The sequence below is a fragment of the Ochotona curzoniae genome, unplaced genomic scaffold (genome assembly GCF_017591425.1).
Source record: "Ochotona curzoniae isolate NIBS_2020 unplaced genomic scaffold, NIBS_Ocur_1.0 contig_3819, whole genome shotgun sequence".
Classification (NCBI taxonomy): domain Eukaryota; kingdom Metazoa; phylum Chordata; class Mammalia; order Lagomorpha; family Ochotonidae; genus Ochotona; species Ochotona curzoniae.
Window position 1 is genome coordinate 854,063 of NW_024466004.1, and position 141,083 is coordinate 995,145.

Below are 141,083 nucleotides of genomic sequence, written 5' to 3' on the forward strand. Positions count from 1 at the left end.
CATTTGGGGAAGGAAGCCATGAAGGAAATTATCAGTCAGTCTGTGTTTTGAATAAATAACTTTTTAAAAAAGATTTATTTATTTTTATTGGAAAGGCAGATGTACAGAGAGGAGGAGGAGAGACAGAGAGCAAGATCTTTCATCCGATGATTTACTACCCAAGTGAGCGCAATGGCCGGTGCTGCACCAATCCGAAGCCAGGAGTCTGGAACTTCTTCCAGGTCTCCCACGCGGGTGCAGGGTCCCAAGGCTTTGGACTGTCTTCAACTGCTTTCCCAGGCCACAGGCAGGGAGCTGGATGGGAAGTGGAGCAGCTGGGATCAGAATCGGTGCCCATATGGGATCACAGTGCATTCAAGGTGAGGACTTTAGCCACTAGGCCACTGCATTGGGTCCGGGACCTTGCATCTTCATGGGAGACCCCGAGGAAGCTCCTGAATCTTAGCTTCACAACAGCCTGGTTCTGGCTGGTATGGCCACTCAGAGTGAGCCAGTGCATGGAAGATCTTTGTCCCTTCTGTCTGTACAATCTCCCTTTCCAATAAAAATAAATCTTAGAACACACACACACACACACACATGCACACACACACACTCAAAAGTGGGGACAAAAGCATTGGCTCTCCAGCTTCCTAGTAAGAATCTTGCTTTTTTGGTGAAATCACTTTGTTCTTCAGCAGTTTCCCTCTGGCCGGGGATTCACCTCCCCAGGCGGCAATCTCAAGCCAGAGTGTGCCCAAAGCAGCACAACACACTTGCTTCCCCTCCTGCTGTCCAAGGCTTAAAGGAACCAGGAAGACAGCAATGTGCTTGAAGGCAAGGCGAGACGCCTCATTTCCTCAGCTGCCCGCTGGGGTACTCACAGCCTTGAGGGGCCAGGCTGAAAGGCCGGGGCCTCCAAAGAGAGTGGCTGAACCCCCTCCCACCCCTAGCCAGGACCTGCCCACTAGCTGTTGGCTTCCTCACGTGACCATTTCTAACCCCACTAGCTTGAGCCTGTCACTGGGTTTCCATGATACTGAAAGCAACATGGAAGACACAGCCTTCGCACCCAGGGAGATCAATGTGGAATATGGTTCTGGGTGGTCCCCTGCCCACTCCCACCCACCTGGTGGACATCAGGCAGAGCCACTAACATGGAAGCTATGCAGCTGAGAAGTCTCCCACTATCCCATCCATTGGAAGTCATAGAAATGAGGTCACCCCAAATGAGCAGCGAGAATCAAAGCCTTGGTTCTGACTTCTCTCAGAACCTGTAAGAATGAGACCTAGAAGAGCTGCTGGCATTGTTTAATAATCATTGCCAGACAGCCCGCTCCCTCCCTGTCCTGCCTGGTACTCTTTTGGGAAGCTGTAACATGGATGGGACCACTAAGAAGTTCCACCATCAATGACAGCCACGTGTGCACTTCTCTTTAAGCACAAAGGGGAGACTCCAGGATTTCCACTTTCAGACCAGGACGGGCTGTAAGTACGCTTCAGGAACATGACAATCACATCACTGTGGTGGAGAAAAATCACGCTGAACAAGGAAATCCCTTTAGACAAGTATACAAGTGCATGCGGCTCAGGTTAAGTAGTTAATACACACAAAAACCCAGAAAGAACATGAGGACTATGACTCCCGCGAAGGCATGAACACGCAGACAGCTGCGACAAGCGTGTGAGGTCCGACACACGGCGGGTACACGAGGTCTAGCCCAAGGCTGCCCACCCCTTCCGTTAAGGGACCGCAGTGAGCGAGCAGGCAATGGGAAAGGAGGAGGAACAGCTTTGCACAGATCTTTTCTTCTTTTTTTTTTTTTTAAAAAAGAAAAATCCAGCAAAGCACAAAAATGAGTATTTCCTTCTAGGCAAGCCTAAGAGACTTCATGTGGGCTGACTTACAATGTCAAAATAGAAAATGCATCTTTGTCACGAAGTGACTGCCCACACAGGAACACTTACCAGCCTCCTGTTCTGCTCCCTGAGGCTGTGAGGGTTGAGCCGCCAGGGCCTCGCGCCCTGCAGGGTGGGCAGTGGCACCCGCAGAGGGCGGAAGTCCCGCTGTGCCGCCCCCGCTGGCTTCCCAGGGTCCCAGGGCGGCTGAGGCTCCCTCAGCCTTTGATCTGGCCAGATGGCTCAGCCTCGCCCCAGCAAGCAAGGGGCCTTCTCCAAGCAGGGCATGCAGGCAGAAGACACTTGTGCAAACAGACTCAATCGATTCATTAACTCTCCATCCTGTCAGGTTTGCTATGAGAAAAATCACAACTCCTGTCTCATGGACTGCACTATTTCCTGTGATGGCTGCCCTGCCTGCCTCTCTCCCACCTCTTTCTTCTCCCAACTCCCTCTCCACCCCTCCACACTCTTAAGTCCTGCTCCACAGAGCTGATACAATCTGATGTTTTCCAAATATCAGTGATTTACAAGCTCAAAATGAATTTTAATAACCCCCCACCACTTCTCTATCCTGAATATGGCATGCTGTCATGTATGTTCTAGTAACAACCAGAATCCAGCAGCTGTAAATTCACATGAGCAAGGGACTAGGTGGGAGTCTATCTTGAACCCATCAAAGCTGAAGGAGGCCAGCTGTGGTAGAATCAATGGCCAACCAACGTCAATGAGATGTTCTGCAAGCAAGATCACTGAGACCAAGCTTGTTCCAGCCAGGCACCCACCCTCATCTGCCATGCAGGACTCTTAACCACACATCAGCAAAAGCAGCCACCGTGGACGGTGCCAGGGAGCGAAAACCATCAACGCTGCTTTCTCAGGGCAACAGCTCTGGTACGGGACAAAGCCTTTCTTTGTCAGTGAGGACGGCACCTGAAGTCTCTCTAGCTGATTGTATTAACAGGCCCCAATCAAGTCACTAACGTTCACTTTCCTGACCCAAAGACATGGATAACCAATCTCAACGGCGCTTGTGGACAGAGCACATTGGTACATTGAGGAGCCCACGGATGCTGGTGGCAAGTGGCTGCCAGTGGCCGTCAGGCCATGTCAGGAGCGGGGTTCCCCAGGGAAGGCAGGCAATACGGACTCTGTTCAGCACTCATCTCACTCTCCCCTCACTCATCTATCTGCATTGAACCTCAGGATGCTCCAGGTCAGGTGACAGGTGACCGCTTGTTCACAGCAAGTGTGATTGGACTTAAATCGGTACAGTGCTGTTTCTGGCCCAGACCCTTGCTTGGGACTGAATTCCTTTCCGGGAGGTATGAGGGACGCCCAAGAAAACTGCTGGCTCTGTGAAGAAGGATGCAAACTGAGAACAGGCAGCAAAATTTAAAACTCCTCCACAATGTCTCCGCAAATGTCCAACATTCCATGACAGCTCTAGCAGATACACGGATTCTTGTAGTGGGAACGAAGAAAACAGCTTTTCAAAGTTTAGTATTTATTAGAATCCTTAAATAAAGAACTACGATTTTAGTTTCACATCTTGGCTATGTTTTGACAAAGGAGATGTCACTAGCGTTATAGCAACAATCTCCTGTCCCAAGCCAGGGATCAATCAGTGTCCCCCCCAACCTCCCACCCCCCCACAGCAAGACCCTTTTCAAGACACTTTCACTTCTCAACTAAACAACACAATTGGCAAATAAGCCAGCAGGAAACCTGCATCAGAAGCCAGTGAGGAGGTCCGCAGCCTGCCGTGGCGGGGCACACAGCTGCTCCGAGAAAGCATTCTGAGGCCTCTCGCCAGAGGACTGGACTTCGCATGTCCTGGTGGGAGCACGGTCGGCACCTCTGAGCATGTGCCCAGGTGTGACCCCAAGTGCTGTGATGTCACCACGTGAGCTCCCAGACCTGGTTCTACTCAGAAACTGGATCTGGTCACCAGGTGTGGGGAGCACAACCTCGCACACAGCTGATGCCTCCGTTCCGCACGGTGTGAGGCCTGCATGGACGAGAGCAGCGGCCGCTGGCAGCAGGAAGAAGCATTATGGAAAAGTTCCCAAAGCCACAGAACACAAGCTGGGCTTGATGCTCCGTCATCCCAGGAATCCAGCCGGAAGCCCACTGGCAACACAGCAGGCAGAATCCAACATCTAGCACTGCTATTCCGGATCCAGGCTGAGCCAACTGGTCTCTTCCTGTTTCTTCCTTGGCATGGAAAGCCAGCTGAGGGAAATGGCCGGGAGCCCTGGGAACATGAGGGTAGCTAGCGTGTCCTCACTGACTGGGGAAGGGCGGACTGGGAAACCTGCCTTGTCACTGCCTAGCCTCACACAATGAAAGGAATTGTGAGGTTCTCAATTTCAGAAATACACTGAATTAAAAAAGAAAAAAAAAAAACTTGAAAAATCAAACCACTAAGTTTCTCTTTCTAAAAGCATTTATTTACATATTATATGTTCAGAATATAATGTGTAGATAAATGCATCCTGCAGTGAAAATGACCACCTACAGGACCAGACAGCACACTACAGGACAAATTCTTGAAAAGTTCTCTCACATTGGTATCTTTTAATTAAAAAAAAAAAAAAAAATAAAAAGAATAAAAGAAAACTCTCTGGCCAGGACTGGGCTGAGGCCCACAGGAATACTGTGGAACGCAAGGTGGGGAGAGGCTGCTGGCCTTTCTTCCAGGCCTGCAGGGAGGGAGGGGGAGAGACAGAGCATGCACAAAGTACTTACACTTACAGACCCACCCCACCCCTGGAGAGAATGAGAAGCAGCCCCAGTGCTAACCCCGGCAGGCAGCAGCACCGCCAGGACCTCCTTCTCTGCTGCCCATCATGCCGTGTTAGAAAGAGGAGGCTGCGGAGGAAAGGTGGGAAGAGCCAGGGGGAGAGGGAAGATCCTCACTTCAGTCTAGTTTCCCACTTCCACTGCTCTTATGGGAGCCTTCAGTCATCTGATGCCTGACATGGAGCTCTGAGGGGAAACCGAGTACGTGGTGGCCACGACAGGGGTGCCATTGTTGGCAGAGTAGCCTTGCCTCAATGTCTCAAAATACGACGCCTGCACGGGCTTGTGACACTGCAGCACTTTGATGGCATCTTCTATTTTAAACCATTCCCGCTTCCTTCCTGTGGAGGAAGAAAGTGAAAGAAGTCAGCGCAGAAGAGAAAAAAAAGAGCAAGTTTCTCAGCCTAGAAGTTTGTGAAAATGTGCAGCAAGCCTTCTCCCACCCGAACCAGGACCCTGCAGCCCACCTGCGGGGCTCCACTGGGCTGTGTGACCCTGGGCAAACATCCAAGCTTCTCTGTGTCCCCGTTACTTTGCCTGGAGAACACAGATAACAGGCTGTGCTCCCTACAGGACGATCCTGAACTGCATCTGGCCCTGAACTGCATCTGGCAAACGGTATGCACTGCAAAGAGTTTGCATTTTAATTGTTAACTGTTTCTTTTTCACTTCATACTGTTTCCTTTTATTTTTCCCCCTCAAGATTGAGTCAGAAGCTTCTTCTGGGTCTCCCACATGGGTGCAGGGGACCAAAGCACTTGAGCCACTCTACACTCCTCTCCCATGTGCATTAGCAGGGAGCTGGACCAGAGGAAGAGCAGTTCGGGCCTGGCAAGATGGCTCAACTGGTTAATCCTCCCCTTGCCTGTGCCAGGATCCCATTTGGGCAGAGATTTGTGTCCCAGCTACTCTATTTCATCCAGCTCCCTGCTTGTGGCCTAAGAAAGCAGTGGAAGATGACCCAATGCCTTGAGACTCTGCACCTGTATTGGAGACCCAGAAAAAGCCCCTGGCTCCTGGCTTCCGGCTTCTGATTGGCTTAGTTCTGGCGATGGTAGCCACTTGGGGAGTGAACGAGAGGATAGAATATCTTTCTGTGTCTCCTTCCCTATAAATCTGCTTGTCCAATAAAAATAAATAAAACTTCAAAACCCAAAAAGAAGTGGAGCAGTTGGTATATGAACTGCGACCATACAGGATGCTGCCACTGCAGGTGGTGGCCTTACCCACCATACCACAGCAACAGTCCCTTCATTTTGTTTCTTAAGCAATATTCTATGTTATGAAAAATGTGACATTTAATAGCTACAGTAAGTACATCATAATATCTGGGGTGTCCTATCTTTGGACATCAGTCGTCTACAATTTGGTTATAATTTTAGCTTAAATAATATTATTTTAAAGAAAGTCTTGGGGCTGGCACTGTGGTTTAGTGAGCAAAGCCTCTACCTGCAGTGTTAACATTCCACAAGGGTACAGTTTCTAGTTCCCACTGCTCCACTTCCAAACCAGCTTCCTGCTAATTTGCCTGGGAAGACAGTGGAGGAACCCAACTGCTTGGGCTCCTGTGCCCACATGGGAAGGACAGAAGAATTTCCTAGCTTTGGCCTGACCCAGTCCTAGCCAAAGCAGCTATTCAGAGAATGAACCAATGAACAGATCTCTCTTTTCCTCTCTCTGTAACTCTGTCTTTCAAATAACATAACTTTTGTTGTTGTTGTTAAAGATTTATTCATTTGTATTGGAAAGGCAAAGTTACAGAGAGAGAAGGAGATACAGACAAAAAAAGATCTTTTGTTCACTGGCTCATTCTCCAAGTAGTCACAACAGCTGGAGTTGAGCCAATCCAAAGCCAGGACCCAGTAGCCTCTTCCAGGTCTCCCACATGGGTACAGGGTCCCAAGGCTTTGCGTCATTCTCTGCTGCTTTCCCAGGCCACAAGCAGGGAGCTGGATGGGAAGTGGAGCATCTGGTACATGAACCGGCACCATCTGGGATCCCAGGTGTGCAAGGTGAGGATTTACCCACTGAACCATTGCGCCAGGCCCAAATAACATAAATCTTTAAAAACAAAACAAAATTTTCTCCTTGCTTAATTTTTTTAAATTAAAAAAAAAAATTTAGATAAAGATCCCTACCATAACAGCTCAAAGAGTAACGCATCTGAAGGTTGGATGGCTCATATACGCACTGCTCACAGGCTTTCCTCAAGGGCCACAGCACTCATTTCCATTCATTTCAGGGCACCCCTAACAGCAATGCTACCTTTTACTACTGCTAATTCTCTAAAAAGATTTATTTATTTATTTGAAAGCATAGTGAGATAGAAAGAGAGTAACTGACTGATTTTCCATCCATTGTCTTATTCGTCAAGTGGCTGTAACCATCAGGGCTGGGCCAGGCTGAAGCTGGGAGCCAGGACCTGCATCTGTGTGTCCCAAGTGAGTGGCAGGAGTCTGAGCCCTTGGGTTATCCTCCACTGCCTTCCCAGAGTGGCTGGGACTCAAACCAGCCCTAAAATATGGAAATCTACCACTGTGAGATCCCATTTCTCAGTGGGCAAGGGGAATGCCAGCAAGGCCCTCTGGAAGCTGCAGTGGGCTTTTTTCTCACATTTTTGAAAAGATTTATTTTATTTTTATTGCAAAGTCAGATATACAGAGAGGAGGAGAGACAGAGAGGAAGATCTTCCGTCCAATGACTCGCTCCCCAAGAGACTGCAATGGCTGGTGCTGTGCTGATCCAAAGCCAGGAGCCAGGAACCTCTTCCGGGTCTCCCACATGGGTACAGGGTTTTAAGGCTTTGGGCTGTGCTCAAATGCTTTCCCAGGCTGCAAGCAGGGAGTTGGATGGGAAGTAGAGCTGCCGGGATTAGAACCAGCGCCCATATGGGATCCTTTAGATGCTAGGCCACCAGGCCAGATCCTATTTCTCACATTTTAAATTATTTCAGTTAGGGCAGCTCCCAGGGGTGGGAATACCAGCTGCAGGGCGAGTTTGGAGGTTACCAGAGCAACTGGCGCCTTCAAAGTCAGCCGGACAAGTGTGTGGCAGCCCGGCTACGTGCTTGAGCACAGGCCCACAGCTCACCTGCTGCCTGTCCTGGAGCCAGACTCAGCACATCCGTGCCAACTGCAGTTGTTTATGCATGCTACAGCACTGTTAGGTATAAAGTCCTGAGAAGAGCTATGAACTGTCCAGGTTAACAGTGGGAGGGAGACATGATGGCACAGCACACATGGACTGTGGCAGGGTTTTGTAAGCAAGTTTTATCTGCCTGCCAATCTGTCACAGGGATTATACTGCTCTAGAATATAATTTCACTCAGAGGCAAAAAAAAAAAAAAAAAAAAAATCACAACAGGAATCAAACATGAAACTTCCACCACTGCATGTTCACCAGACAGGCCCATAGCAGTGATCCAGGAGGAGAAAGCGGGGTGGCCCTACAGGGCAGCACCAAGGAGAAAATTGGACATGGCCTTTCTGACTTGGCCTCTACTGATCACCTCTAGGGGACGGAACTCATATCCCCAAACTGAAAGTTTCCTGTAACAATACGAGTTATGACCAGGGTCCTGCTCAGCCGGTGGCGGCCAAAGCCAAGGAGGGCCTGGTGGGGAGAGAGAAGGGACAGATGTAGAACCTTCCAGAGCTGAGCCAGGTGACAACAGGAACAAGCGCTCTCATTTCTCATGCGACATGTTTCCATTTGCTGACAATGTACCCAACCACAGCTTTGTTTCAAACAGCTCAAAATCCAAGTTTCTTAAGTTAAAAATTCATATGCCTGCTTCCTAAGACTCGGCCTGGTGTTATCTCCTACCGGGCTCCAGAGGATGCTCTAAGGTGCAGCAAAGGCTCCCAGGACTGGGATGTTCTCTGGCAACAACTTACCAATGTTCACAGAGTCCTCCCAGTCTTCCAGCACTTCTGTGACAATGAGGACATACACGTACGTCCTGTGCTTCCTCTCCTGGTTCTGAGAGGGCAAAGACAAGAAGAGCACAAGAGTTTTCCCTGGAGAGCTGAGATGACTTGCATGAAATCCACTCATGTGTGCTGTCCTTCGCTTAGGCACTGGGAGTCCTTTGGCTTGGTCTTATCCTACAATTGTGGTCTATTTACTCTTTTCGTGTTATTTGAGAGACAGGGTGACATATAATTGTCCCCTCACTGATTCTCTCTCCAAAGCCTGAAACAGCAGGGGCTGGACCAGCTTGAAGCCAGGTGTCCAGAGTTCAGTCTCAGGCCTGGCAGGGAGCCAAGGACTTTGGCTTTCCCTTGCCACCTTGTGGTATATGCCTCAGCAGGAAGCAGAAGCAGAGTAGCCAAGATGGGAACCAGGCACTGGCACACGGGATGCAAGCGTCCCAAGCAGTGATTACCAGCTGTGTCCAGCACTTGCCTCTCCTGGCCTACTTGAAGCCAACTGTATTTGAATTAATTTAGGGTGTATTCTAAAGCTGAGCTTTCATATTCGTTTTTTCCTTTTCTTTGCCTTAACTCCGACATCAAATGCCGTAACCTCTCAACAAGCAGCATGTAAACTAAACTGGACAGCGATGGGGACCGCATGGAGGCACTACACTGCTGGTGCGTCTGGGCTGATGAGCAGGGTGCCCCGCACACTGCCCTCCTTCCAACCTACTCTGTTCTTCATCCACTGTTTCACACCCCCTCACAGATGAGCTCCTTCTTATCCCACTCTTGGGACAGCTACATATGCTAAATTTCCTCTTTTCTCTACACTTACCTAGCTTTCCTTCCATTTTTGAGCAGAGAGAAAAGCAGGAATAGGGTAGTAAAATTCAAGGAAATCTTTAAAAGAGAGAATGTCATTTATTCTCTGCTTCTGCTGCTGTGTTTAGACAATCAGGTGAAACAGATTGCATAGTCCCTAATTAGGTTATTAATATTCCATTTTTAATCAAAGATTTTAAAAGACTTACCTCAAAAATTCCAACTAGTCTTCCCAATGTCCCTTTTACGCCAGCCTGAAAAAAATCAAAGGGAAAAATGAACACTCTGCTTGCTGGTTGCTTGTTGGCCTTGATGGGCGTCTTCCGGGGTAGTCTGTGGGACGGAGAACAAATGAGCACACACAGGGGGGCCACGGCACAGGTACGGCTCCCAGGGGGATCACTGGGCAGGGAGAACTCCTCACCTCTCTCCACCGCCATCCCGGCCATGATGCCAATAACCCTACCACCTAACCAGAACCTCAAACTGGCAATAGCGAACAAGATGGAAGGTAAATCCACAAGACCAAGATCCTTGCTGACTGGGTTCTGGCTGTCTGTTCCTTAGGTAGCAGGAGCCCAGGACCCTGTGGGTAACACAGGCACAGGCTACCAGGATGGAAATGCAGAGCTATCTCAGATGGAGAGTGAAGGGGCGACCTCAGCAGGTGTATTAACTCCTATAGGCCCTTGCATAGTTGTTTAGATGTGAGACTTCCTAATCCATTAAAGATGATTTCTTAAAAGAAAGAAAAAGGCCTGGCACAGTAGCCTAGCAGCTAAGGTCCTTGCCTTGCACGTGCCAGTATACAACATGAGCACGAGTTATAATCCCGGCTACTCCACTTCCCATCCAGCTCCCTGCTTGTGACCTGGGAAAGCAGTCAAGGATGGCCCAAAGCCTTGGACCCTGCCACCGTATGGGAGACCTGGAAGAGGCTACTGGCTCCTGGCTTTGAATTGGCACAGCTCTACCTGTTGCAGCTGCTTGGGCAGTGAATCACTGGATAGAAGATCTTCCTCTGTCTCTCTTCTCTGTATCTGCCTTACCAATACAAATAAATAAATCTATAAAAAAAAAAAAAAGAAAGAAGGTCCGGCACGATAGCGTAGTAAAGTCCTCGCCTTGCATGCGTTGGGATCCCATATGGGTGCCAGTTCTAATCCTGGCAGCCCCATTTCCCTTCCAGCTCCCTGCTTGCAGCCTGGGAAAGCAGCTCAGTATGGCCCAGGCCTTGGGACCCTGCACCCGCATGGGAGATCTGGATGAAGCTCCTGGCTTTGGATATGCTTAGTTTCGGCCCTTACGGTCACTTAAGGAGTAAATCAACAGACGGAAGATCCTGCTCTCTGTCTCTCCTCCTCTCTGTATATCTGACTTTGCAATAAAAATAAAGAAACCTTAAAAAAAAAAAAAAGCTTTGCTTTCACTGTATTTGAGAAGCATGGAGAGTAAGGTCTTTCAGGCACGGACTTGTTTCCCAAATGCCTATAGAACACAAGGATGTGCCAGGCCCATGCCAGGGCCCATGATGCCATCTGTTTCTCCCACTTGAAGGGAAGAGGCCTAAGGACTCCATATATCACCAGCTACCTCCCTGGGTGAGCATTAGCAGGAGGCTGGAATGGAAACAGGGGAGCTGGGATTGGAGCCAGGCACTGACAACGGATGTGGGTGGCCCAAGCAGAGATCTAACCAAATGCTTGCCCCTCTAACAGTCAAGAGACACGTAATAAAGATAATGGAAGCCGATTTAAAGCAGGCCCTTTTTTTGGCCAAGGGTTTATAAAATCATTCATGAGCCACAAAAATAATCAATTTTAAAAATTACCATGTCTGAACTGATTTAGTGAATTTTGAGTCCCAGCTGAGATTGCCTTAGCAGGGCCAGATGAAATGATTTTGCACGTCTTGTATGTTCCCCACACCTGATTTACGTGTTTATACTTCTGGGTGACTTATATATCCTGAAATTAATTTTTGCTAATTATCCCTCAAGGAATTCTGTTCCTTTCTTCTGCCACCATACCTGCTTTTTACTTCCTTTCTTTTTTTTTAATTTCTAAAGTTCGTATCAGTTCTTTATAACCATACTCTTGTGACTATGGTCCATTTTAATGGAAATATATACATTTTAAATTTAAATTGTTCCTAGAAAATAACTGTTTTTCACAGCCAGCTAAAGCCCTGGCTGGTGCAGGTGGGGGTCCCAACAGGGCCAAGGATAAACAAAGACTCAAAGAGGCCGTCACTTGTTGCTTCTGCAAAGGGGAAAGAACATTCTCTTGAGAAGCTAGTATTTTAAAAATCTATTTATTTATTTTTATTTGAAAGTCAGGGTTACAGAGAGACACAGAAATCTTGCATCTACAGGTTTATTTCCCAAATGGCTGCAATGGCTAAAGCCAGGAACCAGGAGCTTCATCTGGGTCTCCCACTTGAGTGCAGGGGCCCAAGATCTTGAGCCATCTTCTGCTGCTTTCCCACGCAGGAAGCTGGAGCAGATATGGAACAACTGGGACTCAAACTGGCTCCCATATAGGATGTCCATGCTGCAGGCAGAGGCTACAGCCACCACTTAATTGATTCACTCCCCAAGTGGCCACAATGGCCAGAGCTGAGTTGAATTGAAGCCAGGAGCCAGAAGCCTCTTCCAGGTCTCCCACGCAGGTGCAGGGTCCCAAGGCCTTGGGCCATACTCAACTGCTTTCCCAGGCTGCAAGCAGGGAGCTGGATGGGAAGTAGGGCTGCCAGGATTAGAACCTGCGCCCATATGGGATCCTGGCATGTGTAAGGCGAGAACTTTAGTCACTAGGTTATCATGCTGGGCCTTATTATTTCTTAAAGAAACTAAAAGTTCAGACAAGCAAATCATCTCTAAACTTTAAGGGTACAAATCAATTTAATATTATAACAATACTATGTAATTTTTAAAAAAACTTGTTTATTAACAGTAATTTCCACACTTGACACCGATACCTCTCTGTTTTCCTTTTGAGGACTTCTCTGCATGAAGCATACCAACTCTGGCGTAAAGTCCAGGATAAACTGAGGTTAGTGCATGGCTCAACAGGCCAACTCCTTTACTTGTAAGCACCAACATCCCATATGGGCGTCAGTTTGTGTCCCGGCTGCTCCACTTCCCATCCAACTCTCTGCTTGTGGTCTGGGAAAGCAGTTGAGTATGGCCCAAGGCCTTGTGACCCTGTACCTACATAAACCTCCAGACTCCTGCCTTAGGATCAGCTCAGTTCCGGCTGTTGTGGCCGCTTGGGGAGTGAATCAATGGACAGAAGATCTTCCTTTCTGTCTCTCCTCCTCTCTGTGTATCTGACTTTGTAATAAAAATGAAATAAATCTTAAAAAAAAATGTGATCAGACCAGTCATCCTAAAGTAAAAAGCAAAGAACTATTCTTATATTTAGCCGAGATTTGGGTGTGAGTGTTGTGGTACAGTGGGTCTTATAAGGCACTTTTGGGAAATGTTGACTCAGCTTCCAATCTGGCTTGCTCTGTCACCCACAAGGGCACCCCAAACAGGTGCCCCCTGATTTTGGCCAGGCCCAGGACTGGCTGTTGCAAGTATTAGGGAATGAACCAGCAGATCTGAGATCTGCTCTGCCTTCCAATTAGATGAAAATAAACATGGACACAACTTTGAGATTGAGTAGCTTCCTTAGGAAAGGCCCTCCGCTACTCAGAAGAGGACCTCACAGCACTGATGAAAGAACGTTCCGCACTGGTGGAGGTCCCCACGTCAGTGCTCTGAGTCATGACCCTGTGGCCCTTTGTGCAGCCTTCCTCTCCCAGCTCTCTTTGATTTGGCCTCAGGAAACCTGAGAGGGGGCTATATTTGTATCTCACATGATCCCTGCACACAGGGTGTCAGGCGCATATCCGACAGATACCTGGCTCCATCCGGTGGGGCTAAGGTATGATCTAGGGTACATATCAGGTTCAGTAAAGGAGGTATCCCGGGACAGGCCTTTTTTTCCCTTGAATTACAAAAGTAATTACAATTCAATCTCTGTGTCCAAAGCTCCTAATCTAGATAAAGAATTTTTATTTAAAACCTCTTCTTAGCTAGTAGTGCAAATTCTAAAGAAAGTACCTATTGTCTTTCATTATTCAGCAAGCTTTAAACTACGTTAGTTCTAGTACTTTTGGCCAAGTAAAAAATAACCTGAGTAATTGTCTGCTTACTAGAAAGAGAAAACAAAAGCTATTGTTTCTTTTTCTCTTTGAGGTGTTTTCCCAAGACAGAAATGCTTTCTGGGAGAGGTTGAACTCACCAGGGAGACGCCAACATTCCCATTCTTCCCTCTGGTTATTTCCCCAAGTGTGCACATGCTCAGGCACTGGCATTCATCTAACATTTTTTGTCTTTTTGGTTTTTGTTTGTTTTGACAAAGTTACAGAAAGAAAGACACAGAACAGAGAGAAGAGAGAGAGGAGAGGTAGGGAGATATCTTCCATCTACCGGTTCATTCTCCAAATGGCCACAATGGTCAGAGCTGAGTCAAATCGAAGCCAAGAGCTTTTTCTGGGTCTCCCACGTGGGCACAGGGATTCAAGGCTTTGGGATGTCCTCCATTGTTTTCCCAGGCCACAAGCAGGGAGCTGTGTGGAAAGTGGAGCAGCTGGCACACGAACCCCTGCCTACATGGGATGCCAGTGCTGGTACGTGCAAGATTAGCCCATAAGCCACTGCGCTGGTCCCAACTGATGGTTCCTGAGGCTGGTTCTCAAGAGAACTATACAACACAAAGCCTAGAGGCCTGTCAGATGAGCCCTAGGGCCTGCTACCTTAGGAAATAAGATTTCAGTCCATGGTCGACGTTCTGGCAAAGACAGGTGCCTCGCCACAGGGAAAATCATACCTGAGCTGGGCGCCATGAATCCCACTGCCCTCTGTAACTTTTGGGACCCACTTCTGGGTCCCTGGCTCCTGACAGGATGTCTCTTGGGGACCTCTGAGAAAGATTTCTCACCATGATAAAGAGACTGTAACAAACAGAAACCCTACATTTATTGGTCACATAGGAAGTAAAACCTGAAGCTGCTGCAGGGGTCCGGTGCTCAGGAGGGGAAGGCCATAGGCCGCTAAGACACTCAGATTGTGCTTGGTTGCTGCTGCTGCTGCTGCTGCTGCTGCTGCTGCTACCGCAGCAAAAATCTCTTTGGTCAAGATTATTTATTTTTATTGGAAAGGCAGATTTAAAGGGAGAAAGACAGGGAAGGTCTTCCATCCACTGGTTTACTCCCCAAATGACTGTAACAGCCAGAGCCAAGGCAATCCCAAGCCAGAAGCTACGAGTTTCTCCCTGGTCTCCCCCATGGGTGTAGGGTCCCAAGGCTCTGGGCCGTCCTCTGCTGCTTTCCCAGGCCACAAGCAGGAAGCTGGGTGGGAAGTGGAGAAGCCAGGACATGAACTGGCACCCATATGGGATCCCAGTACCCAAGACAAATAAATATTAAAAAGTATAGAGAGATGTAGGCAGAGAGAGACAGAGAGGCACAGAGTGAGTGAGAAAGAATCTTCCACTGATGGTAATGGCTGAGCTTGGCCAGTCTGAACTGTAGTCTCTGGGTTTCCCATGTGATGCAGGGGCTTAAGCATTGGGTCATGCTCTATTGCCTTCCCAGGCTATCAGCAGGGAGGTGGATCAGAATTTGAATATCCCATATGGACGCCATACTGTAGGTAGTGGCTTAACCTACTATATCACCATGCTGACTCCTTCCCTGATTTAAAAAGCAGCTCCTTGAGGAAGATCCAGTATCTCAAGCCAGCTATAGCACTGTATACAAGCTTCTTCTATGAAAGCAACAAACTCACTTCTAAAAGGAGCTCAGGGGAACAGTGCCAGTGCAAGGGTCTGTATGAGGAAGACCCCAGAACAAAACACGACGTGCAATGCATGAACTGTCAGGCACCCACCAAGTCAGGCAATTAATGACTGAAGACAGAAAGAGACGGGAAGTATAATCAAACCACAGGACTTTTGTTGTAAATTTTTTTTTTAAATGAAATGCTTAAAACTTAAGAAAAAAAGAGAATAAACATTCATATTCCCACCAGCCAGTGCTGTTAAATATTAATGTATCAATTTGCATTCTTTATTTTAAAAAAAGATTTATTTTATTTATTTGAAAGCCAAAATTACAGAGAGACAGAGACAAAGAGATTTCCATCTGTTGACTTACTCCTCAAATGGGTACAATGGTGGTGGGTACAAACGGCCAGGCTGGCACAGGAGCGAGCATCTTCTGGGTCTCCTACGTGGGTACAGGGACCCAAGAACATCCATCCTCCCCTGCTGCTTTCCTAGGTACATTAGCAGGGAGTGGCATTGGAAGTGGAACAGCTGGGACACAAACCATGCCCAAATGGGGATGCCAGCAATGTAGGCTGCAGCTTTACCTGTTAAGCCACAGCACCAGTTCGTGATCTATCTTAATTCTAAACCACTTAGGATTACTATGTTCAAAACCCAATGGTTTTGAAAGCTTCATTTCTTGTTAATTTAAAACTACCAATTAGTTGAGTTTAACTGTAGCCAAGTTATTTATTACAATTTAATCCCAAATTCTGGTTATTTTTTTTCCCCTTTCCTCTCTCTCTTTTTACCAACGCACATGGAATCCATCCCTTGGATGTCTTCCTGGGCAGCCAGGTCTGTGCTCACGTGCTGTGGGGGCAGCTGTGAGCAGCCCCTCTGCCAGACTGTCAGACTCCACTCAATCCCATGGCTATTAGAAGGTTTCTAGGGTGAGAGCTGCGTTTATTATTTGCTAAAGCCACTGTGAATTGACCAGCGTCAACGGAAAGTAAGCTGTGAATATACTTCCTAATGACTGAACCTTCTTTCCTGGAATGTGGAGCTGGATGGGAAAGCAAATACAAATGTTTTGGAAGACTCTTCTGGACTCAATTCATTTAGCAGAAGGTGACTGGCTCCTCGCCCAGTAACTCGGCCTCCATTCAGGGTTCCAACACAAGCCAGTTCAAACACAATACCATATTCACTAACAGGGCAGATCTTAATCTCTATACTTAGCCACTAAAATAACTGTTTGTCAGTGGGTGGCGTTCAATTATGTGTGATCACACAGCAAAGCTGAGTAAAAAGATATTATAGTTGAAAGATAATTTAGGATTAGTTATTTACACTAAAAGTCTGTTAGGCTAGGCTCTTACTGGATTTAAAATATGCATTATTTTACAAGAGTGATTCTCAAATTCTGCTAATAAAGATAAATCACGGATAAAAATAACAGAATTAAAATATGGCCTATCTGCAACATGTGGAGAACAAGATACCCTTGGTTGAGTATTAGAAAATTAGCTTAAAAAAGAAGCAACATATTTATACCATTACTTAGAGTAAAAAAAAAAAAAAAGAGATCTGACTGTGAAATTTCTGAAATATAGCAAAATATGTGGCAGACTGATTCTAAATATTATCTTTTTCCTGGCATCTCAGTAAAGTGAGAGCAGATTTAGGGGGGAAAAAAAGCAAAAAGCAAAGAAAACTAAATCAGAGAATGCTCATTTTAAGGCAAAAAAAGGAGGGCAATGTTGTGAGGTAACAGCGGGATAAAGCACAGCTTCCAGGGCCCACATTCCATATCTGAGGACCTTGTGGGTTCTGGTTTCTCTGCTTTTGGTCCAACTTCCTGCATCTGCATCCTGGGAGGCAGCAGGTGACTCAACTCCTGGGTTTTTGCCACCCACACTGCAGACCCAGTCCTGGACTGACCCAAGCACTGACTGTTGTGGGCTTTGGGGAGTGAACCAGTTGATAAAGATGAAGATTTCTCTCTCTCTCTGCCAAGTAGATGAAAAGATAAAAATTAACAAAAGTACAAAAGTCATAAAAAGCATGGAAAATGAAAACAGGGACAAAGACAGATAATGAACACAAAACAGCAGGTATTATTAATCTAACTTTATCAATAACCACTTTAAACATCAGTACCTAAAGATAATAAATGATAGAATCTATGACAGTGGATTGAAAAGATTCATCTCTAAATATTATCTACATAAATTCACTCTAAATATAAAAACACGTACATATTAAAAGCAGGAATAGCTATATTAATTTCAGACAGCAGACCTCAAAGCAAATAAAGTTATCAGGGTCTGGCACAGTAGCCTAGGTACTCAAATCCTCGCCTTGCATGCACTGGGATACCATATGGGTGACAGTTCATATCCTGGCAGCTCCACTTCCCATCACGCTCCCTGCTTGTGACCTGGGAAAGCAGTCGAGGACAGCCCAGAGCCTTGGGACCCTGCACCCGCGTGGGAGACCTGAAGAAGTTCCTGGCTCCTGGCTTCAGATCGCCTGAGCTCTGGCTATTGTGGCTATTTTGGGAGTGAATCAGCAGATGGTAGGTCTTTCTGTGATCCTGCTATTCTAACAAAACTTAACAGTTCTTAAAAAACATTACCTAACAATAGCACAGCAAAATGCACGAGATAAAACTTGATAGAAATGCCAAAAGCAGCAGAAGAATCTACTATTGTCAACGGATACTTCAGTATCCATCTCTCAGAATAGGACATACTGAGGATAGAAAACCAACTGACTATAAACGGCATCCTCAGACTTCACCACTCAACAACAGCAAATACACCTTCTTATGCTTACATGTAATATTCATCAAGACATATCACCTGAACCATAACACACCCTATCAAACTTAAAATAGAAATCGCATGATATAATCCCTCAGACCACAATAGTAATTAAACTAGAACTCAACAACAGAAAGACAACTGGAAACTCCAAAGATATTCGGATATGAAATGATACAAGTTTAGGGCCTGGTGTGATAGCTCAATTGGCTAACTCTACTTCCAAGCATCAAGATATCATATGGGTGCCGGTTTGTGTCTCAGCTGCTCCACTTCCCATCCAGTTTGCTGCTTATGGCCTGGGAAAACAGGGCAGGATGACCTGAACCTTTGGGATGGGATCCTGCACTTGCAGGGGAAACTCAGGAGAAATTCTGGATAGGCTCAGCTCTGGCCACGGTGGCCACTTGGGGAATGAAGCAGTGGATGGAAGATCTTGCTTTCTGTCTCTCCTCTTTGTAAATCTGGCTTTCCAATTAAAAAAAAAAAAAGTACATTTTAATAAAAGCCCATAAAAAACACATGTTTAAGTAGCAAACAAATCAAAGCAGAGATATTAAGGAAAATCTATTGCAAAAGTAGTGCTTAGAGGGGAACTTGCAGCATCAAATTTATGCATTGGAAAACAGAGAAGATCTAAGGTCAATAACTTTAATAAGACAGGGGTGGGGGAAGCTGGGCATCATCTCTAATGTGCTTCTCAACATTCTCAACAATGTGCTTCCGTGACCCATAAAAATAAACTCCACCTAATATCACAATCCCTATATAGACAGGCACACCCTCTCAGCATCTCAAGTCTCCAGATCTGCTGGTGATGTTCTCCTTCAGCTGTGCACCCAGAAAACTCTGCTTGTCTCACAGCTATAAACAAATGATTATCTTTCAGATGTAACAAATCTCAGTTAAAACATGTCACAGAGGGGAGCAGAGTTATGGTCAGTAAGCCACCATCTCCAATGCCAGCATCCCACATGGCACCGTTTTGTGTTTCAGCTGTTGCAATTCCCACCCAGCTCTCTGTTAATGACCTGGGAAAGCAATAGAAGATGGCTCAAGTGTTTGGAACCTTGCTACCTACATGCAGACCCAGACACGATGAACCCAGATGAAGCTTCAGACTCATGGCTTCAACCATGTTACATGGCTTCACTGGCTGTTACAACCACCTGGGGAGTGAACCAGCTGATAGAAGCTCTCTAACTCTTCCTCTAATTAATAAATAATTTTAAAAAGAAAAAGAAAAACTCAGGGAGAGCACTGAACCCATTAGTTAGATGTGCAATTTTCTCTTCTACAACTGTCTGCATCCCTATTCTTAAAGCTACACAAAAAAGCTTAGTCCTTTGAAGAATGTTCTTATGGCTTACTCTGAAATCCAAACAATACCTGTTCTAAGCCTGGTGAGGAGCCATCCCAAGCCTCTCACCTAACAGAATGGCATCCCGGGCTGCCTTCTGATAACACCTCAACACAGTGGTCAAAAGGACAAGCATGGAGCTACATAAATGAACCCCTCAGTGGCATTCAGAAAGGCTCCGGACAACTCTCACTTAAGCGGAAGGACAGGGCTGCTTGACAGTCTCTCCTGAACAAGCAAGAATGGTGGGAGGACAGCCGAAGCATGACACTTCATGCCAGATGCAAATGTTTGGACCTACTACTTAAAGTGTAAGTAAATAAGTAAGTAGGCACTGCATTGCTAGAAATAGCTAATTTCCCATGACATTTCTTCAGCAATTAAAGGAGCTTAACATCCAAACCATTAGGAAAAAAACAGTCAATCAACTTCTCTCCTGCAGACTCATGATCTAACACTGCTTGTCTAACCCTGGGGTTGAGGGCAGCAGGAGCAGCATTACAGAGGCCCCAGATGGATGAGGCTTGGTTCTAGAGGTGTACCAAGGAAGTGACCAGGATGGCCATAGCACAGCGAGAAAGAGGAGTGAGAGAGAGTGTGCAGGGAGCCAGGTCTCGGGCCAGCTAAGTGCTTCAACTTAGAAACCCTCCTGGGAACACGACCAGACCTGGTTTCTTTTAACAGGATTATTCTACCTGCTGGGAGAAGAATCAAGGTGAGGTGCTGGTGGCTTGGATCAAGATGACAGTGACAGAGATGGTGAGCAGAGGTCTGATTCTGGCTATTTGTACTCTGAGGGGAGAGTCCACAGCACTAACTGATGAAGTAGGTATTGAATGTAAGACAAGGGAAAAATGAAGGTCAACGTTGCCATTTACTGAATGGGAAGACTGCTCGACAGGTTTGGGGCAGGAATGAATCCAGGCTTACACACATTGAGTTTCAGATGCCCAAGTGGGCTGGTTCAGGGAAGCTGTGGTTTTGGGAATCAAAGAATCCTCAATCCATCTGCCTCCTCACACACTAAACTTCTCATCTACAAGATTTAAAGCCTTGAGACTAAGTGAGGTCACCAAAGAATAAATGAGACAAAGGGCTGAAATTCTAGGGCATCCAACATTTAGAGGTTGACAAGTGGGGAGGAATAAGAAAATTCAGATGCAGGACAAAAATCAGCAAAGTACAGAGTACTGGAAACCTAACAGAAAAAGTTACTCAACATTTGCTCTTTCCAACACAATTTTGCTTCCAGTCTTTCACTCATTGGACTTAGAATCCAGACTATAGAGCACAGTGGAACTTTGAGTTCCTGTTCCAGGAAAAATGAGACAATTAACATTGTTTAAAGTTTTATTACGTAGCAATAGATGACATATAGTTTAAAAAATGTCAGCACCCCCAACAAAAGAAGTAACATAAAATGAATACCACAAAAGGCAGGTGTTAGGCCTAGCAGTTAAATCATAGGTCAGGATGGCATGCCTCCTGGCAGAGCCCTGGGTCTCACTGTAGGCTCTCTCCTGACTCCAGCTTCCCGCTAAGGCCGAGGCTGAAGCAGCGGGGATGGCACCCAAGTAACCAGATTCCTGCCTCACGTGGGAGACCTGGATTACATTCCTGCCTCCTGCTTCTCTGTGGGCGTTTGGGAATGAACCAAAGGATATGAGCTCATGTATCTCTTTCTGTCTCCCTTCCTCTGTCTCTCAAGGAAAGAAATCAAAATTAAACAGCAGCAACAGCAGCAATATTCCTTCATTCTCAAGGTGAGTGGCACATCTGATCATCTACAGGGACTGTTCAAGTCAGGTATCCCTTACCTTTTAAAGATTAATGTCATCTGAAAACATTAAAAAAAATAATTCACTGATTCCCATGAAGTGTCCCTTTGACCCTATCTCACCAAACAGTTTAATTTAAAACAGAAACAAAACAAAACAAAAAACTTCAAGAGCAGCAAGATCAGGTTTCAAAGCTGAAAGCAAACTTGTACCAAATGCCAAAAACAAGACAAAACAAAACTCCAAAGTTTTGACATATGCCTTCAGAGAAAGCTATGCTTTCATTTATCCTTGTATCAAAGAAGACAGGGCCTGGTGTGATGGCTCAATTAGCTACTCCTCCCCTTGCAAGTGCCAGGATTCCACTTCCCATCCAGCTCCCTGCTTGCGGCCTGGGAAAGCAGAGGAAGACGGCCCAAAGCTTTGGGACCCTACACCTGCGTGGGAGATCCAAAGGCTCCTGGCTTCGGACTGGCGCAGCAATGGCCATTGCAGTCACTTGGGGAGTGAATCACTGGATGCAAGATCTTCCTCTCTGTCTCTCTTCCTCTCTGTATATCTGACTTTGCAATTAAAATATATTAAAAAGAAAGTTCTAGTATTCTGTATTTTTTAAAATACTTTACATGAAAGTTAAGTAAGAGGGAAATACAGAAACAGAGATCTTCCATCCACCACAAATGGCAGCCAAGAGTTTCTTTTACGTCTCCTACATTGGGGCAGGAGCCCAAGGATTTGGGCCATCTTCCGCTGCTTTCCCAGGCCATAAGTAGGATTGATTTTTGTGGTTTTTTGTTTGTTTGTTTGTTTTCCCCCATAAGCTGAGCATCACATGCGGTTCCCATATGGATGCCAGCACTGCTGGCAGAGGATTAACTTGCTAAGCCATTGTGTCAGCACCACAGCACTGGCTCCCATACATCTCATTTTAAAAACAGTTATCACACTTGTCATTTAACTACCTATCTTAGACTTTTCATGCTGGGATACACAGCTTTCCTGTATTATGTTTAAACTGCTAGACAATAACACATAATATGAATATGTTGTAACAGACAGTATAATCTTCCCGCTGATGGTAATTTAGATTATTTCTACTTTTTTGCTATTACAAAGTTGTGACAGACCTCTTGCACAAATTTGTTTATGTCCATGACAAGCATTTCTTAACAGATACTTCGAAGTGAAAATGCTAGGATGAGATGTAACGAGAAGCAGCCGAGGCTACACTATGACAGGAGATGGGGTCTTACGGGAGAGCATAATGAAGCCCCTCTTTCATACTATGTATAGTGCATCTTCCAGCTCACTTTTCTATCTGACATTTGAGAAGCTGACAGTTGAGAAGGCAAAAAATTCACATAAAAGGAAATATCAAATGTTACCAGTAGTGAGAACAGAAAATTTAAATACTGTTCCTTTCCTGTTGTTAGAATGTACACTGAATAAAAATTTAAAGCAAAGTATGTATAACTGAAACTTACATGGCAGGATGATGGGATAAGCACTTAGTGGCCTGGGAATTGAGAAGACTTCTGAATGGTGGCTGGACTGCAAACTCAAGCAAGGCCTCCATGAAACAAGGGAAAGGGCAGCCTTGCTCGCCACCTCACCAAATAGAAGACAAACTACAACACAGTTAACAAAGAAAAGCTTACTGACACCCTCCTGCTGAGAAGTATTTTCTCATCTACTACCATTCAGACTGATCCAGATTAGATCTTTAAACCATCTGAATTAGCATAAAAAACTAAGCCAGTCTATTCTCTCAGTACCCCTCCCTAAAGCCCATGGGTCCACATTAAATAATTTAGGATCCATTCTCAGGCTCCACAATGTCCCTTGATAATCTTGGTGTTTCCATTCTAACCTGACTCTGTTTTATTTTACCATGAACATGTGCTAGAGGCCAAATTAAACTTCACCGGCAGACACCAGTTTAGAACACTACATTTAACAACTCTTAATTTCTCTACTAGATGATACAACAAATGATATTACTTTTAAAAGATATCTATATAGGTCCTGTACCTTAAGCATAAAAAACCCAAACATATGGGACCAATGTGCAGCACAGCAGGTATAGCTGTTGATTGCAATGTTGGCATCCATATTAGAGTACTGGTTTGAGTCCTGTCTATGTGTTTCCAATTCATATCCCTGCTAACGTGAGTGGGAAGGCAGATGGCCCAAGCACTTGGCCTCCTGCCACCCACCCAGAAGATCAAGGAGTTCCTAGCTCTTGGTATTGACCAGGCCCACATCTGGCTGTTGCAACTATTTGGGGACTGAAGCAATATATAGAATCTTTCAATTTCTCTCAGTAGCTTTGCTGTTCAAATAAAATACATAACTCTTAAGAACAAAAGAACCGGGGCCCGGCACGATGGCGCAGTGGTTAAGGTCCTCGCCTTGCACACCCGGGATCCCATATGGGCGCCGGTTCTAATCCCGGCAGCCCTGCTTCCCATCCAGCTCCCTGCCTGTGGCCTGGGAAAGCAGTCGAAGATGGCCCAAAGCTTTGGGAACCTGCACCCACGTGGGAGACCCGGAAGAGGCTCCTGGCTTCAGATTGGCATAGCATCGACCGTTGTGGTCACTTGAGGAGTGAATCATTGGACAGAAGATCATCCTCTCTGTATATCCGCCTTTCCAATAAAAAAAAAAAAAAAAGAACAAAAGAACCAGAGATAGGGCCAGTGTTGTGGCATAGCAAGTAAGCTGGTGCCTGTTATACCCATATGGGTGCCGGTCCATGTCCTGGCTTGTCCATTTCCAATTCAGCTCCCTGCTAGTAAGAGGGCTCAGGTGCTGAGCTGTGGCCATGCACTGGGTGGCCTAAGGTGAAGGACCTATGTCCCCATCTCTGTAATGCTCATTCTTCTTTTCAAATATAGATAAATTTTTGAAAGATTTATTTATTTTTCTTGAAAGTCAGATATACAGACAGGAAGAGGGACAGAAAGGAAGATCTTCTCTCCGATGATTCACTCCCCAAGTGAGCACAACGGCTGGAGCTAAGCAGATCCAAAGCCAGGAAGCCAGGTGCCTCTTTTGGGTCTCCCATGCAGGTGCAGGGTCCCAAGGCTTTGGGCCATCCTCCACTGCTTTCCCAGGCCACAAGCAGGTAGCTGGATGGAAAGTGGAGCAGCCAGGACATGAACTCACACCCATAGGAGATTCCAATGCTTAAAGGTGGAGGATTAGCTAGTTGAACCAATGCACTAACCCCTATTTTTCTTTTTCAATACACTTATTTCAGTTCTCCAACAGCGCCTAAGGCTAATTACAACCCAGCAGCAGTGAGCACAATTAGCACCTTAATCTTGATTTCCATATAACATTTTCCAGTGAATGGAAACTTCCTGAAGAAAAGGCTTATTTTAAAAGGTCTGGGACAACCCTGCATTCAAAGTGATGGTGGGCTGCCTGTGCCTGGTCAGGGACAGTGCAGGGAGAGTAGCTGTGGCCGGTGTTTTCTTGTGTTTGGAGTGTCAATGCCACTTTTTGTCAACTCTGGAACATTCTGGGAGGATGAGCTGCACCCTGGCTCCTACCCAAGCCCTTGCACATACATGCCCCAGGACTTATACCCTTCAAGGACCTGGCAACAAGCTGGGAAGGAGCAACACCAAGTAGCAGGATAACAAAGCCAGAATAAAGAGGTGTGAGAACATTTCAGAATTTCCAAGGAGCAGCAGTGACCCTTCAAACACAAGAAAATACCTGCCACAGCTGTTCCGGCAGCTTAGTCCATTTCAAGTGACAACAGCTCCATGTGTTTAGTGGTCCTAGCTGCACAGGTGTTGGAGCTACTGTTACTTGAAGCATGGCTGGTGTGACCAAGAAATTAAAGGCTAAATTTTACTAAAAATTAATTAATTAAGCTAGTCACGTATAGCTAGTGACTACCACATTGGACCACCTAAATAGAGAATACTACTTTCACTTTGAAAGTTTTACTGGGGTACTGTGTTGAGGTAGCAAGCTAATTTTCTGTCTGCTAGTGCCAGCATCCCATATGAATGTGGGTTTGTGTCTCGGCTGCTTCAATTCTCATCCTGCTCCCTGTTAATATGTGTGGGAAAGCAGTGAAGATTGTCCCCAAGCCTTGGGCCCCCGCACCTACATGAGACCTGAAGAAGCTTACTGGCTTTAGATTGGCTCAGCTCCAACCACTGTGGCCATTTGCGGAGTGAACCAGCTATGGAAGATCTCTCTGTAAAATCTGCCTTTCAAATAAAAATAAATAAACCTTAAAAAATAAAAAAGTTGTACTGGCTGGTGTTTCAGACTAAGTTGCCAGAAACACAGGGAGGGGAAAACCAGTCAAAGGATGCGAAGAAGATAATTAAACAAAACACAACATTCTCTGTGCTGTGTCTCTTCATTCTATTAGCAACATGATTAATCAGAAAAACTAAACTTTAGTGGGTATCAGCTTAATCAAGTGATCAAACTTGACTACACTGAAAGAATCAACAAGTGCTTAGAAGAAAAACACTCAAAACCCATCAGAATAAAAGCCTTGTTCAGATTTCTTATATTGTTTATTTTTTCTTAAAGATTTATTTGTTTGAAAGATAGAGTTGCAGAGAGAGGAGGAGGCAGAGGGAGAAAGATATATCTTTCATCTACTAGTTCAGTACCCAAATGGCCACAATGGCTGGTGCTGCATCAGGCCAAAGGAAACCGGAACTCCATTTAGGTCTCCCACATGAGTGGCAGGGACAAAAGTATTAGGGCCAATTTCTACTGTTCCCCTGGTGTAATAGCAGGATCAGGAGCAGAGCAACCAGAACCAGCACTCATATGGAATGCCAGTATATCAGCTTCTCAAGAAATGGCCTTAACCTGCTATACCACAATGCCAACCCTTTTGTTTGTTTTTCTTAGATATATTTGAAAGTTAGAGTCACAGGAAGAGACAGAGAACAGTATCTTGCTTGCATCTACTGATCTGCTTTCCAAATGGCTGCAACAGCCAGGGCTGGGCCAGGACGAAGCTAGAAGACAGGAGCTTCACTGGGGTCTCCCCTGTGAGGCAGGAGCCATAAGCACATGGGCCAACTTCTGCGGCTTTTCCTAGGTCATTAACAGGGATCTGGACTGAAAGTGGAGCAGCCAGGATTCAAACTATGCCCACATGAGATTCAAGCATCGCATGCAGCAGCCCAATTCTCTATGCCACAGTGCTAGCCCTCATTTTTGGTTTTAATATTTTACAAACCAACCCAATAGATGTTCTTAGATAAAGGCACCTATGTACTTAGCTAAAATGGTCACTAACACAAATATGCAACCATATATATGATGCCACTTCTCATAAATTAACGTTTCTTGAAGATATTGGCTGAGTGATTAGGATACCACTGGGGAACCTGTACACCATGTCAGAGTGCCTGGAGGCAGCAGGCGACAGCTCAAGTGCATGGGTCCCTGACACTCACACAGGAGACCCAGATGGAGTTCCAGGCTCCTAGTTTCAACCTGGGCCAGTCCTAGCTGTTGTAGGCATTTGGTGGAATGAACCAGGAGGTGAAAAGATTTATTTTCCTTTTGTCCTTCAGCTAAAATGAAAATGAGTTTTTTTAAAAAAGAATTTTCGCAAAGCCAAAATGACCATCTCTAAAAGCAAAACATCCTCAGAACGATTCTTGAAGTAATCATGGTAATGACCCAGGAGCAGCCATTTACCTTCTCCAAAGAGGTGTTTCAGGGGTCTCTCTCTCTGTAACTTCTTCAAATATACATAAGAGTCAAAAAACAAACAAACAAACAAACAAAGGGGGAAAGAGGGAGGCACCACCTCTGTAGACAGAGGTAAAGTGCGCTCAGCCATAGGCATGAGGAACAAAGCTGAGCACGGGACTGTCACGGCCACCCTGGAGCCGGGCCTGTCACTGGAAGCCACATCGATGCCAGGATTGCCTTTCATCTCTGAGGGATGGACCCTGCTGAATTCTCAGCTGCCAGAAACAGGAGATTCTATACCAACTGATCTGGAAACCTGAAAGGTGACACCACAGATCTGTGACACTCACTCTGTCCTCCAACTAAAACCACCTGGCACCAGATTTTATATCAAGACATGGTATCTTCTCTGTTCAATTCATACAGTCAGAGCTTATAGGGTTTTTTTATATATATATTTCTATGTATACATGTGCTTTTTATAGGACTGCACAATATATAAGGTTCCTTGTATAGAACATATGCCCACGGTAGGCGGACACTAGCCTATCTTGATCATACTTCACGGTTTGCAGCTCATACACTCGAACATAATGAGTATACCATAAATACTTGCCTGTTTTCTCTCCAATTTTCTATTTTGATGAATGTCAAACATGCAAAAATTCTTTGCCTGTTTTGTGTTCATTTTAAACATAAATTCAGGGCCCGGCAAGCAGTCTAGTGGCTAAATCATTGCCTTGCATACACCAGGATCCCATAAGGGCACCAGTTCGTATCCAAGCTGCTCCACTTCCCATTCAACTCCCTGCCTGTGACCTGGGAAATCAGTGGATGATGGTCCAAAGCCTTGGGATCCTGCGCCTGCATGGGAGACCCAGAAGCTCATGGCTCCTAACTGGATTGGCTCGGCTCCAGTCATTGTGGCCACTTTGGAAGTTAACCCATGGATAGAAGATCTGTCTCTCTCTGTCTCTTTCTCTCTGTAAATCTTATTTTCCAATAAAAACCTTTAAAAAAAAAAAGGTATATCTCTTGGGTATATACAACTATACTTGATTATTGTTAACAATAATTTTAATGGAAATTTGAAAAGTGCTACCTAAATAAAGCAAGCTTTTTTTAAAAAAAGATTCATTTTTATTGGAAAGTCAGACATCCAGACAGAAACAGAGACAGAGAAGAAGAGCTTCCGTCCAATGATTCATTCCACAAACAGTCGCAATGGCCAGAGCTGAGCCGATCCAAAGCCAGGAGCCTGGAGCTTCTTCCAGGTCTCTCGCATGGGTACAGGGCCCAGGGCTTTGGGCCATCTGCAACTGATTTCCCAGGCCGCAAGCCAGGAGCTGGATGGGAAGTGGGGCCACTGGGATTATAACTGGTGCCCATATGGGATCCCGGTGTCCGCAAGGTGAGGACTCCAGCTGCTAGGCTATCACACCAGGCCCTACATAAAGCTTGCTTTAAAATAAATAATTGGGATTGATTCACAGTTTCTTGGGTTTTTTGAAAGATTATTTTCACTTGAAATGAGCTACAGAGCTGGGAGGGGGGAGAGAGAGAGAGAAAGAGAATGAATGAGAATGAATGAATGAATGAATCTTCCTCCCCCAATTGGCCATAACAGTCACAGCTGGGTTGTTCTGAAGCTAGAAGCCAAGGGCTTCTTCCGGGACTCCCATGTGGGTGCAGGGTTCCAAGGACTTAGGCCACCCTCCACTGCTTTCCGAGGCCATAAGAAGGGAACTGGATGGGAAGTGGAGCAGTGCACATATGGGATATCAGCACTGCAAGGGGAGGCTTAGTTTACTAAACCACAGTGTCAGGATCCCTATTGCAACATCCTGAAAGAAATTTATTTTAGAGGACACATTTTAGAGCCAGCACTTTTGGAGTAGTGGGTAATGTCACTGCCTGCAGGACTGGCATGACATAAGCTGGACCCACCAGCTTGAGTCCCAGATGTTCCATTTTCCACTTTCAATTCAGTTTCCTATCACTTTTCTCCACTACAAATAAAGTCAAACATTTAAAAGTTATCAAAAGGGTTACAAAAAGAATTTCTTAAAATTACTCTAGGAAGGGCTGATGAGATGGCTCAACTGCTTGATTGACTAGGAAAGCAACAGAAGACCGCCCAGTGCTTGGGTCCCTCCACCCATGTGGAAAACCTGAACCAAGCTCTTGACTCCTGGCTTCTGCTTGACCCAGGATGGACCACTGTGGCCATTTGGGGAGGAGCGAATCAGTGGATGGAAGACTGGGAAGTCTCTGTCCCCACCTCCATTCAAATAGATAAATCTTAAAAAAAACAATAAAATTGGGCCCGGCGCGGTGGCGCAAGTGGTTAAAGGTCCTCGCCTTGCATGCCCGGGATCCCATATGGGCGCCGGTTCTAATCCCAGCAGCCCCGCTTCCCTTCCAGCTCCCTGCCTGGGGCCTGGGAAAGCAGTCGAGGACGGCCCAAAGCTTTGGGACCCTGCACCAACGTGGGAGACCCGGAAGAGGCTCCTGGCTTCAGATCGGCATAGCATGAGCCATTGTGCTCACTTGGGGAGTGAATCATCGGACGGAAGATCTTCCTCTCTGTCTCTCCTCTCTGTATATCCGCCTTTCCAATGAAAAAATAATAATAAATCTTTAAAAAAAAAACAATAAAATTAAAAAGTCAAAAATTTTCATTACTTAAAAGGCAGAAAGACACACACACAAAGATCTTCAACCCAGTGATCCTCTCCTGAAATGTCAACAAATATCAGAGGTGACTAGACCAGGTAGGAGCCTGGAAATCAGTCTGGGTTTCCCAGGTGAATGGCAGGGACCCAAATACCCAAGTCATTATCTACCACTTCCCGGAATGCACAACAGCAGTGAGCTATAACAACCAATGGGGCTGGGACTCAAACCCAAGTACTCCAATATGGAATATGGAATCACAAAGAATGTGCTCACTGTGGTACCAAAGGTCAGTCCCCAACATGATGCTGCAGTTGTACACACTGGGCTTCATCATGCCAAACAATGGCAGAGTCTCAGGGGAGGCACCTCCCAACTAAAGCAGAACTGTCAGAACCTCACCCACTGTTGACTACCTGGCCACTTTCCTACAAGCTGATGAGCTAGACACCCTTGGCTTGCAATATCACTTCCTTTGTAATTCCCCAAACTGCTTTACTTATGCTGAAATGACTGAAAATATGCTTAATGAATTATTATTATTTTTTTAACTAAATGATAACATATTTTGTGATTCAACTTCTGGATTTTAAAAGCTCCCACTGGGGCCAACATTGTGGTTTTAGCAGGTAAAGCTGTCACCTGGGTGCCCATCTGGGCAGCAGTTCGTGTCCTTACTGCTCCACTCTCAGTCAGCTCTCTGCCAATGTCCTGGGAAACATACCAGAAGATAATGGCCCAAGTGGTTGGGCCCTGCCAGCACGTGGGAGACCCAGATGAAGCTTCTGGCTTTGGCCTACCTTGGTTCTGGTTGTGGCTATCACCTGGGGAATGAACCAGTGAAACAGTGAAAATCCCTTACTCTCTCTGCCAACCAGTGAAGTGTCAGTTTTGGTCACTGCGCATACCAGTAGATCAAGCTGTCTGATCCGTCCTGCCTCATCCCCATCTCTCAAAAGAACCAATGGGTACTGTGGACCAGCCAGCTCAGCCTGGCACATGCCTAGTCTTCACAAAACCAGTGGGTGCCACAGCCTAGTCAGAGCAACTCTTAATAGAATTCTTAATAGAGAAAGTACATGATACGGAACCAAAATGAGAAAATATAGATTTAAAAAAGAAAGTTATTATGGCATTTTCTATGTTCTTATCTGAAAATATGGGAAGGACCAAGAAGATTTACCAGAGAGGTTCTTGACAGACAGTCACAAGACTGATTAGTTGGGCCACAGCTCACTGAGAATAGCACTGAACTCTTTAGGTAGGCAACTTTAACGATACCATATTAAAGTCTCTAGACCTTGTTAAATCATTTTCAATGGAGGGGAATGAAACAACACATTCTGTGAAATGTTTATCTATGACAGTGTACTTTAAAAAGCTTGAGAATAAATCTGGTGTTGCAACCGAATGGGTTGAGCTGCCTCCTGCAACACCAGTGCTGGTTCCCAGTAGCTCCATTTCTGATCCATCTCCCTGCTTATGCCCTGGGAAAAGCAGTGGAGGATGGCCCAAGTGTCTGTCTCTGTCACCAAAATGGGAGATCTGGAAGAAGCTCCTGGCTCCTGGCTTTGTTCTGGCCAAGTCTCAGCCACTGTGGTCATCCAGCCATCTGTGGAGGGAAGCAGAAGATGAAAGTCCTCGGTCTCTGTCTCTCCTTCTTTGTAACTCTTTCAAATAAATAAGTAGATCCTACAAAGCAAGCAAGCAAGCAAAAACAAAACATAAAGCTTGAGGAAGGGCAGCAGGGTGTAGTAGAGTCCAAGGAGGCATTAGTTCCCCAAAGATACTTCAAGGGTGAGGCTAGATGGCTAAGAACAGGTGCTGGAAGCCAGAAGCAGCAGAGAAGTGTGACATCAGGAGCCCATGCAATGAGTTACAGAGAAGTACATATCTTTTTCATTTGTTTTTTTTTTTTTAAAGCTAGACTTACCATTGGACTTTTACTTATTTATTTATTTATTTATTTATTTATTTATTTTTGGAAAGGTAGATTTACAGAGAAGGGGCAGAGACAAAGATCTGGTTCACTCTCCAAATGGCCACAATCCAAGCCTGTGGCTTCTTTTGGACCCCTCACATGGGTGCAGAGCCCTAGGACTTGGGCCATCCTCTACTGCTTTCCTAGGAAGCTAGAAGGAAAGTGGAACAGCCGAGACACAAACCAGTAGCCATATGGGATACAGATGCTTGCAGGTAGAGGATTAACTGTCATGCACCCCTGACCATCAAATTGTCTACAGATACTCTATGTACATACTTCCCTGCCCCATCTATGTCTCAGATGTTCTGTATCTTTGTCCTTTTGGTTTGGTTGACATGATGATGCGTAAAAGAAACTAAAGGGGAACAGAGGAACAGGGTACAGAACAGTTTCAGACCAGCTTCCCTGTTTTTTTATCAGCCAAGTGTTTTATCTTCCTCACTGAATTAGGAAGAAAGAAACAGTTCTGAAGGCAGCACAAAGAGGTGTTTTTCTTTTTATTCCAGAGAATGTCACATGGCCAGCTCACACAATCTTGGCTGCCCTGAGCTAGCAACACACTGTGATCAAGGCCCAGACAGGGAAAGCCTGGACCCTTCAGACCTATGGAGGGCAGGAGTGTCACTAAAACAACAGGCCAATTTCTAAAAGCAAATATTTTAACCCTTTCTTTCAAGGTAGTTGTTCTGAATTGTGTGTGTGCTGTAGATTCATTTGTTTCTGAAATCAAGCAGTATGCTGGAACTTTGAGGCTGAGTTTAACAAAGTGTTGAACAGATGGAGTTTAATGAAAGGTCTGACAATGCCACAACAAACTACTTAATGCTGATCAGACATTTTTGCTACTACAAAATAGAAATACACATTGAATGCAGAAAACTTGACAGCCAATAAGCTAATGCAAAACAATCACAAAAATAATTTTGGTAGACACCCTCTCAAGGAGCTTAGCATTAGAAGTGTAAGTATTGAAACTAAATGTCCTGGATTCTAATGTGACCTCGCGTACACCAGGCTGGGCACAGTCAGTTTGGGCAAATCACTCTCACTGAAGTTTAGTTTTCTTCGTACCTGTGAAGTGTATCTCACAGAGTTCTGGAAGAGTCAATGAGGCGAAATGCTGAATAGCCTGGTACCTGGATCCAAGTAGTTTTATCTGTTCTTCTTTCCACATAGGAAGACATGTGTTTCTTCCTCACCAAATAGTTTCTCTTCATAAATATTCAACTTTTGCTGTAATGACTTACGAATGTAAGGCAAGTGTTTTTCTGTGTGAGCAAATATTACTTCACTACATACACAGGACTCTCAGTAAAGCTGGGGCAAGATGTACTGCAGCTGGGCTGCTGGGCTTTTACGGCATTTGGCACTGCCACCCAGGGCATAAATCAAAGTCTAAGATGTCTGCAAATGACGCAAAGGTAACACACACATCCTCAAAATGTCCAGAAGTTGATGACGCAGCTGGCAGCTCTGCCCAAGGAGCCCCACTACATGAAGCCGTAACTACTCAAAATCAACCAACCAGGTCCTCCTTTAGGATGGCTGAATAGGATACATACAGAGTCTACAGACAGGTAAGTGGTGCACAAGACTTAAATTTAGAAAAACATTGCTTCTTCTTTGGTTTTTCAACAATTTCATGCCTCTTAAGCCATTTGTGTTTTTGATTAATTGAATACATACTCCTAAGTAGGATTTTGGTTCAGTAGGATTTTGGTTAAATGATTAAGATGTTCACATATCAGAGTGCCTGATTTGCGGCTGGACTCTGCTTCTGATTCCAACTCCCTGCCATGGTACAACCTGGGATCTCAATTACTTGTGTCCTTGCCACCAACAGGAGTCCAGGATTGAGTTCCTCCCAGAGGAACCCGGGAAGTCCTCCACAATGGGAGACAGAGGGTGAGCGACTGGAGTGTGACCAGGCTCTCTGAGCTAATGTATATCTTCAGTCTTTGACCCCCCGTAAGTGAGACCCACTTGGGCACTGTGACCAAGCTCCCAACTTGTACAGCCTGGCTAAGCAGATGCTATGACACTGTCCTGCTCTTTCTCATTAACTGGTGATCTGAGAATGCCTAGTACTGACAACCCAAAAGGCCCATATCAATTGTATTTGTTCTTATTTAAAAATTTTTAAGATTTTATTTTTATTTCAAAGAGTTACAGAGAAGAGAAACAAAGAGATCTTCTAATTCATTGGTTCTCTTTGAGATGTAAATACCCTAAGGACAAAAGCTAAGGGTCTTTTCTAATTTACCTCTGTATCCCCAACAAGTGGTGCAGTGCCTGGTACAGGAGGATGACCAGACAATATTCAGTCAACATTTAGTCCACAGTTAGCCTCTGATTTGGATTTACCCTAGTGTCCTTCTCCCAGGGGCTCCAGTGCGTCTGATTTAAGCCACTGATACACAGCTATCTCAACACCTTTCTTTAGAGGGGATGGCCTGCAAATGTGTCGCCACACATTTGCAGGTTAACACTAAAAAGCAGGAGAGTTGGTAGGACTGAAGCAGTAACAACTCACAAGAATCTAGACTAATCAAGATTCTTATTGCAGATATCAGAATCAAATCTGATTAAGAGAGCTTTATTAAGGGATAAAAAGAGCTTACAGAATCTTTGGGAGAGCTGTGGACTGCAGGCCAGGGCTCTAGGACAACTCCCAAGCACTGTACTGCTGGGTTGCCAAGGAGTGGGTTTCTCTGGGATGGATCAGGACGCTGCCAGATAAAAGCACTCAGCCAAACCAGAAAGTTGACACCACAGTTGCTAATTCCAGAACCGTATCTCCTCCTGTGAAAGTATGTGCCAAAGCAGACAGGGCTGCGGCCCGCAGAACATGCCTTGCATCTCCCTGGAACCCTCGGTGACAGTTCTGTAGGAGGCTTTAGACCAAGCCAACCTAAATCTCACCAAGCAGACTTTGCAGAGAGCATTACAGGAGTCTGGAAAAAGTCCGTGTACTTCTCTAGTCTCTGCATATCAGAAAAGGGACTGGAACAGACACGAAAAGCACCAATAAAGAGTTCCCTCCAAAGAGCAATTTTTTCCATAGTTCTGTCAGGAGAAATTCTCGTAACATTGACCTATCAGAATCACATACTCTTATGCAAGCATATTTGGTAAATCAGCCAGGGTTCCTAATAGAATCAAATTCTGACACAGAAACCTAGGCCTCAGCTGTGGTTTTCGAGTTTCCACTGGTAACAAGCTCCTGGATGATTCCAAGCAGCCAGGACAGGCAACACGGCTCTGTACTGCTTTTGCAAATACAGCTTTATTGGAACACATTCTTCCATGTGTTCAAAATTGTATTTTATCTGTTCATCTTTTACATTATAAAATAAATATTGGTATATCCCAATATAAGTACACTGCTAATAAAATAAGCTGCAAAGATCTTATGTTCCAGTGGCTATGAGTTTTTAAGGGTTTATTTTTATTTTAAAAATAGAGTTTCAGAAAGAGAAAGAAAGCGATGATGTGGGAATGAACAGAAAGAGAGCAAGCTCTTCTGTCTGCTGGTTCACTCCTTACATGGCTGCAATGGCCAGAGCTGGGTCGGTCTGAAGCGAGAAGTCAGGAGCCAGGAACTGTGGCACTAGCCCAGGTATGACTTTTTTTTTTTTTTAATAAAAGATTTATTTATTCACTTGAAAGGTAGAATGACAGAGAGGGAAAGAGAAAAGAGATATTCCACAAACTGGTTTACTCCTCAAATTCCTGCGCAACAGCTTAGGATAGTCCAGGCCAAAGTCAAGAGCTGAGACCTCCATGCAAGTCTGCACTGTGGGTGACAGGAATCCAACCCGCTGCCTCTCACGTCAATCAGCAGGAAGCTGGAACAGAAGCAAAGTGGTGGGATTTGAACTAGACTTGAACCTTTGATAGAGGATGTGGGAATTCTTGCCAGCAGCTTAAATCTACTGCATCACCACAATGTTTACCTCTCGCCATTCCTCTTATTTTTAAAGATTTATTTTATTTGAGAGTCATACAAACAGAAGGAGAGACAGATTTCCATCTGCTGGTTCACTCCCAAAATGGCCAGAACTGGGCTAGTCTGAAGCTAGGAGTCACGAGCTTCTTCTGGGACTCCCACATGGGTGTGGGTGTTGGGGCCCACACACCAAGCCCATCTTCTGCTGCTTTCCCATGTGCATCAGCAGGAAGCTGAATCAGAAACAGATGCCAGCACCACAGGTCTCAGGCCTAATCTGATAATCCCGCATGGTTCCAGGTCCCCCTCCCAGTATAGTTTTAAATTACTTTTAAGTCAAGTCAGGGGAAAAAAAAAAAGAACACCTTATAAAAGCCAAGGAGGATAAGGGATTTGTTGCTTAAACACGGAACTATTTCCAGTACTGTAGGTCAGGCTTAGCCTTAAGAAGCAACTCTGGAACCCCATCAGAGACTGTTGAGGCACATCGCAGGATAGTTTGTTTTCCCAAATAAGAAAGGCTCAGAAGGCCAAGCTGCTTCCTGCTTGAGTAGCACATAAAGACAGAGCCATGGGAGCCATCTGAACCCCAAGAGATCAGCCAGAGAACACAGCCAACTTGCCTGGATAGACAGAAGATGGACAGCACCTAGACTGGGCTAGCCAACCTGGGACTTTTTGTTATTTGACAGAATACAATACTAGGTCTATTATCAACTTAAGCTGCATAGATTCTTCCTGCACGTGATATGTAACTTACAGAGGACATTCAGATTCATGTTTCCATTTGTATCATACACTCTACCCTGCTACTCCCATGAAGAAGTAAACTGCAAGGTATTCAAGTGAAGGACCAAAGCGAAAGTATTCTGAAGTTATTTTCTCAGAGGTTGTGTAATTACTAACTGACAAAATCAGAAATGAGGATGCCCAAGTCACTGTTCTTATTGACTTTTTTTCTTGTTAACTGTTTTTGGTTTTTTGTTGGAAAGGTAGATTTACAGAGAAGATACAGAGAAAGATCTTCCATCCACTGGTTCACTCTCCAAAGGACCAAAATGGCCAAAGCTAAACCGATCCGAAGTCAGGAGCCAGAAGCTTCCTTCAGGTATTCCACATGGGTTTGGGCCATTTTCTACTGCTTTCCCAGGCCACAGGCAGGGAGCTGGAAGGCAAGTGGAGTAGCCAGGGACATAAGCTGGTACAACATGGGTTGCCAGTGTGTACAAGGCAAGGATTTAGCACTGAGCCATCATCACACCAGGCCCTGTTCTTGTTCTCTTAACCCCTCGTGACTCCACATGGTTCTGCCCAAGTTAGCCACCTCACATCACTGTAGCAACCTCCTCTTACATCTGTCTACAGGTATCTATTATTTTCTATACTTGAATAATTTCTAAATTACTACTTCTTCAGTATTTTCAGTTCTTCAGTGTTCCAGACAGAAGTATGGATTAGTTAATTATTGTTAACCTGTATACCAAGCAAAGAAGAAAGGACTTTAAATGGCAGAACTTTGCGGCAATCAGTCATCTAGTTTTGAGTATCACACTCATGATGAAGTGAGCTGGTATAAGCCTTCAGCAGTTCAGTATCAGCAAAGAATGCATCGGTATCCCAAGTGTAAGAATAACCCGAGACTCCGGACTTCAAAAGTTGGATCTAAGTGAATTTAGATTTTCTTCAAGTGCTTTAAAGAATTAATCTTAAATCCCCTCAAAAACAAGAAAAAAGGTTTAAAAAACACTACTGGGGTCAGTGTTGTGGCACAGTGAATTGGGCTGCTAACTGCAAAGTCAGAATCCTATATGGGTGATGATTTGAATCTCGAGGTACTTTAATTCTGACAGAGGTTCCTGCTAAGGAGCCTAGGAAAGCAGTAAAGATGGCTGAAATATCTGAGCCCCTGCCACTCATGTAGGAGACCCAGACAAAGCTCCTGGCTCCTGGATTCAGCTTTGGCTGACACTGGAAGTTGCAGTCATTTGTGGAATGGAGCATCAGATGAAAGATCTCTATCTCTCATCTGCAACTGTCTTTCAAATAAATAAATGTTAAAAACAAAACAAAAACAACAACGTGGCCAGGTCAAGTAAATAGGGCAATAAAACGTACACCCCTGAATTATAAGTCCTAGCAGGACCCAGCACAATGGCTCAATGGCTAAATCCTCACCTTTCAGGCACCAGGATCCCATGTGGGCGCCGGTGCATGTACCAGCTACTCCAGCTCCCATCCAGCTCCCTGCTTGTGGCCTGGGAGAGCAGTGGAGGACGGCCCAAAGCCTTGGGACCCTACACCAGTGTGTGTGAGATCCAAAAGAAATTCCAGACTCCTGGCTTCGGATCGGCTCAGTTTTGGGCACTGCAGCCATTTGGGGAGTCAATCAGCAGATGGAAGATCTTTCTCTGTTAATCTGATCTGGCTTTCTAATAAAAAAATAAATAATTTTTGTTTAAAAAAAGTATAAATCTTAAATGATACCACCTGAGCAGATGATAATGTTGCTTTCAATTAAGGCTGGGGAGAAATATAATCCCTTCCTGCTGATGTGAACTGCAATCTGTTTTTTCAGCTTCCCTCAAACTGTATATTTTTGAACCCAGGGAACTAAGGTCTACAATTTCACTATTTCAGTTTATTCAGGGTTACTGAGTTGGGCATGTGCTGGACATGTATGACTACATGAAAAACAAGACACTATTAGTATGGCCTCTCAAGCTGCACCACTCACAGCTTCTGGCTCGCGGACTCACTGCTTCACCACCATGGCACTGCTGGGGCCCAGGAAGCCTACGGCTGGGGCCTCCTGTTCTTCCTCCTTACCCAAAGGTTAATGAGAACAAGCCATTCATACAAATGCAGCCTGCTGCCCCTTCTTAGCACTGATGAACTGTTTCATTTTTAATGTTCTGCCACAGGTAAACAGGCAATGTGGGGAGAAACCCATGGGAAGTCACAAACGATTATCTGTAACCTGTTATGATCGCTACGTAACCTGTTACTATTAGGAGCGCTCTTCTCGCATACAGGACCTAATAAACATTTCCACTCCACGGCTCAATCACCCTGAGTCACAAAGGCACACACAAATGTCAAGTCCAGCTTTCCTGCGATCGTAAGTATGCTCACTCAGTCAACGGTAATAAACCAAAACTTTACACAGGAAGGACAGGTTCAGGAACACCTCCCGGGCATACCTCCTCACAGACTTCCCGGGTTGCTGCCACACTTGGCTCCTCTTCGGGTTCCATGCCTCCTCCAGGGACAATCCATCGGTCTGGATGGCGACTACTGCTCACAAGCAGCACCTGAAGTTACAGAGGTCACATGGGGGTTAAAAATAATTGGAAAAGATCCATTCATACAAATTTAGTCTAAGCCACAGTGTAAGCAATACAAGCATCAAAATAACTTAAGCTCATTTCTGAGTATACCTTTCCACACTGCTTCTTGTAAGTGGCATCCATCTTGATTGAAAAAGTAGACACACAACTAGCAAAAGCAGAAGCAGTGGCCGTCACCCTCTCTTCTAGGTGTCTATCTCTTCCATCCTTTCCTACTCAGAAGTTCTTAGAACACATACTTTACAAAGTGGCAAAAAACCAAGTTTACCATGATGGGCCTGAAAAGAACTATCCTACGGAGATGCCTCACACTCAATCCAGAGACATCTGGCCTAACCCAAATTAGTGCCAATAAATGCTTGATAAACCAATGAAAACAAAGGACCCCTGAGTGAATGAACAAACCACTACTTTTAAAAAGGAATGCAGGGCCTGGTATGGTAGCCTAGCGGCTAAAAGTCCTCACCTTGAATGCGCCAGGATCCCATATGGGCACCGGTTCTAATCCCAGCAGTTCCAATTCCCATCCAGCTCCCTGCTTGTTGCCTGGAAAAGCAGTCGAGGATGGCCCAAAGCTTTGGGACCCTGCACCTATGTGGGAGACCCGGAAGAGGTTCCTGGTTCCCGGCTTCGGATCAGCACAGTACCGGCTGTTGTGGTCACTTGGGGAATGAATCATCGGACAGAAGATCTTCCTCTCTGTCTCTCCTCCTCTCTGTATATCTGACTTTACAATAAAAATAAATAAATCTTTAAACAAAACAAAACAAATAAATCTTAAAAAAGAAAAAAAGGTGGGGGAATGTAGGGGTGTGTACTGTGCTACTAGCGACACTGGCACCCTACCAGAGCACCAGCTCAAATCCTGGTTGTTGTTTCCAATCCACCTTCCTGCTAATGTACCTGGGAAGGTAGCTGACGACAGTCCACATGCTTGAGCCTCTGCCACGCATCTGGGAAACTTGGATGGATATCCAGGCTTTTGGCTTCAGTCTGGTCTAGGAAAGGTCATTACAGCCATTTAAGGAGTGAACCAGCAGTTGGTTCTCCCTCTCTTTAACACTCTCTCTTTCAAATAAATATTAAAAAGAAAGAAAGGAAAAAACAAAACTGGAATGTAGAAAGCACTTAGAAGGGCAGAGGAGATCATCAGGCTAATTCTGCCTTTGCAGTGCTGGCAGACCATGTGGGCAGCAGTTCTAATCCTGGCTGCTCTTCTTCTATTCGGGTCCCTACTTACGGACTTGAAAAGCAGTGGAGAATGGCCACTGCCTTGGGACCCTGTACCACATAGGAGATCCAGAAAGAAGTTCCTGGTTCCTGGCTTCAAATTCGCTCAGCTTCAGCTACTACAGCCATTTGGGGAGTGAATCAGCAGATAGAAGATCTCTCCATCTCTCCCTTCTGCAAATCCATGTTTTTAATAAAAATGAATAAATAAATAACTGTAAACCAACACACTGTCACAGAGCCAAGCAATAGTAACCTCAGGTGCTAATAATTCCTTTTCAAAAAGATTTATTTTTATTGGAAAGTCAGGTAAGATTTACAAAGAGAAGGAGAAACAGAGAGAAAGATCTTCCACCTGCTGGTTCACTCCCCAAATGGCTGCAACTACCAGAGTTGAGCCGATCCATAGCCAGCAGCCAAGAGCTTCTTCCAGATCTCTCATGTGGGTGCAGGGTCCCAAGGCTTTGGACTATCCTCTGTTGCTTTCCCAGGCCACAAGTAGGGAGCTGGAAGGGAGGCGGAGTAACTGGATACAAACCTGCACCCATATAGGATCCTGGCAGATGCCAGGCAAGGATTTAGCCACTAGGCTACTGCGCCAGGTCCAGATATCATTCTTAAATGTGAGTCCCATCTTTATCTCTGTCTCCTCTTCTTTCTGTAAATCTGCCTTTCCAATAAAGATAAAGAAATCTTAAAAAAAAAAAAAAAAGCCCCTGGGTATGGACATGATTCTGGTCAACAACTGCCTCTGCACAGTCCAAAAGGAGGAGGTGATGGGAAGGAGTGGGGCTTTCACTCCACGACCTTGTGGACAGACTGAATATTTCAAAACAAGCATTTAAGATTTGCTTAACTGTTCAAGAGAAAGACAAGCAATAGTTCCTAGGAAATTTCTGAAAGCCAAATGGAGTACATGAAATATTTAGAAGGTCCTTCTCCAGGGGTTATTAAAACAAAGCCACAGCCACAGCATTCCTGACACCAATACATTGCATCACTGTCCCACATGTCTCAGAACTACAGGAGTACACTGCCAAATGTGTACCCAATAACGAAGAACAAATGATGTCCTCCAAAACAGTTTCACAGAGAAGGCACTGGCTATAAATCCAAATGCAAGCACTATATTCCCAAAGTAGTATCACTGTGTTAGTCATACTTCAATCTAAGATGACCAAGGGCTTTTAAAATGTTCTCTAATATTTATTCTTTATCTACTTAAAAGGCAGAGTAAGAGAGAGAGAATGAATCTTCCACTTGTCCACAACAGATATGGCTGGACTGAGCAAGGCTGACGCCAAAATCCAGAAACTCCACCTGGGTGTCCCCGACGGATGACAGATTCAGTACTTGAGTCATCAATCACCTGCTGCCTACCAAGGTACGCAGCAGTAGGAAGCTGCAACTGGCAGCAGAGCTAGGTCTTGAACCAGGCACTCTCATCAGGGATGCAAATACTCCAAGTGGTACCAACCAGAATATTCTTTTAGATTGGAGGGGCAAGTTAAGGTAAGAAAATGTCTTTCATAAGAAATAACATTTGAGGGCTGGCGTCACAGTGTAGTGCGCTCAACTTCTGCCTACAGTGTCAGAATTCTTTATGGGTGCTGGTTCAAGTCCCAGCTTCACTTCCAATCCAGTTTCCTGTTTATTGCCTGGGAAAGCAGTAGACAATGGCTCAATATCTTGGGCTCCTACATCTGCATGGGAGACCCAGAAGCAGCTCCCAGACCCCAGCTTTGGATTGACTCAGCTCTGGCCACTGCTCTGAGATATTTTCAGCATAAAGAAATGTTACATGTTTGAAGAGATAAATATTATTTACCCTAATGTATGCAGATACTAAAATGTCACTCACACAGTATCCCAGAAATATATACAACTTCTACATTTTGGTTAAGATTTTTAGAAGTTAAAACATTTAAAATTCAAGTGGCTAGAGCAGAACTAGCATGGGAGAGAGTGGCAGGAGTGAGGCACATTACAGAGGTTACCCAGAGGAGAAGGGATCGGGACCAGGGTCTCAGCACAACTGAAAGACACCCCTGAGGGGCTCTGTATAAACACCCAGACACACATTTAACTGTCAGATGGCCAGTGGAGCAAAGGTGGGGAAGGGAGACTCAGCCGCAGAGGAATAGATGGCACAGCAGAGATGGTGAGAAAAGATAACAAGCTAATCGTTGTCAGAAGAAGAATTCTGAGAAAAAGGGACGTTAAGGACTTCTTGAATTCTCTGGCCAAGGCAAATGCACAAAAGGGGGACACAACAGGGAGAGCAGGCTTGGAAGGAAATAGGAATTCAGTTTTACATGTGCTAAGTCTAAGGTGCCCATCCCACACTCCAGCAGAGCCCCTGGGCAGGCAGGCAGGCAGGGGATATAACTGCAGTTCAGGACCAGGTGGCCACATGCAGGATGGGCCGAAGAGATCACTCCAAGATGAGGACTGCGGCACTGGGCCTGAGCTCTGAGATTCTTTAATGTTTCAAAGGAGCCAAAGGAATCTGAGAACAACCAATGAGTAAAAGAATCAACATGTGACCAGGCTTTACTAGAACCTAAGTGACATGTTTCTAAAGGAAGAAATGATCAACTGAATTAAAAGCTACCAACAGATCAAGTAAGATGGGAACTGACAGTGAATCTGTAAACACTAGAGATCATTTATATAATGAAATGAGTATAGAGGGCCTGATGCATTGCATCAGTAACTAAATTCTCGCTTTGCATACACCAGGATCCCATATGGGTGCCGGTTCATGTTCCAGTTACTCCACTTCCCATCCAGCTCCCTGCTGTGGCCCCAAAGCCTTGGGACCCTGCATCCATATGGGAGACCCAGAAGAGGCTTTTGGCTCCTGGCTCTTGATTAGCTCAGCTGTGGCTGTTGTGGCCACTCGGAGAGTGAACTAGCAGACAGAAAATCCTTCTTTTTGCGTCTCTTTCTCTCTGTAAATCTGTCTTTCTAATTAAAAAGGAAGGAAGGAAGGAAGGAAGGAAGGAAGGAAGGAAGGAAGGAAGGAAGGAAGGAAGGAAGGAAGGAAGAAAGGAAGGAAGGAAGGAAGGAAGGGGCATAGAAACTGCCATGCTAAGACAGGCATATCTGAAACTGAATACTGAGGTTCTGCAATACAGAGGAGTAAATGCTAACATCAGTTAAATGCTACCCTGACTTCCCACACACCCTCCCCAACACACGCTATTACTCAACTTTCTGACATATTACAATCTGGAAGGTGAAATACAGAATCTTGTTTTAGCTTCAGTTCCTACTTATCTTAAGAGCTAGAGCATCTTTTACATATTTAAGAGCCAGTACTTAATAACCGTGCCCATTTCTTTAAAAAAAAAAAAAGATTTATTTATTTATTATTGGAAATGCAGATCTACAGGTAGAGAGACACACAGAGAATCTTTCATCTGCTAGTTCACTATTCCAAATGGCCTCAAGGGCCAGAGCTGAGCCAATCTGAAGCCAGGAGCTTCTTCTGGGTCTTCCACATGAGTCCAGGGACCCAATGCTTTGGGCCATCCCCAGGCTACAAGCAGGAAGCTGGATGGGAAGACGGGCATTCAGGACTAGAACCAGCACCCATATGTGATGCTGATGCTGGCAGGTGAAGGGTTAGCCTATTGAGTCATTGCACCAGCCCCACCTTCGTCCATTTCTTAATAGGGTTACTGATCTTACTAGTTTGGAAGAACCATTTAAACATTAAGTAAATTAGCCTGGTGACAGTTCGTTGTTTTGGATTCCTGGTAATTTCTCCATTTGGAAGTTTTCCATTTTGATGTGATCAGTAGTATAATCTGTTACCTGTGTGACAGATGTTTACTGGTCTCTAGTTGTGACTTTATTTGCCATTTCTTTGATCAACAATGAGGTCTCTTGGACATTTAAAAATGTATTCTGGCCATTTGGACTTCCTCTTTCATCAAGGGCTTTGCTCAAATCTTGAGCCTACTAATTCCTTGCTTTGTTGTCTTTTTCTGACTTGTAGGAGTTCTTTACAGATTTTTGCTATATACTGAGGATATTTTCTTCCCAACCTTGAGAATTTGTTTTTCTATTCATTCTATAATACCTTTTGATGAACATGATGAATACAAATGTTTTTCCTGGGGCAAGCATCTGGTGCCAGTTAGGACACTGCTTAGACACCAGCAATGCGTAATGGGGGCCTTGTTCTGAGTCATCAGCCGGCTCCCCTTCCAGTCTCCTGTTGATGCACCCCCTACTGCTGCAGGCATTCAGGGAGGGAACTAGCAAATGAGCCAGTAAGTCAGTGTTTTCAGCACTGCTAAGCTTTACTCACTGTCCCTCTCTGTTACTCTACCTTTCAAACAAACAAAATAAGCCTTTTTAAATGAAAATTCACAAATTTATATTATACTGCAACTAAAAAACAAAATAAACCTGGAAAAGACCATAAGATGACAATAAACTACTTTATTGGTTTGGGGAGTTATGGCAAACTGAAAGGGTGAAAATCATGTAATTATGGATTTTTGGGGTTTCTAAAAGTTTTAAAATTTTTTATATTAAAAAAATCTTGAAAATTTTTAATCACTCAAAAAGTATCATGATTCTATTGAGCTTTCTGACTCTGCTTCTGCCTTCCATGTTTTCATGACAGATGACTTTCAGTAAGGAAAGCCTGCTAATTCCTGTCACAGACACATTTAGCACACATAGGCCCTGCTGACATGTTTTTCTGTTCTGGACAACCTCATGAGGACGTTAGGCTTCACAGTCAGCCTGGGACATGCCACACACAGACTTGGGCGCCCTCCCAATCTTCTTGGTGTAAAGGTAGACAACTCTGCTCCCGGGAGTTTGGGACAGTCTGGTTGTATTTGGAGGCTGCATTGTAAGAAAGCCAGCAAAGCTGGTCAAGTGCTGAACTATCTTGAGTGTCTCTAAGCACTGTCCAAGAAGAGCTATATGCTTTAATTTTTGAGAGAGAAATAGAGTGAGCCCCCATCCACTGTTTCACTTTCCAAACTGTTCCAACAGCCCACTCAGGAGCTGGGAAAACAATGCCATGGGGTGGCGGGGATATCCATGGGGATACTTGTGTTCCCATTTCTGCCTCCCAAAGTCTGCATTAGCAGAAAGTTGGCATCAGGAGCTAAAGTCAAGAACCAAATCCTAGGGCCCAGCGTGGTAGCCTAGCCACTACAATCCTTACCTCGAACGCACCAGGATTCCATAGGGGCACCAGTTCTAATCCTGGACACCCCACTTCCAATCTAGCTCCTTGCTTGTAGCCTGGGAAAGCAGTCAAGGACAGTCCAAAGCCTTGGGACCCGGCACCTGCGTGGGAGACCCAGAAGAAGCTCCAGACTCCTGGCTTTGGAGATGCTTGGAGAGTAAATCAACAGAGAGAAGATCTTCTTCTCTGCCTCTCCTCTCTGTATATCTAACTGTGCAATAAAAATAATTAAATATTTTTAAAAAATCAAATCCCGGGGCCCAGAGCAGTGGTCTAGTGGCTAAAGATTTTGCCTTGTACACACTGGGATCCAGTATGTGTGTTGTTCTAACCCCAGTGGCCCTGCTTCCCATCCAGCTCCCTGCTTGTGGCCTGGGAAAGCAGTAGAGGATGGGCCAAAGGCTTGGGACCCTGCACCCACATGGGAGACCCGGAAGAGGTTCCTGGGTTCAGATTGGCTCAGCTCCAGCCATTGCGGCTACTGGGGCGGGGAGGGGAGGCGGGTGAATCATTGGACAGAGATCTTTCTCTCTGACTCCCCTCCTCTGTGTATATTTTACTTTCCAATAAAAGATAAATAAATCTTTAAAAAAAATAAAACAATAAAGAAAAGAATCAAATCCCGGTACTTACCCTAATGTGGGGTATTGGCTAAATACTCATTCCTGTGCATGTTCTTTTTTCTAGAAGCACTTGCTGAAATTTTACAGAAGAAATTATACAATGTCTAGAATTTCTCTAACCTACTATAAGAGGGGCAGATGCTGGCTGCGGTGGTTAAACTGCTGCTTGGGACGCTCATATCCTGTATCTGAGGGCCTTTTTTTTCTGAAAAAAATTTTTTTTCTTTAAGATTTATTTATTTTTATTGCAAAGGCAGATATACAGAGAAGAGGAGAGACAGTGAGGAAGATCTTCCTTTCAATGGTTCACTCCCCAAGCGGTTGCAATGGCTGGAGCTGAGCCAATCCAAAGCCAGGAATCAGGAACCTCCTCCAAGTCTCCCACATGGGTGCAGGGTCCCAAGGCTTTGGCCCGTCCTCGACTGCTTTCCAAGGCCACAAGCAGGGAGCTGGATGGGAAGTGGAGCTGCTGGGATTAGAACTGGCGCCCGTATGGTACCCTGGCACGTGCTAGGCAAGGACTTTAACCACTACGCTACTGCACTGGTCCCAATTACTATTATTATTATTATTATTGCCATTATTTTATAATACAGTTCCATAGGCCCCTGGGATTTCCCTTAATGCCCTCCCAATCCCCTTTCCCTCCTGCCACCGAGTTTCCCTATAAGGAATGTTAGCATGTTTTAAAAAAATTAAGTAACAATCCTGGAAGGTTACTAAAATCACATAGGAAAAATACACCAGAAGTAAGACATGGAAATCCAAATTCAAATACCAACATGTATAATAACATGTTCAACTCTAGAAAAATAATGAATGGATATAAGTAGAAATGTCCCTTTCAGGGAATGCTTTATAATTCTTAAAGACCAACCAAGAAGGCTTATGTCTGAAAAATTCTGTCTTTACAAAGATAGCTTTTCTCCCCAAATCAAGTGGTGATTGCTATGACAAATTAGTACAAGCAGTCACCTGGAAAACTTGCATCACTTGGAGTGCTTATTCATGTCAGATATTTACCTTCCAATACAACTTTCTGCTAATGAGCTTGGGAACAATGGATGAGGGCTCAGGTGCTTGAGGACCTGACTTCTAATCCATCTTTCTGCTAATGCACATTTTAGGAGGTAGCAGGTGCTGACTACCTCTAGGTTCCTCACTAGCAAGAAGCTGGCATAAGGAGCCAAAGACAGATATCAAACTCATACGCCAATGTGGTGGGATGCGGGCATCCTAACTGGTACCTAACTGAGCCAGTACAGTGACATAGGCCTCCATCTGTGGCATACAGCAACCAGCTTGAGTCCCAGCTGCTCCATCTCCAATTCAGGTCCCTGCTGTAAATGCCTGGGAAAGTAGTGGAGTGCTTGGGCCCCTGCATCCGAGACCCAAATGAAGCTGCCGGCTTATACTGGCTAAGCTCTGGACGCTGGACCATTTGGAGACTGAGCTGGCACAGGGAAGATTGATATCTCTCTCTCATCTTTCTGTAATTTTGCCTTTCAAATACCTTTCAAAAAAAATCAATTTTTGGGCCCAGCGCAATGGCGCAGTGGTTGGGGTCCTCGCCTTGCATGCCCAGGATCCCATATGGGCGCCGGTTCTGGTCCTGGCGGCCCCGCTTCCCCTCCAGCTCCCTGTCTGTGGCCTGGGAAGGCAGTCAAGGACGGCCCAAAGCTTTGAAACCCTGCACCCGTGTGGGAGACCTGGAAGAGGCTCCTGGCTTCAGATCGGCACAGCACTGGCTGTTGCGGTCACTTGGGGAGTAAATCATCGGACGGAAGATCTTCCTCTCTATCTCTCCTCTCTGTATATCCACCTTTCCAATAAAAATAAAATAAATCTTTAAAAAATAAATAAATGTTTAAAAATATGTACATTTAGGACCCAGCATGGTAGCCTAGTGGCTGGGTTCTTAGCTTTCAACACATTGGGATCCCATATGGGCACTGATGCTAATCCCGGCAGCTCCACTTCCCATCCAGCTCCCTGTCTGTGAACCGGGAAAGCAGTGGAGGACGGCCCAAACCTTGGAACCCTGCACCCGCGTGGGAGACCTGGAAGAGGCTACTGGCTCTGGATTGGCACAGTTCTGGCCATTGTAACCACTTGGGGAGTGAACCATCAGATGGATTATCTTCCTCTCTGTCTTTCTCTCTGTATATCTGACTTTCTAATAAGAATTAAAATATTTTACATACATATATGTATCTAAAAATACATGTATTTCTTTGAAAATTAGTATTACAGACAAGGGAGAGAGTGAGTCAGTTTTTCCAGCTGCTGATTCACTCCCCAGACGGCTACAACATCCAGGATTTTGTCAAGCTAAAGCCAGGAGCCAGGAGCTTTACCTGGGTCTCCCACATGGGGGCAGGAGCCTAAGTACTTGGCTATCTTCCACTGCTTATCCCAGGCACATTACCACAGAGATGGACTGGCAGTGGAACAGCAGGGACCTAAAACAATGTTCCAATTTAGCATGCTGGAATCACAAACAGCAGTCGAACCTGCTATACCACCATAACACCAACAAATTTTTTTCTTTTATATACTGTCAGCTTCTTTTATTTTTATTAGATGGAGAGACAAAGAGAAGCAGAGAGAAGTGAGATCTTCTGTCTGGTGGTTCACTCCCCAAGTGTCCCCAACATCAGGCCTGGCCCAAGCTAAGAGCATCAACCCAATCTGAATCTCTCATGTGGGTGTCAGGGACCCAAGCACTTGAGCCCTCACCTGCCGTCTCCCAGTGTGCACATGAGCAGAAGGCTGCCGATGGATAGAGCCAGAGCCAGGAGTCAAATGCAGGCACATCCTTACTAACATTGGTTATTTTCCATCCCAGTGGGTTCAAGTGTTAGAACTAGCTTTGATAATGTCCATAACACAGGAATAGGCACTTTGCTTAGCAGTTAGGAACCCACATCAGAGTGCTACTTCAATTCCCAGCTGTGGCTCCTGATTCCAGCTTCCAGCCAATATCGACTCTGGGAAGGCTACAGTGATGGCTCAAGTTTCTGGGCTCCTGACAACTTGTGGGGAGCCATGCAGTTGGGTCAGATGGCATGACAACCCTATGGGAGACTGGACTGTGTATCCCAAAATAATACTGACTATGCTCTACCTACCAATTTTGGTCCTGGCCTAGTCTCACACCACGAGGTTATAAGAGAACCAGCAGGTAGAAGTCTGTCTCGCTGTCTTCTCCCCACATCACTGCCAAAAGAATGTCTATTACTATTACCTAACTTTTGAAGGAAAGCAGAATGCTGTATCAATATACAGTTGAAAATATTAAGCTTCTTTTCTCAAAGTATTTATCTCTATTTGTTTGAAAGGTAGAGTTACAGAGAAAGAATATGAATATCAATCTTTCACCTACAGGTTAATTCTCCAAATGGCCACAACAGCAAATGCTGGGCCAAGCAGAAGCCAGGCGCTCATCTGGGTCTCTTACTCGGATGGCAGGAGCCAAAAGCACTTGGTCTACCTTCTGTCTTCCCAGGTCATCAGCAGAGAGCTGGAGCAGAAGGGGAACAGCCAGGGCTCAAACTGGTGCCCAGGATGTGAGGGCGATCTGGCTGCGACATCTGTCACCCCATTGATCACCAAGGTTGATTCGGCTGATCTGGCTGGCTAGGGGGTGTCCCCTTCCTCCCTCACCGCTCCATGTGCGCCCTTCCCTCACTGCGCGCTCGGTCGAAGAGGACGACCATCCCCGCTAGAGGAGGACCAGTCTTCGGCCAAGGGTATATGAGTAGCTGTGCTCCCCTGCTAGAACCACCAAACAAGCTCTCAAACTGGTGCCCATATGGGATGCCAGGGACACTGGCAGCAGTTTAAACAGTCGAACCTACCATATTACAATGTTAGTTCCATCAATATTAAATTTCCATATTCTCTCTCCCTCTCTCTCATAAACACACACACACACAATATGCCCCAAAACCTAGATTTTTTCTGTCATAAAGTGTTAAGTATACTAGACATGAAGAGAAGTCACAGATTGAGCAAAAATATTTGTAAAAGAAATCATCGGACAGAAGATCTTCCTCTCTGTCTCTCCTCTCTGTATATCCGCCTTTCCAATAAAAAAAAAAATAATAAAAAATCTTTAAAAAAAAAAAAAGACATAGCTAATAAATGACGCATCCAAAATACACAAAGAATGCTAAACATTCAACTGTAACAAAACAATCTGATTTTTAAAAGTAGCAGATTCTGGGCCTGGCACAGTAGCCTAGTGGGTAAAGTCCTCGCTTTTAACACACGGGGATCCCATATGCGCACCAGTTCTAATCCCGGCAGCCCTGCTTCCCTTCCAGCTCCCTGCTTGTGGCCTGGGAAAGCAGTCAAGGACAGCCCAAAGCCTTGGGACCCTGCACCCACATGGGAGACCTGGAAGAAGCTCCTAGCTCCTGGCTTCGGACAGGCACAGCACCAGTCGTTGCAGTCACTTGGAGAGTAAATCCTCGATGGAAGAGCTTCCTCTCTATATATCTTTCTAATAATAAAAAAAAAAAAAACATCTTTTTTTAAAAGTAGCAGATTCTGCTACTTTTTTTAAAGATTTATTTTTATTATTATTTTTTATTGGAAAGGCATATATACAGAGAGGACAGACAGAGAGGAAGATCTTCCATCCGATGATTCACTCCCCAAATGAGTGAGCGCAACGGCCGATACTATGCCGATCTGAAGCCAGGAGCCTCTTCCGGGTCTCCCACGCGGGTGCAGGGTCCCAGAGCTTTGGGCTGTCCTTGACTGCTTTCCCGGGCCCCAGGCAGGGAGCTGGAAGGGAAGCGGGGCTACTGGGATTAGAACTGGCGCCCACATGGGATCCCGGGCGTGCAAGGCGAGGACCTAACCACTTGCGCCACCGCGCCGGGCCCCAGATTCTGCTACTTTTACTAGCACATTTTAAAACTAGCAGGGCACTGAGTTGGGCTTCCGTTTAAGACACAGACATCCTGCTGCTCCACTTCTGATCTAGCTCCCTGCTGATACTGCTCCAGGGAAAGCAGCAGAAGATACAGTGACTCACGCAGGAAACCCAGATGGAGCTGTGGGCTCCAGGCTTTGGCCTGGCCCAGTTCTGATCATTAAGCCATTGAAGATCTTTGTCTCTCTCTGCTTTCCATATTCCCTGAAAATTAAATAAAGCTGGGGCTGGAGTTACAGCATAGCAACATAAAGCTTCTGCCTCCCACACCAGCATGAGCACCTGTTCGTGCCCCATCTACTCCTCTTCCGAACCAGGCTCCGACTAATGATCTAGTGAATGACAGACCAGGCTGGGCTTTTACCACCCACGTGGGAGACCCAAAAAAGCTCCTGGCTCCTGGCTTCCTCCCAGTCCAGCCCTGGCTGCTGCAACCATCTAGGGAGAGAATCAACAATGTACGATCTCTCTCCTTCTTTCTGCAACTCTGCCTTTCAAAAACTTTTTACAAAGTAAAACACGTCTAAAATGTACTAAGATTTTTTTCACTGTTTTTTTTTTTTTTTTAAATTTCAGACGATGTTTACATAGTTGATCAGGGAGGGAAGGATCTGGGATTAGGGAGAAGTGGGTGTGATAGTACTAAGATACTTTCAAATGTACTAGATGTATCTTAAAATAATACTGATTACACAGAATGCATCAGTACAGATCGAAGTAAATGCCATAAAATTTTAACAGCTGTAGCCAATATATTCCTGTGGCAATTTAGAATATTCTAAGTTTTATGCATTTAAAGGTAACCATATTGAATACTTAATTCTAGGAATTAAATTTTCATGGATTTTTAGTCTATATAACTCAGTCCTGAACTCCAGATCTGACTGGAAAGGATCGTTCTTTCTAACATAACACGTGACTTCATTTAATCACTGTCTCCACAGTGAGCCACTCCTCAGAAAATGAGCTCTGAGTTCGTATCTGAATGAAAAGAAAATGACACCTATACAGTTCTATAGCACAAGGATTTCAATAATTTAAATTAATAAAACAAAACCTACTGAGAGGCCAGCATGGTGGCACAGCATGCCAACCTTCTACTTCTGGTGCTGACATCCCATACAGGTGCTGGTTCATGCCCCATTTACTCCACTTTCCTCCCAGCTCTCTGCCTGGCCTGAGAAACCAGAGGGGAGGATGACTCAAGATCTTGGTACCTTGCACCCATGTGGGAGACCTAAAAGAAGCTCCTGGCTACTGGGTTCAGGTCAGCTCAGCTCCAGCCCTTGTGGTCATTTAAAAAGTGAACCAGTAGATGGAAGATCTTTCTCTGTAAATCTGACTTTCAAATTCAAAAATATTGAAACAATAATATTTTTTAAAATGCTGAGTATACAGAATAACAATAAGCATAACACTTAAACCAGAAGACACAGTTTTCTGCATAAGCAGGCCCACACCGGCAGATGGTCGTATACGGTCTGTGAATTGACAGACCATGTACCATGCCAACAGCCACACATAGCAAGGTTCACTACCTCAGCAGAGCCAGATCCACACCTCATCTCAACCAAGACAAAGGGTTCATTGGGTCTCTGCAAGTGCTGGCATCTAGTAACTTCCACTAAAGAAAGGTAGAAGTGGCAAGGAACACCAGGCCAATAAAAACAGAACGGGTAGCCTTAACTCCTCACCAACCTGCAGCACTGAAAAACAGCTGAGTCGTAACTCGCCATGAAGGCGAGGGAGGGCGGCAGGCCTGTCATGCAAGGGTGAGAAGCAAACGCAGCAGTCGTGGGAGATCAGGGAGCCTTGGCGGTGGAAGAGGGCCGAAAATAGATGAGTCCAACGTGGCTGGTGAGAGTTCTGATCAGCACATATTTTTAGTAATTGCACATTTATAACTTTCACATGTCCAGATCAAAATTAATCTAGCCACTAGTCTTGTGAAATGCTAGAAAGCTCTTCCAACTCCCTACAATCACCATCCAATAGAAATAATCACAATCAAAACATAGCACTGGTGCTGCTGCCCTGAGAGCTGAATGGCTCCAGCCATTTACCTTCACTCACCCTGAACTCTGCCTCCAGTTCAAAGAAACTGTCTCCAAGCCCTGTGTTAGTCAGACGGAGTTAGACCACATCTTATTTTCATTTCTCGGTGCGTGTTTTCCAACAGCCATCAAAATTAGTATTTTTCAAAGATTGTCTTTAGCTCTGTTGGATAACAAGAATCAAGCTTTAGATGACTGGAAAACACAACTGGTAAACAGCTACAGTTAAGTTGTCCTTATTGTCAACTATTGTATTCCTAACGAAATTTCAAGAACTTATTTTTACCCTCATCTAAATGCTAACTTCTTTTGTTCTCTAATGCTCGTAAAACTCCCATCAATTCCAGGAGCAGTTCAGCCTGTTGTTCCCTTTTACTTATAAACAGACTTTCAAACATGCCGCCTCCTTTTCCCAACTTTTACTTGGTAAGTGAAGCCTTCCTTCCCCTAATAAATCACAAGACCTTTCTAGCTATCAGGGCAGTGTACAGCATACAACAAATATTTATGAAAGAAACAACCTGTAAGCAGGGTGTAGACACATGATTTCTAGATTTAAAATTTCACAGACAAGAGAAAAACTTTAAGGTAGCAGAATACTGTCCAGGCTTAAACAAGAAAGGAAATTCTGAGACAAGCCAGGGCATGTATGAACCCCAAAGGCGTCAGGCACGGAAAGACAAAAGCTGTGCAATTCTACTTGGTGAGGAGCCCGATCAAATTCCCATGGAGAAAAAGTAGAACAGAAGTGGCTGCAGGCTGAGCAAAAGTAAGGAAAATGTAGGGAATACAGAATTTCAGTTTGAGAAGATGTAAAATTCTGGAAACAAACGGTAGGAGATGAAGGTAGAACAATGTCAGTGCAGGTCACAGTACTGAACAATTGCACTCTGAGACACAGTTACAACAGTAAATATGTTATGGATATTCACATTTTAATTCATTTATTTTATTTTTAATATTATTTACATAGTTGAGAGGGATATACCCCCATGTGGGTCTCTGATTAGGGAGGGAGAGGTCAGAGTATGGAAGGAAGAGAAGTAGGGCAAATGTTTCAATTATTTTTTCTCCTGTGCCCAGAGCAGGGCAAGGAGAAGGGGCCATTCCTGCTGTCAATGAAAAATGTCTAAATAAATAATATTTACAAAACCATTAGGCCAACTAGACAAATGAAAGCTTAAATCTAAGTACTATCCAGAATGACCACTGAGAGTTCATGAAGAACATTTTAGTACAAAACTGCTGGGATGAAGATAGTTTCACAGTGAAACGAGGTGACAATGTTCTAAGGCCTAGAAATAACTGTGCATATACTGCCCTTCCTCAAAGCTATCCCAGCCTTGCATTTGTTTTCACCTTGTTTTTGTTTAAATTTATTTATCAGCAAGAGTTACAGAAACAGAGATCTTCTAACCACTGGTCCACTTCCCAAATGGCCACAATGGCCAGGGCTGGACCAGGTGGGAGCTTCTTTCAGTTCAGCTGAGTGGGTGGCAGGGCTTCACTGGCTGCTTTACCGGTGCCCTTAGCAGGGAACTGGAAGAGACTGGGGTAGCCTGGACTCAAATCAGCATTGGATGTTAGCCTTGCAGAGAGTAGCTTAACCAGCGATGCCACAATGTTGGCCCCCAAAGGTACATCTTTCATAGGAAATATCCTTTTTCAATGTCCATTTTTCTCTTAAGACTACCTCAAGCTGCATTTCCCCCATCCCTCTACCCTACTAAGTGGTTGGAGACCAAGATGGCCAAACTTTTCAAACTTTAAAGGGAACCCTAACTCTTCAAAGAAAACCAATCAGGCAAGGAAAGGGGTCAGGAAATCTCATAAAAAGAAGAGGCACAGGGAGGGCTCGCTGGCGTATCAGGTTTGGCGTCTGCCTTTGCCGCTGGCATCCCAAACAGGCAAATTCATGTTCCAGATGCTCTACTTCTGATCTAGTTCCCTGTTTTCCGTACCTGGGAAAGCAGAGGATGTACCCACACAGGAAACCAGAAAAAGTTTCTGCCTTTGGATTGGCTCAGCTCTGGCCTTTGCAGACATTTTAATGAACAGATGGAAGATCTTTCTCTGTGTCTCTCCTACATACATAAAAATAGATTTAAGCTTTATTTGAATTTAAAAGCAGGGGGAAAAAAAAAAGAGGAAAGCAGTTTACAAGCCCCTGGGTCTAGGGTTTCAAAGGAAAGCTTTGGTTCTGGCTCAATGGCTAATTCCTCACCTTGCAAGCCCCAGGATACCATATGGGCACTAGTTCGTGTACTGGCTGTTGGCTGTCCCACTTCTTTTTTTTATAATTTTTTAAAGATTTATTTATTTTATTGGAAAGGCAGATGTACAGAGAGGAGAAGAGACAGAGAGGAAGATCCTCTGTCCGATGATTCACTCACCAAGTGGCTGCAATGGCCAGTGCTGCGCCGATCTGAAGCCAGAAGCCAGGAACTTCTTTCTGGGTCTCCCACACAGGTGCAGGGTCCCAAGGCTTTGGCCCATCCTCGACTGCTTCCCCAGGCCACAAGCAGAGAGCTGAATAGGAAGTGGAGCTGCCAGGACCAGAACCGGCACCCATATGGGATCCTGGCGCATTCAAGGTGAGGACCTTAACCATTACGCTATCGCGCCAGGCCCGGCTGCCCCACTTCTTATCCAGCTCCCTGCTTATGATCTGGAAAATCAGAAGAGGATGGCCCAAAGCCTTGGGACCTTGCACCTGCGTGGACAAAGAGGGGGTTCTTATCTCCTGGCTTCAGATCAGCTCACCTCTGGCCACTGCACCCATTTGGGGAACAAACCAGCAGATGGAAGATCTTTCCATCTCTCCTCTGCGTAAATATGCTTTCTAATAAAAGCAAATAAATATTTTAAAAAAAAACAAAGAATCTATTTGGCCCTTAGCAAATTATATTATCAAAATATGGAATCAAAGAGAAACAACGTGGCTCTCCAACAGTATTCCCAACTGGCAAATCTAAAATTCACATTGGGGCAGGTATTTGGCAACATGGTTAAGACAGTGCTTGCCATGCCTGTTCCCACATCCATAAGCCTGGTCAGAGTCCTGGTTCCTCCTGGATTCAGCGTCCTGCTAATGTACATGCCAGGAGGCAGCGGGTCATGGCTTAAGTACCGGGACCCCTGCCACCAACATGGGATATCCAGATGCAGTGCAGGACTGTGGTTTTAGCCTAGCATAGTCCCTGCTGTTGTGGAAATTTGAGTTGTAAACCAGCAGATGGAAGATCTCTCCCTAGTTGGGTTTTATCTTTCCACCTTTCAAATAAAACGAAGTAAAAAAGCTTTCTAGATTCAGTCGCTGATGTATGAAGCAGTAGCCCACTCTGCTGCCTGTATTCTGTTTATTTCTTCAAGTAGACACATGACACAAGCAGCACCAAGTGAGCAGCTTCCTCGCAGCCTAACCCGCAGCAGGCCCGTGGTACTGCTTACTGTGCATCTACAATAGATCACAGCTAAATGCAAGGTACAGGGGGACCACTATATATACAGAAAACAGATATTACAAAGGAACATAAGTGTATTTCTGCAAATTTTTGTCAAAACGATTTCTGCCAGGTTTGCAAGCTGAATTCAACTCATCATACATCACTATATCAGGAAAGTCCATATAAACAAAAGCTAAGAGCAGCACTAGTAACTATACTGCATTGCCTGTCATGGCTTTTAATTCATGGGGAATTAAAAGATATTCATGGCTTGAACGTTGTTTAGTAATGAATATTTACAAAAAGGATCTTGAAATTGCCATCATGTATTAACAAAATTATTCTAAAAATATGATACAAGCTAGTAGTCTTTCAGATTCAAAGGCAAAAATACTAAACATTAGGCCCAGCACAACAGCCTAGAGGCTAAAGTCCTCACCTTGAACACACCGGGATCCCATATGGGAGCTGGTTCTAATCAAGGTGGCCCCACTTCCCATCCAGCTCCCTGCTTGTGGCCTGGGAAGGCAGTTGAGGATGGGCCAAAGCTTTGGAATACTGCACCTCTGTGGGAGACCCAGATGTTGTTCCTGGCTCCTGGCTTCGGATCGGCTTAGCTCTGGCCATTATGGTCACTTAGGTAGTGAAACATCAGATGGAAGATCTTCCTCTGACTCTCCTTCTCTCTATGTATCTGACTTTGCAATAAAAATAAATTTTAAAAAATACCAGACATTAGGCCTGGCGCAGTGGCCTAGCAGCTAAAGTTCTTGCCTAGAATGCGCTGGGATCCCATGTGGGCACCGGTTCTAATCCCGGCAACTCTACTTTCCATCCACCTCTCTTGCTTGAAGCCTGGGAAAGCAGTTAAGAACGGGCCAAAGCCTTGGGATCTTGCACCAGTGTGGGAAACCTGGAGGAAGTTCCTGGCTCCTGGCTTGTGATCAGTGCAGCACCGGCCGTTGTGGTCACTTGGGGAGTGAATCATTGGACAGAAGATCTTCCTCTCTGTTTCTTCTCCTCTCTGTATATTTGACTTTGCCATAAAAACAAAATAAATTTTTAAAATAAAATACCAGACATTATGATATGTACTTTGTAAACAAACTGTAATGGTTACATTCTATGTTTTGCTTTGTTCTAGTTTTGTTTTCAAGATTTATTTATTTTCATTGGGAAGGCAGATTTACAGAAAGGAGAGACAGAAGGAACAATCTTTCATCTGCTGTTTTACTCCCCAAGTGGCTTCAACAGTCAGAGTTGAGCTGAACCAATCAGAAGCCAGGAGCCAAGAGCTTCCTCAGGGTCTCCCAAGGTAGTGAAGGAGCCCAAGGCCTTGGGCCACCCTCTACTGCTTTCCCAAGCCACAAGCAGGGATCTGGATGGGAAGTGAAGCAGCTGGGACACAAACTGGCACCCATATGGGATGCTGACACTTATAGGCAGAGGATTAACCTATGCAGCCATCGCACCAGTCTCACGGTTATGCTACTAATAACTGTTATAGGAGATCTGAGGAACAAACTGATTTATTGATTTCATTATATGACTATTTCATTTTTTTCAGAATTATTCCTTTAAAAGGCAAAGTTGGGCCCAGAGTGGTAGCCTCGTAGCTAAAGTCTTCGCCTTGCATGCGCCAAGATCCCATGCGGGCACCAGATTGTATCTTGACTGCACCCTTTCCCTCCCAGCTCCCTGCCTGTGACCTGTGAAAGCAGTTGAGGGCGACCCAAAGCTTTGGGACTCCTCACTCCTATGGGAGACTCAGAAGGAAGCTCCTGGCTTCAGACTGACACAGCTGTAGCCTCTGTTGTCACTTGGGGAGAGAACCAGCGGAATGGAAGATCTTTTTTTTCTATTTCTCCTTCTCTCTGTAAACCTAATTTTCTTTTTTTTTTTTTTTAAAGATTTATTTTTATTATTTTTTCATTGGAAAGGCGGATATACAGAGAGGAGAGACAGAGAGGAAGATCTTCCGTCCGATGATTCACTCCCCAAGTGAGCGCAACAGGCCGATACTATGCCGATCCGAAGCCAGGAGCCTCTTCTGGGTCTCCCACGTGGGTGCAGGTTCCCAAAGCTTTGGGTCGTCCTCAACTGCTTTCCCAGGCCACAGGCAGGGAGCTGGAAGGGAAGCGGGGCAGCCGGGATTAGAACCGGCGCCCATATGGGATCCCGGGCGTGCAAGGCGAGGACCTTTTAACCACTTGCGCCACCGCGCCGGGCCCTGTAAACCTAATTTTCAATAAAAATAAATAAATCTTTAAAAGGGGGGGTGGAGGAGGTTAAAGAGACAAAGGGGAAGAGCAAGAGAGATCTTTCATCTATTGTTTTCCTCCCCAAATGGCCAAAATGATTAGGCCTGGGCCCAGCAAAATGCAGGAATCTAGAACTCTCCCAGGTGAGTGCCTGGGACCCAAGCACTCGGGTCCTCTTGTGCTGTGTTCCTAGGCACATCAGCAGGGAGCTAGAAGGAAGAACAGCTGGGACTTGAACGAGCACTCATGTTGAAATGCCAGCATCCAAGCAGTACCTCCACCCAAGGTGCTACAACACTGACTGATTATTTTAAATGAAACAGTTACCTGGCAAATGAGAGGAAAGGGACAAAATATATTTACATATTAACAGTCATCCAACCAAAAAATATCTATTGGGAACACACAGGCTAGATGTGCACCTAAGCACTGGGACTACACTACAAACGAGATGCAGAATACTGCTCTGGTGCGGGCGAGGCAGTCCTCCCGACACCCCTCTGTCCCAAGTGAATAAGATAACACCCAGCAGAGCAGCAGTACCCTCGGAGCAAGCTCCACATCGGGCACCCTGCAATGACATCAGCGACCTTTCCCCACTCCTGCATCCTGATGTGGTTGAGTTGTTAGGAAGGACCCTCTCCCTTTCTTCCCATTTTCTCACCACTTTCCTTACATACGAGAAAAAAAGATTGGGAGAAGTTGTCTCATTCACTTTCCTCCATCCCTTGACCTTCCCCACCCTAACTGATGGTCCACATGGGTACATATCCCTCTCAACTATGTAAAATAAACTTTTTATTAATATCCAACAGTGGAGATATCAGGAAGAAAGTGAAAGAGCATGATTGGGCCAAGTGCCCCATTTGGCATTGTGGCTAAATCCTTGCCTCCAAGATCCCATATGGGAACCAGTTTGTATATTAGATGCTCCACATCCCATCCAGCTCCCTGCTTGTGGCCTGCGAAAGCAGTAGAGGGTGTCCCAAAGCCTTGGGACCCTGCACCTGCATGGGAGACCTGGAAGAGGCTCCTGGCCCCTGGCCTCAATCAGCTCAGCTACATCACTTGGGGAGTGAACTAGTGGATGGAAGACCTTTCTCTCTCTCTAAAGCTAATAAAAATAAATAATTTTTAAAAAATTTTTAAAGATTTATTTTTTATTATTTTTTCATTGGAAAGGCGGATATACAGAGAGGAGAGACAGAGAGGAAGATCTTCCATCCGATGATTCACTCCCCAAGTGAGCGCAACGGGTCGATACTATGCCGATCCGAAGCCAGGAGCCTCTTCCAGGTCTCCCACGCGGGTGCAGGTTCCCAAAGCTTTGGGCGGTCCTCAACTGCTTTCCCAGGCCACAGGCAGGGAGCTGGAAGGGAAGCGGGGCTGCCGGGATTAGAACCGGCGCCCATATGGGATCCCGGGCGTGCGAGGCGAGGACCTTTAACCACTTGCGCCACCGCGCCGGGCCCTAAAAAATTTTTAAAGATTTATCTACTTGAGAGAGAAAGAAACACAAATCTCGTATCTACTGATTCAATCCCCAGTTGACTTAACTGCTGAGTCAGACCCAAGACAGGAACCAAGAGCTTCACCCAGTCTCCCACACAGGTGGCAGGGCCCAAGCACTCAGGCCATCGCCAGAGATCTAGATTAGAAATAGCGCAGCATGAACTAGACCTGGTGCCCATATGGGATGCAGAGGTCGGGGGCAGCAGCTTTACTCAGTGCTCCACAGAGACAGCCCATATTTGCATTTCCTACAGAAGATTACAGAAACCACGAACAGGGCAACTGCCTGGAGAGACTTCCTGGGAACATCAGGCAACAGCTGGTATATTCCAGGACTCAGAGATCTTAATCCTCACTTTTTCCTGGTATAACTGAACCAAACATCTGCGTAAGATCCATAATGTTTATAATCTTACAACAAATCTGAGATTTCTTAAGGCAATTTATTGTAAGTCTACTGCTTGATTTTTAAAAACAGTAACATTGGAATAAGGCCCTGAAACATGTATTTAATCTATTTTGTTATGTTTTACTTTACTTTGGAAAACAATACGAGAGAAAGGAGAGACTAAAAAAGAGGGAAATGTAGAGATAGGGAGGTGGCGGAGGGGAGCAAGGGGAGCTCAGCGTAGGTCGGGGCAATCAGGCTGAATCAGTTCACTTCACCCGCTGGCGAATCCAAGCACCAGAGTGTGGGTTGGGCCAGGTTTGGTCACGACACAAACCAGTGCACATTACGGAATGCCAAGGTGAGGTGAGCTGTACCAGATGTGGCCACAGCGCCCAACCAGCACACATTAGAACCAGGGAGGGAGGGGGCAAAGCCAGCAGGGGGGATGTGGGCTCCCCTGCTGGACAACTACTCCTACTGGAGAGGGAGAGTTGGGATGGGGGCAGATCAGACCAGACAGGGCTATAATACCTGTGGGCCTAATGTGAGTTAGATCAGGGAAAAGCCAGGTAGGGCTGATTGTTCCCTGGCAATCAAAAATCAGAGTGGGTGAGGGTTGGTTGGGCTTTACTGCAACATCAGCTGGCAGAGGCTGGCACTGGGGGCTAAATCTGTCAATTTAAACTCTAGAACCACTGGAGAGTGCATAATTAGGGAGTGGAAGTGGCCTAGTAGGAAAATAGTGTGCACCTCCCTCTTGGGTTGCCACTCCCATTGGAGAGCATGAAAATCAGGATTGGGGCAAGGGTGGCTAGACAGAAAGGCACCCACCAGTATGTGTGTGGGTTGGATAGTCGGGCTGGTTGGGTTGAACTAGGCTTCAATGCCCAATGACATGTATGAGAGCTAAATGGGATGTGGGACAGACTGAACAAGTCTGCAGTGCATAGTGGCAAACCTGGGAACCAGGGTAGGGGACAGGCCTGGCGGGGGTTTTGGGGAATCGCCATAACTAGGCTGCAGCTCCAACTGGTATGCATGAGTATGAAGTGGACAGGATCGTGCTGGACTGCAACAACCATTGGTTCATGTGGAAGACAGGGCTGGAAACAGCATGTGCATAAGCTGACTGGAATAACGGACTGTGCCAGACCCTATACTGGCAAGCACACACGAACCAGGTCTGGGATCACCTCAGATGAAGTTTCTTTGGAGCTCCCTCCAACTGAACTGCTGATCTCAGAACTCCAACCATGAAGAGACTAAGTCAACCAGTGGATTCTGAATAGATTTCATCATGCTTGGAACAGCAAGATTGGCAGCAATTCAGAACTGTTGAACTATCAAAACTGCTTGAGCAGAAACCTTGGAGCATGCCCCACATCAGGGACCTGGGATGGGTGAGAGGCTGGGTGGGGCTCCTCCCTTTGTTTCTCCCCTGACACTAGAAACAGGGAAAAAATGATGATATTAGTGTGGAAACAATGGATTTACCCACTTTCCTTTAGCCCTTGACCCTAATCAACTATGTAAGATTATTATCAAATAAATAAACAAGATACCTCAGATAATACTATAGCAGTTATTGTAAATAGTGTACACTAAACACATTCCTCATAAATTGCAAGTGATTACAATGAGACTATCAAAAACTTAATAAGGCACAGAAAGATTTACAATGCATTTTGAGAAACATTTTTGCCACATTCAAAAAACAGAAATAAACTTCTAATATTATATGGAACTGAAGATTGCTTTATTATATGTAAATTGTAGAATGAAGGCTAAAGTGTAGATCTTCTGAAACAGAAATCATTCTCTACCTGCAGGAGAGCCTGATTCCAGATTCAGCCAGCTGAAGCCTACCTTTGGAGAAAGATGTGAAAGCACAATAGTGTTGAACTGTTAACTTCTCTGAAGTCAGCTGTTTACCTTTGTATTTAGCTTATTCTTCCTGCTGTCACCGGCCCGACGCTGATGTCTAGTAGAAGGTGAGTGCTGGGTTACTTACAATAGAGCACTTATCAAGTAATCCTTCTGTTTTTCTAACAAGTGTGGATCTTTATCTGGTAGTTACTATAAGATTTGTTGGTGGAAACCTACTGTATGCCAATTAACACTGGCTGCTGGATGTCAAAGACCAAATACTTAAGTCATACAGTGTATCTATGCCAGCCCCAAGTACCAGGGCCCTTGAGAAGGCTGTTGTCTATTGTTCTACAGAACCAACCTTCCCTTGTGCTACAACTGAATGTAACATTCATTCTGCAACTTGCCAGCCAATCTCTTGAAATGTGCACAGAATTCTTTTTTTAAAAAAAGATTTACTTATTTTTACTTTTACTTTTTATTTATTTATTTTTTTTTACTTTTATTGCAAAGTCAGATATACAGAGAGGAGGATAGACAGAGAGGAAGATCTTCCGTCCGATGGTTCACTCCACAAGTCCCAAGTAACCGCGACGACCAGAACTATGCTGATCTAAAGCCAGGGGCTCTTCCGGGTCTCAGACACGGGTGCAGGGTCCCCAGGATTTGAGCTGTTCTTGACTGCTTTCCCAGGCCACAAGCAGGGAGCTGGATGGGAAGTGGGGCTGCCAGGATTAGAACTGGTGCCCATTTGAGATCCAGGTGTGAACCTTCAAGGTGAGGACTTTAGCCGTTAAACCATCGCGTTGGGCCCTACACGCACAATTTTTCAGGTCAAGTCAACAAATGCATATTTGACACATACAACAGGGTCTGGTCTGCTCATCTTTACCTTTGCACCAGAGTTCATGTGGCTTTCTGAATAAATTATCAGACACATGTCATTAGTAAGCAGTGGAGAAAGAAGGTAACACATGTACCCTCAACATACCCACGTTGTGACAGGAAAGAGCCAGTGGATGGAAGATTTTTCTGCCTCTCCCCTTCTGTGTAGATCTGCCTTTCCATTAAAAAACATATATATTGGGGCCCGGCGCGGTGGCGCAAGTGGTTAAAGGTCCTCGCCTTGCATGCCCGGGATCCCATATGGGCGCCGGTTCTAATCCCGGCAGCCCCGCTTCCCTTCCAGCTCCCTGCCTGTGGCCTGGGAAAGCAGTCGAGGACGGCCCAAAGCTTTGGGAACCTGCACCCGCGTGGGAGACCCGGAAGAGGCTCCTGGCTTCGGATCGGCATAGTATCGGCCCGTTGCGCTCACTTGGGGAGTGAATCATCGGACGGAAGATCTTCCTCTCTGTCTCTCCTCTCTGTATATCCGCCTTTCCAATGAAAAAATAATAAAAAATAAATCTTTAAAAAAAAAAACATATATATTTTAAAAGGTCACCTATATGGCCTGGTGTGACAGCCTATGACTAAAGTCCTCGCCTTGCATGCACTGGGATCCCATATGGGCACGGGTTTGTAGCCCAGCTGCTCCACCTCCCATCCAGCTCTCTGCCTGTGGCCTGGGAAAAAGTCACCTACAAAAAGAGTATATTTAAATAAGTTATTTCCTTTATTTACTTTAACAACTAAGTCCCCTAGATAGGTGCAGGGGTCAAAGCACTTGGGCCATCTGCTGGTTATCAAGGCACATTAGTGGAGCTGGATTAGAAGCAGAGCAAGCAGGACTTGAACCATTGCTCCAATACGGGATGACAGTGTCACAAGCTGTGGCTGAGACCACTGCACCATAACACACCCCCCTCTTTCATCCATGTAAAGGGCATATAGCCATTAAAAATGTGTGTTCAGGAGCTGGCATGGTGGTATATCAGGCTAAGCCTACATGTGAGGCACTGGCATCCTACATGGGTACTGGTTTATGTTTCAGCTGCCACTTCCCAACTGGCTCACTGCTTGTGGCCTGGAAAAGCAGCAGAAGATGGTCCAAGTCCTTGGCTCCCCACACCCATGTGGGAGACCTGGAAGAAGCTAAAGGCTTCTGGTTTCAGACTGGTCCAGCTCAGGCGACTGAGGCCATTTAGAGAGTAAATCAGTGGATGGAAAACATCTCTGTCTTACCACTCCATCACATAATTCTTATTTTCAAATAAAATTTTTTAAAAAGATTTATTTTTATTATGTTTTTATTGGAAAGGCGGATATACAGATAGGAGAGACAGAGAGGAAGATCTTCCATCCGATGATTCACTCCCCAAGTGAGCGCAACGGCCGATGCTATGCCAATCCAAAGCCAGGAGCCTCTTCCGGGTCTCCCACGCGGGTGCAGGGTCCCAAAGCTTTGGGCCGTCCTCGACTGCTTTCCCAGGCCACAGGCAGGGAGCTGGAAGGGAAGCGGGGCTGCCGGGATTAGAACCGGCGCCCATATGGGATCCCGGGCGTGCAAGGCGAGGACCTTAACCACTTGCGCCACCGCGCCGGGCCCTCAAATAAAATTTTAAAAACATATATATGTCTATTCAGGGACAGGCATTTGACATGACAGCTGCAATGTCACAACTTGCAAACTGCCCTTGTAATGGTCCATACAGGAGTGCATGAGCAGCATTCGAATTGCTGAGCTCAGCTTTCTACTGAAGTTATGTATTCTGGGAGGCAGCTGGGCACTCGCCTGGCACATGAGAGACCCTGGATTTAGTACAGGGCTCTTGCCTAGCCCAGCCCTGGCTGTCGAGGGCATGTGAAATGTGAGACAGCAGACAGAAATTCTCTCTCTGACTCTGTCTCTGTCTTCCATATGTGCAGCCTGCGTGGGAGACCTGAACAGACTCCAGGCTCCTGGTTTCAGGTTGGCTCAGCTCTAGCTGTGGCGGCAATTTGGGGAGGGAACCAGTGGTTTTAAGATATTTATCTATGTTCCTCTCTCCACTGATTTGATCTGCCTTTCCAATAAAAATAAATAAATCTTTTTTTAAAAAGTGTAAGCAGAATTCAGGTTAGGGAAATAATATGAAAACAGATTTAAAAACTGATGTAAGTCAACCTCAATATTGTAAAAGCAAAACACATAATGATTAAAGAAAAATAATTTTCTGGGCCCCAGCATGATAGTGTGGCAGTTAAAGTCCTCACCTTGCATCTGCCGGGATCCCATATGGGCACCGGTTCTAATCCTGGCAGCCCTGCTTCCCATCCAGCTCCCTGCTTGTGACCTAGGAAAGCAGTCAAGGACAGCTCAAATCCTTGGGACCCTACACCCGCGTGTGAGACCTGGAAGAGCTCCTGGCTCCTGGCTTCAGATTGGCTCAGCTCTAGCCATTGCAGTCACTTGTGGAGTGAACCATCGGACGGAAGATCTTCCTCTCTGTCTCTCCTCATCTCTGTATATCTGCCTTTCAATAAAAATGAATAAATCTTTAAAAAACAAAAGAAAAGAAAAATAATTTTCTTTATATGGTCTTGAAATTGACGATTTGGTTGGCTGGTGCTTCCTCTCACAATCACCTGAGGATAATACTGTTTTCAGAGCACCATGTAGACATCACAGAACATAAACTATGAGCAGGGCAAATATTTTGAAACTCCAGTAACTTAACTCCATGGTATCCAAAGAGGACATTTTCTAAATTTCCCAAGTGAAGCATCTCTATAATGGAAAGACTACTAAACATTGCCTTCAAATACTTTTTGGCATTCAAATTTTGCCCAAGTATCCACACTTATGATTACTTCAGCTTCTTCCCACAACATACATGCACTGGCACCAGGAGGTGTGATCAGCTGCATGACATACTGCTGCAGCAGGCCCCACCCACACTTCTGTAACTGTATTCACAGCCTCTCACTCCACCCATTCCCTTTTGTAAATGCCAGTGCTAAAAGTCAGCTTTAGAAATAAATCTTCATTCAAATCTCTTCCACTCTATTTAATTCCTTTATGGATCTGTTAGAAAAAAACTGCACTCTACCTTGGTATACATTCTTTTACCAGAAATAACACAGTAGACAGATCCAAACACTCTTCTGTTTTCATCTTTGTCTCACTAAAGCAATTGGATAAATTACATCTAAGGTTAATTCTATAACCTTCCTTACAGAAAGTTTTTTGAAAGTAAACTCACACAGCTCCATTTAGTAGATTTCTGCCCTTCTTTCTTTTCTGGTTCCTATACTTTTGGATCACACATCATGCTGGCATCTATCTGTGCAGTTGTATACCTGGGGACCAATACTCCGGTGAGCAGATAAAGCCACTTCCAGTAGCACCTGCAGCCCGTGTGGTGTTAGTTGGAGTCCCACCTGCTATACTTAACAATTCAGCTCCCTGCTAATGCTCCTGGGAAAGCAGCAGAAGATGACATAGGATGAGAATCTGATTTCTTTAATGCCTCCACAATCAATATTGTGAAACAAACTTCTCACTTTTTAGACTGAAACCTCTCCCATTATTACTGACCTTTTCAAACCAAGACCTGTCTGTCACTCAGCCATTTTTTTTTAAGATTTATTTATTTTTATTACAAAGTCAGATATATAGAGAGGAGAGATAGAGAAGATCTTCCGTCCAATGATTCACTCCCCAAGTGACTGCAACGGCCAGTGCTGTGCCGATCCAAAGCCAGGAGCCAGGAACTTCCTCCAGCTCTCCCACATGGGTGCAGGGTCCCAAGGCTTTGAGCCATCCTCAACTGTTTTCCCAGGCCACAAGCAGGGAGCTGGATGGGAAGTAGAGCTACTGGGATTCAAACCAGCACCCATATGGGACCTGGACGCATTCAAGGTGAGAACTTTAGCCTCTAGGCCATGCTGCCAGGCCCACTCAGCCATTTCTAATTTAATTAACCTCAAGTCCATACATACATCCTACCATTCAACTGGAACTTCTTGGGTAATATTTTTGCTTTTTATTTTTATTTTTTAAGATTTTGCTATTTACTTACTTTATTTGAAAGGCAGATTTATAGAGAGAAGAGAGAAAGGTCTTCCATCCACCAGTTCACTTCCCAAATGGCCGCTTTGGCTGAAATTCAATGAATCATAAAGCCAGAAGTCAGGAGCCTCTTCTGGGGCTCCCAAGGGGAGCAAGGGGTCCAAGGACTTGAGCCATCTTTCACTGCCTTTCCAGGCCATAAGAAAAGAGCTGTACAGAAAATGGAGCAGCTGGGACACAAACTGGCACCCATATGGGATGCCAACACCGTACACAAAGGTGTAATCTACTACACTGAGGCGCCAGATCCTGAACTCTCTAAAGTCATCCCATCATCACTACACTTGAGTGAAACTATCAATCACCATACCTAAAAAAAAAAAAAAAAAAAAAAAATTGGGCTCAGTGCAGTAGCCTAGTGGCTTAAGTCCTTGCCTTTCATGTACCAGGATCCCATATGGACACCAGTTTATGTCCCAGCTGCTCCACTTCCTTTCCTGTTCCCTGCTTGTGACCTGGGAAAGCAGCAGAGGATGGCCCAAAGCCTTGGGACCTGCACCTGCATGGGAGATCCAGAGGAAGCTCTTGGCTCCTGACTTTTGGCTTCGGATTGGCTCCACTCCAGCTGTCACAGCCACTTGGACAGTGAATCAGAGTACAGAAGATCTGTCTCTCCTCTCTGTAAATCTGACTTTCCAATAAAAATAAATAAATATTTTTAAAAAAGATTTATCTACATGAAAGGCAAAGTATAGAGAGACAGAAATCTTGCCATCTACTGTTTCGCTCCCTGCTAACGGCCAGGGCTGGGTCTGACTGAAGCCACATGGATGCAAGACCACGAACACCTGGGCCATCTTCCACTGCCTTCCCAGGCTCTTTACTGGTAGGGAAATAAAACACAGTGGAGCAGCTGGGACATGAACCAGTGCCCATAGGCTGGGTGGCTGTCTGAACCCACCACGCCACAGTGCTGGCCATCACCATATCTTTTTGTTTTGGTTTTATTTGTTTGTTTTGTTTTGTTTTTAAAGATTTATTTATTCTTATTACGAAGTTGGGTATACATAGAGGAGGAAAGACAGAGAGGAAGATCTTCCGTCCGATGAGTCACTCCCCAAGTGACTGCAACGGCCAGTGCTGTGCCAATCTGAAGCCAGGAGGCAAGAACTTCCTCCAGGTCTCACACGCAGGTGCAGGGTCCCAAGGCTTTGGACCGTCTTCAACTGCTTTCCCAGGCCACAAGCAGGGAGCTGGATGGGAAGCAGGGCTGCCGGGATTAGAACCGGTACCCGTATTTTCTAATAAAAGTAAATAAATCTTAAAAAATAAATAAATAAAGTGAGGACAAAAAGACAGGTAAGAGCTTTCTTTACTCTCAGCCAGCTGAGAAGAACAGATTTCCAAAGGCCCTGGAACCAAACCCCATATACTCCAGCTGGAACAGTCTTACTCAGCTACCTAATAAGTCCCACAAAATATATCAGGTCTGGTCCTGTGTAACTCAGAAAATCATCCCTGACCCTGCAGATCACCACTATTTCACCAACTCCTCTCATCACTTCTCTAGTGACAAATACTCTAAGTTACTTCCAGGCAAGAGAGTAAACTTATCAGGGTAGGGAACATCTGAGCCTTGCACTGGATGAAGTCCTTGAAATCATTTTGTTTGGTTCAACCAACAGAAACACGGGTGAGATGTGAAGCTCAATAAACCTACAGCAGATTAAATTTAAAGTAGATAATTTGGTATAACCCATGAATGTTGTTATAAATATTCTGCTGTCTCTTGGTAGAAAAATGGTTCCCAACCTCTGGGACAGATGCTGCATTTTACAAATCTTAAACTCTGTTTAAGTACTCTTTACAAATACCATAATACAATTACATTTGTAACAAAACAAACAAAAAGACTTTAAAAAAAAAGCATCAAAAATACCTGGCAGAAAAATAATCCCAAAGTAGTCTTATTAAGTATTTGAGGCTATAACAACAGCACAGAAACTCATTGAATTATTTCCCTAAAACATTTTATCAATAAAATCTAAGTTTCATTTTACTATTATTAGAAGCAAGCTACCCAAACTGCAAAACTGCGAAAGGAATCAACCCACAGCACTAGATGTAGAAGCCCAGGTCAGAGTTCAGCACTCTCCATGATGACTCAGGGGAAGTCTGGTGGCCAAGTCATGCTTGCAGAGGAGTCAGATGAAAACACTGAATAAACAAACCTCTGAGTGTGACTGCAAGGACCACACACTTCAAAGCTCTTCGCAGGTTCAAAACAGGCTTCAGGCTGGCCTTGCGGTGCTGGCCGTGGCTCCTGGCTTTGGCCTGGCTCAGCCCTGGCTGTTGTAGCCATTTGGTGAGGAACTAGCAAACAGAAGATTTTTCCCTCTCCATCTCACCTCTCTCTGTCTCTGTAACTCTGCTATTCAAACAGATAATCTTCTTAAAGAATAAAGAAAAATGTAAAGCTTTAAAAAAAGCATGCAAACTCTCCTAATGCCTATAGGGGTGCCAAAAACAATCAAATCAACATTCTCTAACAGAAATAGAAGCACCAAGGCCCAAGGAGTTGGTATCTGCTGCCGTTCATCGCGCCTAAGCTGCTCTCAGCAGGCACAGCAGAGTAGAGCTGGACTGGGCAGCACTGGATCAGGCAGTTGGGTTGAAGGACTTCACTGTTTTGTGAACAAAGAGATCTGCTGACTGTACACAAAGGCAGTCTATTTGAGGGATTATTTCGTTTTCATGTTGATGTTTATAACACACTTGTTTTCTAGTAGGTGGCTTCCACTTGCTTCAGATTGACACTAACTATCAGTATCTTTTGCAACAATTCTGGGTTTGGCAGTCTCTGTGCACTGGACTGCAAGCTCCCCAACTCCCATAAACCCCTCCCTCATAAATCCCACCCTACTACCCCTTTTTGTATTTGGGAATACTGTGTTGTAACAAATCCTGCAACCGAGATTTTCCAGGAAAAAAAAAGTTCTGGGCTTGGCAACCAGTAGCCTAGCGGCTAAAGACCTTGCCTTGCATGTTCTGGGATCCCATATGGGTGCCAGTTTGTATCCTGGCGGCCCACTTTCCATCCAGCTCCCTGCCTGTGGCCTAGGAAAGCAGTGAAGGATGGTCCAAAGCCTTGGGACCCTGCACTCACATGGGAGATCCAGAAGCTCCTGGCTCCTGCCTTTGGATCAGCTTAGCTCCGGCCATTGCAGCCACTTGGGAAGTGAATCAGTGAATGAAAGACCTTCCTCTCTATGTATTTGACTTTCCAATAATAACAAATCTTACCAAAAACCTCTTCATCAAGTTCTCAGACTTATCTCTTCCCCAAGAAGTGCTCACAAAATACTAATATTAAGGTAGCAGTTTATGACACTCAAGTTATCAACTTCCTATCTGATATAGAATTTTTTTTAAAAAGTCTAAGGATCAAGCATTTTGCCTAATGATGAAGACAAAGGGGTAAGAAGCCCAAAGCCCACACAGTACACGGGTTCAATTTCTTTTCACCTGCTTACTTATTTATCTATTTTTATTTGGAAGGCAGATTTACAGAGGAGAGTCAGAGAGAAAGACCTTCCAACTGCTAGTTCACTCCTCAAGTGGCCACAACAGCTGGAGCTGAGCCAATCCGAAGCCAGGAGCTGGGATCCTCTTCTAGGTCTCCCACATAGGTACAAGGTCCCAAGGGCTTGGGCCATCCTCAACTTCCCAGGCCACAGCAGGGAGCTGGATGGGAAGTGGAGTACCCAGGATACGGACCAGTGTGCCCCTAAGGAATGCTGCAGCTTTCAGACTGAGGATAAGCCAGCCTCCTAAGTGATTTTGGCTCCACTCGAGTCCAACCCCCTGATAGGCCCAATGCTTGCAAGCATCAGGGAAGTGGGCCAAAAAATGAAGCTTTTTTTCTGTCTCTACCTCCCAAATGAAAAAAAGTAGGGGATGTGGATAGGTGTACCTACATAGAGTACACAAAGGGCTTGGCCTCACACTGCACACGACCAGACTGCACATCAACCTGCATCTGACGGATGGCACCAGCAAAGAGGCCAGAACACACACCCTGAGATGGTACAATGTGCAGAATGGAAATAATCAAAACCATGAACACTTGCATTGCAACTACTTTTTGTGCTTACTTTAAAAAATTAATTTTACTTAAAAATCAGTTACAGAAGGAGAGACATAAAGAGTTATTCCATCCACTGGCTACTCCCCAAATGACCGCAACAACCAGGAACTGCACCATTCTGACACTGAGAGACTGGAGCTTCTTTCAGAGCTTCCACATGTGTGCAGAGGCCCAAGCATTTGGGCCATCCTCCACTGCTTTCACAGGCCATCAGCGGGGATATGGATCAGAAGCAGAACAGCCAGGACTCAAACTGGTGCCCACATGGGATGCCAGCGTCACAGGTGGAAGATGAGAGCTGTGTCGGACTCTAGCAGTTACATTTGAATATGGTGCATCATTCTGATAATTTTTCATATTCTAACTTGATTAAGGAGGATGAACATTTTAGCATGCCCTGCTCTGTAACAGTATTTTGGGGGAATAGTGATAAAAGTGACACAAAAGTTTAAAACATCTCTGAGCCCGGTATAGTAGCCTAGCAGCTGAAATCCTTCCCTTGCACATGCTGGAATCCCACATGGAAAGTCAGTTGGTAACCCAGCTGCTCCGCTTTCCATCCAGCTCCCTGCTTGCAGACTGGCAAAGCAGTAGAAGACGGCCCAAAGTCTTAGGATGCTGCACCTGCATGGGAGACATGGAAGAGGCTCCAGGCTCCTGGCTTCAGATCAGCACAGCTCTGGCAATTGCAGTCACTTGGGGAGTGAATCAATGGACATATTCCTATTTGTCTCTCCATCTCTCTGTATATCTCACTTTCCAATAAACCTGAATAAGTCTTCATTTAAAAAAAGAAGTGTTTCAACAAGAAAATACGATCAAGCAACATGAAGACTGACAACTGGATAAGAGATTTAGTAACTTAAAGGTTATCTTAAAGAACAGCTTCAGCAAATGTACAAAAAAATTTCTGACTGGAGTGAGCTGAGAGGAAAAGAGAAGAAGCAAAGCAATTACAGAAATATTTTGCCATGAAAGTGAGGAAACAGGATGGTAGATGAAGAAAATATGGCGTCAAGGGAGCCAGCTTTTTTTCTCTTAACATTATAGCCTGTCTGCCTTGGCAATGACAAAACTGAAAAGGAAAGATAATGGTGTGGGAGACAACAACTGTAGGACGAGGCTGCCAGACAGGTGGAGGGTCTGGACACGGGAGAGGGGCTGGCTTTTCGAGGAACCACAGAGGTAGTGACCTGTGTATCACCAGAGTCTCACAGTGACTGATCACTCGGACTCACAACAACAGGACTGAAGGAATGAATAAACACATATACTCATCAACATGGACTCGGCTATGAAGGAAAACACACGTCATTTTTTAAAGTTTTATTTTATTTATTTATAAGATTTATTACATTTTTATTGGAAAGGTAGATATACAGAGAAAAGGATCTTCCCGCTGCTAGTTCACTCTCTAAGTGGCCACAACAGCTGGAGCTGAGTCAATCTAAAGCAGGAGTCAGGAGCTTCTTCCGGGTCTCCCACATGGGTGCAGGGTCCCAAGGCTTTGGGCCGTCTTCTACTGCTTTCCCAGGCCACAAGCAGGGAGCTGGATGGGAAGCAAAGCAGCTGGGATACAAACTGGCACCCATTTGGGATCCCGGCAGATGCAAGGTTAGGATTTAGTCACTGAGCCATTGCACCAGGCCCAGAAAACACATCATCTCACACACAGTAGATATACAATTCTGGGTTTTTTTTTTTTTAACAAATTAAATTATTGAAAAATAAACAAAATCAGAATAAGGAGAGGTTAAAGAGAGAGAGAGGAGAGAGATGGTTATTGTGGCAAACCAGGTTAAGCCCTAAGTTTCCTGCAATGCTGGCCTTCCATAATAGAGTGTCAGTTCAAGTCCTACCTGCTCCACTCTGCTCGCCTGGGAAAGAAGCAGAAGATGGCCCAACCACCCTGGGACCCTGCACTCAGGCAGGAGATCCTGATGGAATTCTCGGCCCAGCCCCAACTGCTGTGGACATTGGTGCAGTGAATCCGCAAGGCAAGTTTTCCTTCTCTTTCTGTCTATCCTGTCTCTGTCACTCTGCTTTTCAAATAATAAGACTTCACAAAAAGGAAGAGTTTAGAGTTGAGTTTGGCTGAGGTTCTCTCTCTCCCTCCCTGGCTCTCCACGTGAACATTCCTTTATACTGGCCACGAGCAACTTTCAGAGACACCATCACACAGCTGACTCTGACCTTTACCCACTAAACCAACTTCCAGAGACACCACCACCCAGCCTGACCATGACCTATAACCACTAAATGCTAGCCTCAGAGACCTTTGCCTTCCCAAGGAGGGAAAAAAATTAAAGTAAAAGAGAGGGGAAAACTGCAATCTGACTTCAGAACAGAATTCACATTTTGGGGCTTGATTGGCTAATCCTCCCTTTGCAAGCACCAAGATCCCACACGGGTGCCAGTCTGTGTCCCAGCTGCTCCACTTCCCACACAGCTCCCTGTTTGTGGCCTGGGAAAGCATTAGAAGATGGCCCAAAGCCTGGAAATCCTGCACCCTTGTGGGAGATTCAGAGCAAGCACCTGGTTCCTGGCTCTGGATTTCTCAGCTCCAGCTGTTGCAAACACTTGGGGAGTGAACTACCGGAAGAAAGATATTTCTGTCTCTCCTTCTCTCTGTATATGTGCCTTTCCAATAAAAATAAATAATCTAGTCCCGGTGTGAGAGCGTCGTGGTTAAAGTCCTCGCTTTGCACACCCAGGATCCCATATGGGAGCTGGTTCTAATCCCAGCAGCCCTGCTTCCCTTCCAGCTCCCTGCTTGTGGCCTGGGAAAGCAGTAGAGGATGGGCCAAAGCCTTGGGACCCTGCACCCATGTGGGAGACTTGGAAGAGCTCCTGGCCCCTGGCTTCAGATTGTCTCAGCTCCAGCCATTGCGGTCACTTGGAGAGTGAGCCATCGGATGGAAGATCTTCTCTGTCTCTCTTCTTCTCTGTATATCTGCCTTTCCAATAAAAATAAATAAATCTTTTTTAAAAATGAAGAATCTTTAAAAAAAGAATTCACATTTTGGGTAAGAGGCATAAAAAATCAAAACAGGAAAACAACCAACTAACTGACTGATTTCGAGGCAGAAGGGAACTAGAACATAACCTTCCAGGAGAAACTTAGAAACAAAAAGCAGAAAGAACCAGTGAGATGACTGGGTGCAGGCATCCACCTTGATCCACTAGGAAACACAGGGCAAGGACTGAGATCTGCTACAGAAGGACTGTGGACTGGAAGTCCTGCGTCACAGTTATTGCCTTTGGGACTGCCACCTGCGCCTCACTGCCCTCTCTAGAGCCTTCAGGAAGGTGTGGTCTGAAGCAACGTCCTTCCAGTGTGCCCCTTTGGGGCATTTTACAGACACAAACACTCAGGCCACCAGAGTCCCTGTCCACTGAGGATCGCCAATGCCAACCACCATCCCATGCAGCCTTCGGAGCTCTGACCGAGCAGCAGCAGCTGCCCTTGATCAAAGATGCAGGACTTCTAATGAGAGAGCTTAAGCTCCAGTTTAAGCAGCTCACCCTTCCTGTAAGAACAGGTAAGTCAGGGCCCAGCGGCGTGGCCTAGCGGCTGAAGTCCTTGCCTTGAACATGCCGGGATCCCATATGAACATCGGTTCTAATCCTGGCATGCTCCACTTCCCATCCTGCTCCCTGCTTGTGGGAAAGCAGTCAAAGACGGCCCAAAGCTTTGGGACCCTGCACCCATGTGGGATACCCAGAAAGAAGTTGTGCTCATTTGAGGAATGAATGATCAGACGGAAGATCTTCCTCTCTGTATATCTGACTTTCCAATAAATCTTAAAAAACAAAACAAAAAAAAAAAAAACACAGGTAAGTCTAACTGACACAAACCTGTGAGTACTGGTTTTTATCCTGGGCTGTAACAGACTTTTCAGGAGTTGCTTTCACTCTTGCAGGCACTGCAATGTCATCTGATGTAGCCTCTGTGTCACTGACCTTCCTAAGGGTATTTCACACATCTAGGATTTCACGGGTCTAAAGTACCAAATACTTGGTCAAGTACCTGGGTCCCTGCCACCCAGCTGGGAAACCCAGAATGAGCTCCTGGCCCTTGGCTTCAGCCTGCCCAACCCTGGCAATTACAGAATGTAGGCAGTGCACCCAAATTTTATTTATTATTTCAGAGAAGTGAAAATAAATAAAATTAAGAAAAAAATTAATGCCTGTAAGATACTCCCTCCCCAACCAACGGGGAGTTACTAGAACACAACAGAAGCAGGCTCCCCTCTTGTGTCTCTCCCTTTTCCTGTCAGAGACTTCAAAAAAGAGAGAAATGGAAGGAAGGGGAAACTGAAGTGTCTTAGGATGACTGAGATTGAATAATATGACAGAAGATGAATGTTGTATTACCTAACTTAGAATAATAAAAGCTTATTCAAGAAATGTTTGTCAGGACCCAGCTTGGTAGCCTAGTGGCTAAAGTCCTTCCCTTGCACACTCCGGGATCCCATATGGGCAGCCAGTTGTAACCCGGCTGCTCTGCTTCCCATTCAGCTCCCTGCTTGAGGCCTGGGAAAGCATTAGAAGACAGCCCCAAACCTTGGGATGCTATACCCTTGTACCCATGTGGGAGACCCAGAAAAGGCTCCAGGCTCCTGGCTTCGAATCGGCTCAGCTCCGGCAGCTGCAGCCACTTGGGGAATAAATCAGGAACAGAAGATCTTCCTCTCTCTCCTTCTCTCTGTATATCTGACTTTCCAATAAAAATAAAATAAATCTTCAGGAAAAAAAAGAAACAGAAATATGTCTGTCTTCCACACTACTAATGATAAAGCTGCAAATGGAAAGTATGACAGATTAGAAATGTAACAGCATGTGCTAATCTTGGCCTGCAGTAGGAGTCCACTGTTGAAATGCCGCTGTCTCTTCCGCACCAAATCCATATAACTAACCTATGGCTTCCAAACTATGGTTTCCAAGCTTCCACAAAGAACAAAAATCTGAAAACATTCATGAAGCAGTGTATGTGCAGAATACTTCTAATAGTCCCTCTCCAATCCATCCAGCTTACTTGTCTAGATGAAATATCATCTGACTGACTTGCAGTTGCAATCTTTCCAAAGCATGTGAAATACTTCTCACAAACTTGCTCCTTCTGAACTCAAATTCACTCACTTACACTACACTCAACTGCCTGATTACAACAAGTGTGATTAACATAAACCAACACAGGAATAAACACAACTCTTTGTAAGCAAAAAAATCCCACAGCAGAAAGGCTCCAAGGCTGAGGTGTACTGAGCAGCCTGTAGGACCAGGCTGATTAAACCGGAGGCGGGTTAGCACACTGTCCACTGTACATCAGGTTCAAGGTCATGTTACCACAAATATCCAAAACTTAAAGGTCTTACTTTACTTAAAAAAAAAAAAAAAAAGCATAAGCAGAACATGAGTGTGGTATTTTTCCTGTTAACTCTTGTTAACAGTAGGGAAAACAGAGTTCTGGAAGGAGGGACTCACCTTCCCAGGTCATAGGGTTGCTGGCTTGGCATTTCTCCTGGGCGATTCTACACTCCCTCCTTCCTAACAGGATCACAAAATCGCATGCTCAGGGAGTGCGAACTAAACTTGGTAGATATGTTCACACATCCTAATCTGGATCAGAATTTCATTGCTCTCACCACTGGCTTGTAAATAGTATCCTTGGATGAAACAACAAAAACAAAAAAGAAAGAACAACAGAACACTGGAAGGTTTGATTCACAGTGAATTATCTTCTAACATTTTCATCTCTCTTTCTTCACACTGTAAGTATGTTTCCTGACATTGGTTAATTAAGTTTAAAAATGAAGGTTCTGGTTATACTTATATTACTGTTGTTTTCATGCTAATAAAATTCTATGAATGAGTCCATCTTGATTATAGCCATTAGTGCTCATTAAAAAACTGGGTTGAATGTCCCATTGAATTGGAATCCCACATTCCCACAATGTGTGGCAGTGAATACTTCCAGCCTTTGGCACATCTACTGACAACATAAAAGTTCTCCTGGAACTAACAAATTACTTCCCTTCCAACGCAATTATATAATCTCAGAGTTGAACAGCACCCTAGAGATTATGTTGTGGTCCCAAATCCCTCTCAATGGAATGACCTCATCTCAAAGTGCTCTGCACAAGGAAGGTGGTCTACCTTTAAACTGCACAGGACAGAGCTGACCCCACAGGAGGCCCTTTAATGTAAAAAACACTTGCTTAACTCAATGCAACAAGCCTACAGCAGGCCCATTTCATACTTTTCTTGTTCTTCCCAGCTTTAGCAATAACGCCCATTGAATGTATAATCAAAGATGTGCATGGTTCTTCGCTCATTAATCAATGTTCAAAAAGAAATTCACTAAAGCAAACACCAGGATCATTCAAATGTTTTAATCCATGAAAGCAGCTCCCAAAAGGCAAGTCCCAGGCCTGCTCTGACTTCCAAGAGAGGCAGTGGAGTGGCCTGAACACTCAACATGCAACAACATTCATGCTGCTACCTCTGTAACAACAGAACACAGAGAAACAAGAATCCACTCATTTACTCATGATCTATAAAGGACTTCTAATTTACCCCAAATAGTCACATGTTTTCAATTTCCAGTATATTTTTTAAAACAAAGTCTTGCATCATTCATACAACTAAATTACATGGCCTTCTACTTATAATTGGGGTGCTCACAGACTCAACCACCACAGTGCAGTAAGACATGTTATTATGCTAATTAGTTTTCCTTCCAGTTAACAGCCTGTGATCCCATCTGATTTCCCATAATATGATATGATAATGAGGAGAACAAAGACTCGGGAGCAGTCATTGCTTCCAATCATTTTATTTCTCTCCGTGATCTAGCTCAAAACATCCCATGCATAATGACTGCCTACTATCACTAATACAACACATCCATTTGGGGGGGACTTTGATCATGTCTACAAGACACAAAGTACCGATTTCCAAACCTCCTTTCCTTCTCTTTCACTAAAATGTGGGCTCCCATGAGATGGTCCCACCGTGCAATTGGGGCTTCTTCAGGCAATAATTGAAACGCCCACTTCCTCCTAAACATTTCTGGACAGCAACTCCTGGCAATCTGTCTGTCTCTTTCATCACAGCTTCTTCTCATAAAGAACAGGGTCAAGTTCCTTCCCGCCTCTCTTCCCCCCCTATTTCAACACGGAGGCTCTATCCTGTAGCCCCCTCCACACACACACACACACACACACACACACACACAGCCCACTGCTGAGTGCCAGAATCTAATACACAGAACCTCCCTGCTCCTCATTGTTTCCAGTCGAACTGCCATGTTACCACCACGCTCACAAGAGAAATGCCTTCCCACAGGCATCTAGTGAATTTCCAAAGCAGCTATTCTTTGTGGATTTACAAACCATGGGCCTTCTCTGAATTCCCCTCATCACCACAGAAACGGCTTTGGGAAGCTGCGATTACCCCCTCTCTCCCTCCCTCCCCCCCAATACCACAAGCAAAAAAGAGTCTAATTCTGAAACATTGCTGTTGTCTTGCCAAAGAAGAAATGTCAGAGCCCAAATCTTAAAACACTCCGTCTGGCCTTTCCAATTAAAACGAAAAAAAAAAAAAATCTTCAGTCCACAGAGACGATCGTATCAAATGCCTTTTCTTCTCAGGCTATCCCCATAAGGGTTAAACCAGCGCACTTGTAAATCAAAAAGCTGGCCTGGGCTGGGCACAACGCCCTAATTATCTCCCTCTTCTCTTGTCCCACCCTGTCGTCCCCGCTCTGAGACACCCCTAATCCCTCGGCAAACCCCGAATCTGCCAACGAGGGGGCCTCTACCCCGCCACAAAGACCGGCCCGCGCCTCGTGCACTGCGGCCTCGCCACACATGTGCAGGGCTGACAAGAGAGAAAGCTGCCCTTCCTGAATCGGCCGACCGTGGCCTGGGCCGAAAGCCACACACTCCTCCAGGATCGCTGCCTTCTGCGGGTGACAGGCGACCGGCGCCTCGCCCCGCCGCCCGGGGCCGGCGCGACCCGCAGGGGCCACGCTCGGACCCACTTCCTCTCCGCCGCCCCACACCGTCCGATCGCCTCCGCCTCGTTTTCGGCACCCCCTCCCCCCGGGAAACTCGGTCGGAACCTCCCTGGGGCCGAGTGGGGCGCCCCGGACGCGGCCCCGACACGCCCTTTCCCGGCGGCCGCCCGCGACCCCCAGCCCGCGAGGCCCCGCGCCGCACCTCCTCCTCGCTCTCGCTGCGGAAACACAGGCACGCGGCCCGCTTCTTGTAGCCGTCGCCGTCATAGGTGCGGGTCTGGTTCGACTTGAGCTTCATCATCCTCCGAGCCCGGGTCGGGGTGCAGAGCGGGTCGGAGGAACCGAGGGGTGTGTGTGTGTGTGGGGTGGGGGGGGAGCCCGCTCCGGACGGCCGCGCGCGCGCGCCCCCGGCTTGGTTCGAGGAAGCAGGGAGGGAGAGGCGCTTCTCTGCTACACGGTTCCGCCGCTAGCCCGCCGCGGCCGCCTCATTCCTCCCGGCTCAGGCCCCGCGCCGTCCCCGCCACCGCCGCCGCCGCCGCCGCCGTCGTCACGGCTGCCGTCGCCGCTGCTGCCGCGGCCGCCGCCCCCTCTGCCGCCGCCACCTCCGCCGACGACCACGCCGCCATCTTGGGCGCGCTGCGTCAGCGGCGTAAGGCCGCGCCGGTCTGCGGGACGGCCGCGCGCTCGCAGCGCAGCCCGTGTTCGAGAATAGCGCCCTCCCAGCCCGCGTGGCGTAAACGAGCGTCTGGAATTGAGAGGGCCGGGCGACTCGAGGCTGCCGCTACGCGGGCGGCGTAGGCGTGGGGACCGTGAGGGGGAAGCCGCGGAGGAAGCGATAGGAAGCAGGAGGGCACGGGTGGAGGGGGCTGCCCGCGGTCCTGCTGCACAGGTCACCGTGGGGCGATGCGGGAGGGTTGGCCAAGATCACCCTGCGAGTCCGCGGCGGGAGATGACGCCAGGTCATGCCTTTTGGCCGTGGCTTTGCCTGTGAGGGGAAGGTATATTAAGGGGTGTGGAGGAAGAACATGGGATGCAATGAAACACAACGAGGAGTGCAGCCTGAGAGAAGTGTCTGCACCAGTTCTGGGGGCGTGAGGGCTGCGTCCTGCCGTGTGCATTGAGGTGATGGCCGGAAGCTGGAGAATTCCGTTCTTAATGGATTGGAGCATGAGGTCTATGAAAGAGAACAAGGATATATCCTGCAGTCATTTATTGGTGCAAAAATAAGAGGCTTGCCTCTTAAGTTGAGTGAGAGCCAGAAAGGAAGAAATTCTGTGTTCGTGCGTGTGTGTGTACACGTGTGTATTACGGAAAAGCCATAAAACAAAATCGTTTCTGACGCACAGGAGGAGTGTGTAGTGTGGAAGTCAGAATCTCCAGGAAGATACGGACGGACACTTTCCTCGAAGGAGAGGTGAGGTGTGAACTGTGGACTACTGGCAGAAGTCAGACGTACTCTGCCCGACCCCACAATGGCCCAGACACACAGACCTTTTTCTGTGGGATCTGGCCGTGAATTGCTTAGTGTCCTTTTTGGATTCACTCATATTTCTCACAGTCACAAAGATCTGGATTTAAGGTCTGACTGGAACCCCAACTGCATCATGTTCTAAACTCCTTAGAATAGGGATAAGGTGTTCTTAGCTCCAACCCATTCTTTACCCTACAGGTATTGTAAGTAAATGTGGATAGTTCATGCAACCTTTGCCACACAAGGTGTGAAATTTCTTTTATTGAAAATGTATACTTTTACTTGTATTTGAAGGCAGAGTTACAAAAAAGGAAGATATCTTCCATCTGTGGATTCACTCCCCAAATGGCCACCCCAACCAGGTCTGGGCCAGGCTAAAGCCAGAAGCTTCATCCCAGTCTCCCATGTGGATTCAGGGGCCCAAGCCCTTGGGCCAGGCTCTGCTGCTTTCCCGGGTACGTTAGCAGGGAGCTGGATCTGAAGTGGAACAGCCGGGACTGTATCAGTGCTTATGGCACGTAATGGGCGGCTCAACTGGGTGCACCATAACACTGTCCCCATGATGTGGAATTGTTTATCATTTTGATGATCCCTCTGGGTCAGAATTCCCAAATAGTCACTTTGTCTTTCTAGCTTTTTTCCTGATGTATAAGATACCTGTGACGAAATAATAAGTTCCATTTGTAAAAATGGGATATTCACATTGTAAAATTTCTGAAAAATACAGGCGAAACAGTGAGCATGAAATCGTGGCTATCTAAGCACATTCTGTGTAAGTCATTATCCTAATTTTTTTTTTTTGCTTTTTCCCTATGTTGTAAAGTTTCTGTTTTGTTTCATTTTAAGATTTATTTACTTTTATTGAAAAAGCAGATTTATAGGGAAAAGGAGAGACAGAGAGAAGGATCTTCCATCTGCTGATTCATTCCCCAATTGGCCACAAGGGTCAGAGCTGAGCTGATCTGAATCCAAGAGCCAGGAGTTTCCTCTAGGTCTCCCACATAAGTGCAGGGTCCCAAGGACTTGAGTCATCCTCTACTGCTTTCCAAGGCCACAAGCAGGGAGCTGCATGGGAAATGGAGTAGACGGGATATGAACCAATGCCCTTAAGGGGTGCTGCCACCACATGCAGAGCCTCAGCCTACTACATCAGCTCTTTCTGCTACTTTCTTAAAAGCTGAGAGATGAACTCTTCTCTTAATACCTCAGGATCAAGGTAATAAGCGAGTTAGCTGGGACCCTCCTGAGGCCAAGGACTGTACCATTTACATTCCCATCTCCACATCTCAGCACGTGGCCTTGTCCAGAAAAAGTGCAGCAATGTGGTGCAACAAGTGAAGCCAGAGCCAGGACACTTGCATCCCATACCGGAGTGCTTCATACAAGTCCTGGCTGCTTCGCTTCCAATCCAGCTTCCTGCTAACACCCTAAAGGGAGGCAGCTGAGGATGGCTCAAGTACTTGGACCTCTGTAATCCACATGGGAAATCCAGATGGAATTCTGGACTTCTGGGCTGGTCCAGCACTGACTTCTTGCAGGAATTTAGGGAGTGAATCAGCAGATGGAAGATTTCTCCTCTACCTTCCAAGAATATGAAAGTAGAGCTTTATTTTTAAAAATTATTTTATTTTTATTGGAAAGACATATGTACAGAGAGGAGATGCAGAGAGAAAGATCATCCATCTACTGGTTCACTGCCCAAATGGCCGCAACAACCAGAGCTGAGCTGATCCGAAGGCAGAAGCCAGGAGCCTCTTCCAGGTCTCTCATGCAGATGCAGATTCAGGGTCCCAGAGCATTGGAGCATCTGAGACACAAACCAGCACCCTTTTGGGATGCCAGCTCTTGGAGGTGGAGGATTAGCTAGTTGAGCCAACCTGCTAGCCCCAAAAATAAAGTTTTCTTTCATTACTTTTTAAAAAGATACATTTATTGGGCCCTGCACGGTGGTCTAGTGGCTAAAATCCTCGCCTTGAACACACCTGGATCCCATATGGGTGCCAGTTCTAATCCTGTCTGCTCCGATTCCCATTCATCTCCCTGCTTGTAGCCTGGGAAGTCAAGCAAAGCCTTGGGTTTCTGCACCCGTGTGGGAGACCATTGCTGTCACTTGGGGAGTGAATCAACAGACCAAAGATCTTCCTCTCTGTCTCTCCTCCTCTCTATATATATTTGACTTTGCAATAAAAATAAATCTTTTTTTAAAAATTCATCAAAGAAGCACACCCAAGGCAATGATTTTTGTCTTGTATTTGTATATCATTCAAAGGGAAGTTTGGCATGTTTTTTGTGCATGTATAGATGATTAACTGCTATTGGTATAATCTATTCTAAAGAGATGTCTACATAAAGGTGTTATTTTACTGTTAAGAATATTAGTTGAGGGCCCGGCGCGGTGGCGCAAGTTGTTAAGGTCCTCGCCTTGCACGCCCAGGATCCCATATGGGCGCCGGTTCTAATCCCAGCAGCCCCGCTTCCCTTCCAGCTCCCTGCCTGTGGCTTGGGAAAGCAGTTGAGGACGGCCCAGGGCTTTGGGACCCTGCACCCGTGTGGGAGACACGGAAGAGGCTCCTGGCTTCGGATCGGCATAGCATGGGCCGTTGCTCACTTGGAGAGTGAATCATCGGACGGAAGATCTTCCTCTCTGTCTCTCCTCTCTGTATATCTGCCTTTCCAATTAAAAAAATATATATATATATATTAGTTGAATATTCAGAATATGTAACAGCAGCTCAAGAACAACATTAATGGTTCCCCTAGGCTAATCCACTTAGCTTTGTATCTTTTCAGTAAAGATTAATGGAAAATGAACAAAAAAAGAAAAAAGATACCACTAGGTGAGGGGGAAGGTGGCACTGTGGCTCTGAGGGTTAAACCATCACCTGTGATGCCAGTTTCCATATGGGTGCCTGTTCGAGTCCGGCTGTTCCACTTGGAAGATCCCTGCTAATGACCGGGGAAAGTAGCGTAGAATGGCTCAAGGCCTTGCACCCCTGCATCCAACGAGGGAGACCCCGTAGAAGCTCTGGGTTCTTGGCTTTGGACCAGCCCAGCTCTAGTCATTGCAGCTGTTTGGGGAGTGACCAGCAGATAGAAGATCTCGCCCAGGCCTGGCGTAATTGTTCAGTGGCTGATTCCTCACTTTCTAAGTGCCAAGATTCTAAATGGGCATTGGTTCACATGCTGGATGCTCCAGTTCCTATCTAATTCCCTGCTTGTGGCCTGGCAAAGCAGAGGAGGATGAAGATGGCCCCAAAATCTTGGAACCCTGTACCCATGTGCGAGATCCAGAAGAAACTCCTGACTCCTGGCCATTGTGGCCACTTGGTGAGTGAACCAGAAAATGGAAGATCTTTCTCGGTCTCTTTCTGTAAATCTACCTTTCCAATAAAAATAAACAAATTTTGAAAAAGATCTCTCCCTCTCTCTTCAAATCTGCTTTTCTTTTTTTTTTTTTAAATTTCAAATCTGCTTTTCAAATAAGAAAAAGTAAGTAAATCTTTGGAAAAAAGAATTCTCGGGCCCGGCACGGTGGCGCAAGTGGTTAAGGTCCTCGCCTTGCACACCCGGGATCCCATATGGGCGCCGGTTCTAATCCCGGCAGCCCCGCTTCCCATCCAGCTCCCTGCCTGTGGCCCGGGAAAGCAGTCGAGGACGGCCCAAAGCTTTGGGACCCTACATCCGCATGGGAGACCTGGAAGAGTCTCCTGTCTTCGGATCGGCATAGCATGGGCCATCGTGCTCACTTAGGGAGTGACTCATCAGATGGAAGATCTTCCTCTCTGTCTCTCCTCTCTGTATATCCGCCTTTCCAATAAAAAATAATAAAAATAAATCTTAAAAAAAAAGAATTCTCAAAATATAACAGTTCAAAAATAAACAATTCAAGGCCCAGCATTGTGGCATACTGTGTAAAGTCACCACCTGCAGTGCCAGCATCCCATATGGGCACGAGTTCAAGTCCCATTTTCTCTACTTCCCATCCTGCTCCCTGCTAATAGCCTGGGAAAAGCAGCAGAAGATGACCCAAGTGTTTGGGCCCCTGCTACCCAGGTGGGAGACCCAGATGAAGCTTCTGGTTCCTGACTTTAGCCTATTCTATGCCAGAAATGTGCAGCAGCATGCAGGGTTGAAGGAGGAGCGGCAAGCAATTGGAAATATAAAAAAGACTCCAAGACAAAATAAAGAGGGGTGGCGGCTACAGGGAGCTCTCCCAACACACTGAAGGAGGGAACGCTTCTCGCCTCTGCCAGCAGCTTTTCTTTCCCGGGAAAGCACTGGCAGCATTGATGCTGACGTGTCTTCATGACCGCAAGGAGATGACTGCGGAACACCTGGGAGGAGGCAGACAGGATGTACCTCCACGTGGGCAAACTCTGAGCTTGCTATCTCAAGAACATCTGCCTCCCTGCAGCCTGACTTTGCCAATCATGGACTTTGTCACATGGCATGGCCCTGCAGGCTGGGCTTTGCAGAAGCAGCCATCTGAGGAGAGAAACAGTGGGTGAAAGCTCTCTCTTTCTGTAACAATAACAAACAAGAAAAAAAATTGTAAGATTTACTTATTTTATTAAAAAGGCAGCTATGCAGAAAGGAGGAGAGACAGAGAGGAAGATCTTCCATCCGATGATTCACTCCCCAAGTGAGCACAACGGCCGGTGCTGTGCCGAACCAAAGCCAGGAGCCAGGAGTGTCTTCTAGGTCTTTCATGTGAGTGCAGGGTCCCAAGGCTTTGGGCCATCCTTGACTGCTTTCTCAAGCCACATGCAGGGAGCCGGATGGGAAGTGTGGCCTCCGGGACATGAACCAGCACCCATAAGGGATCCCAGCGCATGTGAGGTGAAGACTTTAGCTGCTAAGCCACACTGAGCTCGTGAAATCTTTTTGAAAATAGTGCTAGAACAAGTGTGTGTTCGTATGGAAAAATAGTTTTCACACCATAAACAATTCAAGATGGCTGATAAGGTTGGCATTGTGGCATAGTGCGTTAAACAGACACTTGGGGTGCCAGTATCCCATATCCAAGTGCTGGTTCAAATTTCATCTGCTCTACTTCTGATCCAGCTCCCAGCTAAAGTGCTTGAGAAAGCAGTGGAAGATGGCTGCTGACATCCATGCAAGAGACCAAGATATAGTTTCTGATTTCAGTCTGGCCCAGCCCTAGCTGTTGGGGCTATTTGGGGAATGAATCAGAATTATCACTCTGATTGAGTACTTGGCATCACAAGGGGGTTGATCCACAGTATCCCAAGATGGGCCCCAGCCTTCAAATTTTAATAAAATATGTACTTGAAAAAAAATCAATAACCAAGTCATAGACTGATAAAATATTCACAAGAGATATTAGCAACCATGGGCTTTATCCAGTACATACAAAGAACTCTTGCTATTTAATAATAATATTTTAAAAAGCAACTTAATTTAAAAATGGCAGGATAGGGGCAGGCTGTGAGGTACAGCAGGGTAAGCCAATGCTTGTATAACCAGCATCCCATATTAGAATACCAGCTGGAGTTCCAGGTACTCTGCTTTTAATCCAATTTCTTGCTAATACATCCTAGAAGGCTAAAGATGATGGCTTAAGTACCTGGATCACTGTCAGGCACACAGGGCACAGGATGGAGTTCTGAAATCCAGGTTGGTACTAGCCCAGCCCTGTCTATTCAGGCATTTCAGGATTGAACCAGCAATTGGGAGAATGTCTGTCTCTCTCTGTCCTATTCTCTCACTATCTCAGTGTCATGCTCTCTCTCTTTTTTAAAGATGTATTTCTTTTCATTGGAAAGTCAGATACATAGCGAGGAGAAGAAACAGAGAGGAAGATCTTCCATCCGTTGATTCACTCCCCAAGCAACTACAGTGGCTGGAGCTGAGCCAGTCAGAAGCCAGAATCCTGGAGCCTCTTCTGGGTCTCCCACACAGGTGCAGGGTCCCAAGGAAGGCTTTGGGCCATCCTTGACTGATTTCCCAGGCCACAAGCAGGAAACAATGGGAAGCGGAACCACCAGGATTAGAATCGGCACCTGTTAGATCCCTGCACATGCAAGTCTAGGACTTTAGCCACTATGCCACAGCACCCTCATTCTCTTTCAGTCTGCCTTTGAAGTAGGTGTTTTTGTTTGTTTGTATTAGTGTACTGTACTAGCATTAAAAAAAAAAAGATTTATTATTTATTTATTTATTTGACAAGCAGAGTGACAGGGAGAGCCAGGTCCATCTCTATCCACTGGTTCATTCCCCAAATAGCCACAATAGCCAGGGCTGGCCTACAGTGAAGCCAGGGTCCCAAAACTCCATCTTATCTCTTACAAGTGACAGTAGCCCAAGAACTCAAGGCATCGTCTGCTGCCTTCCGGCTGCGTTAGCAGGAAGCTGGATCAGAAACAGAGCATTTGGATATGGAATACTATCACTGCAAAGTGACAGCTTCACTCACCGTACCACAGCACTGTCCTCTCAGATTAAAATAAGCAAAAAATAAACATTTACTCTTTCTGGAAGTGGCCCCGGTGAGAGTGACCTCATGCCGAGATGGTTCGCTACTTGCTGGACCCCGAGAACCCCACCAAGTCATGCAAGTCCAGGGGCTCAAACCTGCGCGTCCACTTTAAGAACACCCGAGAGAGCACGCAGCGGTCAAGGGCAAGCACGTCCACAAGGCCACCAAGTACCTGAAGGGTGTCATGCTGAAGGAGCAGTGTGTGCCCTTCCAGCGGCATGGGCCACTGAGCACAGTCCAAGCAGTGGTGCTGGACCCAGGGGCGCTGGCCCAGAGTGCCAAGTTTCTGTTGCACATGCTGAAGAACGCAGAGAGCAATGCTGAACTGAAGGGTCTGGACGTGGACTCCCTGGTCAATGAGCACATCCAGGTGAACAAGGCCCCCAAGATGCACTGCTGCACTTACAGAGCGCACGGCCGCATCAACCCATGCATGAGCGCCCTGTGCCACTTCAAGATGATCCTCACTGACCTCCCCAAGCCCGAGGAGGAGGTGGCGCAGAAGAAAATGAAGAAACAAAAACTTATGGCCCAGGAGTAATTGCAACATAAAATAAATGCAATGAAAATAAACAAACAAACATTTAAAAAGTGAAAAAAAAAGTCTAAGTAGAGCTGCCATGGTGGTACATCAGGCTAAACAGCTGAGGATTAGTTGGAGTCACAGCTGCTCCGCTTCCATCCAGCTCCCTGCTAATGAGTCTGGGAAGGAAGTGGGGGATTGCCCGATCGCTTGGGGGTGAGCCAGTAGACAGATTGATTCATTTTCTCTGGCATGAGTTCTCTCTCCCTCCCACCCATAACTATGCCTTTCAAATAAATCGTTCAGAAAATCAAAACTTGGGTCCGGCGGCGTGGCCTAGCGGCTAAAGTCCTTGCCTTGAACGCTCCGGGATCCCATGTGGGTGCCAGTTCTAATCCCAGCAGTTCTACTTCCCATCCAGCTCCCTGCTTGTGGCCTGGTAAAGCAGTCGAGGACGGCCCAAAGCTTTGGGACTATGCACTCATGTGGGAGACCTGGAGGAAGTTCCTGGCTCCTGGCTTCAAATCGGCATAGCACTGGCCATTGCACTCACTAGGGAGTGAATCATTGGACAGAAGATCTTCCTCCCTGTCTTTCCTCCTCTCCGTATATCTGACTTAACAATAAAAATTAAAAAATAAAATCTTTAAAAAAAAAAGAAAGTCAAAACTTGTTTAAAGTTAAGAAGTATCTGGACAGATATTCCATGAATAAAAATATTGAAATGGTCAGTGAGCAAAAGGCATTCATCATGCCTGGTAATCAGCAAGATGCAAATTAAAGCCTCCGTGAGACATCAGTACATCATCAGTGGACGGCTAAGATCAAATCGTCTGATAGCAGCAAGCCTGGGTGAGAATGCTGCATAACCAGAACTGTCCTGCCTTGATGTGGGGAATGTTCTGTGGTACAGACACTTTAGACAACTATTTGGGGAGGGTCTCAGAAAGCGAAACATTTATCCACCCAGTAACTGGAAGTGGGTCTACTTTGTGTGTGTTACAGTATGTCAGGCGGGTAGACACCCCTCCCAAGATGGCCATGCCCCACTCCCCAGCACGTGTGATTGTGTTATCTTCCTTGGGAAAAGAAACTTTCTGAAGACATGACTCTGGATTGTGAAGTTGGGAAATGCCTGTGTTTTCTAGGTGGGCCCAGTGTAACCCAAGGGTCTTGGAAGGGAAAGGAAATAGAATTATCAGGGATGAGAGAAACGTATCAGAGAGACATTTAAAAGGCTGGGTGGGGTGGGTGCTTGGCAGAAAGGAAAAGACACTGCCCAGATGCCCCATGGGTTCAAGTCCCAGCTCTGCCTCCATCTTGCGGGGCAGCAGGTGATGGAGGGCTTGGTGCTTGAGTGCCTGCCACCCATGTGTAAGGTATGAATGGGATTCTTGGCTCCTAGCTCCACGTAGCCTAGCCCCAGCTCTGGTAGGCATTTGGTGGGCAAATGAGTGAGTTGATGATCTTTCTCTCAAATAACAATAAACAAAAATTTAAAAGGCACTATGTTATAACCTCTACGGGGAGCAGGTGGCTTCCGGAAGGTTGAAGAGACAAGAAACAGATTCTCCCAAAAGCTGCCTGGAGGACTGCAGTCCTGCAGACCCACCTGGGACTTGGACCACTGGAAATGTAAGATAATAGGTGTGTAGCCTTAGGCCACTAACCTGTTACGACAGCAATGGGACACCAACACTGTCAGTGTGAAAACAGTCATTCCCAAGAAGGCTTTGACAGAATGGTCACAGCAGCTCTACTCACAAAAGCTTAACAACAAAGATGTGCACTTGTGGCGGAAGGGAAATAAACTGGGAAGAGACTGAGTGCGCTGGAGGGAAAAGTGAAGTGTTCTGTGTCTGGCCCAGAGGCTCAGTGCCTTGCAGCCAGACACTGGGAACCACTCCGGGTGTGCCGCTGGCTGTGATGAGGGCCAGCCCATCCTGGGGCGGCGCAGGGTGCCTCCAGCAGCAGCACAGCAACCCTGGGCAGGGTTTGAGCCTCTGTGGGTGATCTCTGGGAGAAATGAAGGAAGCCAGACTTTGCTCTGGATTGGATATCTGTTGGTATTTTTTTATTGTATTACGTATTTGATTAGGGTGCGAAGAGTCAAGGACTAGAGGAAAGTGGGTGAGACGATTGTTTTCACATTCTCTTCTTTCCTTCCTGTATCTGTGGGAAGGGGAGAAGCCACACCCAGCGTCCCGACCATCCCTGCCTGGGTCCCCGTGGTGGGGCATGCTCTGAGGTTTCTGCTCAAGTAGTATTAAGTTCAACAGCTCTGTAATGCTGCCTATCATTCCACTTAAGTCACGATGAAATTTCTCCAGATTCTGCTGGCTGACATGGTCCAACTGACAGACTCGTATGCCAATGCTTGCCTGGGGTAGTAGATCCATTTGTTTTGTCCTCTGTCCTCTGTTATGATACCAGGTGTCCTCTGCAGACTCCAGTGTACTGCCATATTCTCCATGTGTTACTGGATATGCTGTCCACTGCTCTGCATAAGCCATGATTAGGCCCAGCTCTGACACATGCATTCCACGGTCAGACATGGAATCTGCAATTTTCTCCATGGACCGAGTTTTTACTCCAGTGGTTCAATTGAAGGGGTTCCAAAAAACACTTCATCTGAAAAAAAAAAAAAAAGAAGAAAAAAAAAATATATATATATAGAGAGAGACCTGGTGCTGTGGCCTAGCAACTAATGTCATGTCCTTGCCTTGAACACACCAGGATCCTATATGGGTGCCAGTTCTAATCCCGGAAACCCCACTTCCCATCCAGCTCCCTGCTTGAGGCCTGGGAAAGCAGTTGAGGACAGCCCAAAGCCGCACCCATGTGAGAGACCTGGAGGAAGCTCCTGGCTCCTGGCTTCAGGTCGGCACAGCACCGGCTGTTTCAGTCACTTGGGGAGTGAATCATCGGACGGAAGATATTTCTCCTCTCTATGTATCTGACTTTGCAATAAAAATAAATAAATCTTTTAAAAAATACATAACAAACAATTTTAAAAAAAGAAACTTCATCTGAGATGATCCTAGCCTGATTTTTTTTTTAAGATTTATTTTATTTTTATTGGAAAGTTAGAGATACAGAAAAGAGGAGAGACAGAGAAGAAGATTTTCAGTCCAAAGATTCACTCCCCAGCTGACTGCAACGGCCGGAACTGAGCAAAACTGAAGCACAGGTCTCCCATGCGAGTGTAGGGTCCCAAGACTTTGAGTCATCCTTGACTGCTTTCCTAGGCCACAAGCTAGGGGATGGATGGGAAGTGGGGCTGCCAGGATTAGAACCAGTGCCCATATGGAATTCTGGGACATGCAAGGCGAGGACTTTGGCCGCTAGGCTGCCAATACAGAGTCCGAAACAGTCCATTGCCCAAATCAGCCTTTGCTCACAGTTAGTTTCAGTCCCTGGGTCAGTTGTCTGCATCTCTGTCTTCTACACAAACTAATGAGTTTTGCAGCCCTATCCGATCCTACCCACCATACATTCGGCCCACACACAAATTATTGGGAGTTATAGCCTATTCAGAGTGACCCACAATGACCCTCACCACCTGCTCTGGTTCCTGCTCTTGCCAGGATGTATAGCAGACTGGTCCTGTCTGTCCCACATCCCATTCAGCTCTCATACATGTCAGTGGGCATTGAAGTCTAGTTCAACCCAACCAGCCCCTCTCTCCGGCCCATACATGCGCCGGCAGATTCCACTCTATATATAGCCATGCCTCTTCACAGTCCTCATTCTCATGCTCACCAGACGGAGTGGCTACCCAAGAGGGAGGTACCCACTGTTTCCCTAATGGGCTCACTCCCACTCCTGGATCTTGCACTCTCCATGTGGTAATGCAGTTCAGCTCGACAGTTTTACCTGCTGTGCCAGCGTATGCTAGCTGATGATGCGGCAAAGCCCAACTAACTCTCACCCTTTCTGGCTTATGCATGTACCAGTGGGTATAGTCTCCCAGCCTGGCTTGTCTCTGATCTAGTTTACATGTAGGCCAACAGGTTTTGTATCCATGCCTGGTCTGATCTTCCCCCAATCCCAGCTCTCATGTTCTCCAGTGAGAGTTGTGGCCCAGCAGGAGAGCTCCCTGCAGCCCCCATACTGGGTTCACCCATTCTCCCCCACTAGGTCTCATGTGTACTGGTTGGGTGCTGTGCCCCAGTCTGGCAAGGACTGCCTCACCTCGGCATTTGCCAGTGAATGCTGTAGCTTGGCCTGGCCTGGCCCACCCGCAGTTCCAGCTCACACTGATGAGGGTTAAAGCCTAGCCAGTCCAGTCAGAACCTAGTCCCAACCCTAATGTGAACTGATCTAGCTGGTATTGCAGCCCGACCTGGCATGACCGACACACCATTCTAGCTGCTGGATTTGCCAGCAGGTGATGTAAACTGGCAGAGCCTGCTTGCCCCAGACCTGAGCCAAAGGTAAGCCCATGGGTACTGTAACCTGGCCTGATATAGGCTGCTCCATATTGTGGTTCTTGTGCTCACCTGCAGGGACTGTGTCCCAACAGGGGCATTCCCCAAGCTCTTCCATCAGAACCTCTCCCAATGCAAGATCTCATGCACACCCATGCATCCATGGGCCAGCCCTACTTAATCTGCCTCCTGCGCTAGCAGGAATAATGACCTTTCCTGACTGGCCTTCACCCATTCCAGTTCTTACTGTTGGCTGCTACAGCCCAGTCAAGCCTATTCCACACCCAAACACAATTCATGCATGGCTCAGCAGGGGCAGACGCCCTTAGCCCAGCCCATCCTATACCCACTCTGGTTCTCACGATCACCAGTAGGTGCTAGAGTCTAGCCCAGTCCGGCGCACCCCAGACCTAGCCTAGACTTGTGCCAAGGAAGTCTGCAGCCATGTCCAGATCAGACTGCATCCTCCACTCCACCCCCCACACTCACCAGTGGAAACCACAACCCAGCCAGGGTGTCCCTTTGCTCCCTAATCAGGCCTGATCCCAGCCACAGATCTCGCGCATGCCAGTGGTTGCTCTGACCCAGCTTGGCATAGTTCCTCACCTGTCTTGGCCTTTGCCTTCAGTTGCTGCAGCCTGGCCTTGCCCAGCAGGACCCCAATCCCAACTCTTGCTGGCTGGTGCTGCAACCTGGCCCTGCTCAGTCTGCTCTCACCCCTGGATCATGCAAACCAGTACTAGATATGGCAGCCTATCCCAGCATGACCTGCACACCGTCCTGGTTTCTGCACTTGCTGGTGAGCTGAGATTTGCTCCACCCTGCCCCTTCCACTGCTTTCCAACACCAACTCACACACTTGCCAACAGATGGAGCTAGTCTACCCAGTCTTCCCAACACCCAGGTCTGGACCACATGCTCATCAGCAAGAGCTATATCCCACTAGGGGAGTTTGCCAGGTTCCCCCACACGGGCCACTCTCAGACCCAGATCTCACGCATGCCAGCAGGTGCTTGGCCCTTACCCAGCATGCCTATCCTAGTCTTTGTATAAGCTGGTACAGCCCAGCTCACCACATGTCCTGTTTTAGGGTGCTCATGTGGGTGCTGCAGCCTGGACCTGCCCACTTGTTCCCAGCCTAGTACCGGAAAGCATCACCGAGTTCCATGATCATGCCTAGCTCAGCACATCACCATCCCATTTCTCAAGTTAGCCAAAGGGAGTTGTAGTTCCATAGAGTTAGGCCCACATATTCCCCACAGAATCTACCCCTGGACCTGGTTCTCTTGCGTGGTGGTTGGTGCCATGTCCCAGTCTAATGTGACCCATCCCCTGAAAATAAGGAACCTGTGCACTGCTCAGACTTACCTGGATGTCCACCAGGATGGCTGTGGTGGGTGGACCCATAGTCCTGAGCCATCTGAGATCTGTCCCCAGCATAGTCACTGTGGTCAGAGGGAATTCTCCAACCTTGGGTTTGAACAAGCCCCGGACCCTTCCCCAACCTAGCAGCAGTGGATGGGGAGCTATGATCCCCAGAGGGAAGCTAGGATCCCCAGAGGGAAGCCTGGCCGGCTTCCAGACACAGCCATGTGGCCGGGAAAGTAAGTTACCCGTGCTGCTGCTCAGACTTCTATTTGCCTTTTTTTTTTTTTCTTCTTCTCTCTCTGATTCATTTATTTTGGGCCTGACACAGTAGCCTAATGACTAAAGTCCTCACCTTGAACGTGCCGGAATCCCATACTGGCACTGGTTCATGTTCCAGTGGCCCAACTTCCCATCCCTCTCTGCTTGTGACCTGGAAAAGCAGTCGAGGATGGCCCAAAGGCTTGGGACCCTGTACCCTTCTGGGAGACCCAGAGGAAGCTCCTGGCTTTCAATTGGCTCAGCGAACCAGCGGACGGAAGATCTTCCTCTCTGTCTCTCCTCCTCTCTGTATATCCACCTTTCCTATAAAAATAAACGTATATATTTTTAAGATTTATTTATTTTTATTGGAAAGGTGGATATACAGAGGAGGAAAGACAGAGAGGAAGATCTTCTGTCCGATGGTTCACGCCCCAAGTAACCGCAATGGCTGGAACTGAGCCAATCCAAACCAGGAGCCAGGAGCTCTTCCAGGCCTCCCACACGGGTGCAGGGTCCCAAAGCTTTGGGCCGTCCTCCACTGCTTTCCCAGGTCTCAAGCAGGGAGATGGATGGGAAGTAGGGCCGCAGGGATTAGAACTGGCAACCATATGGGATCCCGGCATTTGCAAGGTGAGGACTTTAACCACTACGCTATCGCACTGGGCCCAAAAATAAAGAAACATATTTTTTAAATTAATTAAGGCTGGGCCTGGCACAGTAGCCTAGTGGCTAAAGGTCTTGCCTTGCATGCACCGGGATCCCACATGGGCTCTGATTTATATCCTGGCAGTTCCACTTCCCTTCTAGCTCCCTACTTTCCCTGGGAAAGTAATTGAGGATGGCCCAGAGCCTTGGGACTCTACCTGTATAGGAGACCCTGAAGATGCTCCTGGCTCCTGGCTTCAGCTCAGCTCAGTTCCGGCCAATGTGGCCACTTGGTGAAGGAAGCAGCGGTTGGAAGATCTTTCTCTTTGTCTCTCTTGCACTCTGTCAATCTGACTTTCCAATAAAATAAATACATCTTGAAAACATGAGAAAAATATATATTTAAAAAAATCAAGGCCTGGCCTAGTGGCTAATCCTCACCTTGCATGGTCTGGGATCCCTGTGGGCACCCGCTCGTGTTCAGGCTGCTCCAGTTTCCTTCAGCTCCCTGCTTGTAGCCTGGAAAAGCAGGAGCAGTCGGCCCAAAGCCTTGGGCACCCACATGGGAGACCTGGAAGAAGTCCCTGGCTTCTGGTTTTAGGTGGGTTCAGATCTGTCCATTGTGGCCACTTGGGCAATGAACCAATGGAAAGATCTTTCTGTTTTCTTCTGTGTAAATGAGATCTGCCTTTCCAGTAAAAATAAAGCAAAAATTTAAAAAAGCAAAGCCTTCCTCCCACCAGTGCAGAGGTGACCTTGGGTGGCCTGAGGACACAGACTGGGGGCCCGTGGATCAGAGCAGGCCTAAGAACTCCCACGCATGTTTGTGTCCCAGATGGGCAGCGGAAAGGGTGCTGTTGGGGCCCCAGGGCTGGCAAGCTGGCATGGTGTACTGATGGACTGGGTTTGGGGACTCATTAACAAACAAGTCCTGGCTGGGCAGACATGTGGTGTCTCAGTTTATCACATGTGCCATAGGACTGGATCTGGGTCCCAAATGGACAGGTAGGGCTCCAGGCTGGTACACCACCCCCCAGAAGACCCAGCTGGGAAACCCATGTGCTCATGGGCACGGGATGTGGATCGATCAGGGAGGGGGTGCAGGATGTGTGGGAGGGGAACCGTTGAGGGAGCGCATTCCAGGTACGGAATGACTTCTGGGGTACTTCCGCTGACAAGGGCACTGTGCTTGAAGTAAGCAAGGAGGCTGAGTCCGAACGGTTTGGACAAGGGGAGCTAGAGGACATTTCTGGGTCAGACTCGTGCACCAGCCCACATGGGATACCTGAGCTGGTCTAGTTAGCATCAACCACTGTCAGTGCACACACTAAAGTTAGGGCTTGGGGCCAACCTGGCAGGGATACATCGCAGTACTCATGATTTTGTGTCAGAAAGGGGATGGGTCACATTAGGCTGGGCCATGACACTAACCAGTACATGAGAGAACCATGTCTGGGGGCAGATTCTGTGGGGGACATGTGGGGTCACCCCTGTGGGACTGTAACATCCCCTGGTTTGTTCAAGATCTGGGAGTGGTGATGGGCTGAGCTAGGCATGACCATGGAACCCTGACGCTCATGGTTACTGGGGTTGGCAACAGGCTGAGTTAGTGCAGGCTGCAGCACCTGTAGGCACACCCAGGAATAGGATGTAGGGCAGGCCATGTTGCAACATCCACCAGTACATACGAAGGCCGAAACAAAGAGAACAGACTATGTCTGGTAAGGACCTAGCACCCACTGGCACACATGAGATCTAGGTCTGGGAGTGGGCCTAGTGGAGGAACTTGGTAAACTCCCCTGGTGGTCTCTAGCTCCCACTGGTGAGCTTGTGATTCAGGTCTGGGTGTTAGTTAGGCTGAGCAAGGCTACTGCACTTGTCGGTGAGTGTGTGGGCTGGTTCTGGTGGGTGGAGAGAGGTGCCAGGACTGACCTGGTAGGGCCAGGCCAACATTAGCTCTCCCACATGTGTTGGCATGTGCAGGAGCTAGGATGGAGTGCAGGCCATGCTGGTCTAGATTAGCACACTATCAGTTTGCATGAAAGCCAGGGATTGGGACATGCTGGGCAGGGTTAGGCTACAGCACCTGCCAGCAAGAGTTGGGACTGGAGGCAGACTGGGCCAGGCCTGCTGTAGCATCCAACAAAGGCCAAGAAAAGTGATGGGCTGTGCTGGGCTGGATCAGAGCAACCACTATGGCTCTGTGTGGGAGCCAGTGTGGTCAGAGTTAAGGGAATAACCATGGCTGGGTTGTGGTTCCCACTGATGAGCACAAGAGCCAGAATGAGAACAACAAACAGGACAGGACATAACTACAGTGTATCTAAGCATGGGTATGGACCTGGTCTGGGGTGTGCCAGACTGGGCTAGGCTCCAGCACCCACTGGTGCTCACAAGAATGAAGATGGTTATAGAATGAGCTGGGCTAAGTCTTAGCATCTGCAGAACCACACAAGAGCTGAATCTGGGGCTGGACCAGGAGTGGCTGGGCTGTAGTACCCAACAGTAAGAGCCAGAATGGGTGTGGGCCAGTCAGGCAAGGCTGCTGTTTCTGTCAGGACAGGAGGTGGGCCAAGTCAGGCTTGACCAAGAACCCAGTGATGTGTGTGAGCTCTGCCACTGGGAGGTGAGTTGATAGAAGGGCTTCAGGAACTCCTTTGTCAGGATGCAGCCCCTGCAGGTGAGTGTAAAAAACAAGACTGAGAGCAACCCAGATCAGGCCTGGTTACAGTACCCACTGGCATAGGTGTGGGTCAGGACTGGGGGCCCACTGGCAGATCTGAGCACCCGCTGGCAGATCCAAGAACCAGGACAGGGTGCAGGACAGGCTGGATCAGGCCACAGCACCAGCCACTTCACATTAGGGCTGGGACGGGGGCTGTCCAGGCTGGGCTAGGCTGAGCACACACCAGCATGACCTGGAATTTGGAGCAGGCTGGGCTAGGCCAGGCTGCAGCACCTACCAGCAAATGCCCAGGTGAGGCAGGCCATGCCAGACTGGGCTGCAGCACCCACCAATGCATGTAAGACCGGGGAGCAGGAGGGAGCCAAGCAGAGAGAACTTCCTTGCTGGGCCAGTATTTGCACTGATGAGCATGAAAATTGGGACTAGGGACGGACCAGGCTGGGCAGGGTGGCACCAGCCAGGCAGAGCTAAGCGACCATATCCACTGGTGCATGCAGGAGCTAGAGTAAGTGTAGGCTGGTCAGGTTTTGCTGCAGCATCAGCTGACAAGTGCTGGGAATGGAAGGATGTCCTGTCAAGCTCGAGTGCAAAACCATCTAGAAAATGCAAGATCTTGGGCCCAGCAGGGATACTATGGGTACCTCTTTATTGAACTGCAGCTCCCAGCAGTGAGCATGAAAATCAAGATTGGGGGTGGTCCTGGCTGGACAGGTGATAGCATCCACCAGCACAAGTGTGGGCTGGATAGTGGGGTCAGTTGGGCTGAGCTAGGTGACAGCACCCATCGGTGTGTACAAAAGCTGATGGGACGTGAGACTGACCAGACAAGTCTGCTACACATACCATCATGTGCAGAAACCAGGGCTGCAGGTGGGCCCGGTGGACGCTTTTGGGGGTCGCCCCAACTGGGCTGCAGTTCCCACTGGTGTGTGTGAGGGCTGAGTGTGTTCTGGGCAGGGTTGAGCCGGGCCGCAGCATCTATTGGCTTGCGTAGAAGATGGGGCTGGAGACAGAACTTACTCAGCTATTGCAACCTCCAGTGTATGTGTGGGCTGGTGTGGGTGATGGACTGAGGCAGACTCTGTAATGGCTGACATATACACAGGAGTTAGGTCTGGGGTCGTCTCAGATGAGGTTTCTTCAGGGAACCCCCCCAGCTGAGCTGCTGGACCCAGAAATCCAACCATGAAAAATTACAGGATCTGTAGTCTGCCCATGGAATGTGTGTATCACAACTGGACCTATTCAGGTGCTGAAGACAGTGCAGTGCATGCCCAGATGCACGTGGGGGATATAGCAGTCCACTGGGGCCTGCAGAGGAGTGGATGGATAGCAGAATAAATTGGACAACTCTCCCAGGCAAGCACTGCCAGCAAGTATCTGTGCAAATGGAGTCCCTAAGATGAACTATGTAGGCCAATGGATGTTGGAAGGATTTCCTCATTCTTGGAGTAACAAAACCAACAGCATTTCAGAACTATTGAAACCACTTTTGAGCAGAACCCTTGAATCATGCTGCACATCAGGGACCCTGGGATGACAATGGGGATACAGTTGGGATGCTGGGTTCAGCTTATCCCCTTGCCTCCCTCCCTCTTTCCCCCAGATACAGGAAGCAGAAAAAGAAAATCGGAAACAACAGTCTCCTTCATTTTCCCCTAATCTTCGATCCTTCCACACCCTAATCAGTGATCCATATGGGCATGCATTCTTCTTGACTATGTAAACAACATTTTAAAAAATTGTTTTAATTGCAAAATACCAGGGCCCAATGTGGTAGCCTAGCAGCCAAAGTCCTTGCCTTGCACACGCCGGGATCCCATATAGGTGCCAGTTCTAACCCCGACAGACCCACTTCCCACCCAGCTCCCTGCTTGTGGCCTGGGAAAGCAGTCGAGGACGACCCAAAGCCTTTCTTGGGATCTTGCACCCACATGTGAAACCCAGAAGAGGCTTCGGGCTCCTGGCTTCAAATCAGCACAGCTCTGGCTGTTGCGGCCACTTGTGGAGTGAATCAATGGATGGAACATTTTCCTCTCTGTCTCTCCTCCTCTCTTCATCTCTGACTTTCCAATAAAAATAAAACAAATCTTTAAAAAACAAATAAATAAAATAAAACTGCAAGATACCAGCCCCCACCTCCCTAAAAAGTGGTGCCAGCACCATAGCGTGATAGGCTAAGCTTCACCTGTGGAGGTGGGATCCCATGTGGACACTGGTTCGAGTCCCAGCTCTTTCACTTCTGGTCCAGCTCCTTGCTAGTGTTCCTGGGAAAGCAGCAGAACATAGCCCAAGTCCTTGGGTCCCTGCACCTCCATGGGAGACCTGGAGGAAGTCCCAGGCTCCAGCTTCAGACAGGCCAGCTCCGACTGCTGCAGTCATTTGGGGAGTGAGCCAGTGAATGGAAGGTCTCTCTCTCTCTCTCTTCTTCTTTATACAGTTTCAAATACAGTTTTTAAAAATTATTTTAAAAATTAAGAATCAAAATGAGTAAACCATAGTAAAGCCATACACTAGAGTAACTATTCAGCAATAAAAAGGAGGTAACTATTGATCCATGGAACATACATGGGTGACTCTCAATATGTTGGCAACGCCCGCATCACCACGTACCCCGAGCCGAACGGAGGGACTAGGGTTATTTGACAGACAAGACAGACAACACACACAACACACAGAGGCTCATTCTTGTGAAGTGAAGCCCTTTATTCAAAGTCGAACTGCTCTTATATAGTCTACTTGGCCCCTCCCAGCACTTTCCCAATGCTTAAGCAACACCTAAGCTCCCCCAAGGATGTGCAAAAAGGGGAAACAGGAAGGAAGGAAATTGCAGTCAAGACGTGCAAAAATGGGAAGCAGGAAGGAGGGAAATTGCAGTCAAGCCAGGGGCTAAATGTATCAGGCCATGATTGCCTTTCCTGTTACACCTTGAGAACCAAGCTAAGCTGTGGAGTTAACCCATGGGAGACCGGGGCCTACATCAATATATTATGTTGAACGAAAGAAAGCAGACTCAAGAGCATGTATCACATTTCCTCCATTTGTCTGACAATCTGCAAACTTACAGAGACCAAGGACAGCGAGTGTACTGGGGAGCTGCTCAGGGTGAGACAACCCCACAGCTTCATGTGGTGCAGGTGACAGGACTGCACAAGGTCAAGTTCATGGAAGGGCTGGTATTTGGCCCAGGGGTTAAAATGTCCTTTGGGATACCCACATCCCATATCAGCATGCTGAAGTCCTGACTCCACACCCAGTTCCAGCTTGCTGCTGATGCAGACACTAGGAGGCGGAGGAGGAGGGCTCTAGTGCTTGGATCCCTGACATCACCAGATCTCAGTGGAGCTGCAGCTTCTGGCTTCAGCCTGGTCCAGCCCTAGCCGCTGTGGGCATTTCAGGACTGAATCAGTGGGTGAAATGCTTGCTTCTCAAAGAAAATGAAAACAAATAAATGATAAAGTTCATGGAATATTAGATGATTGTAAAAATGATATCTGGATTAAAAATGTTTGCACTGGGCCCGGCGCGATGGCGTAGTGGTTAAGGTCCTCGCCTTGCACACAAACAGGATCCCATATGGGCGCTGGTTCTAATCTCGGCAGCCCCGTTTCCCATCCAGCTCCCTGCCTGTGGCCCGGGAAAGCAGTCGAGGACGGCCCAAAGCTTTGGGACCCTGCACCCGCATGGGAGACCCAGAAGAAATTCTTGGATCCTGGCTTCGGATTGGCATAACATTGGCTGTTGCGCTCACTTGGGGAGTGAATCATCAGATGGAAGATCTTCCTCTCTGTCTCTCCTTTCTGTATATCCGCCTTTCCAATAAAAATAAAATAAATCTTAAAAAAAAAAGTTTGCACTAAAATAATGTATCTCTATATTTTAAGTTGATATTATCGATTTTTTGTTTTGCAGGAAAAAATGATAAACTATTATTTATTGAAAGACATCCATTTGAGAAGTAGAGAAATAATCATTAAGTAACTTATATGGCACATGATTTTGATTGTGTTCCACTAATTCATGTTTCTGAATTAGGCTTTCTGTTGATCCCAGATTCTGTTGATTCCTTGCATTCATGCAGCATGGCAGGAAGCTCTGTTAACCATGTCCATCCTCTTGCTAAAGCAATGTAGCATCAAGAACATGTAGTTGAAGTCATTTTCTACCATTTGAGTATGTGATACTCTAATGTTAGGAAATCAAGTCTAGTTCTAGGAAATTTAGATTATTTGCAATATGTAAACTCATATGTAAGTCCAATAGCTGCACTTGATTTTCACCTTCTTTGCATTGAAATTTTTATTAATTTATGGCTTGTTCCAAGCACAAAAATTCTAAGCCTTGGGAGATAACAGGTAATGGAGTATGATGGTTCTAACAGTTTTTGCCTTTGCTCAGGATTCCAAAGCTTGATCTGAAGGTTCTTTTTTTCTTCTCCATAGCATCATTAAGTAGTTCAACACAGCCGGAATGCAGTGGACGCAGTTTAGGGAGTCACGGTGTGTCCAAAGCCTTGGTAGTGACCCACAGGTGAAGGTGGCAGAGAAGAGGCAACAGACATTGCATCTTGTGATGATGATGATAACAAACCTGTATGCTCATTTTGATCTTGGTCCTCAGGAAAGAAATTTCTGCTAGGATGTCCTCCGACTGTTCATCCAACATGCCTTACTTGTTCAGAAATATCAGCTCTAATATCTGAAACATCCCACACAGCAAGAAAAGAGTCAGAGCATGAGGCCTCTTCTGCTGCTTGGACCTAGGGTTTATACGAGGAAGTGCAGTGATGAGCAGGGGCAGCAAGGAACATCTCAATGCAGATGGATAAAGTCCTGGAGTCCCACAGCTTCTGCAGTTTGCCACTCCCATGTCTGCTTTTCAGAAATAACACCAACTTTTACCATCAAAGCAATAACTACTGCTTGCCAGAAAGAAACGAAAACTACCAGCTTTACACAAAGAAATTTGGGTACAGGAGACAATGCATGGCAAACAATTGTGATGTATTGTTTATTATAACCTAGAAAGTTCAAGCATTTGAAAGCTGAAGTTCTCTTCATCATATATGCCAACCAGCTCACAGATTAAAGCAACGATTGGTGGTCAGCGGTCTGACAATTGTGTACTGCAAACACCCCGTCGCACCTCAACAGCAGTACTTCTGCCATAGCCCATGGTGGACAACAACATGAAGGAGAGAAATGCTTCTGCTGATCTTTGGCTTCAAGGATTAACACCAGATTTGGATATCAGTTTATTAAGTCATTGGTAAGGAACTGGATAAAGCTATAAATGGCATACACTTCATAGCATTCTCTGCAGGTATTCACAGACATTGCAATGCTGGGGAACTTCAAAGCTACCCAACTGTCTAAACTGTATGGGTACCATCCAGAGAATCCTTATTATTGGTTTTTGTAGTTCAGGTTGTGTGTAATGCACTAAGTGCTGCAGTATCACCCACAGGGATATAAGTATAGTCAACAACAGAAAGATTCCAGCAATAAACCAAGCCTTGCTGTGTATTCCAGTCTCCAGTTTCTATAATTTGTACACGCACAGGGGCCCCCACACGCACGACCGATAGGGACACCAAGCAGATGACCACCACCAAAGGTCGAATCCACTGCCTCCAGTTCCTCTGGGTGCAGGTGCAAGGCATGTTTTTGCACCAATTGGCAAGGGGGAGCCAGGCGGAAAGAGTTCGAGGGAAGTTGTCACCAGGAGAACTCTGTTCTCGGGCTGTTTTCTCCACTCGCATGCTAAGGAGAACCCAGTTTGGGTCAGGAGACTTCAGCAACAGCTCCAGCTGCCACCTTGGTCAGCGCTGCACTTCTTGTTGCAACTGAGGCCGCTCAGGGTGCAACCAGGGCGCGGGGCAGGCAGCATGCTTTCTCCCTGAACCCACATCGACCTGGCTCCAGTGCAGAGGACTCGTGCTACTCTCACCTGGGGATGCCCCTGGCCTGCACTATGGCCTGGGAGGGCTACACAACCAGGACCGTCCTTTGGGGACCCTGTGCACTGCCGGCTCTGCCTGCAGTTGTTTTTTAGGGGAGGCGTTGTGCTTTCTCCCTCCTGCGATCGCAGGCATCTGTTGGCCCGGTTCTGTTGGTAGGAGAGGGCCCAGGTGTTCTATCACTCTCTCAAATCAGGCATCCTCTATGGCGGAACACAAGGCCAAACTGGGGCTTCAGACCTCTTCTGCTTCCCAATATTACTCATTTTTTAAAGCTTCATTTGTTTGAGAGGCAGAGAGAGAGAGACCAGATCTCCCATCTGCTGGTTCAATGCTTTAATGCCAAGGGTGCCAGGCCAAAGCCAGGCACCCAGAATGCAGTCCACCTCTCCCACGTGGGTAGCAGGACCCTCAGCACTTGAGCCATGACTTGCTGCCTCCCAGGGTGTGCATTAGCAGCAATAATCAGGAGGAGAGGTGGGATTTCAGCCCAGGCATTCCAGGATGGGTCTTATTTGCTCTGCCAAAATACCAAGCACCCCAAGCTGTGTCTTATTTGCTCTGCTAAAATACCACCCTCTAAGTTTAACTTTTGATTCCATTTTCATAAACTTAAAAAAATGTCTAATCTGTTTACCAAAATTCAGAATTATACATTTAGAAGTGTAGCTTTACCAATTGTAATTGCGCTGCTGAAGAGAGCAGGCAGAGGTCTCAATGTAGCAAGAATTGAGAATGTGGATAATTGTTGACCCTCACAAGGGTGGTGACATTGTGGTAAATTATTTATTTATTTCTAATTGAAAAGGCAGATGTACAGAGAGGACAGAGAAAGACCCTCCATCTACAGGTTCATTCCAAATGGCCACAAAGTGATGAAGCTGAGCCAATCTGAAGGCAGGAGCTTCTTCTGGGTCCCATGGTGGTGCAGGGCCCCAAGGACTGGGCCATCCTCCACGCTTTCTAAGGCTGTATGCAGTAAGCTGGAAGGGAACTGGAGCAGCCAGGACTAGAACTGTTGTCCATATGCAGGCAGATTAACCTGTTGAGCCATACCGTAAGCGCACTTAGATGCTGTGATTTTTTTAAAAAGGCTTATTTATTTTTATTGGAAAGGCAGATATACAGAAATACAGAGAAAGATCTTCCATCTGCTGGTTCACTCCACAATTGACTGCCACAGCTGGAGCTGAACCAATCTTAAGCCAGGTGCTTCTTCTGGGTTTCCCACATGTGCGCTGGGTCCCAACTGGGCCAGGTGCTGATTTTTATTCATATGCTTATTTCATTTTATGTTTGAACTTTCCCATTCTAAAACTTTTTTTTTTTTCAAGCCAACAGAAAAAGAAGACAAGATTTTTCATCTGTTGGTTAACCACCGCCAGGCTTGCAAGGTCTGGACCAGGTCAAACCCAAGAGCTAGCAACTCCACTCTGGTTGGTCTCTCATGTGGGTGACAGGGCCCAAACATGTCATTCCAGTAGGAAATGGGATCTAAAACAGAGCAGTGGGCCTGGCATGGCAGCTGAGTGGCTAAAGTCCTTCCTTGCCTTGCACACACTGGGATCCCACATGGGCACCAGTTCTATTCCCAGCAGCCTCACTTCCCATCCAGCTTATTGCTTGTGGCCTGGGGAAGTAGTCAAGGACAGCCCTAAGCCTTGGGATCCTGCACCTGTGTGGGAGACCCAGAAGAGCTCCTGGCTTTGGATCAGCACAGCTCTGGCCATTGCACCCACTTGGGGAGTGAATCATCAGATGAAAGATCTTCCTGTCTGTTTCTCTGACTTTCCAATAAAAATAAAATAAATTTTAAAAACAAACAAAAGAGAGCACTGGTCTGATACAGCATGCTACCGTCACAATCAATACCTTAGTCCACCTCACCATAATGCCAGGCCCTTTAAGAATCATTTTAGGGGTTGGTGCCATGGTGTAGTAGGTTAAACCTCTTCTGCCTGCAGTATTCTCTATGGGCAAATCTCAGCTGCTCCATTTCTGACCTAGCTCCCTGCTTGCCTGTCTGGGAAAGCAGAATTTGGCCTAAGTGCTTGGGTCCCTGCACCCACATTAGAAGACTTGAGTGAAGCTCCTGGCCCCTGGATTGGCTTGGCCGTTTGTGGAGTGAACCAGTGGATGGAAGATCTCTGCCCTCCATCTTTCTGCCTTTCTAATAAACAAAGTAACTCATTTTTAAAGACATAGATACATGTTTTTTACAGGTTTATTTATTGTATTGAAAAGGCAGATGTACAGAGAGGAGGAGACAGAGAGGAAGATCCTCTGTCCGATGATTCACTCCCCAGGTGGCTGCAACAGCCAGTGCTGCGCCGATCCGAAGCCAGGAGCCAGGAACTTCTTTCTGGGTCTTCCAAGTGGGTGCAAGGTCCCAAGGCTTTGGGCCGTCCTTGACTGCTTTCTCAGGCCACAAGCAGGGAGCTGAATGGGAAGTGGAGCTGCTGGGATTAGAACCGGTGCCCATATGGGATCCCAGCATGTTTAACGCAAGGACCTTAACCATTACACTATCGCGCCAGGCCCTAAAGATATATTTTAATGGAAAGGGAAACCTATGTGTAACATTCGTAAGGCTGCTATTCACCTCCCCACCCCGATTACTTCACATTAATGAACTGATGCCGAGATTCTCAAACTGACCTTGGTGTGCACTTCTTTCTTTGGTATTTCTTTCAGGCGCTCTTCAGAACTTCTTACTACTACTGGGTTTGTGGTTCTCAATTTTGCCCCATTTTGAGGCCTCCTAAATTTCTTCCGCTCGGGTGTCCTCCCATTTAATATTTATGCATTTCTAAAGATGCCCTTTTCCTCACAATGCTCCCTTTGATGTGTCTGTACACCATGCAGGGCTTATTTGTCAAGTGGCTGTTCTCTTGGACTTGTGCCATGCATGTATCACGGGCTTCCAATAAAGCACTTTTAAATAGAAATGGGCTCTAGGCTTTCTATGTGCTTTAACTTTTTAAACAATTCTTTTCATTCCCCCACCCCCCATGCCCTCATTCTGTCCTAGTTTCCCTTTCTCAAACTGAGCAATCAAATGATGGATTTGCCCCCTCCCTTTCCCGCTGGCAGGCTCAGTGTGCATTGTACTCACTGCGGACTGAATGGTTTACCCGTGAGCGTCCAGTGTGGCCACTGGGCAAACCCAATTCCACACAGGAGGTTCTGCAGCAGGGGTTTAAGCTGTTCACCAAGCATCCGAATTCCTGGTGTGGCAATACTCACCTAGATACTGTTTGCAAACTTTGAAGTTTTTGTTTTGAAGATTTTAAAGGCTCTTAGAGGGAGACAGGCCTTCCATGTGCAGGTTCACTCTCCTTATGGCTATAATGACCAGGGATAGGCCTAACTGAAACCAAAATCTAGGAGTTGCTTCTGGGTCTCCCACCATTGCTTTCCTACGTGTTAGCAAGGAGCAGGATCAGAAGTGGAGCAGCTGGAACTCCAACTGATATACATGTTTGTGTGCATAAGAATCGTGTTTGTTCACTATCTGGCCAGGGATAGGCCAAAGCTAAAGCCAGAGGCGCCATCCTGGCCTCCCACTGGCACATCTTTAACATGCTCTAACTACCTTGCATACTTTTTGGCGTCCCCAGAGCCCATGGTTCAAATCACAAGGGGCTGGCAAAGAGCCCTGGATGAAAACCAGTGATTTAGGCCCAGTAACTCTGCAAGGCTGTAGAGGAAACCTGTCTGTTTGCTGGCCTTGGTGAGACGGAAAGGCCGGGAGCTGCTCATGTTTCTGTGAAATCCAGGTTAAACAATCACAAGGCGTGTGAACATGGCAAGCCACTTGACATCACCAGAGCCAGCAGAGAAATTGGATAAAAAGTGATCTTTGTCAGGGCAGCCAAGGCAGTGCTGAACTGGGACCCTGCCAACCCTGCCTTTTCTGCCAAAGCAAGCATCTGTGTAGTGGTAGATTCCAAAGCACTGCTCCCACCGCACACCAGCAGCTACTAGCTGCCACCTCGTGGCTCAAGACAGAACTATCGAGAGGAGGGTAGCTGGGCCAGGCAACCCTTATCTGGGTGCCAGCTCATGTCCAGGTAACTTCAATTCCCATCCAGCTCCCTGCTTGTGGCCTGGGAAAGCAGTCGAGGATGGCCCAAGGCCTTGGGAGCCTGTATCACGTGGGAGACCTGGAAAAGGATCCGGGCTTTGGATTGGCTCAGCTCCAGCCATTATGGACACTTGGGGATTGAATCACTGGATGCAAGATCTTCATCTGTAATCATCCAAAAAGTCAATCAGCATAAAACTCACCTGTATATATGTAAGGTTTGACTCCTAAGTCAAAGCTTATCTCCATACACCTTCTAATCGATTCCTAAGCCCCTCTGGCACCACGGAACACCAAACCTTGGTAGCTGTGTTCTGGTTCACTCCAACATGCATGCCTAGTGCTCCAAATGCCCTTTAAAACCCCCAATCCACTCAGCAGCACCTGTGTACCAGGATCTCGCTGAGCAAAGAAAAATCCAAACAGGTGCTGCCATGCCAGGGCTCACATAACCATGTGTCCTCCACCTTGTAGAGCCCTGGCAAGGCAGCACCTCCAGTTACCCAATGTTTAGTAAATCACGGGAAAGAGCCCAAGAAAGCTACATCTCTGCCATGGTGCTCGGCATGGCTGGCCTGGAGCAGCTGCCCAGCTTGCGTGCAATATCACCAGGGACAGCACCCTGCTGGAAGGTGCGAGATAGGGCTGAGGAACAATGCCAAATACAGCAACAAGTATAGCAGTCAGCTACACAATAAAGACACAAAGCAGTGCTTGTGGCTAGAGGTTTATTTAACACAAAATAATCTCCATGTTTACTGAGGTGGCTGCCCACGTCCACGACCAAATCCACCTCTCTGCAAGAGAAAAAGCATCAGCATTAGCATCATACCCAACTCCACCTCTTCCACAGCTTTAACATTGTAGCTCTGTTGCAGAGAACCCCTAAACATCACAGCTAGCAGAGTGCAGGCCATCAGCCTGAGCCTGGCCCTTCGGTCACATTCCACAGCGAGGCTCCCCGCACTGCTCATGTGGGAATCACAGCCACCTGGAGTATACAGGGATGCAGCTGGTACAAGAGCAGCCCCTGTTTTCACCATAGTCACACCTCCAAGCTGACAGGTGAGGACTCTGACTGATTGTGTGCCATCAAGATCTACCACAAATGTCCCACAATGGCACGCCAGCTCCCCTTGTGAGCACGGGACCCAGATTAAACTCACGGCTCACCTCCATAAGCTGTGCCAACCTACACTGGGCCTGGCCATGATCCTAGCATTTCTGAGACTATGGCCGCTTTGATCTTAGAGCCCACCCTTCTTACAGCATTTAGTTCAATGCCAGGATTCACCAAAACCAATTCAATCAACTATGGCCCATGTTAATTCAGCAAAGAAAACCAGTGTTTCACATGTACTGATGTGTAACATCCTGAAATGGATTACTGAAATGTAATTTTACAGTCATACTGCATCAATGTAAAATTGAGAACTGGAGGTTATCTAGGGAAAAAATGAGAGGGGACAAGACCCACATCCCCAGAACTTGCACAGCCACCAGGCTGAGCTACACAAACACCAGCAGGTGGAAGGGAAATGGGGGATACTCACAAACTGGAACTCAGTTGCTGACCCAGCCCCGGCCTCGGCTTTCTTGTCAGCACCAGCTGTAAAGAACAACATAAGAGTATTCAGAATGGATGCAACTGGAAATTATTATGTAATAGCCAATCCCCAGGACAAATCTCACATTCTCTGATGCACAGTATTATCACAGAATACAAGAAAATACAGGAACAAAATGGATACCACGTGACTTGATTGTTTGTAGTGCCTTATTCCACACCCATGAAACTGGCCTTTCTATTTTTTACTAGTGGAACATTATGGTTAGTGGTGCATTAAGCCTGTGATTACAGGATGGATTAAAATTGTGATTTTGCAAAATAAGAATGAACCAAAAAAAGGGAGGGGGGAATTGGGTTGAAGGAGGTAGAAGTCTGGCTACCATACAGTCATAGTTGTGAAAACCTCAACTGGCTCCCTCGGTGGTCCCTGAGGACCCTCACACCTCCCATCACACCTCCCATCACTGCCCTACTGAGCCTGTTAACCTCCCAGCAAAGCAGCAGGAGACAGTCCCATGGGAGGCCTGGGAGATGGAAGGGCCGTCTCTAGGCCTCGAGTTTTTCTCCCGACTGTGTCTGCCACAGGCCCTTGGCTGCCACGCTCACTCCTGGTGACTCAGATGCTTTGAACAGCTCCTAGTGTCCTCCCCACAGGGGGCACTGCCAGCGGGAGAGCTGAAGGGTTGCATTCCAATGGCTGCCCTGCAGTGTGCAGGCCCAGTGGTAAACACAGGTCAGACTGCTACAATTAGTAAAAACTTCATTTATGTCCTATTTGTCACAACTAACGGCTTTACAGAGTAACTCAAACAAGAGTAAACCTTACCAGGCTAACATTCAGTCTCCCACCAGGCCACTGTCCTCAAGATAAGGCTCTGCGTACAGCACCCCTCCCCCACAGCCACAGGGGCTCCCTCACTTCTGCGTCCCTAGGCTTTAGTCTTCCCTCCACAGCACCCACCACATGACAGATTTTTTTGTTCAATGGGTTCAGGGGCTGCGGGTGGGCAGTGTGGTGGTCTAGTAAGCTAAGCCTTTAACTGCAGCACTCCTGTATACACATCTCAACTCCCTGTACCCAGCTCCTGACTTCAGACTGGCTCAGCTCCAGCCACTTAACCGTGGGACTCTGCACCTGCATGGGAGACCAGGGAAGACTCCCGGCTTCAGATTGGCTCAGCTCTGGCCATTGCAGCTACTTGGGGAGTGAACCACAACAGGATCTTTCAAATCCTCCCCTTGCACCAGGATCCCATGAGTGCCCACCCATGTTCCAGCTGCTCCACATCCCATCCAGTGGAATGGGAAAGCAAAACAGAATGGTCTAAAACCTTGGGATCCTACACCTGCACGTGAGACCTGAAAGAAGCTCCTATCAGCTCAGCTCCTGCCGCTGTGGCCATTTGGGGAGTGAAACTATGGACAGAAGATCTGTCTTCCTCTCTGTAGATCTTACTTTCTAATTAAAGAAAAAAAATAACCCGTAATGGCTTTGCACTAACAACAAAGGTTGAGGTGCGAGCAGTCCTGCCCTCAAAAGCTCATGAGGTTTTGCTCCACAAATCAAAGATCAACTGAAGTCTCCTGTGTATTCAGCTCCTAATCAGCACTTGCCCTGTCACTGTGTAAGGGCTGCTGATTCAGACTGAAGACATTCACCTCTCTTGGTCACCCTGTCATCCCTACAGGGCCGACGCATTACTCACGGGGCACAGCACTCCGTCTGTAAGTGTCTCTGTCGGCTTCTCCTCGCGTGAGCCTTGCAGGTCGCTCCCCCTCCAGGCCTACAAGGCAAACCACACGGTGAACACAGGACAATCTGCAACTCCACCTCTTAAGGCCCAGAACATGTGCACTGACATTCTCAGCCTGTTGGGCCCACTAAAACCTTTAGGTATCTACAAGCCATCTACAAGATCAAGAGTCCTTTAGTTTCTATCTTCTCCATACCCCCCGCCAGGCTGTGGGATCCAGCAGAGCGCCTTTCCACAGATCTCGACACAGAAAACAGAACAGTATATGCTTACAAGCCAAACACATCATCCTATACCTAAACCACTCCTAGATCAACTGTAATACCAGGACAACCTTAACACCCATTTTCACTTTATGCTTAGTAAACAATGACCAAAGCACTGCACACGCCCGCAGCAGGAGCAAGCCCTCCCCAGAGTTTTATTCCTCAGTTGAATCCAGCCGCAGAACTGTGCTTTGATATACTAGGCCAACTGCCTGACGCAACAGCTTAAAAATATAAAGCTGACAAGTACTAACTCACCTGCTAAAAACGCTAGCACGTAACTAACCTAGAATTTACTGGGAATCTGTTCATGCTTAAAAACAGGAGCCCCGAGTCCCAGCCAGATCAATTCAAGCAGAGGCAGAATCGCTGCTCCAGATCTGGATCCCACCCGATGGCCAGACTCCCTCAGGGAGCTTCCACCCTCCCAGGAAGGCCTCTCACCCCCCCCAACCTTCACAATCACGTGTGAGGAGCCACCCCCTTGCCAAGAGGCAGCTGTGAGCCAGCAGTGACCTCAGGCGTCAGAAGACAAGTCCCCACCCTGTACACCCACCCTGACATAAACATCTGTCCTTCGTCCAACACCATCATCTTTGCTCCCACTGCCAATGAGCACACAACAGTGCTTGGTCCCACAAACCACGACTAGCTTTGCTCTGGACTTCAAGACAAGCACAGGCTCCTTCTCTTGTGACTCTATGATAGTTACTCAACGCTCCAGGACACCAACGCTGGAGCAGGCAGTCAAGCTCGGAGTCCTGTCTCTGCAGTCCCATGCCAGGGGGTTGGAGCCTGACCAGTTCCCCTCTGGCCCCGACGTGCACACCCACCTTTGGGTCGAGGCCTGCCGGTCTCGGGGCGGCTGCGGCGCAGGGTGGCGGGCACGATCTCGGGGGGCAGGTGCAGGTAATCGCGGAGGTACTGGATGCCCTCGTTGGTAAGGTACCAGTAGAAATGTCTCCAGGCGAACTGCTCCTTCACGTAGCCTCGGGACTTGAGGGACTGCAAGGCAGGAGAAGCACGGTTAGCAGCTGGCCGGGAGCGCGGGGCCGGACGGGGCAGGCCGCACAGCCCTCCCTCGCGCACCTGCATGGCCTTCATGACGTGCAGGTTGGGCACGTTCTTGTCCGCCAGCTCCGGGTGCTTGGGCATGTGGACGTCCTTCTTGGCCACCATCACTCCCTCCTTGAAGAGGAGTTCGTAGATGGCAATCCGGTTCTTCTTGGGCATCAGCATCTGCGAACGAGGAAAGGCTGGGTCAAGGGCCGGGGAGGAGGGTCCCTGCAGGGCTGGGGGACTCGGCTCCGCACCCCGAGGGACCGCGCGGCTGCACCCTCACTCAGTCTGCACCTTGCAGGGACCGTGCAGTGACACCCTCACCCTCCGCACCTCGCAGCACCCTCGGGCCCGGAGACCACCGCCGCTGCTTCCCGACACGCAGCCAGGGCTCAGGCCTTCGCCCCCAGGCCGCCTTCGGCGCGGACTCACCTCCCCTCCCGTCCACCGGATGTCAACCTTCGCCCTCCCGCCGCCCCACTCTGCCCGGGGAAAGGCGCCCCCAGACCCTCCCGCGACTCAAAAATACAGACACGGAGGGGCCGCAAGAGGGCCCCCCTCCCGGGCCTGCAGGAGCCGGGCCGCCACGGCGGCCGGACGGCCCGGATGGGCGCCGATGGAAGGCCAAGACCAGAAGCACTCACCGCGGCGGCTGCTGGGCTCGAGGGCGACGCTGGAAAGGAAGGGGCATGCGCGGCGCGGCTTCTCTTCCGGGCTGGCGAGGCTCCGCCCCCGCCGCCAGGACCCCGCGCTGCCTGAGGTGGCTTCGGCAGTGCCTGAGTGACCTCCTGGTGCGCACGCGCGACACTTGGAGCTTGGCGCCTGCGCGTTTTGTCAGTCACTCGTCTTATTGGTTCAAGTTGGAACAAGGGTTGGTTCTTCTCGGCCCATAATTTAATTTACCCTACAAGTAATTCTTACTTGCTCTTTGACCTAGAAAAAGAGCACGCATAAAGATAAAGTAATAATGTCACAATATCATAACAGCGAGGTGTTTTAGGATATATGCTTCCCAAATCATACACTCAGATCAAAGTAGTTTTAACAGAAACAGAATGTTTTTTATGTATGCTATATACAAAATGTTTGTAAGCTAGGAACCTAATAATGTGTGTTAACAGCTGCAATTTTAGTAACTGCTGAAGTTCCCTGGTGAATAATCAACATTCTACAATGAGCATACATTTTTGAAGTTGTCCACTATTTTTTAAAGATGAATTTTTTGTTGTTGTTGGAAAGGAAGACTTACAGACAGAAGGAGAGAGAGAGCTTGCATCTGCTGGTTCACTCCCCATATGGCAGCAACTGCTGGAGCTGCATTGGTGTGAAGCTAGGAGCTTCTAGGTCTCCCACGAGGACGCAGGGCCCCAGGGCTTTGCAGCATCCTCCACTGTTTCCACAGGTCATAGGCAGGGAGATGGTTGGGAAGTGGAACAGCCAGGATTCAAACTGACACCTGTATGGGTCACAGGTGCTACAGGTGAAGGCTTAGCTGATGGCCCCTTATGCCATGGTACTGGCCCCAAGTGACTTTGAATAATGTCTTTTTTTATTTTTAAGATTTATTCATTTTCATTGGAAAGTCAGGTATGCAGAGAGGAGGAGAAACAGAGAGGAAGATCCTCCGTCCGATGATTCACTCCCCAAGTAAGCGCAATGGCCGATGCTATGGCGATCTGAAGCTAGGATCCAGGAGTTTCTTCTAGGTCTCCCACACAGGTGCAGGGTCCCAAAACTTTGGGCCATCTTCGACTGCCTTCCCAGGCCACAAGCAGGGAGCTGGGTGGGAAGCAGAGCTGCTGGCATTAGAACTGGCGGCCATATGGAATCCTGAGTGTTCAAGGCAAGGACTTTAGCCACTAGGCCACAGTGCCGGGGCCAATAATGTTGTTTTTATAAAATTTTATGTCTGATAAGAAATCATGTTAATAATGTGACAGCCCGGACCTTAGAAAATAGTGACAGTAGGGTGGGTCTCAGGACGGGGCGTCTCATGCCTGGATCCTGGACAGCTGCCATGTGCACGTACTGAGCTGTTTCCCGGGCCTGCTGGATTCCAGGGGCTGCTTCCTTCGGGGTGAGTAGACTGAGGGGGGAGGCCTCTGGGACTGGGCAGGTCCGGGACCCACCCGCTGCCTTCATGGGGTGGTGAATGGGATTTGGGAGGGGCGCGACCTTGGGCCTGGGTTATTTAAACCTCCAGCAGCCTCCTGGCAGCTGGTGGGTCTCAGGATGGGGCATCTCATGCCTGGATCCCAGACAGCTGCCATGTGCACAGGGTTTGCTGTTCCCTGGCAGCCAGTGCACCATTTGGGGCCAGGCTCCGCCTGCCAGCCACCCGGCCGGGGAGCTCTGGGAATTTGGTTCTTTGAGTTGCTGCTTAATTAGCTCCAGGTTGAACCCATTGTGCTTCTTGGACCTGAAACAGGCAGTAACTCTTCCTTTGCAAAACGTTTAATCACTAATAATGCTGAGCACCAAATACCAGTCATGCAGAAGCTATGGCTTGGGGCTTGTCCTGCAAAAGTAGCTCCAACAGCTGGCTAATGTGTCAACTGGTAATGCAACAGAGTAAATCAGGCATGACTGAGCAAACCTTAGCCCACAAGTAGAATTAGAAACCAGGAGGGAGCAGAGGTCATGCCGAGCTAGGCTCTTGTACCTACTGGTCTGTGGGAGCCAGGGACGCTAAGCCATAGTGTCTAAGGCAGCGTTTGGGACAGGGGAGGGGCTGTGCCAAGCTGAGTCAGAGCATCCATTGGCAGGCATGTGATCTATGGCTGGGAACAGACCCAGTTGGGGAGCAAAGGGGACAACCCTAGCTGGGCTGAGTTTCCCACCAAGAGGCGCGTGGCTTGGAAGGGGGGCTGTGTTCTGATCTGGAAACAGTTGTAGTCTCCCTTGGCACAAGTGTGGACTGGGATTGGATGCACCGGACCGGGCCAGACCCTGACTCCCCCTGGTGTTCTGGAGGACTAGGGCAGATGTGGGATGGACTAGGCAGGGTCTTAAACCCGTACTGAGCCATGTATGAGCCGTATGTGGGTATGGACGAACCATGGCTGGGCCAAAACATCCAACAGCAAGAACCAGATTGGGTGGAAGGCCAATCAGGAAAAGCCACAGTTCCTGCTATGACAGGAGTAGGGTTGGCTCATGGACCCACTGGTAAGCGTGAAACCTGACATTGGGAGAGGTTCTGATGGAGGAGCCTGGGCAACTCCTCTGGCAGGACACAGACCCTGCAGGTAAGTGCAAGAAACATGATAGGAAACAGCCCAGAAAACGCCATGGAAAGCTACCCACTGGTATATAATTGGCAGACATGGGGGCAAGACCAGGCTGAATCTGTCCACGTCATCCACTGGCAAACCCAGGCACCAGTGTGGGTCGAGCCAGGTTCGGTTGCAACAAAGACTAGTGCACATTATGGAATGCCGAGGTGAGGTTGCCTGTACCGGAAGGGACCGCAGCGCCCAACCAGCCTGAGAACTAGAAAGGAAGTGGGCAGAGCCGGCAGGGGAATAAGGGAGGGTTCCTTTGCAGGACAGCTACTTCCGCAGGAGAGCATAGGCTGGGATAGGGGCAGACCAGAGAAGGCAGAGCTGCCACACCTGTCCGCCTCATGTGGACTAGATCAGGGAAAAGCCGGGCTGGGCGGATTATTCCTTCTGGTGCAAACAAAATTAAAGTGGGCGAGGGTTGTTTGGGCTTAGATGCAGCATCAACTGGAATCTGGGAGTGGGAGAGGCCTGGGAGGGAAATAGTGGGCTCATCCCTCTTGGGTCACCAGTTCCACAGGAGGACATAAAACTAAGATAGCGGCTGGGGTGGAATGGGGTGTGGGACAGACTGGATTACTGCTACACTTACTGGCAAACCAGGGTAGGGGGTGGGCCTGGTGGGGGTTATTGTGGGTCGCTCCAACTAGGCTGCAGCTCCCACTGGTTTATGTGAGGGCCAAGTATGTGCTGGGAAGAACCAGGCTGGACTGCAACACCCATTGGTTCCAGTGGAAGTCGGGAGTGAAAACAGAACCAACCCAGCAATTGCAACCACCAGCTGATTGGAGCAATGGACGGTGCCAGGCCCTGTACTTGTTAGCACATACAAGAAGTTTCTTTGGAGATCTTCCTAATCTAAAAGCTGGAGTCAGAACCCTAACGAAGAAAAGAGAGAAGACAGAACAGGTCAACCAACCATCTCAGCTATGATGGACTATGTCAATCAGTGGATTTTTCAAAGCCCTCATAGTGCTTGGAGTGGCAAGTTTGACAGCAATTCATAACTATGGCAATATCAAAACCACTTGAGCAAGAACCTCAGAGCATGCCCTACATCCGGGACCTGGGGAGGGTGGGAAATTGGGTGGGCCTTCTCCCTTCATACCCCCCTTTAAACATGAAGGTAACAATATGGAAAACCTACTAGTATTATCCACTTTCCTGTAGCCCTTGAACCTTCTTACCCTAATTAACTATGTAAAGAATGTCAAAATAAAATTTTATTTTAAAAAAAATAATAAATAAATAAGTCAAACTGACAAATCAAAAAAAAGAAAAAGAAAAAGAAAATAGTGACAGTAAGGCTAGGTCTCCTGAAACACTTGTAGGTCGTGACCATAACCTGACCTTGCCATAACCTCGGGTTCTTGGAAAGTCTTGAAGGGAAGTGAGAGAGCCTATCACACAGTATCTCATTCTGGGATGAAATCTCGTTTTTTCTTCTACAGCTCAGGCCCTAAACTGATTAACCCTAATTGTTTTCTGTAAATGGAATTGGAATGACCTGTTTGCCCGGTTCTGTTGTTTGCTACTAGCTGAGATGCGACTGTTACTGATTGTATAGGTGCATGATGCTTAAACTGGGTATCTTTGTTCCGCCACTACAGTTGATTGGGTCATTTGTGTTGTGCACTGATGTAAGCTTGGTTGATTGAATGATTCACATCATGTGCCCAAGCTCTTAGTTGATTGGATAGTTATTGCTTAAGAAGCCCTGAACAAGGCTGACCAGGCCTACTCCCATCTTCCATGTGTGGTAGAACAGGACAGTCCTCTGGTTGGCACTGGTGGGTGAGCCTCTAAGAGTCTGCCTCCAGCTAATATTTTGGGGTTAGATTTGGTCAACTTGAAATAGATGTCATTGATGTCCTATTTACATTTATTTGATTACTACTGTAACTGAACTGATTTTTTTTTAAAGATTTATTTTATTTTTATTGGAAAGGTGGATATACAGAGAGGAGAGACAGAGGAAGATCTTCCTCCAATGATTCACGAGCGCAACGGCCGATGCTATGCCGGTCCGAAGCCAGGAGCTCTTCCGGGTCTCCCACGCGGGTGCAGGTTCCCAAAGCTTTGGGCCGTCCTCGACTGCCTTCCCGGACCACAGGCAGGGAGCTGGATGGGAAGTGGGTCTGCCGGGATTAGAACCAGCGCCCATATGGGATCCTGGGCGTGCAAGGCAAGGACCTTAACCACTGCACCATCGCGCAGGGCCCTGAACTGATTTGTTTTTAGAACTTGTGCTCCTCTTTTACGATTTGTTCCTTTGTATCACCTATTTATCCATTCAGTCTTTATCCTTTCTCCTACTAATATGAAATCACCTTTAATATATCCAAGCTACTAAGCTAGGGCACAATGGTTAAAATGCCACTTGGGACAGCAGTATCCCATTTCTGGGGTTGAGCTCAGCTCTGTGCCCAATTCCAGGTTGTACCCTGGCTGGGGGAGACAAGCGATTAGCAAGAGATGGCTTCAGAAGTTGGGCCTTGCAATAAAAATAAATAAATTTTAAGAAGGAAGAGAAAGAGGAGGAGAGTGGGATGGAGAGGAAGGGAAAGGGGAAGTAAAAGAAGTTGAATCCCAGCTAGCTGTGTAGGATTGAGTTCTAGGCTCTCAGGTTTTGGGGGGCACTTGGGGCAGAAAGCAGTGAATCGAAGACTTCTGTTGCTCTCTCTAGCTCTCTTCCTTTCTCCATCCCCCCCCCCCATTTTTTCCCTTAAAAAGATTTACTTATTTGAAACAGTGACACAGAGAGAGGGAGACAGATGATACAGAGAAAGATCTTCCACCTGCTGATTCATTCCCCAAATGCCTGCAACAGCCCAGGCTAGACCAGGCCAAAGCCAGGAGCTTATGTGTTAATTGCCATCCAGTTATGGCGTAGAGACCTGGAGGAGGTTCCTGGCTCCTTGCTTTTGATTGGCCAGGAGCTCCCTCTGATCTCTCACATTGTTGCAGGGTCCCAAAGCTTTGGGCTGCCCTTCGTTGCTTTTCCAGGCCACAGGGAGGGACTGAATGGGAAGTGGAGCAATCAGGATATAGACTGGTGCCTGTGTGTCCAGTGCAATGGCTCAATGACTAAATCCTCACCTTGCAAGTACTGGGATTCCATATGGGTGCTGGTTCGTGTCTTGGCTGTTCACTTTCCATTCAGCTCCCTGCTTGTGGCCTGGGAAAGCAGTAGAGAATGGATCCTCAAGCCATGGAGGGGAGACCCGGAAAGAAGCTTCTGGCTTTGAATCAGCTTAGCTCTGGCTGTTACTTAGCTACTTGAGAAGTAAGCCATGTTTTTCTGTCTCTCCTTCTCTTTGTAAATTTGATCTGCCTTTCCAATAAAAATAAATAAATCATTTTTAAAAAATCAAACAACAAAAAAACCCGTGATGCCTATAAGGGATGCTGGTGCTTGCAGGCAGATTAGCCTATTAAGCCAATGTGCTGGACCCCAATTACTCTTTGATTTTTTTTTCTTTGTTTAAAGATTTATTTATTTATTGGAATATCAGATATACAGAAAAGAGGAGAAATAGAGAGGAAGATCTTCTGTCTGATGACCTACTCCCCAAGTGACCGCAATGGCTGGAGCTGAGCTGATCCAAAGCCAGGAGCCAGGAGCTTCTTCCAGGTCTCCCATGTGGGTGCAAGATCCCAAGGCTTTGGGTTGTTCTAGACTGTTTCCTAGGGCACAAGCAGGGAGCTGGATGGGAAGCACGACTGCTGGCATTAGAACCGGTGTCCGTATGAGATCCAGGCACTTCAGGGCAAGGATTTTAGCCACTGGGCCACCACGCCAGGCCCCATTATTTTTCTTCATTAAATTGTGCTAGTCTGCTTGCCACCAAAAACAAACAAACAAACAAATAGCCCAAGCAAATAGATAAGTTAATAAATAGCAATTAAATGTTTTAGAAGGAAACGGACACCGCTGGCCTGGGTGCTGGCAGAGCCATCTTCCCTCAGGCAGGCCCCAGGAGCAGCCAGGTAGCTCTGCTTGCCTCCTCTCCTCCCTGTGTTAGCCCCCACCAGAGACCCCGGCTACCTGCAACTGATAGCACAGATTTCAGAGCCATGCAGCTCGTGACAAGCCCCAGATCTGCTGCTCTGTACCCCAGGGGAATCTTAGTATCTCTGTGCCTTGGAGATCACAGTAGGACCTCTCTCACCCTCTGTCTTTCTTTCAACTGCCTTTTCAATAAACAGAAACATCTTTTAAAAAGGCGGCGGGGGGGGGGGGAAGATTGCTATCCAACCATGGCATAGTAAGTTAAGCCTCTGACTGAAACTCCAACTTCCCAGGTGGATACCACCAGTTTGAATCCTGGCTGTTCCACTTCCCATCCAGCTCCCTGCCTGTTGCCTGGGAAAGCAGTGGAGATGGCCCAAGACCTTGGCACCCTCATGGGAGACCCAGAAGCTTCTGGTTCCTGACATTGGACCAGCTCACCACACTCTCCAAGTGTGGCCACTTGGAGAGTGAAGTAGCAGATGGAAGACCCCTCTCTGTCTCTCCTTTTCTCTCTCTGTGTAAACTCTGCCTTTTAAAACACTCCCTATTTTAAAAAACAATTTAATTTTAAATATCTTTTTAATATTTGTTTATTTTATTGCAAAGTCAGGTATATATAGAGAAGAGGAGAGACAGAGAGGAAAATCCTCTGTCCAATGATTCATTCCCCAAGTGATCACAACAGCCAGTGCTGCGCTAAGCCAAAGCCAGGAGCTAGGAGCTCTTCTGAGTCTCCCACACAGGTGTAGGGTCCCAAGACTGAGCTGTCCTTGACTGCTTTCCCATGCCACAAGCAGGGAGCTGGATGGGAAGCAGGGCTGCCGGGATTAGAACTGGTGGCCTTCTGGGATTGCAGCACATTCAAGGCAAGAACTTTAGCTGCTAGGCCACCATGCTGGGCCTTAATTTTAAATTAAATCCCAGCTCTGTTTTCCTTGTTTTGTTTTGTTTTTTCATGTGGTTGCATTTGCTGCAGCCTAGCCCAGTCTGCCCTGCACTCCCATGGGTGCTACAGCTTAGCTCAACCTGACCTGCCTTCAGACTCAGCCCATATGCATGCCTATGGGTGCTGCTGCCTTGTCCATCCTGGTCTGCTAACACCCCTGGCTCTTGTGCTCACTAATAGGAGCTGCGGCCTAGCAGAGTAGTGCCTACAGTTTCTCTACCAGGCCTGCTCCCAGTTCCAGATCTTGCTGTTGCCAGGGAGTACTGCAGTCCAGCCTGACAGGACTTGCTCCCAGTCCTGGCACTTGTCAGCAGATGTGGCAGCCTAATTCAGCCTGATCCGCCCCCAGATGATCCTATTCCCAGTTTCAGTTCTCACATGTGGGGCTCAAGGGCAAAGAGGTCACTAAGTTAATAAGATGGCAACTAACAGTCAAGGTCACTGGCGGGCAAGATGGCGACCAAGGACAGAGCCCTGGGCGTGAACCAGGACAGGAGTCACGTCATTTCAAAGAAATACCGATTGGTCAGGGCCATCTCACTCACCTACCCTGGCCTATGAGAGGTGGCTTCTGCAGTCATGCTCCTAGTAATTGGCTCCTAGTTTCTCCCCTGCTGGAATTCCTGAAATTCCTGGCCTGAGGCTATCCCTTACCCTATATAAGAAATTGAATTGGAAGTGCTTAGACAGAAGTCCTGTCTGTCTATTTATCTCTCATGGGCCAGGAGGCTGGGTGGCAGGCAGCAGGCTCATCCCCTCTGGCAACAGGGTATTAAAGAAATCTGTGGGGGAGCCCCGACACCCAAAGTTCCCTTACCAGGCCTGCTCCCAGTGCTGAGTCTTGTGCATGCTAGTAGGTGCTGCAGCATGGCTCAGCCTATCTTGTCCCCAGTCCCAGCTTGCCAGCAGGTGCAGCCCAATTGGCCTGCCCCCAGCCTCCAGCCCCCATGTGAACTGACAGGTGTTGCAGTCTAATCCAGCGTAGCCAGAGCCCTGTCCTGGCCTTGGTCATGCCAATATATTCTGTGGATTGGCCCTGCCCAGCAAACTTCCAGACCTGACTCACATATGCCAAAGGGTTCTGCTGTCCAGCCTGGCCAGACCTTCCCCCAGCCCCAACTCTCATACTTACTAGAGAGAACTGCAGTCTAGCAGGGGTGTTCCCCAAGGCTTACCAGGCCTGCTCGCTGGATCGTGTGTGTCTTGGCAGGTACTATTGCCTAGCCTGACATGGCCGGTCCTCAGTGGCGAACACTGTGGCCTAGCCCAACTGGTCCATACTCATTCCAGATCTTGCCGTTGAGTGCTACAGCATAGCAAAGGCTGGCCCACCTCCAGATCTGGCGTTCGTACTCACCAATGGGAGCTTCAGCCTAGCAGGGGAATCCCAAAGTTCTATCAGGCCTGTTCCCAGTCCTGGATCTTATGCATGCTGGTGGGTGCTTCAACACAGCCTGGTGTGGTCTACCTGCAGTGTCAACTCTTACTGGTGTGTATTGTAGTCTAGACCAACTGGGTGCAGTCCACACTCTGTTCTAGCTCTTGTGCATGCCAGTAGGTGCTGTAGCCTTGCCATGGTTGGCCTGCCCCCAATCCCAACTATTGTGCTCCCCAGAGCGAACTTCAGCCTCCTATGGCAGTTTCTCAAGTTCTCCTATCAGGCCAAGGCTCTCATGTGTGCCAGCAGGTGCCACTGCCCTGCTTGGCATGGTCTGCCCTCAATCCTGGCCTTTGTACGTGCTGGTGCTACAGCTTGGCCCAGTCTGATCTCCTTCCAATCCCAGCTCCAAGAATGTCAGGTGAGTTCCTGTTGGGTGAATTCCATGGTCCAGTCTTGCTTTGCTCATCACCAACCCCAGCTCTCCATACAAACTGGTGGGTCCCACAGAGGCAAGCTCACAAATCCCCTATAGAATCTGCCCCCAGTTCCAGTTCTCACATTCTGGTGGGAAGCCACTCCCACTCCAGTAGGTCTCCAGACCCTATTCCCCAGGCAACCTGCAACCTCCCCCCCCCCCCCCCCACGGTGCAGCATACCTTGGGGACCAGGGTGGCTTGTCCTGGCTCAGCATTGCTTGCCTTCCCCATATATCTTTGTTTTTTTTTTTTTTTAAAGATTTATTTATTTTTATTAGAAAGGCAGATATACAGAGAGGAGGAGAGACAGACAGGAAGATCTTCCCTCAGCTGATTCACTCCCCAAGTGGCTGCAACGGCTGGAACTGAGCCAATCCGAAGCCAGTAGCCTTTTCTGGGTCTCCCACGTGGGTGCAGGGTCCCAAAGCTTTGAGTCGTTCTCGACTGCTTTCCCACACCATAAGCAGAGAGCTGGATGGAAAGTAGAGCCACTGGGATTAGAACCAGTGCCCATATGGGATTCCGGTGCATTCAAGGCAAGGACTTTAATCACTGTGCTATCACACTGGGCCCAATATATCTTTAAAAAAAAAGAAAAAGAAAAAGAAAAATAGACTAGAATAGGTAGTTATGCTAGCACACTGGTAGAGTTAACACAAAGTTGACATTAACCAGGTCCAGGATGCCTGCCAGCTATTGGCTGCTTTTCTCCCAGCAGTGTAACACTTGCCTATGTGGGTACAAGGCAACCTAAGGAATTGTTTACAGCTCGGCAAAATGCCCGCCTTTCTCTCTCTCTCTCTCTCTCTCTCTCTTTAGTTTTATTCTCTCTCTTTTTCTTTATTTTTGTTTAAGATTTCTTTATTTTTATTGGAAAGTCAGATCAGATTTAAAGACAGAAGGCAAGACAGAGAAGGATCTTCCATCTGCTGGTTCATTTTAAGTGGCCTCAATAGCTGGGGCTGAGCTAATCCAAAGACAGGAGCCAGGAGCTTCTTCTGGATCTCTCACGTGGGTGCAGAGTCCCAAGGCTTTGGGCCATCCTCTACTGTTTTCCCACGCAACAGGCAGGGAGCTGTATGGGGAATGGAGCAGCTAGAACACAAGCCAGCACCCATATGGGATCCCAGCATGTGCCAGTATTTAACCATTGAGCCATTGTGCTGGACCCAAAATTTTGCCTTTCAAATAAATCAGTGCATACACCACAAAAAATTAAAAAGAAAGAAAGAAAAAGAAAATAACAGGACCAATAGAATGGAGCCAGGGGACTTAAAAAGTTACCACAAGGGGTGTGCTTAGATAGTGCCTCCCAACTGACTTCTCCCGCAAGTCAGTTACCAGTTAATTGCTTAAGTAGCTAACTGCATGATGAAAACCAGCTGTAGCAAACTACACAAAGCAGAGGCTTAGCTAAATGAAGGGCAAACGCCCTTGTAATCAATACCTGTGTGCCAACTGGACCTGGGATGCCTGTGCCCTTCCCTCATCCCTGCCTCCTCGCCCTACTCCCTCCCTGCCTTCTCCCCATCCCCGACTCTCCATCCCTGCCTCCTCCCCCTACCCCCTCCCTGCCTTCTCTCCATCCCTGCCTCCTTCCCTGATCTCACCTCCTCCCACTCCCCCCTCACTCCCTCTCCCTCCATCTCTTCCTTCTCCTCCCATCCCTGCCTCCTCCCCTGATACCCTCCATGGTGCCGACTCCTAGCGCTGGCTTCTGTGGAGCTCTGCCAACCCAGCATGCATCTCTGGGTGCCCCTGCCCCATCTGGCCCATTTTAAACGTCAACACGAGGTGAGGTGACTGACCTGGGGTTAAGATGCTGCCTGCATCCCACAACCCACTGCCTGCATTTGGCTCCTGACTTGTGCTTCCTGCCACCTCAGGCCCTGGGAATGAGCAGCCATGGCTCAAGTGCTGGGGTTTCTGTTGCCCATGCGGGAGACCTGCACTGCGTTCCCAGCTCCTTGCTTCAACACCCTCTGCTGCACTATTCCGGACATCTGGGGAGTGAACTCTTGAATAGGTGTACTTTCTCTGCCTCTAAGTAAGTAAAAACTTTTACAAATAGATATCAACTTTATTGGGATATACTTACCATCTGATAAAAGTCAGCAGAGTTAAGTGTACAGTTTGATGAGTGTGTAGTCATGTCACCCACAGTCATGCCACAATATTTTAGCTACTGGAAAGCTTGTCCTATGACCAGTCCTAGGCTCAATTTCCCTCCAGGTAACCACTGATTCTGTGGTTATAAATTTCCTGCTTCTAAGCTTTCATATAATTGAAATCACGTGGTATCTTTTTTTCTGCATGTAATTTATGTCACTAAACAAAATGATTTTAAAATTTACCCCCTGAGTTTGACCTCAGGGCTTGGGAGCTTCCAGCAGTGTTGTGTTTGCTGGGAGTACCTGAGCCAGGTCAGACTCAGTGCTTCGGGCCCTAGCTGCTGCCATGCTTTGAATGAGTCCCAGGCTTTTGAGTGGTCAGTGTACCAATTGGCTGTGGGGTCTTGGGCATGTGGAATTGTTGCCTAGGGAATCCAAGGGTAATACCATTGTGTGTGTAGATGAGGAATTAGTCCTGAGGAACTCCCAACAACAGGGTCATTGTACTTGCATGTAAATGAGGGAACTGAGGCCTGGTGGTTTGGAGGGGAGAGATTGGAAGATCTGTATGGTTCATACTGATACACCAACCTACATGGGAGTCACGAGTAGGGCTTGTTAACATAGAACATTGCTGACCACCACATCATCCCAAGTGAAAGCTAGGACTGGGGACCTGTCTAGCAGGGTTAGAGCCAAGTACCTGACTGAATGTCAGAACAGGGAACAGGTCACATTAGGCAGGACCCTGACACTAACCAGCACATGAAGAACTAGGTCTGAGGGTAGATTCTGTGGGGATCTATGGGTCTAAACTTGTGGAAATACAAGTCCCACTGGTTAGCTCAAGAGATGGGGAGGGGTTGGGCTGAGCTAGGTGTGACCATGGATTCTGCCATCACTCACAAGTACAAGAATCTAGAACAGTCTGGGCAGATCCAGGCTGCAGCACTGGCATGTCCATCCTAAAACAGGGTGTGGAACGGACCAGGTCACGATGTTCAATAGCTCATACGAGGCCAAGATGGAGGAGCAGAAAACGCAAGGCAAAGGTCTAGTCCCTGCTGGCATGTGTGAGAGCTGGGTCTGGGAGTGGGCTAAGTGGACGAACTTGGGAAACTCCCCTAATGGGTCATAACTCCCACTGGTGATCACATGATCAAGGCCTAGGGGTTGAGCAAGCTGGGCAAGGTAGTTTCAACTATTGGCTAATGTGTGGGTTGGTTTTGCAGGGGAACAGACCAAGCAGGGCAGAGCAAACCTTAGCTCACTGGCAAGAGTAGAAACCAGGCTGGAGCACAGGACATGCTGGGATAGGCTGTCACACCTACTGGTTTGCATGACCCAGGGATGGCAGCAGACTGAGCAGGGTCAGGTTCTAGCACCTGCCAGCAAAAGTTGGGACTGGTGGCAGGCCAGGTCAGGCCAGGATATAGAATCCAAAGGCAAAGGTTATGACAGTTGTGGGACTATGCTAAGCTGGTCAGAGCAACCACTGGCACACACATGATCTGTGGCTGGGAACAGGCTTGGTTGGGGAGCAAAGGGGACGTCCTGGCTGGGTTGTGGTTCCCTCTGTTGAGCACAAGGGCCAGAGTGGGAGCTGTGTTCTGGTCTGGATATGGCTGCAGTGTCCCTTGGCACAAGTGTGGACTGGGGTTGGGCACATTGGACTCCAGCACCAGCTGGTGCTCATGAGAACCAGGGTAGGTGTAGGACGGACTAGGCTAGGTTTTTGCCCCTGCTGAGCCAGGTGTGAGCTATGTTTGTGTGTGGACCAGGCTAGACTTGGCTATAACTCTCAATAATAAGAACTGGAATGGTTGAAGGTTGGCCAGGAAAGGCCACTGTTCCTGCTAGGACAGGAGGTAGACTGAGTGGGGCTGGTCTATGGACCCACTGGTGTGTGCAAGATCTGGCATTGGGAAAGGTTCTGATGGGGAAGCTTATGGAATTCCTCTGTCAGGACAAAGGCCCTGCAGGTGAGCACAAGAACTAACAAAGGGAACAGCCCAGACCAGGTCAGGTTATTGTACCCGGAGGCATACATTTGGCGCAGGTCAGGGGTGAACCAGGCGGGGCTAGTCCACATCACCCATTTGCGAATCCAAGCACCAGAATGGAGTGTGGGTTGGGACAGGTTTGTTTGCAACACATGCCAGTACACATGAGGGCTGGGACTGGATGCTGGCTGGGCTGGGCTAGGCTGTAGCCCCCACCAGCATGCATTGGAATTAGGGGGGCAGGCTGGGTCAGGCATCCACTGGCAAATGCTGAGGTGAGGCAAGCCATGCCAGACTGGACGACAGCACCCAACCAGCACACGTGAGACCTGGTGAGGAGGAGGTGAAACCTGTAGGTGGGTTGTAGAGAGCTTCTCTACTGGACCAGCACTCCCGCTGGAGAGTGTGAGTTGGGATGGGAGCAGACCAGACCAGACCAGACCAGACAGAACTACAACACCTGTTGACCTCATGTGAGCTGGATCAGGGAAAAGACAGGCTGGGCTGACTGTTCCTACTGGTGTAAGCATAGGAAGTCGGAGTGGGTGTGGGTTCGTTGGCCTTTGCTGCAGCATCAGCTGGCAGATGGTGGCATGGGAAGCAAACTCTGTCAAGTTAAACTGCAGAACCACCTGGAGAGTGCATGATCTGGGAGTGGGCCCAGTAGGGAAACAGTGGGCACCTCCCTCTTGGGTTGCCACTCCCAATGGTGAGCATGAGCGCCAAGACTGGGACAGGAGCATGAGCACCAAGACTGGGACAGGCATGGCTATACAGAGAGTGCCACCCTCCGGCACATGTGTGGGCTGGATAGTGGGGTTGGATGGGTTGAACTAGGCCTCAATGCCCACTGACATGTATGAGAGCTGAATGGGATGTGGAACAAACTGGATCAGTCTGCTGTACTTACTGGCAAGCACAGTAACCAGAGCAGGGGGTGGGCCTGGTGGGGGTTATTACAGGTCGCTCTGAGTAGGCTTAATCTCCCATTGGTTTGCATATGAAGGCTAAGTGTGGGGTGAACAGGATTGGGCTGGGCTCCAACGGTTTGTGTAGAAGACAGGCAGGAGGCAGAATTGACCCAGCAATTGCAACCACCATCATATGCACAGGCTGATTTGGGTGATGGTCTGTACTGGACTCTGCACTGACAAGCACACACAAGAATCTGGTCTGAGATCATCTCAGATGAAGTTTCTTTGGGGATTCCCTCAACTGAGCTGCTGGACTCAGAACTCCAACCATGAAGACAATTGCAGGTTCCATGGTCTGACTGTAGAGTTCATGTTTCAATGTTGAACCTCCTCATTGGCTCTTACGGAGCAGTGGACAGCATGTCCAGGTGCACAGGGAGGATATGGCAACACACTGGAGCCTGCAGAAGACATTTGGTACATGACAGAAGACAGAACAAGTCAACCAACCACCCAAGTCAAGTGTTGGCAGTGAATATCTGGGGAAAATGGAGACTCTAAGGTGGACTATGTCAGCCAGTGGATTCTGAAGAGATTTCACTGTGCTTGGAATGGTGAGATTGGCAGCAATTCAGAACAGTTGAGCTATCAAAACCACTTGCACAGTGCCCTCAGAGAAGGCCCCGCATCGGGGACCTTGGGATGGAGTGGGAGGTTGGGTGGGGCTTCTTCCCTTATTCTCCTCCTTTCCCTCAGATGCAGGAAGAAAAAAGAGAATATGGAAATGATGGTCTTACCCGCTTTCCTGTAGCCCTTGACCTTTTGCGCCCTAATCAACTATGTAAAATCATCAAAATAAAATAATAATAATTAAAAGAAATGAAATTCATCCTCCATGCTGCCCCTCCCACTTCCCCATCCTTTCCATCGTGGTGCAGTGTTCTGTTGAATGAACAGTCCCATTTGAGGATGTGTTTTTCTTGGATGGACATTTGGTCCTTACCAACAACCCCGTTTTCGGCTGTCACTCATAAAGGGACTGGAACGAGGATATGTAGGTTTTTGTTCACACAAAGGTTTCTGTTTTCCTGAAAAAAATAACCAGGAGTGGGATTACTAGACCTTGAAGGAAACTTTACATTTATGCGAGGGGCTGGCATGTTGGCTTAGCTGGTTAACATTCTGCCTGCAAGTGCCAGCATCCTATATGGGCACTGGTTCATGTCCCAGCTGCTCCACTTCCCATCCAGTTTCCTGCTTGTGACCTGGGAAAGCAATCAAGGCTGGCCAAAAGCCTTGGGACCCTGCACCCATGTGGGAGACTCAGAAGAAGCTCTAGGCTCCTGCCTTTGGAATGGCTAAGCTCTGGCCATTGCTGCCACTTGGGGAGTGAACCACTAGCAGAAGATATTTCTTTCTGTTTTTCTTTCTCTCTGTAAATTTGACTTTCCAATAAAAAAAATCTTTAGAAGAATTTCATTTTGTTTGCTTGAAAGGCAGAATTACAGAGAAACAGAGAGAGAAATCTATCCACTTGTTCATTCTCCAGATGGTTGCAATGGTCAAGGCTGGACTGGCCTGAAACCAGGAGCCAAGAGCTTCTTCTGCGACTCCACACATGGGTGTAAGGTCCCAAGGATTTGGGCCATCTTTTGCTGTTTTTCCAGGCACATTAGCAGGGAGCTGCATCAGAAATGGAGCAGCCCAGACTGGAACCAGTGCCATTATGGTATGCTGGCATCCCAGATCCACCTTAACCCACTATGCCACAACACTGGCCCCCTACTGGTATTTTAACCACTGTTCTGAAGGCCTGTCCCAATATCATCGAGTTATTTTAGAAGATACAGTGCAGTATCTTATTTGCATTTCCCTAGTGACCAGTCCTGTTGAATATCTTTTTCTGTAGTCATTTCTCTATTTGTATATGTTTTTTAAAGATATGTTTATTTTGAAAGTCAAAGTTACAGAGAGAGAGAGGGGTGTTTCACCTGCTGGTTCACTCTCTGGGTCACCGCAGTGGCTAAGGCATGCCCATGGTGAAGCCAGAAGTCGAGAGCTTCTACTGGGTCTGCTATGTAGGTGCAAGGGCCCAAGGACTTAGGCCATCTTGTGCCACTTTCCAAAGTGCTTAGCATGGAGCAGAGTGAAAGCGAAGCAGCCGGGACACGCACTGGTGCTTACACCGGCTGCTGGCATCATAGGCAGCATCACCCTGACGTGCTATGCCACGATGCTGCCAGATATTTTTTGTGTATTTCTTTTCCCAAAATATCTGTTCAACTCTTTCACCCATTAAAAGTTTTTTTAGAAGTGTGATAAATATGCATGCTGTAAAACTTAGCAGCTTAAACATTTAATTTAGTCTTTTGCTCATGTTTAAACTGAGTCATTTGTTGAACAGGCAATCTGTATGTCAATCTAAATGGATCTGCTTGCCATTCCAGGTGCCTGCTAATATGCACCCTGGGAGGCAGCAGGGAGGCCCAAGTACTTGGGTCCCTGCCACCCTCTCGGGAACCCAGCTGGAGTTTGAGGCTGCTGGCTTTGGTCTGGCCCATCCCCAGGTGTGGCAGGCATTTAAGGGCTGAACTAATAGATAGAAGATCTCTTTCTCTGTCTCTCTTTACCTCCCCCCCACCAAAAGGAAATAAGGGCCAAGTACAATAGTCTAGCAGATAAAGTTCTTGCCTTGCACACAACAGGATCCCATCCCATATTGGTTTGTGTCCTGGCAACCCCATTTCCCATCCAGCTCCCTGCTTGTGGCCTAGGAAAGCAGTCGAGGACGGCCCAAAGCCTTGGGACCCTGCATCTGCGAGGGAGACCTGGAAGAAGTTCATGGCTCCTGGTTTCACATTGGCTGAGTTCCGGCCATTGCAGCCACTTGGGGAATGAATCATCGGACGAAAAATCTTCCTCTCTGTCTCTCCTCTCTGTATCTCTGATTACACAATAAAAATAAATCTTTTAAGAAAAGAAAATAAACAAAAACTTAAAAAGTAAAAAGCTCATTGTATATGTTTAAAAACAGCTCGGGCTCATTAACATTAAAAAAAAAAACTATCTTAAACTTGGAGCATGGCACAAAAGGCAAAGACTCACAGACTGAAGGGGAGGAAGGAGAAACAGCAAGAAATGTAATGTGGGATCAAGAGTCCATGAACCAAAAAGGGACATGCGTGAAAAAGTCACAAAAGTCAAGTAGGTTCCACAGCTTAGCTGATGACGCTGGATTCCTACTAACTTCCTTGGTTTTGTAAGATATTAACGCGAAGGGAAGCAGGCTGACACAGCTAAAGAAATTCTGCACTACATTTGAAACCTTTCTCTAAGTCTAAAATTAGTTCGAAATACAAGTATTTCCTTTTGGGGCTGGCACAGTGGGGCATCAAGCTAATCCTCCTCCCTGTGGTGCCAACATCCCCTTTGGGCACTGGTTTGTGTCCCAGCTGCTCCACTTCCCATCCAGCTCCCTGCCTGTGGCCTGGGAAATCAGTGGAGGATGGGCCAAAGCCTTGGGACCCTGCACCCGCATGGGAGACCCGGAAGAGACTCCTGGCTCCTGGCTCCAGACTCATCTACTCTGGCTGTTGGAGCTGTTGGGAGGTGAACCAACGGATGGAAGATCTCTCTCTCCTCCTCTCTGTAACTCTGCCTTTCAAATGAAAGTAAATAAAGACAAATATTTTTGCAGACTAAAAAAAAATTATTTGAAAGGCGGAAAGGGAGAAGGTCTGGGGAGAGATCTTTCATCTGCTGCTTTACTCTTCCAACAGCTGCAACAGCCAGGGCTGCGCTCCAGGGCTGCATTCCAGGGTTGCGCTCCAGGGGCTGTCTGGTTGCCTCAATTGATCACAGTTTGCAGAACTGGGAAGCAGAGTTCTGGTGAGCTCAGCTGACAGGAGGAATTAAGGGTGAAGGCTGGGCACATCAACAGCAAGTTGAGGACGGGCACAGCGGCTATTGGCTGGCCTTTCCTTCTCCACACATGGCTCGCTTTACCCTGTGTCCGCAGCAGTCCTTCCCTGGTAGAGGTCCCGTCCCCACGGCACCCGGAGGCTTCGAGCATCTGCTCTGGCGCCCCCCAGCCCCTGGCACTTGGCGGTGCCCACTTGAGCCCCTCTTCGAGGTGTGGACGCAGTTCAATCTATCGGGGCACACCCTGCTGGGCTGTGCCTGCGCATTTTGTGTCTGTCCGTGATTCGCTTGGTTTTGGGGACTGGCGCAGTGGGATCCGTGATTGTCCAAGGCTTTTGGCGACGCCAAGGTCACCCCTCAGCTGCGGGCTGGGCTAGGCTGGAAGGAACCAAAAGCTTTCTCCCCACAGGGCCTTTTCTCTGTCTCCCCTCAAAGCATGGTGTGGGCTTCCTGGGCACCCGAGAGTGGAAGCTGCTAGGTTTCCTAGAGGCTGGGTGTGCTGCTGTCACAGTGTCATCCCTGCTTTCTGTAGATCCAAGTTAGGCACAAATCCGCCTATTTCACTGTGAGGCAGTCAGACCCTGCTTCCGGGAGGGAGGAGCAGCAGGTACACAGGAGCAGGGCCACCCAGAGGGTCCAGTCTAAAGGAAAGTCCAGCTCTGGCCTTTTGAGCCAGTGCTCTGCTGCCCCCGGCTGAGACTGCACCAATCACTGTCACTAACGGCTCTTCCTGCTCCAACCAGGTGTGCCCTGGCAGCCATGAGGGTTGGCACTGGCTCTGCCATCTGTAAAGGAGCTGGCTCCCATCTTGCCCCCGCCGTCCGAGGGCTGGCAGGACACCGGAGCCCTATTGGTGGTGAGTCATACTAGGAGCCATGCCAGAGAGGGCCAGATGGAGCAGAGGGAAGGTACCCACCGGCCCGCAGGCTGGTGCCATAAATAATGCCCGTGGGTGCTTGCACCAGCCCTGCTGGTCCATTTCTCAGCTTTGGAGGGTCAGGCCGGCCCCTCCCTCCTCTGTCCCCAAAGTCTTCGTGGTCTGGCACCACACTCCTGCAGCCTGCGGCGTGAGCCCAGTAGAAAGAATGGCAGATCATTCGCCACGCCAGGCTCACTTCAAAAGTCTCCTTGCCAACGCACTGACCCTCATCCTTTCCCCCTACATCCTGCACAGGCTGAGCCCACCACTCCCACCCCACCCCACTGCCCGGCTGCGGCTCTGCCTTGACATTCAGGAGGCAGAAAGGCAGAGCACTTTCCACTTCGTGTCAGGGCCTGGCGGGAGGATACCAGATGGCGCTCCCACCGCCTCAGCCCTCGGAGGGGATTTTCGCAGATGGCCGCACTGCACTTCAGCATCCTCCCACGCCTGCCTGGCTCTCTTCAAGGTGAAGGGATGACTTCCCACGCGCGATCCCTTACAGAAGCTTCGCTCCCCACAAGCCCACCCTTGAGTCTTGGGTCAGAGGAGGGAGCCGGGAGGGGCTCTGCCTCCTCCGAGAACTCCAGGTTCCCAGCAGCTCAGGGGCTTGGCTACCTGCACTCCATATACCACGCAGCGTCTTAGAGCTCAGTCAGATCCCACGTGGGGATCACTGAGGGAGCCTTAAAAATGGCAGCCTCCTGGGCTTCAGCATGGAGATATGCAATATCGCATTCTATCCTGATCTTTAAAATAATCTATCTATATTTATTTACTTAAATATTTTTTATTGGAAAGTCAGATATACAGAGAGGAGGAGAGACAGAGAGGAAGATCTTCCATCTGCTGGTTCATTTCCCAAATGGCTACAATGGCCAGAACTGGGCCATTCCAAAACCAGGAGCTTCGTCTGGGTCTCCCACATGGGTGCAGGGTCCCAAAACTTTGGGCCATCCTCAATTGCTCTCCCAGGCCACAAGCAGGGAGCTGGATGGGAAGTGGAGCCACTGGGGTTAGAACCGGTGCCCATATGGGATCCTGGCATGTTCAAGACAAGGACTTTAATCGCTGCCATGCTATCGTGCTGACAGAGGGCCTGGTGTGGCAACCTAGTGGCTAAAGTTCTCACCTTGCATACTCAGGATCCCATATAGGAATCAGTTTTAATCTCAGCTGCTCCACTTCCTATCCAGCTCCCTGTCTGTAGCTTGGGAAAGCAATCAAGAACGACCCAAGAACTTGGGACCCTGCACCCACATGGGGAGATCTGGAAGAAGCTCCTGGTTCCTGGCTTTGGATTGGCTCAGCTCTGGCCATTGTGGCCATTTGAGAAATGAACCAGCACATGGAAGATCTTTCTCTCTGTTTCTCCTCCTCTTTGGATATCTAACTTTCCAATAAAAATAAACAAATCTTTTTTAAAAAAATTATTTGACAGAGCAGAGGTAGCTCCCAGTCACTGGTTCATTCCCCCAGATGCATACAGAGGTTCATGCTGGGGCCAGGCAAAGCTGGCAGGCAGGACTGCCCTGCAGGTTTCCCGGTGGGTAGTGTGACCCAGCACTGAACCATCCTCTCTTGTCTTCCAGGTCGTGCCTCTGCAGGAAGTTGGAAGGGCAGGCACTCTGAGTGGGGTACTGACTGCGAGCAGTGCAGTGTCCAGATGACAGACCCAGCCCTGGTCCCCCGTAGGCTGAGGGCACTGCAGGGGTGCAGGCGGCCTGAAGCTCAGCGTTTACGTGACATGACCAGACAGTGGCGTATGGCTTAAGGTGGCAGAAATTACGCTGATGGTACCACCCAGACCATCAGGACAAATGGAGAGAAGAGGGCAGGCGTTTGGTGCTGGCTGCTCCACTTAGGATCCAGCTTCTTGCTGATGCGCCTGGGAAAGCAGTGGAGGATGGCCCAAGGGCTTGGACTCCTGTGCTCACCTGGAAAATCAGGATGAAGCTCCTGGATCTTTGCTTTGGTCTGGCCCAGCCCTATTTGACTGTGCAGACATCTGGGGAATCTGGGCAGGGAATCAATTGATGAAAGATTCTCTCTCTCCTTCCTTCCCTCTTTGTATTTCTGTTTCAAATAAAATAAATAAATCTTAAAGAAATAAGAAGACTCTTCTAGGGACGCCTGCCTCTTGTACTGGAGTGCCACTTCCTGCTGACGCACACCCTGGGCGGCAGCAGGGATTGACCCAAGCATTTGCTTTCTTGCTCCCACACAGGATACCAAGATGGATTCCTTGGCTTCTAGCTCTGCCCTGGTCCAGCCCCAGCTGTCGTAGCCATTGGGAAAGAAGCCAGCAAATTCAAGATCTCTGTCTTCATCACTGTTTCAAGTAAATAAAAAAGTAAGATAATTAATTATATGCTATGGGCAAGCATTTGGCACTGCCGTTAAGAGCCCCCCGCCCGTACTGCCTGCACCCTGTACTGCAGCCCCTGGCATTGTGTTCCCACTCTGCTGCTCATCCAGCTTCCAGCTCACGTGACCCTGGGCAGCAGCAGGCGGAGGGGTCTAGTCCCTGGTCACTGCTCTCTGCATGGAAGACACGGTGGAGTTCCAAAATCCTGGCCCCATCCTTGTGGCTGCAGTCATCTGGGGAGCGAAACAGCACATGGAATTGCCTTTCAATTAAAGAGGAAAATAAATAAATTAAGAAAACAAACAAAACCACCTTTTCAGAACAGGAGAGCCCAGAAGAGAAAGGAGGTGGGGCGCGGGGCCACACGATTTTGTGAAGGCTGCACAAAGAGCCTGGTGGGACCCCTACCTTCCTGCCCCTGCTCTGCCCACCCAGATGCCCCTGAACAAGAGATGGCCAGCCAAGCACAGGACTCCCATGAGCCACCCCCATTCCGGGAATCCTCTTGTGGTTGCCCAGGACCATGGCGTGAACTGCCCACCATGAGCCCTACCGCTTCTCTGTGCAGACTTGGTTCAGCTGAGGCTTTGGGTACTTGCCTCCTCCCATGGCTGCTGAATCTGCCCCAAGCTCTGTGTCAGTCTGTTTGTCTGTCTCCACCTGCCAGGAGCCAGCCGTTGGTTCACAGGGGCACCAACTGGCCTGAGGCAGGAGGTGGAGGCTGCCAGGCTGGGGACAGGCCCTGCTGGGAGCACATCATTACGTCCACCATGTTCTGTGGGTCAAAGGAACCACAGTGCATCCATCCAGGGATGGGGGAGCCCGAGCACACTGCCCAAGAGATGAGGTGGGCTTGGGATCATGGAAGCCATCATCCCATTTCCCCTGTGTGCACCTGTGCCCTGGCCCAGTGCCCAGCTGCATGATGGGCATGCCCCCCAACTTGCTCCCAAAGAGATGGCTGCAGTTGGCTGGTCGGAAGTGCTTCCCAGGGGCACCACCTCTGTGTGAATCTCGCTTCCTGCTGCAGCTGGAGTTTCCTCTGGAAGAAGCCAAGGCTGGAGCTCTGCTTGGGGCCAGAGAGGACTTCAGCCCTGAACTTCAGGAGACCTGGGGCTGGAGGGCCTGGCTTCCACCTACTCGCTGGCTTCCTTGGGCATGTCACTCGATCTCTCTGGGCCTCAAGGGGATCTGCACCCCTTGGGGCCTCTGTAGGGGCTGGATATAGGTTCTGGAACCACTCAACCAATCCTTCATTAAAAAGAAGTAGGCGAGCCGGCATCTAGTGCAGCAACTCAAATGCCTGGTTCCTTATCCGAGCTTAAACACGAAAGAATCCTATTATGGGCCCAGTGCAATGGCTCAATGTCTAAGTGCTCACCAAAGCTCATCTCCCAGCTGTCCACTTCCCTTCCAGCTCCCTGCCTGTGGCCTGGGAAAGCAGTTGAGGATGGCCCAAAGCCTTGGGACCCTGCACCCACGTGGGAGACCCGGAAGAAGCTCTTGACTCCTGGCTTATGATCAGCTCAGCTTCTGCCGCTGTCTCTCCTTGGGGAGTGAACCAGCAGATGGGAGATCTTCCTCTCTGTCTCTCCTTCTCTTCATAAATCAGATCTTCTGTAACAAAAATAAATACATGTTAAACAAACATGAAAGACCCCTATTAGTAAGCCAAATTTTCAGGATATAGAACTCAAATTACCAGAACAGGAAGGCAGCAGGTACCATGGGACACTCATGGTTCATATCCCAGAGCCTGGATTTGGATCCTGGCTTTGCTTCCGAGTCCAGCTCCCTGAGAACTATCCTAGGAGGCAGTAATGATGGTTCAAGTACTTGTGTACCTGTCACCCACAGGATAGACCTGGACTGAGTTCCAGGCGCTTGGCTTTGACCTAGTCCTGGCCAGTGGTAGCATTTGGGGCATGAAACAGATGATGGAAGATGTTTATCTCTGTCTCTCTGTAACTGCCTTTCATATCAAAAAATGAAAAAACGAAACCTAAAACCAACATCAATACACAAGATCCCCTTTTTTTAATTTATAAAGTTTATTTAAAAGATGCAATCACACTCATACATGGGCTATGTTCAGGGATGGAGTGGGCTGAAAGGGGGAAATGTGGGCTGAAAAGAATGCTGCTGTCTTCCGTCCAGCAAACACAGCCTCTTTGCTGTATTGTTGAACATCTTCAAGCCAATCCTTAGATATTCTGCTTGTACTAAAGGTACCCTGCCACCAGGTGGCGGTGGTGTTCAGACTGCCACGGGCCTCGTCCAGAGCAGACACCCTAAGGACCACCTCGAAGGGTCCTTTCCTACTCTGAGGATCCACTCACCTCTTTTCCTCACCTACAGTATGAGGCTAAGTGAGGGGCGGGCGTCATGGTCTTTGGGAGCTGGTCTTTGGGAACGCAGCATCCCCCAGCAGAGTGCCAGTTCAGGACCTCCCTGCTTTATCTCCGACCCAGCTTCCTGGTAATGTACCTCCTTGCCCAGGAGGCAATGACTCAAGCACCTGGGCCCCTGCCACCCACATGAGAGATCTGGATGGAGTTCTTGGCCCCTGGCTTTGGCCTGGCCCAGTCCTGGCTGTGGCAGACATTTGGGAAGTAAGCCGGTAGATGCAAAATCTCTCTTTCTTAGTTTGTTGCTTTGTCATTCAGGAAGATGCAAATAAACAAATAGACACAATGAGAAGATTCTAAGTGAGATCACATATGTGAAATCCCTGTTACATTGCCGGGGACTCTGTTCACCTCTGGGCAGTGATGACAAATGTGACTTTTAGAACCAGATGGCCTGGGTTTGAATCCCAGCTCTTCCACTAGCTGCTGTGTGATCTCCGGTCAGTGGCTTAAGGTCTCTAGGCCTCCATTGCCCTGTCTCCCTCAGTCAGCCTGGGTCACAGTTGGGTCAGAACAAGGGTTCTGTCTGTTCCCAGGGTGAGCCTCTCTCCAAGAGCCAGTCTGAGGGCCTTGGCAAGGTGATGCCCCTGCAGGCGTTGTTAACCCTTGGGCATAAGCCCCACACAGAGAAAGACATAATTGTAAGGCCCTGGAGCCCCTGGAAGGGGCCACCGCTTCTGTCCACAGGGCAGGTGACAGAGGCCAGTCTTCAAGTCTCAAGGCAGCTGACGAGGAAGAAGGGGAGAGCCTGGGGGCTGTTCCTGCTGTCTGCTGACCCCCGGATGTCCTGCTGGCTGCACACACACGCTGAGACGCAGCCCAGCAGAAAACCCTGCACTGCACCCCTGGCCCCCTCCCCTTCTCGCCCTGTCTTCCTCAGTTCCAGGCAGGGCTGCATGGCAGGAAGGGTGACCCCAGCACCTGCCCAGAACTCAGCAGATCCTGTTTTTAGCCCCAGCTCCATCACAGATGTGCTGTGTGACCTAGAAGGAGTCACTTCCCCTCTCTGGGCTTCTGACACCTCCTCTGTCCGAACTGGGACATGACCCCTCTGCCCTTGCTTCCCAGCCAGCCTTGTGGCAAGAGTTGGTCTTCAGAACCTCACCGCCTCCTAGAAGCCTTCCGTGTTGAATGCAACAAAGAGAAGTCAAAGCTTTCCCACTGCCCTGCATCTCTTCCAGGCTACAAAGTGTTCAGGAGCAATTTGGTTTTCATTCATTCATTGCCTACGCCTGTTTGGCCCTGGTCTGTCCTATTGACATGTCCTTTGTGCACTGTTCACATGGGAGCATGCCTCTGGCAAGGGCTGCCCTCACCCCATTGCTGTGTGGCCTCAGGTCTGAGCCAGTGCCCTGGCTGGTGGCAAGGCGGGGCCTGTGGGAACCAAGATGGGCTGCATTTTTTAATGGAGCTGAGAAAAGAGGCTCATGGGGGTGGGGAGGGGGGAAGAGAGAGGTGTGAACAGGGCCAAAGTCCGACCCAGACTGGGCAGGCACACAAAACCACAAGGGAGAGGACAGATGAACAGGTTTTGCAATCAGAAATTTCACGAAGAAGCAGTTTAATTTTAGGAAGCATGGAGGCTGTGTCAACTCCTAAAATAGCATCTTATTTTGGATTGCCCAGGGCAGGTGTGTGTGTGTGTGTGTGTGTGTGTGTGTGTGTGTTGCATTCTCATTTTTTTAGGCTGCTAAGGTGGGAACTGAATCCTGGACACATCCTAGCTTGCCTTCTCCCTCACTCCCTGTGCTCCCAAGCTTCTTCCCACTGCCACCTTCAGACTGACCAAGTCTGCCTGCCCACTATGCCACCCTCCCTGCTCTGAGTTGGCTCCAACTCCTGTGAAGGCAGAGTGGGCTCTGGGACCTTCCTGTGCCCTCTGCACAGCCTTTGAGCGGCCCCTGCCCACTACTGCCCTCCCCCCCACCAATTGCTGCTACGAGGGGGACACCTGAGGGTGCTATTAGACCCAGCCCTGTGCTCTGGACATCACTGCCTTGTCACAGCCTCCCAGGTCCAGGCTCCATTCTGTGTGGATTCAATCCCGAGGAGGCACATGTTGGGGTCACTGCCTACTAGGCTGCACTTTCTGACCTTCTGGGGGAATTAACTAGCTTGCCTTAAGGAAATGCTGTGTATGGGAGCAGCTTGGGGTGGGCATGGTTGGCGGTCAGACACATAGTCAGTGCCTATGGGTTCCAGGCACGGTGTGAGATGCCTCATGGTGTTGGGCTGCATCTGGTAACCTCACGTGACAAGCACAGTTATGGTTGTTGGAATTGGCTGCGCTGCAACAAGACCACCTAAGCACGTGGGGAAAAGGTGGCTGCACCCGTTTTCCCAATGAGGACCCGAGGCGTAGACTCCTCCAGCAGCTGCCACATGGCGGCTGTCAGGACGAGCAGGCTAAGTCTGTGTTCACACAGCTGGCCAGCTGTTGGAGTCAAGTCTGGGTTTTCTCCCCTCCCCGCTAGTGGGCGCTGTGTGGGCAGTGGTACCAGAAACCGACAAGGCAAAAGTCAGCAGAGGGGCCTCTGCAGCCCCGGACAAGAGCACATCCTTGCCAGAGTGTGTCCAGGGCTATCCTGAAGACCCCAGCCCCAGTCACTTGCAAAATGCCACCAGGCTTTGCCTCCCTTTCCCAGTTAACCTGCCCAGCCATGGCCAGTCTTGTAGCACAGGAGTGAGGCCACCACTTGGAAGGCCAACCGGGCTCCGGGCTGCTCCACTTGTGATCCAGCTTTCTGCTCACAAGCCTGGGCCCCTGGCGACACATGTGTGAGATGTGGATGGAGCTCTAGGCTCCTCCTATTCCAGCCCATTATCATGGTCATTTGGGAAATGAAGTAGCAAGTGGGAGATCTCTCTCTTTCTGTACCTCTTTCAACTAAATGAATACATCTTTGAAAATATGCATAGCCCAGCCTCTCAGCTGTCATCTAGTCCCCTGTGCAAATGCCACCTCCTGCAGGAAGTCCTCTTGCATGGCTGTAACCCACAGCGGTCTGATCCTCCCTGGGACACTATCCACTCACGTGGTGGTCCTGAGCAGCCTTGGGACAGGTCCTGCCATGTGGCCACCCCAGATGGGGCTCCAACTCCTAAGAGGTGGCAAGGATCAGCGGACCCCTGCACAGGGGTTAATACTCCCTGCAGGCAACCCCCCAGGGCCCTGGGGTCACTGACTTTAATGTCTCTGGGGTGTGTGTATGTGAGGGGTGGCAGTGAGAATGTCGGAGAAATACCGACTTGTGCGTGAGCAGCCCAGGCACAGCTACAGGGAGCAGTGACCTCTGCAGCCCAGCGGAGGGCATGCATACTCGCTGACACTAAAGGCTGGCCGCTCCTCCTTTTTTTTTTTTTAAAAAAAAAAAAGGTTTATTTGTTTATTTATTTATTTATCTATGTATTTATTTATTGGAAAGGTAGATTTTCAAAGAGAAGAATCTTCCATCTGGTAGTTCACTCCCCAAGTGGCTGCATTGGGCAGTGCTGAGCCAATCTGAAGCCAGGAACCAGGAGCTTCTTTGGGTCTCCCACACTGGTGCAGGGTCTCAAGGCTTTGGGCCATCCTCCACTGCTTTCCCAGGTCACAAGCAGGGAGCTGGATGGGAAGTGGAGCAGTTGGGATACAAAGCGGTACATCCTGGCACTTGCAAGGCAAGGATTTAGCCACTAGGCTATCGTGCCTTTCTTTGACACTTAGCTTATGCCACTTGGTCCAGATCACTCCAAAATAGACCCTTAGGTGAATGTATAGTGAACCTCATCTTCCTAGGCAACTGTGAACTCAGGGAGGTGGTCTGCTTTGTGGTCACCCCCTCATGGGTGGTGGGCACAAGGACAGTCCTTAATAGAAGAGAGTTGAAGAAAAATCGCCCTCCAGAGAGCCCTCACTCCACAGCCACAAGCACAAGAAGGCAGACATGGTAGGGGTAGGGCTGGACTGTGGGGTGTCAGTTTTTAGGTCCCAAGGACACAGCCGTCTGCTTTGGGGACTGCAGGTCCAGCTGGAACTAGGGTCTTGTGGGGTCTATCCTAAGGGATCAAGGCAGGCTTTCTGGGGGTGGGGGTGGGCAGGGTGGAGGAGTCCTCACTACCAAATCCTTCACACACGAACATGGGAGGGCACGCCTCTGGTCCAAAGCAGCTGGCAGGTGGAGCTGTGCGAGAGGAGAGCAGCGGGACTGGGGAAGGCTTGGGAGGAGGAGGGAGTGAGGGAGAGGAGCCCTCCGCCGGTCCCCAGC

General features: G+C 47.6%; 2 protein-coding genes and 1 pseudogene across 4 annotated transcripts; 1 reads left to right on the forward strand and 2 right to left on the reverse strand.

Annotated features, from left to right (window-relative positions):
• Window positions 1-3,368: 3,368 nt before the first annotated feature.
• On the reverse strand, window positions 3,369-80,053 carry LOC121158500 (diphosphoinositol polyphosphate phosphohydrolase 1). The gene is made up of 5 exons (XM_040983217.1): window positions 79,718-80,053; window positions 38,714-38,824; window positions 9,635-9,679; window positions 8,580-8,664; window positions 3,369-5,024 (listed from the first exon to the last, which is right to left on the reverse strand). Exons 1-5 carry the CDS (start codon window positions 79,814-79,816, stop codon window positions 4,846-4,848), a joined length of 519 nt encoding a protein of 172 aa, XP_040839151.1. The 5' UTR covers window positions 79,817-80,053; the 3' UTR covers window positions 3,369-4,845.
• A 7,427-nt stretch (window positions 80,054-87,480) lies between these two features.
• LOC121158501 lies at window positions 87,481-88,026 on the forward strand (annotated as a pseudogene).
• Window positions 88,027-108,158: 20,132 nt separating this feature from the next.
• Window positions 108,159-112,816, reverse strand: RPS10 (ribosomal protein S10). 3 transcript variants are annotated; one of them, XM_040983218.1, is made up of 6 exons: window positions 112,738-112,816; window positions 112,124-112,273; window positions 111,868-112,039; window positions 110,721-110,798; window positions 108,998-109,053; window positions 108,159-108,241 (listed from the first exon to the last, which is right to left on the reverse strand). In XM_040983218.1, exons 2-6 carry the CDS (start codon window positions 112,271-112,273, stop codon window positions 108,200-108,202), a joined length of 498 nt encoding a protein of 165 aa, XP_040839152.1. In that variant the 5' UTR covers window positions 112,738-112,816; the 3' UTR covers window positions 108,159-108,199. The 3 variants fall into 3 exon arrangements, with proteins under 3 accessions (XP_040839152.1, XP_040839153.1, XP_040839154.1); XM_040983219.1 differs by lacking the exon at window positions 112,738-112,816 and adding an exon at window positions 112,358-112,363; XM_040983220.1 differs by lacking the exon at window positions 108,998-109,053.
• Between the last annotated feature and the right edge of the window lie 28,267 nt (window positions 112,817-141,083).

Excerpts from the sequence above, each read along its gene's own strand:
- RPS10 (XM_040983218.1), bottom strand. The coding sequence starts at position 112,273 with ATGCTGATGCCCAAGAAGAACCGGATTGCCATCTACGAACTCCTCTTC. Across the intron at positions 110,799-111,867 it reads CGGCAGGCCTCGACCCAAAG|GCCTGGAGGGGGAGCGACCT; the intron begins GTGGGTGTGCAC and ends TTTGCCTTGTAG. Across the intron at positions 109,054-110,720 it reads CAGACGGAGTGCTGTGCCCC|CTGGTGCTGACAAGAAAGCC; the intron begins GTGAGTAATGCG and ends TGTTCTTTACAG.
- LOC121158500 (XM_040983217.1), bottom strand. The coding sequence starts at position 79,816 with ATGATGAAGCTCAAGTCGAACCAGACCCGCACCTATGACGGCGACGGC. Across the intron at positions 38,825-79,717 it reads GCAGCGAGAGCGAGGAGGAG|GTGCTGCTTGTGAGCAGTAG; the intron begins GTGCGGCGCGGG and ends CTGTAACTTCAG. Across the intron at positions 8,665-9,634 it reads GACTAGTTGGAATTTTTGAG|AACCAGGAGAGGAAGCACAG; the intron begins GTAAGTCTTTTA and ends TTGCCCTCTCAG.